The 144,179-nt window shown below is 42.5% G+C and overlaps 3 protein-coding genes and 1 pseudogene across 4 annotated transcripts in view; 3 read left to right on the top strand and 1 right to left on the bottom strand.

Annotated features, from left to right (window-relative positions):
• The first annotated feature begins 672 nt into the window (after positions 1-672).
• LOC137272173 (uncharacterized) lies at positions 673-1,968 on the top strand. Its single transcript, XM_067804526.1, has one exon. It carries the CDS (start codon positions 673-675, stop codon positions 1,966-1,968), a length of 1,296 nt encoding a protein of 431 aa, XP_067660627.1.
• A 33,057-nt stretch (positions 1,969-35,025) lies between these two features.
• Positions 35,026-108,822, top strand: LOC137274701 (translation factor Guf1, mitochondrial-like). Of its 2 annotated transcripts, none has more exons than XM_067808049.1 (18): positions 35,026-35,197; positions 41,943-41,991; positions 43,206-43,317; positions 43,835-43,983; positions 47,231-47,311; positions 47,595-47,756; positions 53,716-53,780; positions 72,877-72,989; positions 80,703-80,793; positions 85,237-85,366; positions 87,768-87,877; positions 90,647-90,774; positions 91,606-91,676; positions 96,711-96,812; positions 100,722-100,855; positions 101,885-101,930; positions 105,758-105,970; positions 107,577-108,822. In XM_067808049.1, exons 1-18 carry the CDS (start codon positions 35,118-35,120, stop codon positions 107,700-107,702), a joined length of 1,962 nt encoding a protein of 653 aa, XP_067664150.1. In that variant the 5' UTR covers positions 35,026-35,117; the 3' UTR covers positions 107,703-108,822. The 2 variants fall into 2 exon arrangements, with proteins under 2 accessions (XP_067664150.1, XP_067664151.1); XM_067808050.1 differs by lacking the exon at positions 35,026-35,197 and adding an exon at positions 36,587-36,663.
• LOC137272172 (uncharacterized) lies at positions 108,733-110,591 on the top strand (annotated as a pseudogene).
• A 33,014-nt stretch (positions 110,592-143,605) lies between these two features.
• LOC137272171 (alpha-(1,3)-fucosyltransferase C-like) overlaps positions 143,606-144,179 on the bottom strand; it is a 1,197-nt gene continuing 623 nt past the window's right edge. The window contains exon 1 of the mRNA XM_067804525.1: positions 143,606-144,179. This exon is cut by the window's right edge and continues 623 nt beyond it. Coding sequence (XP_067660626.1) covers positions 143,606-144,179 — 574 coding nt within the window.

Below are 144,179 nucleotides of genomic sequence, written 5' to 3'. Positions count from 1 at the left end.
AAGCTTTCTTAGCCTTTTATGACGCACGCGTGGCTGAAGGAACTGTCTTCAATTTGGATGAAGAATTGTTGAGTTACTGCCAGAGTGACGTCGACATTTTGCGTCGAGGCTGCGCTGCCTTCCGCCACATGTTCATCCAAAAGAATGACTTGGACCCTTTCTACGAAACCATGACTTTACCCATGGCTTGCATGCGCAACTTCCAAAAACTGTTTTTGGAGCCCCGCACCATCGCCATCATACCGCCTTAAGGTTATCATCCACAGCGTCGGTACTCTGTTCAGTGTCTCCACTGGCTCAACTGGATCATGCATCAACGTCCTGGCCTCCACATTCAACATGCTCGTAGCGGCAGCGAGGTCGACTTCGACTGTGCTGATGGCAGTCACTACACGGTGGACGGCTACAACGCTAACACACGCACTGTGTATGAATATTTGGGCTGTTTCTGGCATGGATGTACGTGCTGTTACAAGATGGGGCGATGTGAACCTCACAGTACCATGGACACAGCACCCTGGGAGTGATTCCATCATACGATGTACCAACTGGCCGTGTTACAGCAACATCCGGACATCGATCATGTGGTGACCCAGTGGGAATGCGATTTTCGGAAAGAACAGAAAGAAAACGAAGATCTCAGAACATTCCTGACCACTCTGCAAGGCCCTCATGCCTGCATGCCTGACCCCAGTTATGCTTTCTTTGGATCCCAGGGATGCTTTCTTTGGAGGACGCACCAACGCTACCAAGTTATACTACCAAGCCAAGGAAGAGGAAGACATCATATACATGAATGTGTGTTCGCTGTACCCTTACATCTGCAAGTATGGTACTTACCACGTCCAGGACAAGTTGTTATTTACTCTGTGTTGTACTTGTGCGGAACAAGAGTTTGCTGGTTCCTGTCCCCACGGTGACGAAGACCAAGCACGGGTGGGTACCTATGTCAGCAAGGAGCTTCAGTATACTGTTCAAGACTGCGGTTATCAAGTGCTTCATATCTTTGAGGCTTGGCACTTTAACAGTCTCACCACCTACGACCCTGACACGCAAGAGGGAGGATTGTTTGCCAAGTATGTAAACAATATCTTCAAGATCAAGCAAGAGGCCAGCGGATACCCTGAAGGCTGTACAGACCCAGACGCCTACATCAGAGAGATTCAACAAAAAGAGAGCGTCACCTTTGATCGTGCTCACATCTGCAAAAACCCCGGGCTGCGGGCCCTAGCTAAAGCTTGCCTGAACAACCACTGGGGCAAGTTTGGTCAATGTGTTGGGTTTGACAAGGCAGAGTACATCAGTTCAGCGGAGAGGTACTTTGCCCTTCTCCGAGACGAACGGTGCCTAATGAAGGACATCCATGTTGTCAATGAGGACCTCATACGCGTCACGTATGAACATCAACCAGAATTTCACAACCCGCATCCTGCTCACAATGTGGTCATTGCTGCATGGGTGACAGCACAAGCCCGTCTCAAGCTCTACTCCTATCTGAAACCTTTGGATCGACGCATCCTCTATTTTGATATGGACAGCATCATCTACATTCATAGTCCCCTTTGTTACAACCCTCCCCTCGGAGACACCTTGGGAGAACTCACCGATGAGCTGGGAGGAATCAACAGTAATCAAATCTTTGTCTCAGAAGGACCGAAGAACTACGGGTACAAGCTACGCCAACCACAACCAGACGGTACCACGGCTGTCAGCAAGGTTCGAGGTTATACTCTCAAGCACAGAGCAAGCCAGTGCGTTCACTTTGACAGCATGAAGAAGCTGGTGTGTCAACGGGATGAAGTCACCATCACAGTCCCCTATCCACGTCGGATCATTCGGACGGGACTCTGCCAGAACAACACCTTGCTGTCCAAGGACACCAGGAAAGTGTACCGCATGGTGTACACCAAGCGAAGAGTAATTTACGATTCCGAAGGCATGCCCGTGGAAACACTGCCTTATGGTTAAAAGGACGAGTGACTATTCCTGTGGACTCAACATGGGGACTGTTGTTGCTGATCATTCATGGACAAGAAAACTGATGATACTGTATATATGGTTTGTTTGTTTATCAAGAGTAATAAAACACCATGTTATGTATTGATATTCATGTGTGTCATGTCGTTTGTCTTCAGGGTTAGACCTGGTGGAGTCCATGGTCACCCTTTTATTATTATTTTGTTAGGCACAGACCTGGTGGAGTACATGGTCGCACACCCCCTAGCACCTCATTGCCCAAATCCTGTCACGTGTCATGAAGTCACGTGTCATGAAGTCACGTGCCATGAAGTCACGTGCAATGAAGTCACGTGTCATAAAGACCTCCCCAACTCAACTCCTCATTCAGACTTTAGTTGTCAGACAGAACACACACCTCTTTATTTAAATCTGTTGCCCCCCCAAGCCAAAAGCAAAAGGATGCAGTCCATCCACCGTGATAGACTCAGGACAAATCGCTTCAGTCTCGTAGTAGCCATCAAAGATGTCGGAGCTGTGGTCGACAAATTGGTGGAGTTTAAACTCCTTACCATCTTCATGAAGGCTGACATCATGGAGGTACCACAAACCTCCTACAACCGGATCAGAGCTTTATTAGATGTCCTGCCCCGGCGAGGACCCCAAGCTTACACCCTCTTTTGCAAGGCTTTGAAGTAATGTGATGAGACAGAAGCCATGGCACTGTTGGGAGTAGAGACTCCCAGAGAGACTCCCAGAGAAACACCCGTAGAGAGACCCCGGGAGAGACTTCACCCAGTTACAGAAAACTGACTCTGCAGGATGCTTGGGATCATCATAGAAGGCTGACATTATGGAGTCAGGGACTTACAGAGACGGCCGAGTGACGTCATCGAAGGTCATGACGTCATCGCATGTGTGTATATAAATAAGTATTTCTGTGAGACTTGTCATTCATCATCATCATCATGTTGTTCATGTTGCTGTGTGTGATCGCCACGTATCTGGAAGAAAGACACTTCTTAGAACAGTTCAGAGAAGCGGTGCAAGAGGCTGTGCAGAAGCAACAGGCTCGTGACGCCATGCGTGACGTCATAGCACGTGCAGCTGTGGGCTATAAAAACTCGGGATCCATCGAGACGTCTTCAGTCGTACCAGTTCAGTCAGTATGGCAGCATCTCCACGTCAGCACAGTAAGTATGGTTTCCTTTGAAGACGCAACACAAGACCTGACTGTTGAGGCACCAAGACGTGTTCACCAAGATTACCAATCCATGTTTGCCTGTGGATGAACGTCTGAATTACTTGATGAAATGCAATGGAAGTGGGACATTGGCAGCTCGCATCTTGTTGAACTGGCAGTCCTACCTGCAGGAGGAACAGAAGCGACAACACCCAACTCGTCGCCAAAAGAAACCTCAAAGGAAACCTTAAAGGAAACCTCAAAGGAAACCTCAGGGGCGTCGTCACTCCAAGAAAGAAGGGCAAAGGGAAAACAGCCCCAGGGGCAACCTTGACCTGCATGGTGTTAAGAAGTCAGAACAACAAGAAGACAACGGCATTACCCCTACTTCCTCCATCAGCGCTACCATAATTAGAGGTATCCCATCCTTATCCTCGTCAGTTCCATGGTAGACGCAGCAGCAGCAGGAACATCATGTCTGCCCGTTTGAAACGTCACAAAGAAGCGCTCTGTCATGTGTGTAGTCCTACAACAACACCAGCCATGCGACAGGCTATTTTGAAACATGCTCCATCTGAACTGATTCAAGCCTTCTGCGAATGTGTGGTGAATTTGTATGGAGGTAACATTCCTATGACAGCACAGCAACGACATCGTTTACAAAAGCATGGATGCATACGTTGATGAAAAAGAAAGTGTCTGTGGTGAAGAAACGCAAACTGTTACAACAGAAAGACAGGGGATTGGGTCTCTTGTCTGCCTTGGCATCGGTGGTGGGTCCTTTGGTGTCTGGTCTGTTGGGGCGATCATAAATACAGGGATCCTCTTGGATTGGGGTTAGTTGACTCTGCACCATGATGAAGCATGCAAGGAAGATGGTGATGGTCCCAGAAGAGGTATGGCAAAGTCTGCAAGACGAAAAACGACAATGCCATTTGCTCAAGTCCAACCTGTTGGAACAGAAACAGTTACACACGCTTCACGATACGGATATCCTCATTCGTGATGGCACGGTTCCCTTGAGGGACAGAGAGCAGCAGTATAACACCTTGTTGCAATAGATTTTGGCGATTCAAGACAAAGCAGCCGCAGCAGCAACAGCAACAACAGCACGACGCACCAGCAACACGCAATCATTGAACGGAATCACCACCACCAGGGAGGAAGGAACAACACCCATCGGGAAAGGAGGGACTCCCCTCCTAGCTCCCCGTAACTACGGTTTACTTACTGAGTCACACTCTTGCCTGTGTAGAGGTCACCTAGCAGTCTTAAGTCATCCTAAGCATGGAGAGCGTGAAGCCAGTTCCAGAGTCACTGACTCATGTTCTTTGATTCTTCTGTTTCGGAACACTCCTCCTCCTCCTCCTCGGATCTCATTCTGAATGAAGTGGTACAAACGATTCCTAAAATGCTAAAAGGCAAGGCCAGTTGATGGCATGGATACAAGCCCATCCTGACTTGGGTTGGAATGAAAACGGTCAATTCGTTGTGGAAGGGGAACCCATGCCTGGGACTCACATGGCGGATCTCATCAATGATCTGGTTCGACAACGTTCTGGAACGTTCTGGCTCAGTATCTCGCTTCCAGCAACGTCCCTCATGAACTGATAGGCAACCCTCTCGGATGGTCCTGGATGATGAAAACGAAAGGGGCCACACAGCAACAGCACCCGCCTCCCACTCCCGTGAAATGTCAGGCAGAAGGTACCTCCTTGTTTGTGACACCACCCCAATCCAACGTGGAACCCAAGAAGAAGAAGAAGAAAGAAGCTGCACCACCGCTCAAGGCAGAGACTCCCTCTTCCCCTGTGAACCGAGTTCGTCAATGGATTCATTTTTAATCATAAAAGAGAGCAGAGGGTGGCATCAACAACAGTGTTAACATGAGACGTCCAAAGAGAAACAACAACAACAACAGCGGCAAGTCATCCTCCTCTTTGTCGCCTGCCTGGGCAAGATGGCTTCACCATACCTATTACGATCCCAAACATCCAGCAGGCTATGGAGGGTGGCGTGGTTTGTGGCAAGCAGCAGTAAAACAGCAAGCAGTGGGATCCTAGAAGGGGAGGACCCAGAAGGGAAAACCACACTCATGCAACTTCAGGTTCGACAATGGTTGAAAACCCAGGACATGTACACCTTGCACAAACCCGTTCGGCAGTCCTTTTCCAGGGATCATTACCGTGTGGGCGGTGTGGATGAATTGTGGCAAGCCAATTTGAGTAACCTCCTAGCCTATCAGAAAGAGAACCAAGGTTATCGGTATCTGCTGTGTGTCATCGATATCTTCTCCAAAATGGCTTGGGTGCAACCCATGAAGGCCAAGAACGGCACCACATTCATCGAAGCCTTTCAACGAATCATGAAACAAGCTGAAGGACGTGTGCCCTCCATGTTACAGACGGACAAAGGGACCGAATTTGTCAATAAACCTTTCCAAGCCTTCCTCAAGAAACATGACATCCATTTCTACTCCAGCCAAAACCCAGAAACCAAAGCCTCAGTGGTGGAACGTTTTCAAAGAACGTTGAAAAAACGTATGTGGCGTTATTTCACCCAACATGGAACACGTCACTACCACAAGGCTTTACCCCAGCTGATGCATGCCTACAATCGTCGACTTCATCATATGATTGGACAACGACCCGTGGATGTGCATCCCAACAACCCTTACGACGAAATTCGGGTGTTGGATCACATGGAACAACAACGCCAGAAGCAACGGCAGAAGCAGCGTCAGCAGAAGCAGAAACACCGTCAACACCACCATTCTCTCTTGTTACCTGGGACCCTTGTTCACTTGAACAAGACCAAAGGGACCTTTGACAAAGGGTATCTTCCCAACTGGACCACCCCATGTCCTTATTTTCCTCTAAGCGGGACTTTTACGTCACCTTACCCAGCGATGCTTCGATGGATGTTCATCCCGACAACAAGGTGAACCATTACGAAGTGAAGCTCCCTTTTCCCATTCAAGTGAATCGTCAAGAATGGGAAATGGGCGTCAGCGAGCTTCATTTTTCCATGACGTGGTACAACGTTTCATTCCCCTTCAACTGGTTTGTGCTTCTCGTGAACTTGGAACGCTTGACCAGGATTTACAGTTCAGGAGCACCGGATGTTACCGTGATCGAAGAGAACCCAGACATCATCAGAGCCGTCAGCGAAAAAGTGAATATTCCAGAAGGAGTGTATTCCGCTCGAGAACTTGTCCAGAGACTGAACATACTGCTTCAGCATGCCTGTACACGATTGTTGGAAAAGCATACAGCTGATGTTTACCAGGCGGATGCTAGAGGTCATTACACCGTCACCGTGAACTACCCCAAAGAAGAACTCCCATTTGAAATGCGTGGCCCAACGCACGTCAACTTTTATGCACCCACACAGAAAGACATGTGCAGGGCCATCTCGGGTTCTTCCTGCAAAACAGCCATCCAAGTCCAAGTGAGTGTGTTTGACCGTCCTCTTGTGGTGGGTGAACAGGAAGCCGACCATCTGGCTGGCTTTGATACGGTGTACATCTACTCGGATGTGGTGGAAGATCAAATCGTCAGGGATACCATGGCTCCCTTACTGATGTATATTCCCGTATCTCGTCGGATGAGATACAGCGAAGACAGCGTTGTGATGAAAACTCAACAGCATGTGCTACATGGGATTGCGCCAGGGAACCATGGATGCCATTCAAATCTATTTATTGGATGACATAGGACGTCCCGTGCCATTCCAGAGTGGAAAGACCATCGTGACACTCCATTTCCGTCCCCGTCGTCTGGGCACGTACTGACATGGTAAGACATCAGTGTATCTGACAGCGGTGCCGCACAGGCTTGGGTAGTCAGCAACAACAACAAGGACGAGGTTTAGCCATGTACCGAAGTCACATTCATCATCTAGGAAGAGGTCTCGGAAACATCTTGGGAAGCTTGGGCTGTTCAGCTCTCTCCATTCTGGTGGGAAAATCTGCTCTCAAAACCGATGTGAAGATGCTGCCACGCTTAGTGCAAGATATTCATTCTGGACGTCGTAGTGTACGGGACATTTTGAAACATCATGAAAAACAGGCCTTACTGGCCACCTTGCAGTCACAGTCATCACCTGCACACAAAAGAAAATGAAATCTGTCGTCTGGTCCCATAAAGAAGAAGAAGAAGAAGAAACAACAAAAACGTCAAGCTTTGTTTTGAGTCGTCATGGAACTGTGTCATTGGATTTTGTCCTTGGACTTGGCATAAAAGGATCATTCCCATGAACAAGGGTCAGTTCAACACCAGACACGAACCTGTCAAGACCTGTTGGGCAGACCTGTTGGGCAGACCTGTTGGGCAGACCTGTCAAGATGATGCGTCAGGATGCTTGTGAATGTGCCAAGTTGCAGTTGGATCTCTTTTCAGTTCCCCCTGTGGTGACGTCAGTTCAAGAGGGTCAGTGGATTCGATACAGTCCTCTTGCACCCCTTTCGGTGGCGGGTCCCCTCCAGTTTAACATTGCTAACCCTGTGAACGCATGCATCGATTTGAATCAGTGTTACCTCCGCATCTGCCTCAAAATCAAGAATACTGATGACATGGATGCCACTTATGATGGGGATGACCGACTCGTCATGTCCACGGTGAACAACATAATGCATTCCCTCTTTTGAGAAGTGCATGTGCAAGTGGGACACAACCAGCTGGAAATCACCCCCTCCATGGGAACCTATCCCTACTGAGCCTATTTGGAAACGTTACTGAGTTATGGGAAGGCAGCTAAAGGGACGCATCTCTAGTGCCCAGGATGGTACACCGATGAAGCTGGAAAAATGGATGACTTCAATGCTGTCGCTCAAAATGTCAATACAGGACTCGTCGCATGATGGCAGGTCATTCTACCCACCCGAGAAGTGGAACTGACAGGTCGTCTCCACTGTGACCTGTTTCTCCAAGACTGGTACCTGGTGGATGGCATCCCCATGAAACTAGAACTGATTCGGAGCCCCAGTGATTTCTATTTGATGAGAGCTGGAGATGTGGAATGTCGATTTGAACTGACCAAAGCCGAGTTTTACGTATGCCAAGTCAACATCGATCCTGCCATACGGGAACAGCATGTGAAACACTTGTCACCAGGAGTCACGGCCAAATATCCTTTGACCTGAGTCCAAGTCACGGCTCACGACATTCTAGGAGGGGGGCGCAATTTCCACAAAGATCAACTGGTGGGAGGACAACTGCCCAAATGAGTGGTGTTGGGACTGGTGGACAATGATGCGTTTGCCGGCAGCAAGGAAAAGAACCCCATCCATTTCAAGCACAACAACGTGACCAGTTTCAAACTGAAACTCAATGGCCAGGAAGGGCATGGCACTGAAATCAAAAGTGACTTTCAGAACAACAGTGGCTTGCTCAAACAGTTGTACATGAACCTGTTTCGCAACACGGGACACCTGTGGCAAGACCATCCCTGCAACCTCACCCTAGACAAGTTCAGGAACGGATTCACGCTGTGGGTGGTGGATTTGACGGCGGATCTGGGAGCAGACGAAGGTCATAACTACCCACAACACACGGGCAAGATGGGACTCGAACTCCAGTTTGCAGAACCCTTACATCGTCCGGTCATCCTCGTCTGCTACGAGGAATACGAAAGCGTGTTGGAAATTGATCAGTTCCGCAATGCTCTGATGGTCTAAGGATGGATGGATTGATGACCAAACATGTGAACGCCTATGTCCAACAGGACCCCCTGCTGCGACCCCTTTACCAAGGGACCTTTGTCATCATCATGCTAAGTGAACGACATGGACCTTATCCTAAAGCCTACATTGTCAACACGGACCCCAGTCATCTCCCGGGACAAAACTGGGTGTGCGTGTATCGCCCAGCACCGGGTGTTTTTGACTACTTTGACAGTTATGGCGTCGACCCCACCCAACGGCATCCCGACTTTCGGAATGTCATGACCTACAGTGGATGGCTCGCACAGCGGTGGAATGTTCAGTCAGTTCAACCCTGGTTCACTGCCTCATGTGGAATGTACTGTTTGTTTGTCCTGGCTCATCATGCCCGTGGATGGACTTTCGACGACGTGATGGAATAGTTTGATCCCTATGCTACCCTCGTCACTGAAGAACATGTAAAACGTTGGTTTCAACCCACACGCCTGCCAGACAACAACAACGATGTCCAGGATCCACAGCCCTGTCAAAGGACACAACCTTATCGTTCTGATGTTATGATGTTCTCTTCATGTTCGAGTTCATACCGTTTGTAAACAAAAGATCAGGGACGCCCCTAATCCTGACTCTTTTGTCACCATGGTTCTTGTTAGTGGGGGAAATAAAACGTTGAAAGAACAATGCATGTCTTGTTATGATTGTCATGGCATGAAAGCATTCTTTAGTGAGATGTGGATGGTCCTGAAAAGGACCGTTTTTTTCCGTTGTGGTGATCACAACGACCACAGGAGCGGCATTGTGCATTGACATGAAGGAATGCCTAGCTTGGTTTTCTTGACGGGGCACTTGCTTCGATGGGTGAAGCGCCGCATGTATGTGTCTTTGAGTCCCGTACCACAGTAGACACAATAGAACATACCATTATAGGCACTGGTCCCATTGGCATAGACGGGTAAACATCCATGGCACTGGGTCCATTGCCATGCTGGCAGTGATGGTGGTGGTGGTGGTGACGAGGATGGTTCCAACGAAATCAACTCTAAATCCCAGTTTTCTTCGTTGGTTGTCCGCTCCCCATCCTCCTCCTCATCCTATATGGCAGAACTCAGCCAATCACAGGACAACACCTCACGACCATGACGTCACGGCCTCACACGCAAGCACAACGTCATCAATGTGACGTCGTCCAGGATATATAAACGTTACCATGACTAGCCACCCTCACATATCGCTGACTCCGTGTGTGACGAAGATATGGATACACGAAAAAAGACAATGGTCCGACCAACACCTTACCGAAGAAACTGTGGACGTAAACAATGTCTCCGGTGCGACCCTCCTCCGCATGAAGAAGGAAGAAGAAGAAGAGAAAGAAGGGACAACGCGCTTCATTCCCACCACCACCACCACACCCCCACCACAACTAGAACCCATCATGAAGATTGAAGACGACTACGACGATGATGACAACGGGACGATGGGACGACGGGAGATGGCACGACAGCGCGACCACCACCACCACCCACCACGAGAACAGCCACTACACACAAGAAAACTGCAAACGCGGAAATGATGGCATTACGAAAATTAGCAAGCCAATGGCAATTCATCATTTGCCCTACCTGTCTGAAAGCCTGTCCATCCGACCGATTCGATGTCGTCCCTACAGCCAAGTTTTAGGTATGCATCTATTGTGGTGGGGGTGTCCCTAAAGGAGGGCAATCCCTCCACGATGACATTTGTCCTGGCAAATATGTTTTCCGAGGACTAAAACTCGTCTGCCGATGCTGACTTTGAGGCATCCACACCTCACGGCCGTTTCCAGGGCCACCCCAAACGCTCCCCAAAGGAAAACTTGACGTACATGCTTTTTAACACTCGAACCAGCTTTTCTTTATGAGCTGCCATCGTCCTCTCTCCTCTCCTCCCTCTCCTCCCCTCGTCCCGTGCCGTGCCGTCCGTCTACCACCATCTTGAAACACATCTTCCTCTCGCGAGATCCCGCGAGGTCGCGCACAAACCACCGTTCCTTAGCAACACCCCCGTTGCTAAGGACCACGTCACACCTCGTACACACCAACGGATGACGTCATCACAGAACAAACGAATGACGTCACACCCCGTACACACCAACTGATGACGTCATCCTAGGACAATCGAATGACGTCACCACGGGGTCACGTGACCGGAAGTGCCACCAGCTTGAAAATCCCGCCAGGGTGAGGTGGTACACTAATTACATTCCTCGAACAAGGTAAGAGCCTGACATTGCTCCTATAACTTTAATTTGTTTTAATTTTAATATTTGCATTTTGATTTTATTAAGTTGTCGTAGCTTTCAACCATATGGTCATGATTCAAATACATATTTAGCTACTACTGGTAAACACATATAAGATGATCCACGACCTGACAAATGACCCCAATTTGCATACTTGGGAACGCCCCACAGAACGATCCACTTGAAACAAGAGGGAGACAGGTTGTCTGATAAATATCGAGAAGTTTATTTTCCCAGTGCGTTTCACGCATGAATTGTTATAGCACACTCGATTTGGGAACAAGTACAATCCGAACGAATTGAATCAACACAATATACTGAGCAAATATATTTAGGACCACCGATCCATTTCACGAAACAAATGACATTTTCCTGGGTTTTTTTTTACAAGATTGTTGAATATCTAAAATGCTTGTCAATGCCCCAATCATCTATTTGTCTTCGTCTTAACTAAAGGTTAGCGTGGAATATCAGTATCTTATGCCTGAAATTGCAGTCTTATCATTCGAAGGAATATGCGGTGTTGATTTCATGTAAGGGTTAGCATGTATTGCACGTGCAGAATCGTCAAGCTACCTGTAGCAGCCAAGTGTACTCGCCCAATTGGTTGTACCGCCTCTCTTGTCACAAATGCGTTTAGTGCGCAGGATCATCTAATATGTGTCTAGCAGTAGTAGAAAGCAGTTTTGATTTTCTAACTTGATGAAAACAAACCATAATCTCATAAATTCAAATGGACTTGACTTCACGATTTTTAAAAAATGGCGGCGCCCTGTCTGAGAATGAATGTAATTTAAGTTTGTTTTCACCGACTTACAAAATCAAAATTACTTTCTACTGGAAGTAAATTATGTAATTTATGGATGGACACTATCATTTTGCTTGACATTGCTTATAACATAACAATTTCACACCCTTGGAAGCGAGGTGGAAGTCAATATAATATTACTTGCAATATTAATGTCACTTCGACCCCTACCTTGCTTCCGTGGAAGAAGCCGTTATGTTACAAGTTGTGTCATGCAAAATCTTTTTGGCCATGATTCAAATACACATTTAACTACTAGTAAAAAGTAGCTTGGATTTTCTAACTTGATGAAAAAAAACCATAATCTCGGACTTTTAGCCCGTGACTTCACCATATTCAAAAATGGCGGCGCCCTGTCTGCAGATGAATGCTATTTAAGTTTGTTTTCACCGACTTACAAAATCAAAATTACTTTTCCCTGGTAGTAAAATGTGTATTTTATTGATGGGCATTAGGATTTTACATGACATTGCTTATTAACAACAATTTCACTCTTGAAATCGAGGCGGGGTTCGATATAATATTACTTACGATAATATTGTCACTTCGACCACAACCTCGCGTCCGAGGAAGAAGGTGTTACATTCATGCAAAATCCTTTTGGTCAGCAATATGTAGTAAGCAGTCTTGATTTTATAAACTCGATGAAACTTGAACTCCATTTTCTATCCTGGAAGCATGGTAGGGGGCGAACCATCCGATTTAGTATTTACCACAATCATCCACAACGCTCGCTTCGCACACACAAACAACCAATTTAAGCACAAACTACGAGGTCCGGTGGAAATCTGTGCATAGTGACACCATCACCTGACCCCAAGCTGCAATTGACGGCAACACAACAATTCGGCATGTCTTTGGTGACGTTGAGAAATCAGCAAAATGACGAGTTCCTACACATTTTCCATACAACTAACTGAAAATCGTTCCTTCTATAACCTTACTGCAGGGCTCTGGCGACAAGGTTATAGTATTCCCAGAAATTATTGAGAATCATGTTGCATCATGTAACTCATTACGTTTATTAACTTCTGGCGTTTTACTTACATTAACAGGTTAAAACATCATCCTTTTACAGTCTCAGTCTTGTTTTAGTACTTTGTTAGACCTCCTCGCTCAGCAATGCATGCCTGAATACGCCTAGAGTAGTATATACAATGGGGGTTTTAAAACACTTTCAAGAAAAGTCTCTACAAAGCCTTATTTACTAAATAAGGCTTTGGTTGGGCCCTTAGCTCTTGCTACTATTACCCCTACTACTTAACGTGTGTTGGAGGTAACACTGTGCCGTACGGTACGATCAATAATTCTTCTCTTACAAACCCCCTACCCGGCCCATCCCTCAAGTAGTATAAGTTAGGTTCGTCGGCTTTCATATCCACTTTATCTATGTTGTAAGTTTTGACTGACCATATAGGATCGGTGGCCTGCTTATGGCTATCACCCTCGTGTTCCCCCGGCTGGTATAGATACCTCACTAGGGCCCTATCTGGTATTTGTTTCTCCTTCCCACGCAATGGAGCGGCCGACTCTGCAACTATTGATTTTAGTTTGATAGCGTCTGCCGGTTTCTTACCGGTGAGACGGGTGACTTCATGGTTGATTGCCGACACCACCTTGGGTAACCTCGTGACCCATTCAGTCGATCGTTTTCCAGGGGTGGCCATCTCCCTAGCATACTGATGGCCGAACAAGCGCTCAGCCAAAGTCCTATTAAATCTCTCAACTATGGCTTGGCTGCGATGGGCTCCGGCCGTGCCACGCCTGACCTTTGTATCGTGTTTGGCTAGCAGTTGTGACACGGCACCCATGAACTCCCGTCCGGGGTCAACTTGCAGCTCTGTTGGCCATGTCAGCGGGCTGCGTTTGTATATGCGTTCGAATCCTCTGGCTACCTGGACCGAATCTTTCGTGGTCAAGGGTTCGGCTTCCTTGTAACGACTGGCTACGTCCACTACGGTTAAGGCATACTTGTACCTCTTGTCGTGGGGTAGGAACAGTAGGTCTGCCTGGTGAACGCTATTAGGTATGTTAATACCGAACCTCCTTCTAGGCACGTAGCGTGGTGCCGGCAAATAGATCTGCCACAGGGCTTGTTTTTCAAGCCACGCTTTGGCTTCCTCCGGAGGTACTCGCGCTATTTTAGCTAGCTTATCTACTACGCTAGCTCCTTTCCAGTACCCACGCGGGCTGTAGTAAATAGCCTCAAATTTTCTCATGTCCATACGCGTATGTGTTTATCCTATCAATAGCTATCCAACGTTTCGTGTCCATAGGCGACAGGGACGTCTTGTTTATAGTCAGTCCGTATATCTTATGTCCATCACTTCTAAGTGTGTTCATTTTATGCCTAAAGGTACGGGTCTTGAACAGGGCTTCCTTGAATCTGGCGTGTTTGATGTGTTGTTTCACCACATACTTCTTAACCCCCTTAGCCTTCCGGATCTCACTATTGTCGGCTTTCAGTATGGAGTACATCTTAGGTCTCAAACCTATGTACTCGGCTATGGGCGTGCCAGCACACTCGTCCTTCATCTTACCTAGGACCTTTTTATTTACCGCACTGTGTATGGCATGGGTCTTAGGGTAGTCGCTGGTGTCGTATAAATCGAGGTGTTTTTTCATGTCCTCGTACACGTCCTCGGTTCGAATTTCCATCAGCAGGGAATCCGTGTCAGTGTACAGCACTTCACACCTGTCGCCGTACTGTTTCTTGAGCTCGTTGTAGTAAAAGTCGTACATCAGGTGTTTGGATAAATCGAGGATGCTCATCCCCACGTAAACAGGCCGGTTGAATTTTATGTGGCTTTTCTTCATGTGTAGGGCAACCAGGTTGTCTGTGAATATCTTACTACGGTTGAATGCCGGACTGGCTATCAATCTCCTGAGCTTGTCTTCCTCACTCGACCGAACCAGCTTCACGGTCACGCGTTTCCTCAGGTTCTCCATAGTCTTACCAAACACCGAGTTGTTCATGAGCTTGTAGAGATTTTTCTCAAAATCACTGGTGGCTTTTTTTCGTAGGTCTGTGTTCATTCTGATGTAGGGCTCCATCCATGGGCTCTGGTCGAACATGAGCACCCTGTGTATTTTGGTCAGCCTCATACCCAACGACAGGTACAGCTGTAGGTTGCGATAGTGAACGATGTACTTGGTCTTATTCATTAAGTTAGGAACGAGTTTTTCAACGTCTGTCACACGCCCACCTAACAAGTTATGTTGGTACTCAGACATCCAGTCTGGGTTAACCCTCATACGTTCGGGGGCCAGGGGGTAGCTGTTGTGTGATGTGTGTAATTCCTTGGTATACTCTAAGTCAACCTCGAGGATATACCCTTTGTTCGAATCTGGTGCAACCCCCATAACATCAACGTGGGGTACCCATTCGAATACCCCTGTAGGTAGATACTGGCTCATGGCCCAGCCGTACAGGTTGTTTGCGTCGAGGTAGAGAATGTGATTGGTTGGCTTGTTAGGATCGTAACCTTTCACGTATTGATTATTTGCTTTCGCGTATCGTTTGGATGCCATGGAAATCCCACCTCGCAAGCCTTTCTCAATGAATAGGTGCATGTCGTAATCTGTGAGCAATTCCAAATTAACTCCGGTCTTTTTAAGCAAGGCGTCCCACGACAGACCTGGGCTGGTGTAATACCATGCGGGGTCGAGTTTATACTGCTTGAAACACGTCCGTCTAAACGTCTCAAACACGTCGGCTAACAGCAGTACATCTGTCCTCAAGTACAGGTCGTGATAATCACCCAGGTTCTTACAACCCAGTTTATTCCATACGTTAGTCGCGTGCGAGTAATCATCTCGTGAGACGGACGCCTCATTCAGCTTGCTATAAAAGCAGTCAATAGGGGGTAGTCTGGTCTCGGTGAACTTGACCCAACTATCCATGTACTCATAGGGGTACACACCCTTCCTCATAAGCAGGGGTCTAGTCTCGGCGTCTGTGTATCGATCGGTGATAGGGAAGGTATTGTTGGCCTTGACCAGACTGTCGAGTGACGACAGGAGGAACTGAAACGAGTCAATGAACCTAAGTCCGTTTAAGCTGAAGGAGATGTATCTCTCCATGTTGTTGGGGATGCACGTTATATTACCATCAAGAAGGAAGAAGAAGAAGAGAAAGAAGGGACAACGCGCTTCATTCCCACCACCACCACCACACCCCCACCACAACTAGAACCCATCATGAAGATTGAAGACGACTACGACGATGACGACAATGGGACGATGGGACGACGGGAGATGGCACGACAGCGCGACCACCACCACCACCCACCACGAGAACAGCCACTACACACAAGAAAACTGCAAACGCGGAAATGACGGCATTACGAAAATTAGCAAGCCAATGGCAATTCATCATTTGCCCTACCTGTCTGAAAGCCTGTCCATCCGACCGATTCGATGTCGTCCCTACAGCCAAGTTTTAGGTATGCATCTATTGTGGTGGGGGTGTCCCTAAAGGAGGGCAATCCCTCCACGATGACATTTGTCCTGGCAAATATGTTTTCCGAGGACTAAAACTCGTCTGCCGATGCTGACTTTGAGGCATCCACACCTCACGGCCGTTTCCAGGGCCACCCCAAACGCTCCCCAAAGGAAAACTTGACGTACATGCTTTTTAACACTCGAACCAGCTTTTCTTTATGAGCTGCCATCGTCCTCTCTCCTCTCCTCCCTCTCCTCCCCTCGTCCCGTGCCGTGCCGTCCGTCTACCACCATCTTGAAACACATCTTCCTCTCGCGAGATCCCGCGAGGTCGCGCACAAACCACCGTTCCTTAGCAACACCCCCGTTGCTAAGGACCACGTCACACCTCGTACACACCAACGGATGACGTCATCACAGAACAAACGAATGACGTCACACCCCGTACACACCAACTGATGACGTCATCCTAGGACAATCGAATGACGTCACCACGGGGTCACGTGACCGGAAGTGCCACCAGCTTGAAAATCCCGCCAGGGTGAGGTGGTACACTAATTACATTCCTCGAACAAGGTAAGAGCCTGACATTGCTCCTATAACTTTAATTTGTTTTAATTTTAATATTTGCATTTTGATTTTATTAAGTTGTCGTAGCTTTCAACCATATGGTCATGATTCAAATACATATTTAGCTACTACTGGTAAACACATATAAGATGATCCACGACCTGACAAATGACCCCAATTTGCATACTTGGGAACGCCCCACAGAACGATCCACTTGAAACAAGAGGGAGACAGGTTGTCTGATAAATATCGAGAAGTTTATTTTCCCAGTGCGTTTCACGCATGAATTGTTATAGCACACTCGATTTGGGAACAAGTACAATCCGAACGAATTGAATCAACACAATATACTGAGCAAATATATTTAGGACCACCGATCCATTTCACGAAACAAATGACATTTTCCTGGGTTTTTTTTTACAAGATTGTTGAATATCTAAAATGCTTGTCAATGCCCCAATCATCTATTTGTCTTCGTCTTAACTAAAGGTTAGCGTGGAATATCAGTATCTTATGCCTGAAATTGCAGTCTTATCATTCGAAGGAATATGCGGTGTTGATTTCATGTAAGGGTTAGCATGTATTGCACGTGCAGAATCGTCAAGCTACCTGTAGCAGCCAAGTGTACTCGCCCAATTGGTTGTACCGCCTCTCTTGTCACAAATGCGTTTAGTGCGCAGGATCATCTAATATGTGTCTAGCAGTAGTAGAAAGCAGTTTTGATTTTCTAACTTGATGAAAACAAACCATAATCTCATAAATTCAAATGGACTTGACTTCACGATTTTTAAAAAATGGCGGCGCCCTGTCTGAGAATGAATGTAATTTAAGTTTGTTTTCACCGACTTACAAAATCAAAATTACTTTCTACTGGAAGTAAATTATGTAATTTATGGATGGACACTATCATTTTGCTTGACATTGCTTATAACATAACAATTTCACACCCTTGGAAGCGAGGTGGAAGTCAATATAATATTACTTGCAATATTAATGTCACTTCGACCCCTACCTTGCTTCCGTGGAAGAAGTCGTTATGTTACAAGTTGTGTCATGCAAAATCTTTTTGGCCATGATTCAAATACACATTTAACTACTAGTAAAAAGTAGCTTGGATTTTCTAACTTGATGAAAAAAACCATAATCTCGGACTTTTAGCCCGTGACTTCACCATATTCAAAAATGGCGGCGCCCTGTCTGCAGATGAATGCTATTTAAGTTTGTTTTCACCGACTTACAAAATCAAAATTACTTTTCCCTGGTAGTAAAATGTGTATTTTATTGATGGGCATTAGGATTTTACATGACATTGCTTATAACAACAATTTCACTCTTGAAATCGAGGCGGGGTTCGATATAATATTACTTACGATAATATTGTCACTTCGACCACAACCTCGCGTCCGAGGAAGAAGGTGTTACATTCATGCAAAATCCTTTTGGTCAGCAATATGTAGTAAGCAGTCTTGATTTTATAAACTCGATGAAACTTGAACTCCATTTTCTATCCTGGAAGCATGGTAGGGGGCAAACCATCCGATTTAGTATTTACCACAATCATCCACAACGCTCGCTTCGCACACACAAACAACCAATTTAAGCACAAACTACGAGGTCCGGTGGAAATCTGTGCATAGTGACACCATCACCTGACCCCAAGCTGCAATTGACGGCAACACAACAATTCGGCATGTCTTTGGTGACGTTGAGAAATCAGCAAAATGACGAGTTCCTACACATTTTCCATACAACTAACTGAAAATCGTTCCTTCTATAACCTTACTGCAGGGCTCTGGCGACAAGGTTATAGTATTCCCAGAAATTATTGAGAATCATGTTGCATCATGTAACTCATTACGTTTATTAACTTCTGGCGTTTTACTTACATTAACAGGTTAAAACATCATCCTTTTACAGTCTCAGTCTTGTTTTAGTACTTTGTTAGACCTCCTCGCTCAGCAATGCATGCCTGAATACGCCTAGAGTAGTATATACAATGGGGGTTTTAAAACACTTTCAAGAAAAGTCTCTACAAAGCCTTATTTACTAAATAAGGCTTTGGTTGGGCCCTTAGCTCTTGCTACTATTACCCCTACTACTTAACGTGTGTTGGAGGTAACACTGTGCCGTACGGTACGATCAATAATTCTTCTCTTACAAACCCCCTACCCGGCCCATCCCTCAAGTAGTATAAGTTAGGTTCGTCGGCTTTCATATCCACTTTATCTATGTTGTAAGTTTTGACTGACCATATAGGATCGGTGGCCTGCTTATGGCTATCACCCTCGTGTTCCCCCGGCTGGTATAGATACCTCACTAGGGCCCTATCTGGTATTTGTTTCTCCTTCCCACGCAATGGAGCGGCCGACTCTGCAACTATTGATTTTAGTTTGATAGCGTCTGCCGGTTTCTTACCGGTGAGACGGGTGACTTCATGGTTGATTGCCGACACCACCTTGGGTAACCTCGTGACCCATTCAGTCGATCGTTTTCCAGGGGTGGCCATCTCCCTAGCATACTGATGGCCGAACAAGCGCTCAGCCAAAGTCCTATTAAATCTCTCAACTATGGCTTGGCTGCGATGGGCTCCGGCCGTGCCACGCCTGACCTTTGTATCGTGTTTGGCTAGCAGTTGTGACACGGCACCCATGAACTCCCGTCCGGGGTCAACTTGCAGCTCTGTTGGCCACGTCAGCGGGCTGCGTTTGTATATGCGTTCGAATCCTCTGGCTACCTGGACCGAATCTTTCGTGGTCAAGGGTTCGGCTTCCTTGTAACGACTGGCTACGTCCACTACGGTTAAGGCATACTTGTACCTCTTGTCGTGGGGTAGGAACAGTAGGTCTGCCTGGTGAACGCTATTAGGTATGTTAATACCGAACCTCCTTCTAGGCACGTAGCGTGGTGCCGGCAAATAGATCTGCCACAGGGCTTGTTTTTCAAGCCACGCTTTGGCTTCCTCCGGAGGTACTCGCGCTATTTTAGCTAGCTTATCTACTACGCTAGCTCCTTTCCAGTACCCACGCGGGCTGTAGTAAATAGCCTCAAATTTTCTCATGTCCATACGCGTATGTGTTTATCCTATCAATAGCTATCCAACGTTTCGTGTCCATAGGCGACAGGGACGTCTTGTTTATAGTCAGTCCGTATATCTTATGTCCATCACTTCTAAGTGTGTTCATTTTATGCCTAAAGGTACGGGTCTTGAACAGGGCTTCCTTGAATCTGGCGTGTTTGATGTGTTGTTTCACCACATACTTCTTAACCCCCTTAGCCTTCCGGATCTCACTATTGTCGGCTTTCAGTATGGAGTACATCTTAGGTCTCAAACCTATGTACTCGGCTATGGGCGTGCCAGCACACTCGTCCTTCATCTTACCTAGGACCTTTTTATTTACCGCACTGTGTATGGCATGGGTCTTAGGGTAGTCGCTGGTGTCGTATAAATCGAGGTGTTTTTTCATGTCCTCGTACACGTCCTCGGTTCGAATTTCCATCAGCAGGGAATCCGTGTCAGTGTACAGCACTTCACACCTGTCGCCGTACTGTTTCTTGAGCTCGTTGTAGTAAAAGTCGTACATCAGGTGTTTGGATAAATCGAGGATGCTCATCCCCACGTAAACAGGCCGGTTGAATTTTATGTGGCTTTTCTTCATGTGTAGGGCAACCAGGTTGTCTGTGAATATCTTACTACGGTTGAATGCCGGACTGGCTATCAATCTCCTGAGCTTGTCTTCCTCACTCGACCGAACCAGCTTCACGGTCACGCGTTTCCTCAGGTTCTCCATAGTCTTACCAAACACCGAGTTGTTCATGAGCTTGTAGAGATTTTTCTCAAAATCACTGGTGGCTTTTTTTCGTAGGTCTGTGTTCATTCTGATGTAGGGCTCCATCCATGGGCTCTGGTCGAACATGAGCACCCTGTGTATTTTGGTCAGCCTCATACCCAACGACAGGTACAGCTGTAGGTTGCGATAGTGAACGATGTACTTGGTCTTATTCATTAAGTTAGGAACGAGTTTTTCAACGTCTGTCACACGCCCACCTAACAAGTTATGTTGGTACTCAGACATCCAGTCTGGGTTAACCCTCATACGTTCGGGGGCCAGGGGGTAGCTGTTGTGTGATGTGTGTAATTCCTTGGTATACTCTAAGTCAACCTCGAGGATATACCCTTTGTTCGAATCTGGTGCAACCCCCATAACATCAACGTGGGGTACCCATTCGAATACCCCTGTAGGTAGATACTGGCTCATGGCCCAGCCGTACAGGTTGTTTGCGTCGAGGTAGAGAATGTGATTGGTTGGCTTGTTAGGATCGTAACCTTTCACGTATTGATTATTTGCTTTCGCGTATCGTTTGGATGCCATGGAAATCCCACCTCGCAAGCCTTTCTCAATGAATAGGTGCATGTCGTAATCTGTGAGCAATTCCAAATTAACTCTGGTCTTTTTAAGCAAGGCGTCCCACGACAGACCTGGGCTGGTGTAATACCATGCGGGGTCGAGTTTATACTGCTTGAAACACGTCCGTCTAAACGTCTCAAACACGTCGGCTAACAGCAGTACATCTGTCCTCAAGTACAGGTCGTGATAATCACCCAGGTTCTTACAACCCAGTTTATTCCATACGTTAGTCGCGTGCGAGTAATCATCTCGTGAGACGGACGCCTCATTCAGCTTGCTATAAAAGCAGTCAATAGGGGGTAGTCTGGTCTCGGTGAACTTGACCCAACTATCCATGTACTCATAGGGGTACACACCCTTCCTCATAAGCAGGGGTCTAGTCTCGGCGTCTGTGTATCGATCGGTGATAGGGAAGGTATTGTTGGCCTTGACCAGACTGTCGAGTGACGACAGGAGGAACTGAAACGAGTCAATGAACCTAAGTCCGTTTAAGCTGAAGGAGATGTATCTCTCCATGTTGTTGGGGATGCACGTTATATTACCATCGATTTTCGCGATGGCCTGCATGATCAAGTGTGAGTCGTACCCTCTCAAGTTGTGAAAGACAACGGGGATGTTTATTGTCTTAGGGTTGATTTTAAGCTTGAGGTTGCACGCGCTGTGAGCGGCGCCTCTATACTTACCAGTTATGTGGCAGTGATCTCTCACCGAATCACCGTTAAGTGGTGAGTCACACACGTGACAGTTAGTGCTACTAGCGTGAGCTAGCCTGTCGACTCGGGTCATACGTATGGGAGCGATTCTATACAATGTATTCCTAATAATTTTTTCTTCCTCCTGCAAACACTTTAGAAACCTTTCAGCCGCGTCAGGGCCCCTATACACTACCGGAGCTTTCGTTTCCCCGTCACAACGGACGACAATGTATCCAAACCCACAGGCTTTATGCTCTTGTGTTTTGTGGGTGATGGGAGCCTCGCCGGCGGCACCACTGGGGGAATCCCCCACAACTAAGGCTTCGAAGTCGGCGTATATGATATAAGGCACAGACATTTGGTTCTTGTGGTTACTGAATTTTAGGATATTATCACCTTCCTTAGGCATGTCGACTCGTATGGCCGTCTGCCCCACACCTTGACAATCATCCCGGTGGGATTCTAATAAATCAGCTCGTGTGAAGCCATGTAGGCATCGTTCACAGAAGTGGGTCTTTTCTCTGTGTGCCGATTGGTCATATAACAGCCTGCTAAAGTGTTTTATCCATGTGTAGTGATACTTGTCACCTCGCTGGATCATGAATATATTGATAACTTGGCGATCCTTCACCGGGCTGACCCTGTGTACTATTGTTGTGCTACCTTCATGCCCAAAGACATTTATAGCCAGATTATTCTGTTTTTCTACTTTAGTGATCTGGGATATGGGGGTGGGTTCATCTATACCATCCCAGTTGAGCCCATCATCCTGAGGATAATTAGAAGACCTGTTCGGATTAGTGTCAGCTGGAAATAAGGCTGACCTGATAGCTAACCTCAGGCAATCGTTTCCTCTATTCTTAACGTTTACTATGGCATGTTTGTTCCTATAGTAGGGTGACAAGGCTAGGTATGACCCACCTCTGAAAGGCACGTAGTTAGCTATGTCTAGATAGACATTATCGATTTTATCTACAGCCCACCCGGACCCCAAGTGTGTGTAGCGTTCTAGGTATTCTCGTATCTGCTGAAAACTGGTATCGATTGATGCGTCAATGGTCTCTGTATGTGTGACGACCTCTTGTTTACCTCGGAAGTAAGGCTGAACATACTCATCCTGCTTATCGAGCGACATTTTCACTGTGATCTGAAACTTGATATTTCCTAGGTTATTTAGTTCCTGGTTGACCTTATCAGCTATCAGAGGCTTGATATCTGTAATATCTATGTTTCTATCAACGTGTATGCGCCAACCTCTCAAATAGTTGCCTACAGCGCGCTCAGTGCGCACGAACTGTAGGTCAATAGCTCTATTCTGTCGTAATAATTCTACAAGCTGTGATTTTCTCATACGGGAATACCCGCCTAAACCCAAATCGTGTGCCTCGGCTTTCAGTTGTTTTACAGTGGGAACGGGGGTATGTGATAACAATGCGGTTAACCCGGCTCTCCCCAGGTTTGAATAACCCGTGTATCCAAGCTGTTTTGCTTGAGCTTTTAATTGTTTTACCGTAGGAGGGGCTTCTAAACCTAGTAATCTCAACAATGCTGACTTCCGCATTCGAGAATACCCGATCACACCTCTCTGTTTTGCGACCCGCTTCAGCTCGCGTACAGTAGTCATAGTGTTTACACCTAACATAACCAATGTCTAATTGGGTCACAGTAAAGGGACGTAACCCTTGATAAAAATATGTGGCTGTTCCTTGTGCATGAGTAAACATTTATTTGGTGTCTATCTTGAGCAGTCGCCTACGTTCTTTTATGTAGCCCTTTTTATTCTCGTAGATGAGTTGATGTCTGACTACGTTCGCTCCGTGAGCTTTACATAGACAGTAGTGCCCTTTAACCCCGATACCACACACAGAACACGTGTAGTTAGGACTTCCCATATGGAAACAACAGAACCCCTGATTCCTGCATTTCCTACCACAGGCCTCGGTCTTCCCCATAAGTATGTATTCGCATTGGTATGGAGCGGGTCTCATGTTTACTTATATAGGTATTTAATTTAATTGCTTCGCAACCAACGCAGTAGCTGCTATACCCAACACTATGAAGCCCAGTTCACGATTCATTTGTCCCTTGGATGGTGTGTAGTACTGAGCGAGTGTGGGTTTATTGAGCGGTTCCAATCGTTTACCAGTTAGTAGGTAGTATTCTTTCATTGTTTCATCGACATCGTTGAATGTTTGAACGGCATGGTTTTCACGCGTGAGTTGTTCGTTAATAAAATCGATCCTCTGGAGGCGTTTTTTAGCGTACTCGGCCTGTGCCTTTTGTAAGTTCTCAGTAGCGAGATCGTGCCGCTTCCTTTCTTCCTGTATTTCAGCCGCGTGATCATCTCGTAGTTTCGAGAAGAGGAAATTACTCCCGGAAAATGCCAGGGCATTCACTAACGCCCCACCGACCATCATAGCTATCGTGGCCATCCTATATTTATTTCATTATATTATCAGGTATTATCCCTTGTTTTACTAGGATGTCTTTTGTGGCCATCGCCATACCAAGGTTCATTATGAGCATACCCATATCCTGCAGGTTGAAATCTAGCTTGATAGTTGGTTGTTTAAGCACCATTTTAGTCAACCGAGCGTACCCTACTGCTAGACTGGCGACCACTGTGGCGTGGTATGCGTCGTTGACGAACGTTTTCCCCTCAGACATTATGTATATATAAAAATATTTTAAATTATAACATGATATGCGGGTCGACAGTGGGGGTTACCACCTCACTGTTGGGGGGTACCACCTCACGGTGAGGGTTTCCCTCACGTGTATATAACCACGAGATAGCCAAGGCAGCAGTTACGCCTACAACCAACAACAGTCGGGTTGGGTTGGTCACTGTAATAATTTTATGTTGGTTACACCACCGTTTTTTACCGGCAGCTACTCTCTTAGGATTCTTCTGCCTGGTTACTGTTGGGGGTTCCTGTGAATGGGTCACTTCCCCCACTGGTTCCCTGGTCTCCACCGTCACCTCGGGAGGGGTTTCCCTCACTGTAGGGGGTACCCCCACCGTCACCTCGGGAGCAGCATCCATCTATACCATTATTATTTTTTCTCTCAAATTGACAATGCTTTGCCGTGATAATCGCCGCCGTCACTGGAGCCAACAACATACCATATTTGTGGTACAGCCCGCAGCTGATAGAGCTCACGGCGTGTTCGATAAAAGGGTCTTTCTCGAGGTCCTCCCACAGGTAAAGTCGGCGCTCTGGTGGAATGGGAAGGAAGTATGATACAATACCGGTGTATATCTGGGTCATAGCCGATTCTATTGTCTTTGTCATTTCTGCTCCGAGCCGGGACTCGTATCTAGCGTACAGCTTATCGATTTCTTCGGCTGACATTTTGTGAATTTTATCCGGAGTGTAGTCTCCAAAGTAATGTTTGGCTTTGCCGCCAACAGCCAACGCCACCAGTTTCTCTCGCTTATCATCAGTGGGGGAGACCCCAGGTACCAACAATTGTTCGAGCAATTCCTCACACTCCATCTTATAATATAACAAGTAAGATTTAGTTTTAACTATATAATACCCGATGCAGACAAAACACAGAGAAATGAAGGTTAAGTTGCACACGACAAACACTTCAAATATCATAGCTATACTTAGCATTTGCTTAGCTTTGCTTAGCTTTGCTTAGCTTTAGCACACTCTATATGCTACTGGTTGGTCGGTCTTGAGCACGAGCTTAGCGTGTTTAGTTTCAGCGAGCTGTTTCTTCACCCGTTCCCGTTCTAATTTGCTCATCACATCGTTCTCTCTCAAACACTCCTCGAACGAATCCCTGTCCTTGCAGTGAAATAAGGCCACCCATCGCGTCTGCTCCCTGAGGTCTTTCAACACCGAGTTGAACTTCTGCGTTAGCACCCAGACGCTGTGATTTGCATGCCGGCCGGAGAAGGCCAGGTACGATAGCATGTCTCTCTTTTTTGTTATCTCGCGATTAGCGCTGCAGTCGTCCAGTATGAACAGCGTCGGTTCCCCTTTAAATTTCTCGTGAAGAGCTTTCAACCAGTCCTGCAGGCGTGTTCCAGGGTCGATTTTGTGTACGTCCGGGTCCGTCATCACCCAAGGTCGCGCGTACGTTTTATTCATGCTCAGAGTAGGGCACATGATAACGATGTTATCGAACACATCCTTGTAGTAACCCTCCAACATATCCAAGACGAAAACGGTCTTCCCACAGCCAGTCTGCCCGCACACTATGGCGCAGTGTGGGTCAGTGGGTAGTGGGGGGTACCCCCCATCAGTAGATGGCTTGCACGAATCTCCCATTGTCTATATTAAGTTGCGCGTCCATAATAACGTACAGATATAATTTCAACTTACCAGCGGGTTGAGCCTTCTTAGTAATCTGGATGGTTATCCCTTCGCTGCCGTTATCTATACGGCGCCCGCTACCGTGCAGTTTATCATCATCCGTGGATCGCATGTCCAACCATAGGGCATACTTGGTGGTCAGGTATTCACCGATCTGCACGGAGCCGAGGTCCAGGTCCTTTGTTATATAATGTGGGGCTCCCCCCACTGTCCCTGGTAGCTTTTTTATCTCATCCCACTGCTGGTGTGGTCTCATACCATGACTGAACAGCTGGTTGGGCACGCCCTCGATGGTCACTTCCACCTTTTTCGCGCCGGCACGTTCAGGTTGATATTCCACACAGTGTCGCTCTTATCTCGCACGACTGATCTATGCCTCAGTACGCGATCGTACAGGATAGCCATCTTCCCAGAGTACTGGCTTCGAACCTGCCTGGCCAGCTCCGGGCTAGTGACCATGTCGAACTCCAGAGAGATGTTGTCTATGGCATAACTGGCCTCATCACCGTTCGGCGTACGCACTACTTTGCTATAGTCGTTAAACGTGAGCTCGTATTCGAGCCTATCACCCAGCGCGGCCTGGTAAAACGGCGCGTGTCCCGTGAGCAACTCGAAGTCGAGCGGCACGCAGAATCGATTCCCGTATGCTCGAGTGATGGCCTTTTCACCGTCCGATAGCTTGTCTAGCTGGTCTTGCGTGAAGGCATACCCTATGCGTGACCGGGTTGATTTGCTGATACCCTGGTACACATCATTGACTCGTTCTCCCTCGCTTTTCCAGAGATCCCCGTAGCAGTGAAACACGTCGCTGTCGTCGATGCTCAGCACCTCGTTACCGCTGATCTTGACGGTCGTTTTCTTGATGATAGCTCGACCCACGTTCCGCACTAGCTCGCGTTTGTCGTTGTCGGAGGTCAACGTGATATTGAACGCCAGTCGAACAGTGCCTGGTACAATGAGGTCATTCTCACCAAGGTTTGGAAATCTAACCAGCAGAGTTTGATTCTGGTCTATCTTGCTGGGATTGTTGGTGATGGTCACCGACTGGCGCACGGCTCTGGCGCCTAGTGGCTCTCTCAATCTTCTGAAAGGATCTAATTTTCTGCCGTACATTGTTATATAAAGGAAATATATTTTTAATACTAATGGATGAAGACATACCTATGGATGATATGTGGGACGATAGTGCCCAGGCATTCAATGATGACCAGGAGACCTCATTCTCGCAAGGTGACGAACTCATGGAGGGCGCCGTCAACGATTATTACAACGCAGTTGAAAATAAATCCAAACTCAAGCAGCTGAAGCGAGACTATTCCAAGTTTACCATCGATAGCAATGGCACGCTGCGTTTGAAGGCTCACCCGGAGATCGATCTCATGCATAAACACACGAGAAAACCGCTTGCTTTATCAACACTGAGCAGTCGACATGGGAGTGACTTTGTCAGCAAGGAACTAGGCTTCAAAGATTACGGTGGCGCGCAACCTAAACTTCCTCCGAAGTTAGTTCAAGGTCTGGAAGGTATCAGGGACGCCACATCGGATCAAAACATGACTTATGATATTGAAAAGGTGTTGGCCGACTACAAGAACAAGCCCTTCCCGGGTCTCGAAATTACCTTTCGGGAACTGAAGGGGTTGGACCTGTTGATGCAAACCATTCGTGGTCAGCTCTGGAAAAGCACGGCCAAAATGAGTGAGATAGACGACCACATCGCCTATGAAAAGGGAAAACTTGGTGAAACTGAGGACGAGTCTATGAAAGCCACCATCGAGGAACGAATACGTAATTTGGAAGATGAAAGGCAGACCTGGTTGGAGACAGCGTCCGGCTACAAAGAAAAGCTTCGATCCCAGACCAACCGTGTGCGGGAAACCATCAATCAAGTCCTCCACCGACACACCACGTTAGCAGACAGGATTCGGATATTGTTCCGGGAGCAAGGGATCACCATCGCCAGCATTCTGACTGCATTGGGTTTCATCATATCAACCCTGGTGGTGTCACTGACAGGGGGTACCCCTGTGGGGCCTGCCGGCGGCGGAACCCCAAGTGGCGGTGGTGTTAAAGACTGGATAAAAAAACTGGGGGAACGCCTAGCTAAACTGGCTGGTAAAGCCGCCGAAGCCCTTCCCGGCATCCTGGGTAGCATCGTCTCGTGGTTGTTGGGTGCTCTGGCTAAAACTGCCATGTGGTTCAGTCAAAACCTGTGGGCAGCCATCGTCGCCGTGGCGGGTCTGGTGTACGTAGCGGCTAAGAAATTTTTAACCAAATAAGTCCCAAAGCTACCCCACCAACCACCAGGGCCGTTTTATTATCGATGTGATTGGAGGCCTGAATATGGGGGTGTGTGGGGGGTACCCCCACATGAACTTTAGACTCCGGGGGCGGCGCCACTATACCCGTTTCACGTGGTGGGATGTGTGGGATATAGGGGGTGTTAATATCGGGGTTGATACCCAACTTTTGATCCGCCGTGGCTATGACTATTTTGTTGTTATAACCCACCACTTTTTTTACTCTCAGTTGCATATCACTCGGAGCCATGTACAGCCCCACGCCAAACACGTAATTGACTTTCGATCTGGCGTATTCTAACACGTTTTGGTAACGGTCGATGGCCCGCGGGAGATCAACTGGAGCATTGATAGCATCATCAACGTTGACAACGAACTGTTTCTGAGCGTCGTAAGCAGTTCCCTTACCGAGGATGTTGGAACGCGTCATCGACTGCGCACCCAACAGCGCCCACACGTACGTTCGAATCGAGTCGTTCAAGCGTATTGTACCAGCACGAGTGAATTCTTTCGATGTTTTTGAGATCATTTTAGTCCAGGCTGTGGCTGCATCAGGATTGGTTTGCTTTATGTAGCTGACATGGATCTTTTCATTCGTTGTGGGACCTGTAAATGTATGATGGCTTGGTTTGTATGTACCATCTGCAGAACCGGCCCTATATGTTCCGGACCTGTAGAAGTACACGTAAACTATACCGAGACCATGGTTAACACCAGGAAGGCGAAAGTCTTTATTCGTTGGAATCTCAAACTCCCCACAAACACGTTCATAAGCGCGTTTATCATAGGGGTTATTCGTCATACTCCACGCTTTATCTTGGGGAAGAGGAGCACTTATTTCCTTCAATATTCGTCTCGTTTGATAATAAATATGAAACAAAATGACTGCCTTACTCAGTTCGTCTATACCGTAGTCTAGTGTCACACCCGACCCTGTCGTCGCACACCACACAGCAAAGTTGAGTTGGTTCTGCTAAAACTGCATTGGGTTTTGATTCCAGTTTACCACCGCCTGCGCGTTATTAACGGTCACGATATAGTTTTCAAAGATATTAATAAAGGTTGTTTTAAACCCCGTACCATCTGCATTCACCACGATTTTCAAGTGTGCTAAGTCCATATCATAATATATAATTTATATATTATAATATGTACATAACACTTCCAGGAATAACGAGCGGTGAGGCCGTTCAGCTGACGCACGCGATCGATAACACGTCAGGCCAACTCGAAGTCGCACTCTGCGATATCACCTACCTACCGCAATGGACTAACATCAACGCCAGCAACAATAAGCTGTTCGTCAGTGGAACTCGCAGTCAGATAACTGACGGCTACTACAGTGTGTGCTCTCTAAACGACGAGGTCTTCAAACCCCTGGGAGCCGAACTCAAGATGAACGACTCAAACGGCACAGTGGTGTTAATCAACAACGGAAGAACCTCCTTGAGGCTCGGCCGACCATTAGCGAGGATACTCGGTATGTCTCCTGACGAGATAAAACCAACAACAACCGTCACAGGCACGAAGTTACCCGATCTAGTACCGTACCGAGAGCTGTACATTCATCTCGGTCAGGTGAGCACAACGTACAACATTCAAGGAGGTCACCCTTCCACTATACTGAGAGCAGTGCCGGTGAAAACTGAGAAATACAACGATGGTAGAACCGAGGCAGTATAAGAGATTAACCCAGGGCAACATACCTGAGCTGATAATATCGGTGTTAGATATAAATCATAATCCTGTAAATATAGGATACCTCAGCTTAACGCTTCATGTAAAATGACCAGCGCACAAGGGCCCGGAGTGAAAAAATGCGTCAATATCGGGATCTCCGACTTCGGAGACACGCGCGGTTTCGACGCTCCCGGAGTAGATGGTAAATCGTACGCCTTGCAACTGAAAAACAACATTTACAAACGCGTTGAAGTCACCTCCGGTGGAACCCTAAGTGATATAGTAGATACCACAAGAGCAACAGTCAACACTAAGTACGCCCTTGTCAACACCGGTAATAACTGGATAATATACCCATCGTTCGGGGGTAAACTTTTCGACTTAGACGATGTTGAGAGCACTACCGTCGCCCGAAACAAGCCATATATGCTCGTCTTCACCGAAGATGATAAGTGGGTGTTGTTACCCGATAACGACTGGTTTCTCAATATTAGACTCGGCTCCCCCTACGTGTTCACGGATAATAAAGACAACCACCTAAACAAAGTCGTGAACAATGGAACCCTGCTCGTGGCTTACGTCCCAACTCAGAGACGTAGCGTAGTCGTCAGCCCACTCAACACTATGGCAGCCCACATGCTATCGAGTAAACCGGCCATACAAAACGTGACATTTCAGTTGGTGTCTGAATTCGAAGGCGTGGTCAGTATACTAGAGAGTCTACCGGCAAACTCAACACTGATCATCAAAGTCTACCTAGGGGAACCATCGGGGAATGATGTCGAGATCGTGAAGGGGATCAAACTCGGGTGGGTGAAACGACACCAGTATCAAGTTTGCAACGTTTACGTGCGGGTGAGTGTCGGCTCCAACACCAGTCTGCAGGGGGTCAACGTGATCGTGGAAAACAAGATATCACTAACCAAGATCTTCCTGCCTGACAACATACACTTCATGGGTATGAAGTTCACCCCTGAATTATTATCAGAAAACCAGTTGGAAATTATATCGTAATAGTATAATAATGACCAGTCATCCCAACACTACGCTTAACGACCTAGGAGATACGGAGGGATTCGATCAGCCTGGTGAGGAAGACGCCTTATATATCCTGCACTTCAAAGACAACGTGTACAGACGGGTGTCGTTATCAGATTTTAAAGAGCCCAAATGGCTGATCAACTTAACATTCGCCTCACCTTATATCACATTAAAAGATGGGGTGGAAGAATTGGAGTTGGTCTCTAAGATTAGGAATAACGGTATCTGGCCCGGGGATTTCATTCCGGAGAGTGAATTATACATGATAACTATTGGTATCGAAAAAAATAGGTTAAAGTCTGTAAAAAAAAATAAATTAACATTTAGCAATAATGCTTATAGCAGATATCTTGATAGAATATTAGTCCCTTTCACACTCATCATAGAAGTCTTCTTTTATTTAGACAATGAAAACACCTCAAGAGCACACCAAATTTTACCCGGGGTGTCAATACACTGGTTTGACGAACACCGAGACCAATATTGTCGTATTGTTATACAACAGGATACCACGGGTTCTATAAACCGCTTAATAAGCCTCAGTGGGGTTTTTATTACAACAGGAAATTATATTAGACTCTCACCTATTACCCTGATTAATAGTCTAGATCTTGTAGACTTCAAATTCATTAATAGACTTTTAACTGAAACCCAATTAAAATATCTTTCATAATATATATTATAGGATGGGTCTGTACCCAGTCGTAGAGGAAGTAGCGAAGACGCTGGAAACCGTAGATGGGTTCCGCTTGAGGCAGTTCTGTGATGTGAAACGCCAACTAGAACAAGACCGTGACACGCGGAAAGCACTATGTAAAAAGTACCATAGAGCTTTCAATATCGTGGACGGGGCTGACACTACCCTTATGGCAACCAGCATGGGACTAGGGGCGGCAGGTGTTGGGTTGTTGGCTACCATCGTGGCTGCACCTATAGTGCTAGGTATTGAAATAACAGCTGGGGTGGCAGGGGTGTTAGGGTTGGCGCTTAAGTTAGTATCACGCAGACTGCATCGTAAGGCATTGAAACACGACGAGATCAGGGTTCTGGCCGAAGCAAAGCTCAACACAGTAAGTGGGCGTATTTCCACGGCACTCTCTGATAGTAAGATCTCAGAAGAGGAGTTTCGTTCAATCCTCTCTGAACTCACAAAATATAACGGAATGAAACAAGATATTCGGTCCAAATCTCGTAAGTCTGCTATCAGTGAGGACGAGAAAAAAAAGTACATAGAACAGGGGATACAAAAAGCCCAACAAGCCTTTATTATGAACACCAAAGAGATCATAGGCGGTTCACGTTAAACTGTTTCATCGATATAAACGTGACATAGGCACAGTGTTACCTCCAAAACACGTTAAGTAGTAGGGGTAATAGTAGCAAGAGCTAAGGACCCAACCAAAGCCTTATTTAGTAAATAAGGCTTTGTAGAGACTTTTCTTGAAAGTGTTTTAAAACCCCCATTGTATATACTACTCCTAGGCACACTACCCATCAAAGTTTGTAGGTAATCGTGTGACAGGGTATCCCAATACTGGACCACCTCGGCCTTCATATCTTCAATATTTCTCAGTCCCTTTTGGTTTATTCTGTCCTTCATGACTCCCCACACATTCTCAATTGGGTTTAGGTCTGGGCTGTAACTGGGCCAGTCTAAAACTTGAACATTTTTGCCCGAGAACCACTGTTTTGTGTAGCGCGCAGTGTGTTTTGGGTCATTATCATGCTGGAAAATCCAATCATCTTCATACAATGTTTGTGCTGTCGGAAGAAGGTGACCATTTAGAATGTCAACGTATCTTTCTTTTGTCAAGTTTCCCGTGAAAACACACAATGGCGTCACTCCGCGAGCCGATATGCCACCCCACATGTGAATCTTCGGGCTATGTTTTGGTCGCTGGTAGATAGGTTTGACAGTATCTTTGGTCCAAATTTTCACACAATTAGGGAAAAGCCAAACAGAACTTTCATCCGAAAAGAAAACATTATCCCAATCTTGATTTTCATGAGCCCGACACCAGTTTAAACGTTTTTCCTTTTGTGCATCTTTCATCAACGGCGAGGGAATTCCACGTTTTTTCACCCAGTTAAGTCTCTGTAATTCCTGCCTAACTGTTTCATTGCATACCTGAGGACTTCCTCTGCTAATCATTTCATTTCTGATGTTCTCAACACTTTTCAATTTGCCCCTACTCACAATCTGCCCAAGTCTTCGGCGATCCACAACACTGAATTTCCTAGGCCGACCTGCCCCTGCTTTGTGCCCTATCCCGGTTCCTGTTTGAATATTCTTCAAAGTTCTGTATACTGTAGACAGAGGAATACCATGTTTACAAGATAACACTTTAGCATCAGCCTCACCCCTTTCAAAATCATCTAAAATGAGCTTTCTTTTCTCTCTTGTTGTAAATTCTGCCATGTCAACACAGGAAGCCGTCTGCTCAGACAAGGGAGATAACTCTTGACGTAATGAGCTGCCTTCTAAGCCTTCAAGAGTTGTCTAACTTATTTAGTATGCTTAGTGCATAGTGAAAACCCTTTTTCCAATCTTAGAATCATTAGAAAAAAAAACAAAGATTTTCTCAATAATTTCTGGGAACACTGTACGTAACCTGTCTGCACAGTGGTCTTAAGTGCACAGAAAGCATTAATATTCATCAGCACGTGTTATCTGTTCTCGAGGAGAAATAAAGAGAAAACGATGGACACGTATCAAGAACAGAAGCAGCGAGAAAATAATCGAAATGTCAAGTTTTTAAAGTAAGGCGAAAACGGTTGAAATAGCTAGTAAATACATGAAATTTCGAGGAAATAATTGAAATAACTAGAGAAAATAATTGAAATAACGAGAAATCAATCAAACACGAAAAACATTTTAGGGAACAAGAAAACATTTCATGCAGGAAGAAGAATTTTTTCGACTGTAAACAATTTAGGATACAAAAATGGCAGCATAAGGCTTTCATAGAAAAAAAGAAATTTAAAGGTGACATGCAACGTAAAACACAACTTTGCAGATTCTGATACCTTTCGGTATGCAGTTGCCGAAACACATCATCAAAAATGCCAATTCAACCTATAAGGCTGAAAAAAAAACGCGATGAAAAAAAAGCCCGTGAAATCGGAGTTCAAACGATTCACTAAATTTCCCCCAGTGCTGTGGGAAAAGTGCTTTCAACAGTTGTGCTTCTCATGGGCAGAGGGATCAGTCCACTGAACTTTCCTTTTGTAGGCACTTATTGGGTAATTTTCTAAGCCAAACGTGAGGGATTCACTTGTTTGTCTGGACTCAGAAAGCAGAGTTTTAGGTTTCTTTTAGTTTAACAGTTTAGTTTTAGGGAGAATTAAAGTTTGTTTAGATACTTTTTGAGCTGGAAATAAACTTATTTTGTTTACAAAATCTTGTGTTTGGTGTCATTGTGGATTTGAACCCATGAATCCTTCGGACCTCAGGACCCAAAACAGGATAGTCCTGTTACACGCAATTACGTACAATTTAGGGGGCGGCTGATGTTTTAGACAGCTGCTGTTTTGTTATCTCTGCACAGTCTTCTATATTTTTAAAGAAAAACGTCTGTGGCTGATATTACCGCCTTGAGTTGCCTTCGTTGCTTTTTATATGTGTTATTCCATTTATCCGAAGGATATATCATTTATTTTTTCACCGAGCCTCGGTTTCAAAACAAAATGGCCGCGCCCTTGCACTGACATGCGATACGAACAGACTTACACGAGTTTGGTGTAGAAGTGTCGATTTGAAAATGAACCATATATTTCAGGCTGTGTGTCCATTATGTAGAAAAATCATACCACGGTCTGTGAAGAAATCAATATTTGAAAGGTGCGAGTAGTAAGCATGTATCCACGCAGGCTCTCCCGACGATTAGACGTCAGGCGAACAAGAAGTCGGTTAAAGGGGCAATGAGGCGGAGCTGAATAATGTTTCTCACCAACAGTCTAATTACGAAACCAAGCAGCAAATTGGTCAGCACCCGTTCCCTCGACCGTGACGGACAAAGGGACTGTGCTCCTGTCCACATTATTAGAATTTCTTCACCCTAAAAATTGAGGAGGCCGGATGCCCATCACATTCCTTTATTTAAAAATATCCATAGTATTCCTTATCTGATTGTAACAAAGTATCCCAGCAGTGTTGTTTTTTCGGATGCCAGGATGGTATAGTGACTGATCCAATTTGATCCTACTTCTGTATTTTTTACCTTGACATTTAATCATGTCAAATTAAAATATGATGACAACATACATGTCTACTAGCAAGCCATTTGTTTCATATAAGTCCAAAAGATTGCAAAGCTTTATATTTAGATAGTTTTTAGGGTAAAGCCCAGCTCAAATAGCAAACATCATGCGAAAACTGTGATAGCTACGACCCTGGTTTAGTATCTATGATAATAAAAAACACACAGTTGATTTATCTGAATTTGTAAACTAATAACGACTTTGACATTGGTAGAGAAATCTGAAAATATTTTCTTACCTAAAACATGATTATACCTATTTACCCAAGTACACAGCAAGTACCTGGGTGCATTTCTTATGTAACAATGAAGTTCCGTTGGTGTCCTCAAAACAGTTTCGGCCGAAAAGTGTTTTCAGGCTGCATGCAACACAGAGATTGCATCTTCCTTGCTGTAACTCGCATTTGATGGAATAAACCTAATGAATTTATAATGGGTGTAAATAGTGGTAGCACCACTAAAATTACTCGACATAGGTTCCCATTTGGCATTTCTCCTGTCTGGAGTAAATACTCAACGTTATGCATTAAGGTCTGTAATGGCAAATGTATTGCATGTTATGTAATATGTGGATGTAAGTGATGCAAGAGGGTTTATCAGCTGAGTTACAAAAACAAACATCGATGAAAGGATTAACCGATAACACACTGATTGATTAATTACTTCCACAGTGGATTTGTCAAAAAGGCAGTGTTTATGAGTGTAGATTTACGTAATCTATATTGAATACACCCTATCATAAAGTATGAGTGTAAAAACAACATCCTTCCTACAAAGAATTAACCGCCACTGCCTTGATTGATTGATAGTTGCTCATTATTGGCTAACTAATGGCGGACATCCTACAGTTAATTGCCAAGTGTGCTGTCCTGTGTGACCAGTGAGATTATGTATACACCAGTGTGAAAATTTCTCAAACGATTGTGTCACTTTTTTGCATATTAGATTGTTGAAAGACATAAGACATAGAGCAGGATTATTTACCAGCTGCAGATGAATGGAATATCATTCTTTTATGTGGATATTGATGGATACATTCCTGAACAAGGTAATAGCCTGACATTGTTAGTATAACTTTTGTCTGTCTTAAATTGAATATTTTGTTTTAATTTATTTCTTGTAGCATTCTTGTAGCATTCTGTATTACAGAAAACATACACTAGGTCGCGAATAGGGTGTGTGTGAAATATGATTCACGTTGGCAATCTATACAGTGTTTAGATATTAAAATCATGTTAGAGATTCACTGTAAGTATAAGCAGACCATGTGGATTTTTTTTTATTAACACAAAATGCATACAAATGTGACAAGGAACTAATTAGGTTTATAAGACAAAATCTAAAGACCTTCACTGACTTTGTTATTTTTTAGTCCTAATGGATTTTTTGTATCACAGGCAGATGAGTATGCTTGAAGGTGTTTGATTTGTTTTCATAATAACAAAGTGAAATGACTTCATCTTTGTTGATCAGTCTACACATAAACCATCAATTGTGCATGTGGGAGGCGCAGCAGAGATCATGAACCAGTCACAAATTCTGGGATATCATCCAGGTACTCCTAGTAGAAAAACAAGAACAAAAGAAATCATCAGTCCACGGAAATTGCTCCGCATCAGTGCCCCTTTAAATAATTTCTTAGCTTCATAATACCTTCGAGCTTGTCAAAATCAATCAAACAGATTTTGGAACTGGATACTCTTTATTCATCTTTGTGTTGACAATCTGAGACATGTTTTGTGGAACAAAAATGTGCTCAGATGGTTGTTGCAGAGTGTGTTGCCAGGTGATACATATTCTCTCTGCATACATCACGTGTTATTACATGTGAGAGACATTCTGGATACATTGCATGCAATTATATGTGAGAGACTATACATCTGGTGGGATAATATGTAAGAGAGACACTCAGTATACAACATCACATTGTGTGATTATATGCGAGACACACTCTGTATGCATCACATTGTGTGATTATATTTCAGAGAGACACTGTATACATCACATGGGATAATATGTAAGAGAGATGCTGTGTATACATCACGTGTGATTACACGTCAGAAAGACACTCTGTATACATCACGTGATGTGTGAGAGAGACACTGTATACATCACGTGATATGTGAGAGTGACACTGTACGTCACGTGGTAGTATGTGAGAGAGACACTGTGTACATCACGTGTGATAATATGTGAGAGAGACACTGTATACATAGCGTGTGATTATATGTGAGAGACACTGTATAAATCATGTGTGATTATATGTGAGAGAGACATTGTATACATCACGTTGTGTGATTATATGTAAGAGAGTGTCTATACATTACGTTGTGTTGCTAGATGATATTCTCTCTGTATGCATCATGTAGTTGTATGAATAAAACGACTTGTGAAGGTCCCCGGGTAGAATAGGCCTTCAGCAACCCATGCTTGCCACAAAATACGACTATGCTTGCCGTAAGAGGTGACTAATGGGATCGGGTGGTCACGCTCGCTGACTTTGTTGCCACGTCATCGGTTCCCAAGTGCGCAAATCGATGTTCATGCTGTTGATCACTGGATTGTCTGGTCCAGACTTTATTGTTTACAGACCGCTGTCATATGGCTTGAATATTGCTGAGTGTGGCGTAAAACTATACTCACTCACTCATGTGAATAAAACAAGGCCTACAATGGGCACTCATGGCACATGTGTAGTGCAAAGTCATCTAGTTATGTGCTGGTCTATACATCTTGATTCGATATGGGTGATTTTCTCTCTGTATGCATCATGATGTGTTGTGGATGATATTCTCTCTATGTACATCATGATGCATTGTGGGTGATATTCTCTCTGTATACATCATGATGCATTGTGGGTGATATTCTCTCCATGTACATCATGATGCATTGTGGGTGATATTCTCTCTGTATACATCATGATGCATTGTGGGTGATATTCTCTCCATGTACATCATGATGCATTGTGGGTTATATTCTCTCTGAATACATCATGATGTGTTGTGGGTGATATTCTCTCTATGTACATCATGATGCATTGTGGGTGATATTCTCTCTGAATACATCATGATGCATTGTGGGTGATATTCTCTCTGTATACATCATGATGCATTGTGGGTGATATTCTCTCTGTATACATCATGATGCATTATGGGTGATATTCTCTCCATGTACATCATGATGCATTGTGGGTTATATTCTCTCTGAATACATCATGATGTGTTGTGGATGATATTCTCTCTATGTACATCATGATGCATTGTGGGTGATATTCTCTCTGTATACATCATGATGCATTGTGGGTGATATTCTCTCCATGTACATCATGATGCATTGTGGGTTATATTCTCTCTGAATACATCATGATGTGTTGTGGGTGATATTCTCTCTGAATACATCATGATGTGTTGTGGGTGATATTCTCTCTGTGTACATCATGATGTGTTGTGGGTGATATTCTCTCTGTGTACATCATGATGTGTTGTGGGTGATATTCTCTCTGAGTACATCATGATGTGTTGTGGGTGATATTCTCTCTGAATACATCATGATGTGTTGTGGGTGATATTCTCTCTGAATACATCATGATGTGTTGTGGGTGATATTCTCTCTGTGTACATCATGATGTGTTGTGGGTGATATTCTCTCTGAGTACATCATGATGTGTTGTGGGTGATATTCTCTCTGAATACATCATGATGTGTTGTGGGTGATATTCTCTCTGTGTACATCATGATGTGTTGTGGGTGATATTCTCTCTGAGTACATCATGATGTGTTGTGGGTGATATTCTCTCTGAATACATCATGATGTGTTGTGGGTGATATTCTCTCTGTGTACATCATGATGTGTTGTGGGTGATATTCTCTCTGAGTACATCATGATGTGTTGTGGGTGATATTCTCTCTGAATACATCATGATGTGTTGTGGGTGATATTCTCTCTGTGTACATCATGATGTGTTGTGGGTGATATTCTCTCTGAGTACATCATGATGTGTTGTGGGTGATATTCTCTCTGAATACATCATGATGTGTTGTGGGTGATATTCTCTCTGTGTACATCATGATGTGTTGTGGGTGATATTCTCTCTGAATACATCATGATGTGTTGTGGGTGATATTCTCTCTGAATACATCATGATGTGTTGTGGGTGATATTCTCTCTGAATACATCATGATGTGTTGTGGGTGATATTCTCTCTGAATACATCATGATGTGTTGTGGGTGATATTCTCTCTGAATACATCATGATGTGTTGTGGGTGATATTCTCTCTGAATACATCATGATGTGTTGTGGGTGATATTCTCTCTGAATACATCATGATGTGTTGTGGGTGATATTCTCTCTGAATACATCATGATGTGTTGTGGGTGATATTCTCTCTGAATACATCATGATGTGTTGTGGGTGATATTCTCTCTGAATACATCATGATGTGTTGTGGGTGATATTCTCTCTGAATATATCATGATGTGTTTCAAAGCGATATATTCTCTAGACAATGAAATTAGTCTCATTGTACGTTGTACGTAAACATTTGTTTGATAGTTGTGGTATTATATTATCTGAGTGTTCATTATCGATTAGTAGATTATTGCGGATAATCCTTCAACATGTTTTTTTTGTTGAATGTCTTGAGAATAAGGAATCCAGCAGAGCCCACCGAACACATTATCCCTAGCTCTGAAAGTTTTGAACATTACAATACATATATAAAGTAACTTAGATCAACATTTACTCTGGGAGAAGTAATATTTTGCTTGATCAACCTGCAACAGCTAAAGTACAGAAAAATAATGAAATATTGACCTGAGTGAAAACCTATAATTAATTTGGGAACTGGATAACTGTGATTACACAATGCCACATTACCCCTAGCTCTAAACATTTTGCATAACTGATTCAAAGGTGTTCTATGGTCTGAGAACTGCATAAGTGATACAAAGTTGTTCTATGTCCTTAGGAGAACTGCATAACTCATACAAAGGTGTTCTATGTTCTAGGGAGAATTGCGAAACTGACTCAAAGGTGTTCTATTTTCTAAAGACACTGTAAAGATGGTATCATGTATGTGTCACACATGTACATTTTAGTGAATGTTAGAATGTGTTTGGGAATTGTTTGTTGGTTAATGTGTAATTAGAGTGAATTCTACAATACATACTCTATAAATGCCTTGTAACAGGTGACATCTTTTGTTGAAAACATGAGCTGTACGTACCAAAAGGCTTATAACCATGCTAGTCTGAATATATGATTCTAAAAGTGTCGTAAAACTGAACTAACTCACTCTGCATTTAATAATGTCTGTAGCGTATCAGTGTTTATGATGGAGAAGCAACTCACCTTTAACTTGCTTACTTGGTCAGAGGTGTTCTGTTTGTCCTTCCCCACACACTGTCATGGGCTATTGTAGTCAAATGGGTACAACCCTCGACTGCTGTAGTCAGCAGGTCGTGGACAATTACAGTAGAACATGGACAGCAGTGGGCAGTTGCTATCGACCATGGCAGGCCCTGGATGATTGCAGTAGAACATGAACAGCACTGGGCAGTTTCTATCAAACATGCTAGGCCCTGGACGATCGCAGTAGAACATGGACAGCACTGGGCAGTTGCTATCAAACATGGCAGGCCCTGGATGATCGCAGTAGAACATGGACAGCACTGGGCAGTTTCTATCAAACATGGCAGGCCCTGGACAATTGCAGTAGAACATGGACAGCACTGGGCAGTTGCTATCAAACATGGCAGGCCCTGGACGATCGCAGTAGAACATGGACAGCACTGGGCAGTTGCTATCAAACATGGCAGGCCCTGGACGATCGCAGTAGAACATGGACAGCACTGGGCAGTTGCTATCAAACATGGCAGGCCCTGGACGATCGCAGTAGAACATGGACAGCACTGGGCAGTTGCTATCAAACATGGCAGGCCCTGGACGATCGCAGTAGAACATGGACAGCACTGGGCAGTTTCTATCAAACATGGCAGGCCCTGGACAATTGCAGTAGAACATGGACAGCACTGGGCAGTTGCTATCAAACACAGACAGATTTAAACAGTTGTCAAACATTGACAGTCCTGGACACTTGTAGTCAAACATGGACAGTCTTGGACAGATTTTGTCAAACATGGACAGTCTAGGGTAATTGTAGTCAAACGCAGAATTCATAGAATAGCTGTATTATTGACATGTATAATTCACAGTTCATCAGGACATAACTTTGAAATATCTGTGACATGCGTCACATGTCATTATTTAAATTATCATGAAACCAAACTCTTTCTTTTGAGAGTCTCCTTCTTCACATTTGTTCCAGATCAGCCAGGGGGGTTCGGTGGTATTCAAACGAGAAGGTCTCAAAGAATGTAAGTACTTGCATGAAGGTTGCTCTCGATGAAATAGGTGTCTAAAAGCTTTAGTTGTTGACGCAAGTGGACATACAGCTTGTGCAGCTTGACCTGATCAAGTGAATATTAATGCATTGCGTGACCGTGTCCACAACTGGTATGGTCTTTTATTGTGAAGGGGTGCACCTTTTGTAGTTGTCAGCATGTACAAACAGTCAAGACAAGGTCGCCATTCGACATCTCTGGACCCATGAAGGTCCCAGGGTAGAATAGGCCTTCAGCAACCCATGCTTGCCATAAAAGTCGGCTATGCTTGTTGTAAGAGGCGACTAACGTGATCGGGTGGTCAGGCTCGCTGACTTGGTTGACACGTGTCATCGGTTCCCAATTGCGCAGATCGATGCTCATGTTGTTGGTCACTGGATTGTCTGGTCCAGACTCGATTATTTACAGACTGCCGCCATATAGCTGGAATATTGCTGAGTGCAGCATAAAACTAAACTCACTCACTCACTCATTTGACATCTCCATGCCTGTGAAACGAGCTTTGCTACTAGGCCTCAGCAGCTTGTGTCAGCCTCTGACTGTAATACCCTGTGTCAGCTTCAAGCTGTGGTAACTTATGTCAGCCTCAGTCTGAGGTACCCTGTGTCAGCCCCAGACTGGAAGCTTGGGTCAGATTCGGATTGTGGTACCTTATGTCAGCCTCTGACTGTAGTACCTTGTGTCAGCCTCAGCCTGTGGTACCATGTGTCAGGCCCCGACTGTGGTAGCATGTGTCAGCTTCAAGCTGTGGTAGCCTGTGTCAGGCCCAGACTGTGGTAGCCTGTGTCAGCTTCAGGCTGTGGTACCTTATGTCAGCCTCAGCCTGCGGTATCCTGTGTCAGGTCCAGACTGTGGTACCCTGTGTCAGCCTCCTGTTTGTAGTTCCTTGTTTCAGCCCGAGGCTGTGGTACCTTGTCTCAGCCCAAGGCTGTGGTACCTTGTCTCAGCCCGAGGCTGTGGTACCTTGTCTCAGCCCGAGGCTGTGGTACCTTGTCTCAGCCCGAGGCTGTGGTACCTTGTGGCAGCCTCAGGTTGTGGTACCTTATGTCAGACAACCTTATGCCTCAGACTGTTTTACAGACTGTGTCACTTCTTATTCTTCAGTAAGATGTGTTAAAATGAAATCTTGTTATCTGTGTGATGCAGTAAAACAAATAATTAATATCAAGCTGTATTGACTTCTGCAGTCGAAGATGGAACTTTCTCAGTTCCCTGCTGAAAATATCCGGAATTTCAGCATCATCGCCCATGTGGATCATGGAAAGAGTACACTTGCTGATCGTCTACTGGAGGTCACAGGTGAGTGGATCATGGAAAGAGTACTTACTTGACATGCATGGCCTGATCCGCTGCTGCTTCAGCTGGATACTGTAAACATTATAAACAGTAGTCAGGCTGGGGAAAAATATGCAATTTTATGAATAAAGTTGATATTTTATACTTATTCTGACTCATGGCATCAAGCCCTCCCAACCACCACTCTCAGGCACACTGAATTCCCAGTAATTCATGCGTCGGGCTCTTGAGGTTTGTAGAGAGTGGCAAGGATGGCTGGTTTTGTGACCATATTGGTGGGAAAAGGAGGCGCCTGGTGGATGTGTGTATTTTACGTCAGCTTCAGTTAGAAAGGAACTTCAAGGGATTTCAAGTGTTCAGCTATCTTCGCATAGAGGTAGGAGATAAGCATTATAAGCAGGTGTCAGGATCCGTATAAAATATAAATTTTATTCAGAAAATAACATATTGTCTCTGTCATGCATCAAGTTGAATGTTACTGAGGGGGATAGTTGAGATCAGCGTCTGCTTTTTGTGACAGGTGTTATACAGAAGACGGGCAGCAACAAGCAGGTGCTTGACCGCCTGCAGGTGGAGCGAGAGCGTGGCATCACAGTCAAGGCCCAGACAGTCTCACTGTTCTACCAACATGATGGAGTCACTTATCTGCTTAACCTTATTGATACACCGGTCAGACAATGCTAATAAATTACAAATGTTTATTCTCTTCCATGTTCACTGGAAAGTTTTTTGCAGTAGTGTGTTGATATGACTGCCTTTAATTCTTTCAGTAACATTTGGAGTTTTAGCAAGGACTGTTGACTTATGCCAGTCACTGACTTATGAAGGTGTATGTTCACATACATTGTGTTGCTGGGTTCTAGTTGATTGTATGAAAGAGATGCTATATGTTAAGCTGTCCATATTTTGTTCTGTGTTCTCCATGTACCACCTGCCCTGAGTTTCCATTTTGACATGTTATACCAGGAACATGTGCTAGTATTTCAGTGGTTCATACTGCTGTGGAGATCGTTATCCTGATGTGATTTTAGAACTATCTTGCCAGTGCACACTCAGAAAGAAATAAGGTCGTCTTGATCTTCCCTCAACTGCTTGTGTGCCTGTATGTGTGACTGTGTGACTGTATTTGGAACTGTATGTGTGACTGTATTTGGAACTGTATGTGTGACTGTGACTGTATTTGGAACTGTATGTGTGACTGTATTTGGAACTGTATGTGTGACTGTATTTGGAACTGTATGTGTGACTGTGACTGTATTTGGAACTGTATGTGTGACTGTATTTGGAACTGTATGTGTGACTGTATTTGGAACTGTATGTGTGACTGTGACTGTATTTGGAACTGTATGTGTGACTGTATTTGAAACTGTATGTGTGACAGTAACTGTATGTGTAATGGAGTTGCTTTCCGAACATGTTTGTTTAAGAAATACAGGTCGCTGTATATTGTAATAAAGCACATTTTACCCTGAAATGTTATAGTTGAAGCACAAGATGTCTGTATGACAGGGTGTCTGTGTTGTGAGATGTCTCTGTTATAAGGTGTTTGTGTTGTGTCTATTTAGAGGTGTCTGTGTTGTGAGATGTCTCTGTTATAAGGTGTTTGTGTTGTGTCTATTTAGAGGTGTCTGTGTTACAGAACATCTACTGAGAGATGTCTGTGCTACAAGGTGTCTGTGTTGTGAGCTAGGTGTGTTACAGAGTGTCTGTGTTTAGAGGTGTCTGTGCTGTGAGGTATTTATGTTTCATGGTGTCTGTGTTTTGAGGTGTCTGTATAATAGGTAGGTGCATGTAGTGCATTTTTCTGTATTGTGTTTTGAGGTGTCTGTGTTTCAGGGTGTCTGTTTTTTTATGTATCTGTGTAACTGTGTCTGTGGTGCGAGGTGTCGTGGTACAGGATGTATGCAGTGCATTTGTATTAAAGGGAATCTGTTGTAAGGTATGTGTGTTACAGTGTGTCTGTGTTATGGGGTGCCTGTATTGTGAAGTATCTGTGACAGGGTGCCTGCAGTGAGGTGTCTGTGTTGAGAGGCATCTGTCACAGGGTGTCTGTATCTTTGGGTGACAGGAGTTATCTTCATTTTGTGGAAGGCGCTGTGGCTGAGTAGGTTAGGCGGCTGAGTGTGTGCTGGTGATTAGGTGCCTTACTCTGAGGTTTGTGGACTCAACTCAAAAAACAGAGCTACAATTTGTGTGTGCTGGCGATTAGGTGCCTAACTCTGAGGTTTGTGGACTCAACTCAGAAAACAGTGCTACAGTTTGTGTGTGCTGGCGATTAGGTGCCTTACTCATAGGTTTGTGGACTCAACTCAGAAAACAGTGCTACAATTTGTGTGTGCTGGCAATTAGGTGCCTAATTCTGAGGTTTGTGGACTCAACTCAGAAAACAGTGCTACAGTTTGTGTGTGCTGGCGATTAGGTGCCTTACTCATAGGTTTGTGGACTCAACTCAGAAAACAGTGCTACAATTTGTGTGTGCTGGCAATTAGGTGCCTAATTCTGAGGTTTGTGGACTCAACTCAGAAAACAGTGCTATAATTTGTGTGCTGGCGATTAGGTGCCTTACTCATAGGTTTGTGGACTCAACTCAGAAAACAGTGCTATAATTTGTGTGCTGGCAATTAGGTGCCTTACTCATAGGTTTGTGGACTCAACTCAGAAAACAGTGCTATAATTTGTGTGCTGGCGATTAGGTGCCTTACTCTGAGGTTTGTGGACTCAACTCAGAAAACAGTGCTATAATTTGTGTGCTGGCGATTAGGTGCCTTACTCATAGGTTTGTGGACTCAACTCAGAAAACAGTGCTATAATTTGTGTGCTGGCGATTAGGTGCCTTACTCTGAGGTTTGTGGACTCAACTCAGAAAACAGTGCTATAATTTGTGTGCTGGCGATTAGGTGCCTTACTCTGAGGTTTGTGGACTCAACTCAGAAAACAGTGCTATAATTTGTGTGCTGGCGATTAGGTGCCTTACTCTGAGGTTTGTGGACTCAACTCAGAAAACAATACCACAATTTGAACTTTGCTAAGAAAGTGTAATCCCAAATGTAACACATTAGGGTGTCAATATTTCTTTCTGTGACATGGTGTCTGTATCCATGTGACAGGGTGCCTGTATCTTTGTATGACATGTCTGTGTCACAGGGTGTCTGTTTCTCTGCATGACATGGTGTCTGTTACAGGATGTCTGTATCTCCGTGTGTCACTGTGTCTGTATCACAGAGTGTTTGTATCTCTGTATGACATGATAGCTGTTACAGGATGTCAGTGTGACATGATGTATGTGTCACAGGGTGTCTGTTTTTCCGTGTGACTTTACAGGATGTACATGGTGTGTGTTACAGGAAGTCTGTATGTTTGTGTGACATGTTGTCTGTGTTACAAGATGTCTATATCTATGTGTGACGTCTGTGTTACAGGATGTTTGTATCACTGTGTTACAGGATGTCTATCTCTGTGTGACATGGTGTTACAGTATGTGGTAACGACATTGTGTCTGTGTTAAAGGATGTTTGTATTTTTGGGTTACAGGATGTCTGTATCTCTGTGTGACAAGGTGTCTGTGTTACAGGATGTCTGTATCTCTGTGTGACATGGTGTGTGTGTTACAGGATGTCTGTATCTCTGTGTGACATGGTGTTACAGTATGTGGTAACGACATTGTCTGTGTTACAGGATGTTTGTATATTTGGGTTACAGGATGTCTGTATCTCTGAGTGACATGGTGTCTGTGTTACAGGATGTCTGTATCTCTGTGTGACATGGTGCGTGTGTTACAGGATGTCTGTATCTCTGTGTAACATGGTGTCTGTGTTACAGGATGTCTGTATCTCTGTGTGACGTGGTGTTACAGTATGTAGTAGCGGACTCTGCCACAAGTGTCCTGTGTGACATACTATGGTGCAATGGGTTGCAGGGCCATGTGGACTTCAACTACGAGGTGTCCCGCTCCCTAGGGGCATGTCAGGGAGTCATTCTTCTGGTTGATGCCAATCAGGTACAGTTATAAAAATCAGCCTACTTTTAAGTCCTAATCTTCAGATCTACTGTAAATACCTTCCCTCGGTGCCTTCTGTTATTGACTGCTTCCGGAGTATACTCTTAAATGCCTATTCTTGATGTCTACTGTTGTCTTTTCCATTAGTGTTGTGCATGCTCTTTGTGACTCTAATGTCTGCTTCCATTGACCTCTCCCTGCATGACATAATGGGTCAGTCAGCTTGATAGTGCTGTACTAAAATACCGAATGAGTCAAGTGTTGATATTTTCTCCAAATGAAGGGCGTGCAGGCACAGACCGTGGCCAACTTCTACCTTGCGTTTGAAGCAAATATGGTGATTCTACCGGTGCTGAACAAAATTGACCTGAAGGGTGCCCAGCCAGAAGTGGTGCTGCAGCAGATGAACACCCTGTTTGAGATCCCCGCCTCCAACGTGTTAAAGGTCAGTGCCAGCTTGGTCAACTTCACTCCTCCCTGTCACCATCTCTCCCTCACCCCAACTCCATCCCCTAGTCTTCCCACACACCTACTCTGCCCCCCAGTCTCCATCAGCCGGTCTCCATTCCCCCAGTCTACATCACCCTGACTACGTCCACTAGTCTCCTTCACCCCGTCGCCATTCCTCCAGTCTCCTTCATCCTGACTCCGTCCCCCCAGTCTCCATCACCCTGACTCCGCCACCCCCAGTCTCCTTCACCCTGACTCCATTCCCCTGTCTCCTTCATCCTAACTCCATCCCCTAGTCTCCCTCACCCTGATGCCGTCCCCTCAGTCTCCTTCACCCCAATGTCATCCCCCCGTCTCCATCACCTCGACGCCATGCTCCCAGTCTCCATCACCCCGACTCCATCCAAATAGTCTGCATCACCCTGACACCGTCCCCCCTAGTCACCTTGACCCCAACTCCATCCCCCAGTCTCCATCAACCCGACTCTGTCCCCCAGTCTACATCCCGTCCGATGCTGTCAGCCCAGTCTCCATCACCCCGACACCCTGCCCCCAGTCTCCATCACCCCGACGATGTCCCTCCCAGTCTCCATCAACCTGACGATGTCCCGCCCAGTCTCCATCACCCTGACTCCATCCCCCAGTGTCCATCACCCCGACTCCATTCCCTCAGTCTCAATCACCCCGACTCCGTCCCCAAGTGTCCTTCACCCCGACTCTGTCCCCCCAAGTCTCCATCACCCCGACTCCATCACCCCAGTCTCCATCACCCCGACTCCGTTCCCTCAGTCTCCTTCACCCCCACTCCATCCCCCCAGTCTCCTCACCCTGACTCCGTCCCCCCAGTCTTCATCACCCTGACTTCATTCCCCCAGTCTCAATCACCCCGACACCGTGCCCCCAGTCTCCTCACCGCAACTCCGTCCCCCAGTCTCCATCAACCCGACTCTGTCCCCCAGTCTACATCCCCTCCGATGCTGTCAGCCCAGTCTCCATCACCCCGACACCCTGCCCCCAGTCTCCATCACCCCGACGATGTCCCTCCCAGTCTCCATCACCCTGACGATGTCCCGCCCAGTCTCCATCACCCCGACTCCATCCCCCAGTGTCCATCACCCCGACTCCATTCCCACAGTCTCCATCACCCCGACTCCGTCCCCCAGTCTCCTCACCCTGATTCCGTCCCCCCAGTCTTCATCACCCTGACTTCATTCCCCCAGTCTCAATCACCCCGACACCGTGCCCCCAGTCTCCTCACCACAACTCTGTCCCCTAGTCTCCTTAACCGAACTCCATCCCACACTCCTTCACCCCGACACCGTCCCCCAGTCTCCATCTCCCTGACTCCATTCCCTCAGTCTCCCTCACCCTGATGCCATTCCCCGTCTCTATCACCTCGACTCCGTCCAACCAGTCTCCATCACCCTGACACCGTGCCCTTTAGTCTCCTTGACTCCAACTGCGTCCCCCAGTCTCCATCATCCCGACTCTGTCCCCCCCAGTCTCCATCACCCCGACGATGTCCCTCCCAGTCTCCATCTCCCCAACTCCATCCCCCAGTCTCCTTAACCCCGATGCCGTCCCCCAGTCTCCATCACCCTGACTCTGTTCCCCCAGTCTCCATCACCCCAACTTCATCACCCCATCTCCATCATCATCCGACTCTGTCACCTTATCTCTGTCACCTCATGTCCAGCACCCCATCTCCATCATCATCCGACTCTGTCACCTTATCTCTGTCACCTCATGTCCAGCACCCCATTTCAAGAACCCAATACATGTTACCTGCCGCACTGATCTTTCAGTTAACTCATTAAGGCCAAGAGACGCATACGTGTGGCAAATTAATTAGCTTCTCACAGCGAGAGCGGCGTATGTGCAGCAAATTAATTAGCTTCTCACAGTGAGAGCCCAGTATTGGGGGTAATAAAAAGCACCTCTCATTCAGCGAGAGACCCACATATGCATTTTACGTTTTAAATTCGTACTGTACCTACTATTTCAATCAATGTAGCAGTAATGATCAAAGATTAGCTTTCCATACAAGAGAGGTTACTTTCTGTGTTAATCAGAAGAACTATTAACGTGTTTTGATAACAATTGCTTGCAATGTCGGGGGCTTATACAGGCAAACGAACACATGTCTGCGAGAAAGGGGATTATGAGATGTTGTTACAAGAGGTAAGTGTTTGTTACTCGTCATTGGGAGTGAATACTGAGATACTATGTTTGCACATTGATTGAATTAACGGTGACAAGGTTACAAAACCTTCTTCTAAATTAAATCATTCATTCATTGTAATAGTTCATATAATGAATCGTAGACATAAATAGCAATACTGTATTACACTCATGTTCGTGTAGATTTGATATAAACCAAGTTACTAATTTAGACCTAACTCATTTGCGACTATAGATTTTTAAAGTTGACAATAATACATAATCGAATATGAAGTGATAACTCTTGCATCTACTCATAATATACATATATAGTACACATAAACCATACAAAGGTAACTGGAGCATTTTGTTCAAGCTGTTTCATGTTGGTTTGAAATGTGATTTTTCAATGCAATTTACATAAGCAATGTGTAAGAAACATTTGTATTCGATCTCTGTAATTATCTTATCCAGTGTAATGATCACATGTATCCGATCCATCGTCAATAAAAGGAGGATAATATATCAGTTACGGAACTGATGCTTATAATCATTCAATCAGACAACACTAAATGAGATATATGAACACCTCTTTCAACCTCAAAATAACAGCCTCTGGCCGAATGCATGTCCTGGTAAAGTTTTGTCTTGTGACAAGTGTGAAACAAACAAAAGCTCTGTTATATCATCAGACAACCTGTTTTGTGGAGTCACACCCATTGTCAATCTTCTTAACCTTGTTTGCTTCTGAACCTAGGTATGCCCATCTTCATAAATAGTTGGGGAGATTCAACTACAAGTGTATACATCACAATAAATCAGTATCAAGTAACTTTTCTGAATTCTATAATACATGTACTTGAGTTATGATATTTATTCATAACAATGTGCGAATTATATTAAAATGTTCAGCAAGCCATTATGTTTGATGTACAAGTAGCGTGCGCAAAATGTATATGCAAATAAATACTATCTCTACTCAATGGTTGGATTAGGTTATACGGGGTAAAAATAATCGGATGTGTAGCGCTTTGAGCTCTTCAAAGAATAATAAACTCGTCAAAGTGCTTGTTAGTCCTACGTGTACATTTCAGACATCCTTACAATTATGTATGTTCACGATACACAAAGTTTTTCACGATAGCTAGAGTTGATAAAGCCGAAATCTAGCATATCGATTGGTCAACGATCTAACCAATAGTCAGTCTGTATCCAAGCTGTCTAGTAACCGAACATGCTCTTCAGAAATTTAGCCCACGCCCCATCACCTGTCATTTCCTATGTGACAGGTATCTCATGATACGATTGGTCATAGATAACAAATCAGGGACTATATTGAACAGTTGAGATACAAGACGTCCCATCCCATGACCCTTTGTCTTATGTATGTGCAAGGAATAGCATTATACAATATGTATACATGTATGTTCGCATGATAACGTATATTTTCTGCGTTAAGTCTAGATGTACGTCACACACTAGCTTATTAGTACTTACCTTAAAATATTCAGTATACACTAGCAACGTATCAGCGAAAACGCTTCTTTCATAGAAGATTATTAGTCATGTGCGTAAGTTCTTCTTTTCTGCCATTGACATAGATGTTTTAAACAATGTAACCTCACACAATGATATGAGAGGGACAATTTCATACATACATACAAAGAATACAAACCTGTTAAGAAAATACACATGCACACTCCACCAAAAGTCTACAAGAGAAAGTGTAATAAAATTATGTAAAACGTTACATATATGACATGTATTCACTCCTGCATTCTTTCGAAATATTCCTTTACAACGCAAGTAAACAATGAAACAATCAGGACTTGCTCGTATGACAAGACAGTTTCCTGTAATCTCCGAAACCTGCCAGGGATATCAGACATGAATACCTCTAATTAGTCTCACCACAGCCAGCCAGGCAATCAGCACGGGATTCCAGGTGTTGAGCAGTGAAGTGGCTCTTGGGCTTAATGAGTTAAAGGTCACAAGCAGCCAAAAAGTCCAACATAATTAAAACACAATTATCACTTATTCATGACATATAAAATCGATTACTGATTATGGAGAAACTAATTAATAAAATTTTAAGCGTATAATCGCAAATCAAAACTGCAATATTTTGTATTTAGATTTACCTCCCTTGAAATGAAGCAGCTGCAATACTGAACCTGGTCAGAGCCAGTGAGTGTGCACTCAAGTGTAACAAATTCTTTTCATTGTCCACTGGTTCATTTGCTGATACAATTACCCGGCTCATTGTTTATGGCTTATAAACCAGATCAAATTGCATGTGGTCATTGATTGATGTTGAGCATTGTATGTCAGCATTAGCAGACAGGCAGGCAGACATATAGGTGTGTATAACCCAGACATTGAGTTTTCTGTGTGTCAGAGTCTACTTATCACAATCAACATGTTTTGTTTTTTTTAAGTAATGAGTGGATTTACTTGTTTGTGTATACAACCAAGATTAGACTACTGCTCGTGACCTCATACTAAGGGGCAGCCATACTGATTCAAGCTCCACAAACCTACTCACTGCACATGCATCTTGAGCACAGCGCAGCGTAGTTGTTGAAACCACTTTGTCACCCAGTTCCGGGGGAAAATTAGTGAATCATTTGAACTCCGATTTCGCAGTCTTTTTTGCATTGCGTTTTCTTTTTCAACTTTATCAGTTAAATTGGAATTTTTTATGCTTTGTTTCGTTAAGTGCACACCGAAAGGTATCAGAATTTTGCAAAGTTGTGTTTTACGTTGCATTTGACCTTTAAGCTATATAAAAATGTAAATGGTGAATTGCTCTGCCACAAGTGTGATGACAATGTGTGGTATGGATGTGTAGTTAAACATGTCACTTGAGTGTTGAATACATTAATCCTCACATTTGATCTTTTGGTGTTACGTATATGAGCAAGACTTTTAATTGCACATGTGAAGTTTCCAGTTGCATGAACCAACTTTTACATTTCAAGACAAAGGGTCTAAATTTGTACTTAGTTGGCCTTTTGTAGACAACCAGGAATCTAATTTGAGACAGGGTAATAATAAACATAAATATACGGAAATTGGCAGGGATTGAGAGATGAGAAGACATTTCCATGCAACTGTACTCCCACAAACACTCTGGTGTGCACTATGTGGATAATACCTTTCCCTACACGTTCCCTTGGCAGAGTACTGAGGACATTTGAAGAAAGGGATTGCATGTTTGTGCAGATTGCTCCATTTCATATCATTTATTTCTAACTTACCTTACCATAGGGCTTATGCATATTACCTCAAGCATCGCTTAAAAGAGATCAGACAGTTGTTGTTACGCCATTCTCTCAAATGGCTACCTCATGTATGAACGAGTGTATAGGAACGGAAGTGACAAAATCTCCCTACCCATGCAAGTACGGATAATCCAAAAACTTCACTTTTACTTCATATAAGGCCTATGGTAAAGTAAGTGTTTAAATATCTAAAACATTTAGATTCTAATAAGTTTCTTCACGCACTGGAAGAACCTCTGTCTCTACCAGAACATCATGATCTTCTCCACCAGCCAAGATCTGACAAATATCTGGTAGAATGATCAGCCTCCATTGTCACACCTGGAAATGATCTTTGGCAAAAATGTAAACTGCAAGTTGAAGCTGATGGAAATGTTGGCCAAGTCGAAATAAGGAATTTATAAGATATCATGTTCAGATTTGTTAGTCTGTGTGATGTGTGCTGCAGATATTGTTAGTCTGTGTGATGTGTGCTGCACATATTGTTAGTCTGTGTGATGTGTGTTGCAGATATCGGCCAAGCTGGGTACAGGTGTTGAAACTCTTCTCCAAGAGGTCATTTGTCGGATTCCTCCGTAAGTAACCATGGCAACAGTGGATATACTTACTGTATAATTGCATGTATGCAGAGCTCCAGATATACTTGTAGGCAGTTGTTTGATTGGCATTCTAGAAGTTGGTGACTAAAAAATGAAACATACAACTGTATGGATGACTGGCTTCTTCGATTTCAATGTATGCTCTTGAGTCATTATCAAGCTAAGAGTAAGTACAACCAGATGATGAGAAGCATGTATACATAGTATGTTTTGACAGGTTAATGTATGGATTGACAGGTTAATGTATGGATTGACAGGTTAATGTATGGATTGACAGGTTAATGTATGTTTTGACAGGTTAATGTATGGATTGACAGGTTAATGTATGGATTGACAAGTTAATGTATGGATTGACAGGTTAATGTATGTTTTGACAGGTTAATGTATGGATTGACAGGTTAATGTATGGATTGACAGGTTAATGCCCATGTAGCCCAATACGGTCTGTAACTACGTACTGTGGTATATAAACAAACATGTTGGGCCATGTGGGAATGGTTATAACATTTGGGCTCAGGGATTAGTCGCACTAAATAAACACAAACTTCTATACAGATTGATATAATCTGTTCCAGTTTATTATCTGAACATACACTTCATAATTTATAAGTCATCATTTATTTAATAAGAATCAATTTCACCACATCGGTATCTGGTCTTCAGAGTCAGGGGGTTGAATCTGCAGATCTCAATGCTTTTTCTTGTACTTCAGTCTACCAGTGGCCTGGGGCTGGATTATTGAAATTTCATTCTTGGTCTGCATGGTTTTGATGATAAACTTGTGCAGATTGGGATGGGGTGTCTTGATGGCATTATTTTGTTTATGATGCCACCCTTCAAGATGGTTTGTTGTACAGGGATGCTGGGGGTCAAAGTGGTTCCATGTCTGGTGGAATTCTTTCTGAACCTACTACTCAGTTACATAGTCTGCAAAACTATCTATGTCTGCTACTTCTGGTGGTCGTTCTGAACCCACATGTTGCCTAGTCTGTCTTGTGGCACTAATGGTAGGAATGGTGAACGTCTGATGAATTTGTGGACTCTGTTGGGAGTTAGCAGCTTACATGTCTCTCTGAGAAACCGGGTAAGGCACTGCGTGTAATGGAAGAAGCAGCCCTTTATGTGGACACCTGGGAACACTGTTGATACACCAGTCCAAGTTGCATTTTCAAAGTCCATGAAAACACGATGTTGGTTCAAAGGCACTGGTGATGACGTTTTGATCTTATAAAACAAACCCGAATATATGGTGCCTTTTTTTTGTCAGGTAGCAATCCATAAACTAGCGGGAACATCTCACCACTGACGAAGGCATGAAAAGTGTAGACTTGCTTGAAGAGGTTTGGGCAGGAATTGAAGGTACCATATCCATGCCAGATATCTGCTGCAGTTAGATGACGGAGGTTATGTGAGTTAGCCAGGATGACCATGTCTGTGTCGTAGGCAATGGTGAAATTCTCTCCAACAGTAGTCTCACGCCACACACCAGTCAGGTTGATGTTGTCTCTTGGACGGTGGAAGATGGAGTTTGGCATGACTTCTGTAAAGGGATGGTAAATAGGAATGGAAGTTGGGTATTGTCCACCTTTATTGTTATCAATAGATTCAACTTTGTACCTGTGCATTTGTTATTTTGACTGAAGCTGTTGAAGTTGCCTGAGTATTTATACCTTGAAGTGGATGACTAAAGATCGTGAGTTAACACACTCTCAAGGTGTCGGCTATCATATAGAAGTAAGTAGATGACAGTGAATGAACACTCACTCAAGGTATCAGGGAAACAGGCTATAACTCAAAGTGTTTCTCACAAATAACACCACCACTCTCTTGGGCTTGGGACTTGGTGGGAATAGGGAAGTTTGGATTTGGGTCTGGGTGGGAGGACACCCATTAACAACAACATATATTTGACAAAATAGTTTACTGATATATGTGACATACAAGGTTAATCGTGAATGTGGTGACTTCTGTATAAGTGAAACCTCCTGCCCAATTGATATCTGCATTAAAGAACATAAAACCTCAACAGCCAAACAGCAGGCAGCAAATCAGCCCTCTTCAATCACCAACAGAAATTCCCTATCCATCAAATCAAGTTTGACAACGTCAAAATCCTATCAACCAAGAATCAAGACTTCACAAAAAGAAAACTGTTGGAAGCCATCGCATTTCGCTGCCACAAACCCTTGATCAACAGACACCAAGGATACTACATACTATCAGCCTATGAAGAATTAATCAAACAATAGACTCTATCAAACACCCAAAATCAGCTTGTTATTTGGCTTCATCACCAACCTCTGTTGTTGCTAGCCTCCCACTAGCCTTTCCCTATTATGTGTTTATCCAATTATATACCAGACAAAATAACTAAGGGATATTGATATTTTTGTGACTGATATTTTGTCAGTATATCAGTGAATCAATGCATCATTATTCATTATTCATAACTTCAAAATGTACATATATCCCTAACTATTTTTGTCCAGTATATGCGGTTGTTCATGTTAGTCTGTTGTTTGTGAAATCGTGCTATGTATACATGCTTCTCATCATCTGGTTGTAGTCACTCTTAGCTTGATAACAATGTAAGAACCTACACCGAAACATTGCTCTATGCACTAAGTAAGAACTGGTCATTCATCAAATTGCTTGTTTCCTTTTAACGATTTGAGCCATGTGGGTATGATACAAGTACATTTGAAACTAAGTGGGTATTTCTATTTTTATGTGGGTATCTATACTTTTAGATACCCACGATGTTTTCAAAATGTGGATATTCATTATAACAGTATAACAGGTTCAACGATTGGTATTCTATATCTATTCCACATTGTATTTACGTTTAGAAGCTTTTTACCACGAACATTCAGAGGTGGAAAAAGTTTACATTCGATAGATTTGAATTGATATGATACGTAACATAATTTTGATGTGTCGGGTAAATACGCATTTTTTTGCATACGTTGGCATTTAGTTTTCTTGCGTTTCTTAACTTTTCTATAGCGTATTTTATGCAAATGTGCAGCTTATGTGGAGCTCTGTGTTTGAGGCGGTTTAACTGGACTTGCCATCATTTGAAGACTGCAAAAAACCAGTTGTTCAGCAGAAGGCTGACCTAGTTGTCTCCCCTGTGTCAGCAGCCATGCTGCTGGTTGTCCCAGTGTGGTGAATGTTATCTGAACCTGACCAGTGCTCTCACTATATCTTAGACATGGCTTCTTTTCCCGGAATAACCGCATTTGAGGGTTTTGTTTGCTCCCAAGTGTTACTTTTTGTAAGTAAGACCTATTTCGCGGTTTTACTTTCTGTAAGTAAGACCTCTTGCTAGGATATAATTTTTCTAAACTCTGTATTAACATCAACACTCAAATTCAGATGATATGTGAGTGTTTGAAATCAATTGAAAAATATCTTCAAAGATCAACCTCAAGGTGCATAGGTTTTTGCTAGTAGGAATGGATGTGCATCTATCAGGTCATTATGCGGACTCTTTACCTCACGGGCTGGTAAAGATGCAAGGCTTAAATTATCTATTTATAGTTATACCTACTGTCAATAAATTGATTTTACTAGTGCATCAGTTGCTTTTATGTCGCTTCATTACATAATCATGTAATGGGCAATCTTTTTAGAATTTATCTTCCCTTCACTAATTCGCTAGGTGCGCTGATCCGCACGGTCCAACCTTTAACTGACAGCGCAAGTAGTGAGCCGTACATGTTACTATTACACTTAGAGACATTTAACCAGTATAGCCTTCACCTTCACCAATAACGTTCATGCCGGTGCATGGATAGTATATCTTTCCCCTTTTACGATGATATATCAAGTGTTATGTCCGGAAATATTTATTCCATGATTACACCTGGGATAGTCATGACTACTTACATTGCAAGTATCAATCGCAAAATGGCAGTTCGAGGCAAGGCAATGGAATCAGCTGATTGTTTTCAGATCATGTTTTGTTGTTTTGTTGACATGAATTCACGACGGCAAGGGGCTGATGCAGCGTGCAAAATGTGAAACACTGAAAGTCTTGTTACGTAAATTTCATCAGGTCATACAAGATGGGATTGAGTTTATGACTACACAGATATTCAGCAGGTAGAGACAGAAGTGAGAAACAATGGTCAAGTAATTGTAAAACAACAGTAACAGACAAATTATGTCAATCATCGCCTACATGTAGTCAATTTTAAAATGCGATAAACATGGGCACAACTGAAATCTACTTTTTATGTTGGTAACGGTTTGTAATGCATGAAATATAAATTCACTGTATAGATAAATAATGCATGAAAATACTGCAAATTTCTACAATGACTATCCTGAATTAAAAGTATAAATTAAAATGTTTTGTATTGCTTAAGTTTTAATAAAGGAAATAATGTTAAAATTTTAATTTATTAAATATACTATTTCAGACAGAAGAAGCAAAACTACCATTAGATTAAGTGCGTAATCAAGGGCCATTTCCAAACGGTTTGTAATGCATGAAATATAAATTCACTGTATAGATAAATAATGCATGAAAATATTGCAAATTTCTACAATGATTATCCTGAATTAAAAGTATAAATTAAAATGTTTTGTATTGCTTAAGTTTTAATAAAGGAAATAATGTTAAAATTTTTATTTATTAAATATACTATTTCAGACAGAAGAAGCAAAACTACCATTAGATTAAGTGCGTAATCAAGGGCCATTTCCAAATTCTCTGTTTCATTATACAACTAAACGATACTTATATTCATATTGATAATAAATTTCAATCTCCAGTATAATAAATGGCAGCATCAAACGGTTTACATTTTCCTTCAGAGTCTATATACATCTTGTCTTCACAATGATCAGATGATTATAATAATCTTGAAAAAGTTCATATTTTATTTTTTAGATTTCACTCTTTATGTTTTGTTGCATTTAACTGAGTTTTCAAATTCTATCACAAATATATAAAAAAAAGTCATTATCTTTTCCCACTTTACATTGTATCTGCACTGTACAATGTTGTAATTCTATCTTATTCTTTGTATGCTGGTGCATGTGTAATTTAATGTTACATTACACATGCATGACTTGAATCAGTCATTGTACATATTATCTGTAAAATTTGTAATAATGTAAATAAATGCATAACATATCTTCATAAAGAATTGTGGGATTAAATTCGAATTTGTATCATCTAAAACATATCTGATATTAAACACATGTTCTGTGTTAATTCCTAACAACCAGACATAACCTAAAATTTTCTGTTAAAACTCTGGAATGAAAATCAGAAAGTTAAATAGTATAAATTAGATAGTATATGGTCTGTCATGGGAAATATTTTGTCATCATAATGTTACCCAAACAAGAAACATATGAAATGTAATTCTGTCATACACATTTGCTTAGGCGGTCCAACAGAATTTTATGTTGTTCGTGGAGAGAAATCGCTGTAAATGACTGTGTATGTTGGGTTAAATGGTGTTAAACTTTTGTAAGAAATGAATCAATAAATTCACATATATAACATGACTCACAACACTGACTAACATATTTTACAAGGGGTAAATATTCTATTTCAAGCTATGATGACTAATGTTTCTGATGCAACGAACTAACTTCTTGGATAATAGTTTTATAGCACTTGTGTAGGTGTTCTTAAAAAAATACAGTAGTGTCAGAATTTAGAACCAAAATGGATGCAAATGTGTGAGAAACTGCTGCTCAGGACGTAATGTATATATTTCTAACTAACTGTTAGTAGTATAAGTAATGGTGGAACAGGCTCACACCCAATATATAAGCTATATAATATCAATAACACAATCTAGACAAACTCTTCTTCACAAACTCTGAAAAAACAGACACTACCAGTCTGCGTTCACATAAGGCCGGGTTTGTTCACATAAGGTGACCTTGGGTCCTTTCAATGTATGGTCGTGACCCAAATGTTTAAATGTGCACGGTCGATAAAGTGCACAGCTGGCTGAGCACAATGTATGCGATCGATAAAGTCCGCGCCAGTGACATACACTGTAACATGACTACAGTGTACAAGTTGAAAAGGCGAGCACTAAGTCTTATTCTCGATTGCTTTTTCACAAGCGGTCTGTGTGGTCATGGTATACCTATAAAATAATTACAGTTGAATGTGGGGCAAGCCCAATATCAATCTAAGATATTGACTTCAGCAAAATGTGTATCTTCTGTTATGCCGTTGGTTTTCGTAATAAATGCCTGTTGGGCTTGTTGTTTATATACTTTGTTTTCTTGTCCTTGCTTATAGAAGATGTTTTGTGAACCTTCGATCAAATGTCTTCTTTCATTTTGTTGTCTTGTTTTAGTTCATCTTTGTTAGGCATTCTAGAAGTTGAGTAGATGAAGAATGAGGACTATGATTTATGGATATACAACTTCTTTTATTCAGTGAGTGCGACGTTTCGACATAGATACTAATGTCATTGTCAAGCAAATGGTACAGGGTAATGCATTGTGGATGAATATATAAATGAACTGTTGTTACAAGGATGAGAAGACGATGAGTTGTTTATACAATTAATGGAGCTGATGTACACAAGCTGATGGGAAGCCAGAAGTTAATAAGGAGTGGTGTATAGAAGATTGGAAGCCAGTAGAGTGTTGTTGTAACAAAGCGGATTGAAGTACAGAATTATTTTATCAAGTGATGATATGCATGTGGGATTTGGTAGCCCTCATCTCTGTTGATCGCTGGTTAAGTCTTCATGATGTGGAGTGCCTCTAGTAGCTTGCGGATTTTGTAGTCTGACTGGTTCTATTCTAAGATCTTAATGTTGTAGGGGCGGTGGAGTAGCCTAGTGGTTAAAGCGTTCGCTCGTGACGCCGAAGACCAGGGTTTGATTCCCCACATGGGTACAATGTGTGAAGCCCATTTTCTGGTGTCCCCCGCCATGATATAGCTGGAATATTGCTAAAAGCGGCGTAAAACCAAACTCACTCACTCACTCACTCACTCACTCACTCACTCACTCACTCACTCTTGATGTTGTTCCAGTTGATGGAGTGGTTTGGGTGGTCTCTGATGTGGTCGGCAATGGCTGATTTGGAGTCCTGTTTTCTAACTGAGGTCTGGTGTTCCTTGAGTCTGTGGACGAGGGGTCTGGAGGTTTCACCAACATAAGTGTCGCCACAGTCACATTCATTGTGGTACACTACACCTGCTGGATCTGGTTTCCTGCCTGTTGCTTGCAGGAGGTTCTGGATGGTGTTGCCTGTTTGGAAGGTGACGTCGATGTTGGCCTGTTGTTTGCTAGTTGGCTGGTGGCTAGTTGATCCAATGTACGGGATGCTGATGGTGAAGGGAGCTGATTGTTGTCTGGGACTCTTGGTGGTTGGATGGAGGGTGCTCTTGATGGTCTGGTTGACAAAGGAGGGTGGGTATTCCTTATAGGTTGTAAAGGCATGTCTGAGGTGGTCCAGCTCGATCTCGAGTAGTTCAGGTGTAGAGGAGATGTTTTTGGCACGACGGGTCAGGGTCAAGAGAGGCGATATCACAACCGTGCACCAATTGCGTGCACCGTTTCTATTACGAGCGACCCCAGTAAGATAGACCAGAACCAAGTACTGTTAGTTAGATTCCCAAATTTGGATGAGAATGATGTCATAGTACCAGGGACGGCACGATTGGTGTTTACCATCATGTTGACTTCAAGTGACCCAACTGATATCGTGAGTAATGTGGGTCATGTTATAGTCAAGAAGGTCACTGTAAAAATTAGCGGCAACGAGGTGCTTAGCATAGATGACAGTGATGTATATTACTGTTACACAGACCTGTGGAAAAGTGAGGCAGAACACGACAACAGCGTGTACCAGGGAATCGGCATCATAAACTTGAATTATGTTATGTGTTGGGTACGCCTTCACACCAAAATACCGGTTAGTTAAAAAGCAATCACTGAAGTGTAACAGGTTTTGTGTCCCGCTTGACATTGAATTGCTAACTGGGCATGCACCGTTTTATCAAGCTGCATTTGGTGACAGACTGGAATACGAACTCACGTTCAATGATTACAGCAAAGTCATGCGTGCGTTGAACAGTCTTCAAGGTGGTTACGAGATCGACAACATCTCGTTAGAGTTAGACACGGTGACTAGTCCGGATCTTGCCAGGCAGATTCGAAATCAGTGCTGTGGAAAAATGACCATCCTGTACGATAGGATCCTGCGACACAGAATGATGAAGTGTGACAAGAGCGATACCGTAGGGAATATCAACATGAACGTGCCGGCGTGATCGATGAAAGGTATATTGATCATACCTGTGAAGGAATACTGTGCTTTCGAGAGAGACCGCGAGAAATGTTTCCACCCAGAGATCACCAAAGTAGAAGTGACCATAGAGGGAGTGCCTAATTAGTTATTTAGCCATGGAATGAGAGCACACCAGCAGTGGGATGAAATAAAGAAGCTACTGGCGATCAAACGAAACACAATAGTCGACAATGTGGTCAATGAACTTGATCTATACTCTGTGAATATCAGGGATTACTTAACAACAATGGTTGGATATGAGATTGACAGATGATAACAATCTACATGGTAGTGGGCGCCGCATCGAAAATGGAAGCGAGGAGATAACCATTCAAATAACGAAGAAGGCTCAATCACCCAGGAAATTGTATGTATATTTATATGTAATTATGGACACACAACTTAATGTAGACCAACCAATTGCACAACCAATTTAAAGGAAAACCAACGTTGTTCCTCCTGAATGACTGCAGTGCTAGCAGATATAAAACAAAAATAAGAGACATGTTATCGTATTTAGCCTTCTCTGGCCGACACGCAAATCATGGCATCTGGGTGCTGACACAAAAATTCAACTCTTATTTTTGAAAGATTTGAGGGAGCAGATGTGATGGGTGGTATTATTTCACTGCAAGGACAGGGATTCGTTTGAGAACGATGTGATGAGTAAATCAGAACAGGAATGGGTGAAAAAACAGCTCACTGAAACTAAACACGCCATGTTCGTGTTGAAAAACGACCAACTATTGGATTACCAAGTAATGATCTAGCGGTCGCCATAGTGAATATTTGTAATGACCTGTGGTAGGCCTAGTAATTTTTAGTAATTTTTAGTAATGTTTCAGTAATTTTTAGTAATGGTCGTTTTTGAAGTTTTTGTCATGTGTAACTTAATCTTTATCTCTCTGAGTTTAGTGTATGTTGGTTATTATTTTTTAAAAGTTAAAACAAGATAAATTTATTATAAAATGGAGCGTGATGAATTACTAGAACAACTTTTAGTTTCAGAGGAACAAAAGGACGAGTGGCGAGACAGACTGATAACACTGGTCGTGGGTGGTAAGGGAAAACAATATTTAGGCGACAACATCACTGCTGACAAAATTCAGAAAATTTCAGATGAGGAAATCAATAAATTATACGCTAGGTGTGAGGCACAACTCGAGGCCGAGATGACAAAAGTCATAGGTTCTACTATTACCTAGATTTACACCAGCATAGCGTTGCACTTTTTACCTATCCTACCTGAACGTTGTCTTTATTTGTGGGTGGACTTAGAGAAGGACCCGTTTATTGATAATGCCTTGAGCTACATCAGTTGTGCTTTGTATCATAAATACGGTATGTATCTAGCCCCGATGACAGCAGCGATCATCACAGCAAAGCGTTGTAAATTTAATAAAACACTTTCTGAGAAGCGATTGCATTGTGTGTACATGCAGTGTGTGGAACAGAACAGCAATCCAAGCGACTCCTTCGCCTGGATGAAAAAGGCTGGTCTCAAATGTGAAACTGAGGGCTTTCCTTCCAACAAACCTGATCTTGTCCTTTTTGATGAAGCCAATGAAATTATTTATATCATTGAATTTGTTTTCCCTTTTGACAGCAATGTGCATGGCTAGATTCAGGAAAAGCATGATAAATATGCGGACCCCGCCTTTGAAATGTCTCGCTTGCATCCCAAGTACACTGTCGTCAGGCTTCCCATTGTTCTTGGTGCCCTTGGTTTGGTACCTCCTGATCTCATGGTGCAGATCAGGAGAGTGCCCGGGTTCTCCACCAGGAGCACAGCCCATCTAACAATCTGGGTAATGCAGAAGGCTGCAGTCTCCGAAAAGTTCTTGGTGGGTTCGACTAGGCAGTATTCCTGGGAGAAATCCCTTTCGCTGTCTGGGCTGCGTGTAGAGGGCGCGAGGTCCCTGAGATGATGATGAGCTTTACCAGTCTGACTGTGCCAGGATCACCCGAACCCTCTCTACTGCATTCTATCCTAATCTGTAAAATAATAATATTATAAAACATGGATGCTGCCCAGGAAGTGATAACCAAGGTGGACAGCCCAGCAATGGACAGCACACAGGAGCCAGTGACACAAGTCACCAAGAAGAAGAACCAAAAAAGAGTTGAAGCTGGGAGGAAAAATGCCAGACACAAAAAAAATAATAATTACATGTGGGTGGCTGTAGGTGATGTAGTAGCTACTGCCGCTGTTTCATTATATATGTTGTGTGGGGTCCTGCGGACAGCCAACTACACCACAGCCAGTTGTGGACAGCCGACCCACATATTATGTCATAATTTAAATTATATATTTCCCTGAATATATGTTACGTCTAAGGGAAAATCATCTGTTAACAATGCATACCACGCATTAGTGGTTTCTGGGTTAGCAGTAGGGTATGCTCAGTTGAATAAAATGATTTTAAAGCAACCAACTATAAAACTCGACTTTGATCTACAAGATATTTTTATGCTTACTATGAACATTAGTATGGCGATGGCCACCAAGGACATTCTGGTAGAGCAAGGTATTATACCTGAAAGTATTTTAAAGTAATATATATTAAATGGCCACTGTAGCAATGATGGTTGGTGGGGCTCTTCTGAATGCCCTAGCATTTTCTGGGAGTAATTTTCTGTTGTCTCAAGTAGGAGAGTCAAACGCGGCTGAGGTAGAAGCGGAGCGGAAACGGCACAATATAGCTGTAAAAAACTACAGGCCGCACAGGCTGAATACGCTATAAGACGAATGAAGAGACTATATTTTTTGTTAATAATCAACTCCAATGCGAAAATCATCCTGTTAGAACATTCGAGGACATCGATGAAGCTATGAAAGAATACTACGTGTTAATGGGTAAACAACTGGAACCATTAGTAGAACCATCTCAGTATTACACTCCTTCAAAGGGTTAGAAAGATTGTGAATTGGTCTTCGTGGCACTTGATTTAACTGCGACAATGTTAATGGTTAAACAGTTGGACTAAATACACAAATTAGTATATCACAAAAAAGGAGAACAGCGCCGTACACTGGAAAAAAGTTCACCTTTACAAGCTTGTAAATCTCTTGTAAAGATGATGTTTACAAGACATTTACAATTCTGCAAAGATGATGTTTACAAGACATTTACAATTTGTAAAGATCCACAAGGGGAGATAACTGGTGGGTGATGGTAAAATGGTCTGCAAGGCCTCAAATTCACACCTAATAAATCCCAAAGGCTAATGACAGTTTGACCCCTGGACATAATTAATGAGGTGAAAATAAAGAGTGGGTGAAATAAGAGTGGGACAGACCACTGTTCAGTGGACAGGGGTCACTCTGTTAGGGGTAGGATGCTGATGCTCTTACTACAGTGTTCGGTGGAGTGAAGATGCATGGGTGTTCCTTTCACTATGCGCAAGCTGTTTAGAAAAGAATTCCGACTCAGTATCCCACTTATTTTGTGTTTGGGAACAGTGAATAACAATAACCATAAACAATATCACCTTGTGACCTGTGATAATATGCTAAATGATAGAGATTGTGTTATGATAACATAACACATGACAGTATATGTTGCTATGAATCATGTGGTCGATCCAACCCTTACCAATAGTACCAGTGATACAGATGGGATAGGTCACCTTTGTGAAATATTTCACAATCATGTTTGATTTTTGTTGTTTCTGTTGATTCTTCCTTTCTGTGGTCAGCCAAGCAACAATCCACCATAATCCCATAAAATCATTGAGGCATGAAGTCCCATAAGCCGAATTAACTGTACCTAACTGAATAATTTTAGGCTTCGTGGGACTACACCTGTTGTACACGGGCTAGCTGCAGTTAACACATACTGTTATATTTAACAACTAAACAATAACCTTCAGGAATGGAACCCCATGACAGAAATGTGCCCTGGACAAATAACAGGTTGGAGGTTGGCATGGGAGGTCAAAGTAACTTGTTGGAAAAGCCCATCCCAACGTTTTCGAGATGATAAATTTCATGTTGGACTGGAGACGCAAAAAAATATACTGAACATCGTGCTCATGGAACGAAACTTTCTAAAAGGTCACATAAAAAAGGAAAACACAACTTTGCAGATTCTGATACCATTCAGTATGCAGTTACCGAAACAAATCATAAAAAATGCCAATTCAACCTATAAAGAAAAAAAAAGGCGATGGGGAAAACACCGCGAATTCTGAGTTCAAGCGATTCACTAAATTTCCCCCAGCGCTGGGGGAAGAAGTTGTTTCAACAGTTGTGCTGCGCTGCGCCCATAATGCATGCGCAGTGAATAGGTTCGCAGAGCTTGAAACAGTATGCATGCCCGAAGTATGAGATCGTGAGCAGTAGTCTAATCTTGGTTGTATACACAAACAAGTAAATAATCTACTCGTTACATAAAAAAACATGTTGATTGTAAGAAGCAGCCTCTATCACAGAGAAAGCTTAATGTCTGGTTTATTGACACCTAAATGTATGGCTGCCTGTCTGCTAAAGACAATATGCAATACACAGCTTCAATCATTGACCACTTGCAATTTAAACTTAACACCTATCAGGCTATACGCCATAAACAAAATAAATTGATTGATGACTCCTGCACCGGAGTCCTGTCTCTGCCACATTATGTAATTCAGCAGGTGTGATACTTGTACATATGACATGTTTTTATGTCTATGGGTTGCAAAGAAACTACATCCGTTTTTCTCGGATGATTTGATCTCACGGAAACTGGTGCAAATGCTTGTCTGTTTCAAGTCCTGCGTTTTACTTTGACGAATGACAGTTTCCAGTAGTTCACCATCTCTACTGAGATGATTTTTGATTGGATCGAACGCAAATTCAGAGATGGGTTTAAAAAACCCAACATCTGTACATACATTCTTTATGGATAACAACATAGTGTATATGATTTTGTTTGACAATGGTATATCAATCCATACGGAAATCCAGGGATACTCTACAATACTCTATATAGGCTCCCTGGTACAACATATTGCACTTCTGAATCCCGATTGTACGCTTATAATTTTTTTTATTTTCTTACAAATAGCAGAACTGATATAATGAAATATATGTTACTAGTACTGATAGTGGTGGAATATTTGACATGTTGATATTTCATATGTTTTTGGGGTGTTTTTTTATCTCATGATCAATAGTGGTAACGCCAAATACTAGTAAGTTCTTATCCACCTTGTGCCTGTAAAATACACAGAATGGCCTTCGTTCGACTTTGTGCATTGTCATTTTATTCACATGGCATAGGAACCATATTTGAGGTGTGGCTGGTCACACTGCTTCCATTTCCCTCGCTACTCTGCTGCATCTTTATTGGATAAAAAATTGGATAAAAAACATTTTGAAATTGTTTCTGCTGAGTTGTAGGCTGGTTTGACATCTTGCAGTGTCATCATCGCGATAATGCGCCGAGGAGTGGGTTGTTTAGGTGGTGAAAGTTGTAATGTGCTGAATTTGGTTTATGACGCGTTAACAAGGAATTTAGCATATCATAACATTGAAATAAATTTGATGTTCGCTTGATAGTGCTCCGTGGTCAATACTGCAGTGTTGATGGAAATGGTATTCTGTAATGCAGAATTTGTTTCACTCTTATAATACTCCCATCTTTCATGCGAATTAAATTATTCCAAAACAAATAGATAGTGTCAAGCTTACACTAGATGTTTATTTACAGATTACAAGAAGAAAGAGGAAGATTAAATTTCATACGGAAACATTCCATTTACAAATATACAATAAAAAACAATGGGGTAGCATTGTAGTTGTTCATTCTTTAATACTTGTTCATATTTTGCTTTCTTACGGCTGGGGAGGTCTGTCTGTTGCATCCCTTCGACTTGATTTCTGAAGAAAACAATCAATATGATTATACTTGAATTAAGTGAATGGTAAGCCAATGTGAAAATAGAATCAATGGTTATTCTCATAATCTCATAGCAAGTATTATTGATACTTGTGTATTTAGTGCATTAGAACACAGGTGTTGTATGGTACAACCTTTTTCCTCCTTTGAAAGATCACACGGATTAATACTGAGGGGTGATTGTTACTATATCTCCCAGCCTTGAACAAAGCCTCAACACACAACAAGGCCTAATCCCTTGTTCATTGATGAGCAAGTCATGTCAGTAAGGGTTCATTAATTAACAAGGCCTAATGCCTTATATGACAGTGGGATGCTCATTTTTTGTTGTGCACTGATGCATATAGGACAGAGCATTAAGCAGAACTGCAATACCTTGAAACTCATCGTGTGGAATAACGAGGAGAGCTGCCTTAGCGTCCTTATTCTGTCCTGTTTCCAACCTGAAAAAATACAATTCTAAATTTATTGTCAGCACAATGAAGTTAAATTCATGTTGAGGTTATTTTAGAAACACTGGAAGTTTTACTTGTTGAATTGTTTAATGCTTTGAAACTCTTGCAGTTACTGTATTTAAATCATACTAAAGTATATTCTTACGTCTGTTGTGGATTTAGGGTCATTCCTCTTACAGACTCAGCATTCCGTAGAACCTGCCTCACAGTTGTCTGTGAAAGTAAATTCATGGGAAAAATGCAGTTAGCATTTTGAAAAACCTAACAAAATAAGTATCAGGTATTGCAACTAAAGTCTCAAATAAAGTCGAATTATTGCTAATACAACATCGTATAAGAGTATCTTGTCTGAAAACGTTACAAACATTTACAAAGAAATAAACAATCAATTTAGTTTTTAAAATAAATTTGTATTAAATTTGATTTTGAAATGCCTAACGATTTTGAAAAGGATATATCTATTAAAGTCACTATTCCATCCATATAATGACGTGTGATATGGGAACCCAAAATACGTATATGCATGAATACTGGGATTAGTCTGTATTGCTCCGTTATTGTTGTTTTTGATGAAACCTATCTCTTAAAACATAAAACAGAATGTTTTACGTCTGTAAGAATACGTCCAAAATCAGTCTTATACTAATTATACATTATAATTGAAATTACATGCAACAGGTAATCCTTCAGCTCAACCACAAAACACAGCTGGTGTTACCTGGGGAATATATTCCACCCCCATAGCCTGATTAAGTCCCAGGAAGGATATTTATGACATTTAATAAACCTTTGATCAGCCAATTAGTCGGGCTGTTGTTCTCATATCGTGATTCAATATACTAAACACTTACTGAATGGCAGGGATACTCTACGACTCTGTGTATTGAGCTCCCTGCTAAATGATATGGTAGTCTTGAGTGTAAGATTTCTCAGCAACAATGCTGCTGAAGGAACACGTGGCATCAGGACTGCCTTACTGATTTTACAAATATTATACTTGCGTCATCTGCAATATACTCACCTGAGCTGAATGTGCCCTCTGAAGAAATATCGCTGACAGACATTCTGAACGGCTTTGTAGATGTAAAGTCTCAAATTCACGACAGCAAAAATGTTCGTATGTTGGTGTGCAATGATCAACTGCATTTTCCCATCGGGTGTTCATATATGTATTTAGATCTCAAAAGGTCATCAAGTTACTTTGAGTTACTCTTCCTCTCTGTAACTTCTCCCACCAAGAAATACAATGGACAGTGCACGTGTACACAACGGTTTGTGAAACATGTAAATAAAGGTATGTCACTTTAATATGAATTTTACCAATTGACCATGTTGTTGAAATAGACTATTGTTCATCAAGACTAAGCATTATCAAAACACTAACTCAAATCAGCCAAATAATCCCACTAGTGGTATCCTCTTTGGACTGAAGTTGTTTGTTTTAAGAGTAAGAGGATTATAAGGCATGCTCAAATGGGTTTGGTCGTTTAACTAATCCCACACAGCCATCACCAGCAGAGGGAATGATTTACACATCTCATTTTTTGTGCTTAATTATTGTGTTTGTTTTTTATTGATAAAAAATGAAATGGGATTGTGAACAGCTTTACAGTTTATATCGACACTGGTACCATACAACATACAATACAAAATTTAAATGCAGCATGTGTTGTCACATATGTATATAAATTTGAATTACAAACATGGGTAAAGCTTGAAGACAATCTTATATGGAAACAGTGAATTATCTGATCTTAATAATCTGTCCATCTTAAGATCTGCCTACCTCTTCGTCACTGCTTCGTTTAGATTTGATACTAAATATGACTGAAGAATTAACCTCGTGGTTTGTCATATGATAAGCTTGTATTAGGAACTTTGGTTTATTTACCTTTGTAAAGTGCATTCCACACATACAAACTGATTGTATCAATATAGAGCATTTATGAGAATGTTATTGGTGTCTTGATGGTAAAATTGTGGATGCTCACTGAAGCAACCATAGACTTAAGACAACAAACATCTTCAAGCAGAAAGGAAGACCATGACAGAGTATGGAAAAGTTTTTTCCCATCTTTTTTAAGTCAGTTGTGTATGAAGTGAACTATCACTGTTGACACTGATGATGTATGATTGTGTAGCACTTTAAGAATTTACGAAAGTTACCAAATGCAAAGCAGAGTGTACAGTTATGTAAGTTATGTTTTATGTATGAATGATAAATTAAAAATTTATGTACGCCGAACATAAATGCAGGTTGTGGAGTGGAGTGACTTGCAGTCAGCTGTCTGCGGTCACTTTTTGTGAACAAACCCAGCCTGTGATGGGTAGTGTCTGTTTTTTCAGAGTTTGTGAATAATGGGGTCTAGATCGCGTTATTGATATTATTTATCTTATATATTGGGCGTGAGCCCGTTCCACCATTACTTATGCTACTCTGTTACATCCTATACGGATTTTCTTCACATTGTCAGGGATGTGTAACAATCATAGATTCTCAACAAAGAACTTCCACGGAATACTCGTTTGCTAGAGGGGTATCTCGATTTTTTCACATGGAGATCGGTGGTAGTATAGGAACTATTATTATAAGTGTAAGATTTTAATGTTGCAATAGATAAAGGTCACATGCAACCAAAAATTCAAACATAATTAAAACACAATTAGCACTCGTTCATGACATATAGTTACAATGCTGCTTGTAAAAAAAAAATAAACAAAATTATAAGCGTACAATCGTGATTCAACAGTACAATATTTTGAACTTGGGCTTACTTCCCTCGAAATGAAGCCCTCAGGAGACCGAATCCAGACATGGCGGGTGGGTGTGCACTCATGTGTAACAATGGCTTCCAATTGGCTGGTTCATTTGCTGATATGCTGAGTCCTCATTGTGTGTACAGAAAGATGATCTGTCTGATGGGCATTTTAGAAGTATGGCGAGTCACGGGAAAGTAAGATTGTTTATGGATAACAACTACTTTTATTGTATTTGATGCATCGTTTCAGTATGGTGTCATATTCCGTTGTCAAACAAAATCATATACACTAGAAAAGTAGTTGTTCATAAGGAATGCAAAAAGATGTGTTGGGTTTTGTAGATACATATTCTCTGTATTTGCGTTCAATCCAATCTCCAATCAAAAATCACCTCAGTCGAGCTGACTGGTTTTAAACTGTCGTTCGTCCAAGTACAAAGCAGGACTTGAAACTGACAAGAGTTTGCGCCAGTTTTAATCACATCCGGACATAAAAGCATGGCTTGTGTACAAGTATCACGCCTGCCTAATTACATAATGTGGCAGAGACAGGATTCTGGTGCACGAGTCATGAATCAATTTATTTTGTTTATGGCATATAACCTGATAGGTATTAAGTTCAAATTGCATGTGGTCAATGATTGTAGCTGTGTACTGCATGTTGTCTTTAGCAGACAGGCAGGCAGACATATGGGTGTCAATAAACCAGACATTGAGCTTTCTCTGTCACAGAGGCCGCTTTCCACAATCAACAAGTTTTTTTTATGTAACAGGTAGATTATTTACTTGTTTGTGTACCAAGATTGGACTACTACTCATGACCACATGCTACGGGCATGCATACTGTTTCAAGCTCTGCGAACCTATTCACTGTGCATGCGTTATGGGCGCAGCATAGCACAACTGTTGAAACCACTTTTTCCCCCAGCGCTGGAGCGTTTGAACTCCGATTTCGCAGGCATTTTTTTCATCGCATTTTTGTCAACTTTATAGGTTGAATGGGCATTTTTAATGATTTGTTTCGTTAAGTGCGTACCGAAAGGTATCGGAATCTGCAAACTTGTTTTTTATGTTGCATGTGACCTTTGAAGAATTACTGTTGGGAATAACATAAGAGTTGATAACGTATACAAAGAAGTTTCATTATTTCATAGACAGAGCAAGTCTCGGGTTCTGTCATGGGAAATGCTGTGACAATATACCGACTTTTCATGGTGTTTTCCCTGTTATCTTCTATCATGTCAATTCATACTGCATTTGGACATTAAACAAACAATGCTTTGATCTGAACTAAAAATCAAAGCAAAACGTGTCAGTTAATGGCTTTTCATCGTAAATGATCATTTTTTCAATGAAAGTGACCATGGCAACACAGTTGCAGGGTTCTGTCTTTTCATGAGTCAGGAACTAGACTGGAAGTGAGATGTTGGACCATCGTTTATATCAATTTTGATCAAAAGGAATGTTATCGCCCCTCGCAACAAAAAGATTGCCCATTATCCATCATTTATGGTTTATATGTATGATAAAGCACTCTTAAACATTTATGGTTCGGAAAGTAAGACCTGGAGCGCTACACGCTTTGAGTCTTACTTCTCCCCACCCACTGGTCTCAGGTCTTACTTTCCCTATCATAACCTCGCAGTCATGCTTTATCCTACACTACACTGCCAACAATGTTTACTTGCAGACCGTCATGTGACCCCCGGAAACCGCTGAAGGCGTTGCTCTTTGACTCGTGGTATAACCAGTACAAGGGTGTGATAGCCCAAATAGCCATCTGTGACGGACACATCAAGAGGGGTGAGACATCCTCATCACTGTAACATGTAGTGTGTAGACTAACACAGGACAGTGTGTCATTATATCTATGATAGAGTGTCATATCTATGTTTACACACCAAAGGGAGGCGACTCTAACGTGCAACCTGAAAGGTGTGCTGCTAAAACACTATAGTTGTGATATGAAATGTAATTGAGAACAACTATCACTCAATCAATAACAAAACACATTACAGAAAATACTCTCTCTTAACACTCTCCCCCTTAAGGAAAAGAAAGTTCCACAGAAAGTGTTTCTTACAATCATAGCAACATAACATGCATAATAACATGACATACAATGATATGAATAACATGGGAAATATCTTACTATGATATATAGCATGGTATGAAAAACGGGGTGAATTTCAACCAACAATTTTATCATTGAGACCCTGCGGACTGAACGTGTGGAGCTCGAAAATCCACTTAAGTTCCGTGGAGCGTCAGAGTTTAGTGGTGGTCTCCCGCTGAGGTTGTGCCTTGAGTTGAGTGATAATGGTGTATCAACTCGTGTAAGAAACAATATGTAGGTGAAACCAAAAGGGCGTTCAGAACCAGGCTGTCTGAACATTTTGCAGATGTCACACATAAGAGAGACAAACCCGTTGCTCACCATTTTGATCTGCCAAATCACCACAAGAGTGACTTACGATACACCATTGTCTGATGAAACTAGTCACCTTAGCGCTAGCATCACAGCCCCTCCTCGCCCACTTCGGTCTCTATTTTTCTCCCCTGTATGATATATAACAGATATGATAGATAGCAGAATTACTATGATATAATGCAAATACACTCATACAGCATCATCAAGTCGTGATACGTTCACAGCGTGAAACGTGCATGAGCACAAACAGTGTCTTTCCCTTTAGTGTGTCTGATCACAAGATTGAACCCTTACAAGGTCATAAGTCTCTGATTCTTGTTCTTCATTTTATGAAGAAAAGTCAAGGGATTGTGATCAGTAAACACTTCAATTGGTAAAGTAGTGGTACCTAGGTACACTTCAAAATGCTGTAAAGCTAACAAAATACCTAATGTCTCTTTCTCAGTTGTTAAAAATAATCTTTGATGATTGTCAAACTTCTTGAAAAAATAACAAATTGGATGTTTTAATTCCTGAATCATCTTCTTCAATCAAATCAGGACAGCACCTGCACCTACATCACTTGCATCAATTTGCAGCTTAAATACTCTCTCAAAATTTGGTGCTTGACTGTGAATTTGGTGAATTTGTGAGTATGGCTTTGCCTTTCTCAAATGCAGTCTGACAACTGCTATCCCACTGAAATTTATATACTTTTTGTCCCAAAAAGTTTGGTAAGTGGTGATACAACCTCTGAGATATTTTGACAAAACTATCAATAATAGCCAGCCATACCCAAGATCCTCATGAGTTCCTCTGTAAGACTGAGGTATTGGAAAACGTACAATGGCTTCAACCTTTGTGCCCTTCAACATGCCCTAAAACTTCAACTTGGGCCTTCCCAAATTCACACTTAGATTCACTGTCAATTTTGCTTCAGGCAGTCTTTCGAAGAAAGCACAAGCTCCTTTAAGATGTTTTTTCCCGCTCCATGTCATAATTGATGACATCATCCAGGTAAGTTTTGACAATATCAAGACCAGATGTCACAAAGCTGACGAGTCTCTCGAACGTCGCTGGTGCATTCTTCAGACCAAACGGCATCACTTTTTTATTGATACAGTCCATCTGGTGTAGCGCATGCCGATTTTTTTCTTTGCACGGTCTGTAAGTAGAATCTCCCAGAAGTCCTTCAGTAAGTCTTAATTTGTATTGTTATTGACATATATATCTAGCTTGACCAATGCGATCAATGCAATTGGCCGCTCTCGGAATGGGATATGAATCAGTTCACGAGAGTGCATTGACAGCTTTCATGTCAGCACAGCAGCACCAATCACCTCCACCACTCTTTGGAACAAGAACACATGGTGAATTCCATGGACTGTCACTGGGTTCAATAATGTCATTGTCCAGCATGTGTTTCACTTCTTTCTGCAGAATTTCACGTTTTACAGGATGCATCCAATATGGGTGTTGCTTTACAGGCACAGCATCACCTACATCTATATCATGGCTAACAACATCAGTTTGATCAGGCACATCAGGAAATAAGTGAGAGAACTCATATCTGACATTTGAACATTCTACTCAGGGGATGAATGTGATAGTTTCTCATCAAAGTGAGCGAACACATCAGAATTTCTCAGCTTTGGTGAAACATTATCACTAAGGTCATCAAACTTCACATTGCTAACACCATCATCAGTGTTGTCCACATTGTTCCCTAGTACAATCAGTACCTGGGGAGAGTGTGGCAATGCAACTGACCTGTTTGGTTTCTGACCTGTCATGATATTTCTTTATCATGTTTGCATAACACAACCTCTTTTGTTTATGACAGCTGGGCATCTGACATGGTCTGTGTTGCTAGACTTTTTGTCAACAACATATGGACCTTGATATCTAGCTCTCAGTGGTTGACTAGGAATGGGAAGTAAGACTAACACTTTCTCACCACATGTGAAATTTATTTCTTTTAACTTTCATTTTTGCTTTTGAAACTTTGTCTGGCCAACTCACATGCTTTTGAAAGTCTGTCCTGTCTAGAAGATTGATCTCAGGACTGTCATTGAGCCATTGTTCTTTTAAATGTTTTAGTAGTCCGTGCACACTGTGATGAAATACCAGCATAAAGGGCTAACCCTAAACTTTCCTGAACTGGCTCCCTGACCGCAAACAACAACAAATGCACACCCTCACCCAAATCTTTCTATGTCTCAAAACATTGTCTTGATCATATTCTCCAAAGTTTGATGAAACCTCTCTAAAGCTCCCTCTGACTCAAGATGATAAGCACTAGACCTAACTTGCTTAATACCCAACTGGTACATGGCTTGTTGAAACACCTCAGACATAAGGTTTGAGCCCTATCAGACTGAACAACAACTGGCAAACCAACTAGGGTGAAAAACTTGACCAATGCCTTGACAATCACAGGAACAACAATCGTGCAAAGTGGAATTTGTTCAGGAAATCTGGTAGAAGCATACATGATAGTGAGCAAATACTGATTACCAGACTTAGTCATGGCATGCATGACAGGTGTTCCAATATTCAGCTGCATCTTGTCTCAAACTGGACCAAAGGAAATGTGCCAAAATTTTCTCACAAGTTTTGTTTCCATCCAGATGACCAACCATGGGACTTTCATGTGCCAACGAAAATACATGCTTTCGAAATAATTTTGGTACCACAATTTGATGATACAATTCCCAATCATCCTCTGCAGGAACATCCAGCGACCTATATTTCCTCCTCAGAATACCATTCTTGTTGTAATAACAAACTGGAACCTTGCTAGCCTTCTCAAAAGAAACAGCTTCACCAGCCAACTTCTGCACTTCAACATGCTCACCCTGCGCACTAATAAGCTGCTCTCTGGAAAGAATGTGTCCACCACCTGACAAACTATCTGACTTATCAAGAGACCTGAAGAGCTACTACTACTACTCATCATTCTCTACCTCTCACAAAGAATGATCATAAATGGAATCATTCTGCAAAGAAGTCTTGGAAGAAATGCCTTTCAACATTGAATGAGTCACTGCACAAGAAGAAAAAATACCCAGAAATTCATCCTCCAACTTTTCTGTACCAACTGAACTCTCCGGCAAAACAGTGAGAGTTGGATCAGCACCAAACACTCTTCAGAACCATCTGGAAAGAAAAGCTTGGGCGCAGTGGACACAAAAGCATTTGGGGAACCTGCAGCCTGATTTTTAAACTGGAATTTGTAACATGCAGAAATCAAATGACCTGACTTCTTACAATATGCCCAAACAAGATCAGAACCACTGGTAGTCTTAGACTTTGACTGTAAAGAATGTGACTGATTGCCACTAGAACTGAACCTGTTCTAACACCACTGTAACCTGCATGTCCTAAAAACTTGCCCGGGGAAAAGCCCTTATGGCTAGAAAACTTTGCATTACCTGGAGATCTAGAAGAACTCTTGTGAGTCAAACAGTCATCATCTGCCAACATCGCTGTAAGTCATCAACCTTTTGTGAGCATTTCTGACGATAAGCCTCAGGAACTAACTCATAAGACCTCGAAAGTGTGCCCTTGACAAGATCATAGTCCGAGCTTTGCTGTATCGACAAGGCTGAATAAGCATCCTGAGCTTTAACTCTTCAAAACAGTTTGCAGTAGCATAATCCATGACTTCCTAGGCCACTTGAGATTTTCAGCAACCTTTTCAAAATGTAGAAATATTTGTCAACTTCTTTCTCATCAAAAAGGGTGTAAGAGTCTAACATGCCTTGCAATGTCAAAAAAGGAAGAATGGAGGGAGATTTTTCAAGCTTTTTTCAATCAGTTTCTCTGCCAATTTCCAATTTTTTCAGTTCTGTTTCTTTTTCTTTTCCATATTCCATTTCTTCTTATTTCCCGTTGATCTGAACATTCCTCTTGAACCATTTCCAAAACATCATGTTCGAAAACTCTCTCATCAATGTGGTGATTCAACACTAGTTTCAAAATCTGAAATTTGCTCATTGCAGGTTTTCGCATCAAGTTTGGGATGTGAAGAAATTTGCAACAAATCTGATTTGCACAACTGACTGACTGTCTCAGGGTCAGTGGACAATGCAAACTTCTCAAGTTAGAACACCAATTTGCTGGTTCCACAATGAACTTGTTGCAAAAGTACAAAAAATTTGAAATAAATTTCACAATAGGTCACAAATGTCAAATGAAATTCTATCCTAGACAAGCCCACAATTTTGTTATGGTGCATAGTTTGCCGTGACAAACGGTATAAAAAATCTTCTCAGAACCAGCAAAATATAACACAGACAAGTCAAAGATATTCAGTATTATGTATGAAGCAGAGAGCATGATACAATGATTCACAATATTCACTAATACAATGATACAATGCAAGTGAGTAAAATCTAAAGTAATGGGTTACAAATATAATATCAACTCACCAAAGTCTTGGTTTGAGAGTGAGGAACAGTTATACTGAATGTTACACAGCAATGTTGGATGTAGGTCGATGTTGACAATCAGACAAAGAGATAGACAGATGTATATAGCCCAATGGTGACAACTCCAGTAAATCCGTGTGTGGGTGTGGGTGTGTGGGTGGATGGGTGTGGGTGTGGGTGTGTTCCGTCAACACAACAACCAGCCCTATATATACAGTCACTGATTCTTGTGCATTCCAGCGAAGTATGGAACCTTCGTGATCGGCGAGTGTTTACACACCAAAGGGAGGCATCTCTAAAGCGCTACCTTAAAGGGCTCTTGGACTCCCAGGAACCTCCCAGACAGATGTCACCAGGCGTCTCCACATTAACCAGTCCACCATCAGCCGTCTTGTCAGTAGACATCGGCAAACCGGAAGCATTGCAGACCAACAAAGACCTGGTCAACTTCCGGTAACAATGCCAAGACAAGACCGACAAATGCGACTGGCTTACCTCAGAGACCGCTTCCGGACAGCAGCAACAACAGCAGCAAACATCATAGGCAGGCATGGCAGGCGAATCCACCTCATTACAGTTCAAGGACACCTGAGACAAGCAGGGTTACGGCCCTGACACCCCTACCGTGATCCCATCTTACAGCCATGTCACTGCCAAGCCCGATGACAATTTGCTCACCGGTATGGGTGTCAACCATGACTTTTCTTCCGGAGAATTGTGTTTTCTGATAAGTCGAGGTACTGCGTGTCCTTTGTTGATGGACGAGAATATGTTTACCGGCGACATGGTGAACGTTATGCCAATGGATGTGTGCGACACCGAGATCGATTCAGTGGTGGCAGCGTGATGGTTTTTGGGGCAATAAACGCACGTTTCAGGAGTGATCTTTATGTCATCCAGGGGAATCTCACAGCACAGCGCTATGTGGATGAAATTCTTAGGGCTGAAGTCTTTCCTTTACCTCGCCGTCACCAATGACCCCGACGTCAGTTGATTGTCCAGCATGACAACGCACGTCCTCACGCCGCAAGCATCACACAAGCTTTCATCCAACAATCAGGGATCAATGTGATGGACTGGCCCTCATATTCACCAGATTTGAACCCTATTGAACACCTCTGGGATGAACAGGGAAGACAGAAATGACCTTGGCCTTGCAGTAAGAATGGAGAAACATTCCAATGGCGTTTATCACTCGCCTCTGTGACTCTATACCTTAGCATATCCATACTTGTGCCCGGGCTGATGGTGGCCACACAAGATACTGACTGTTAGTGTGAGGGTAGCTTACTTTGAATGACGTCATTCTTGTACTGTTGAAACTTCTGCATTGTTTTTTTCTTTGTACTGAATGTTCATTCAATGAGCTTTTGAGAAATAATACCAATTGATTTCATCTCTGGTCTTTTTCATTATTTTTTCCATATAAAATTTGGCTATGCATTTTCATAGTCCTTCAGTATATTAGTGTGTCATCATATATGTATTAGAGTGTCATCCTGTCTGTCTATGATAGTGTGTCATCATATATGTATTAGAGTGTCATCCTGTCTGTCTATGATAGTGTGTCATCATCTGTATGATGGTGTGACATCATTTCTATGTTAGTGTGTCATTAGTGTTGGGTATTTTCACTATCCAGTATTGGATTACCAAAACAATCCATCATCAGTTAAAGTTCGATCATAAAATTAGTGTTTAGCTTCCAGGCAAACATATTTGTAAAAGAGAAAGCAGTGTGATACAAGACTATTACAAGTCTTGTCACTGGATGATACCGGTCACATACATACGGTACAGCCATGTGAGCCAATCAGGGATCTCCTTACATGCTTCCTTTTATTACAAAATATTGACTTACATAAGCGAGTAAGTGAGTGAGTTTAGTTTTGCGCCATACTCAGCAATATTCCAGCTGTATGGTGATGGTCTGTAAATAATCATGTCTGGGCCAGACAATCAAGTGATCAACAGCATGAGCATCGATCTGTGCAACTGGGAACCAATGACATGTGTCAACAAAGTCAGCGAGTCTGACCACCCAATCCTGTTAGTCGCCTCTTACAACAAGTATGGTTGCCTTTTATGACAAGCATGGGCTGCTGAAGGTCTATTCTACCTTCTATTAACCAGTCATGATCGATTGCAGATAGCGTGTTCGATTTCCTGATTACTATTTTTTTACTGATCAATCATCGATGACATTGATTAATCAAACACCACCATGTGTCATCATATCTGTATCAGTGTGTCATCATGTCTATGTTAGTGTGTCATCATGTCTGTAATAGTGTCATCATCTCTATGTTAGTGTCTCATCATATCTGTATCAGTGTGTCACCATGTCTGTATTAAAGTGTCATCACATGTGTCATCATGTCTATGTTAGTGTGTCATCATGTCTGTAATACTGTCATCATCTCTATGTCAGTTGTCGGTGTCTGTATTAGTGTGTCATCGTGTCTATGATAGTGTGATAGTGTGTCATCATCTCTGTTACTGTGTCATCATATCTGTATCAGTGTGTCATCATATCTGTATTAAAGTGTCATCACATGTATGTCATCATCTCTGTTAGTGTGTCATGTCTACATTGCAGTTACTATTGAGATAGTATGAAGTATTGGGAGTGTTCTGTACTGTATTGACATGAGATGTCTTCTTCATCCACAGGAGACAAGATCAAGTCCTGTCATGGCCAGAAGATATATGAAGTCCAAGATGTTGGAATAATGCACCCCATGGAGGTCCCCACATCAGCTCTGTGAGTGCTGTAGGTTAGATGTCAGTGAAGCATCTGCTACTGCTTATATATCTGTGAAGCAATTGTGGAAGTCTATGTCTGTGAGGTACCTGTTGTAGTATTTATGCCTGTGAAGCGCTTGTAGCATATATGTCACTGAAGTACCTTCTGTAGCTTTCATGTCTGTTTGCAGATATATGCTATTTGTCTATGAAGCACCAGCTGTACTGTATGTGTCTCTGAAATACCTTTGAGGTACCTGCTGTAGCTTTCATGTCTGTGAAGTACCTGTTGTGTATATGTCTATGAACCACCTACTGTATCTTATATACCTGTGAGGCACCCGCTGTGCTTATATATCTGTGAAGCATCTGTAGCTTATATGTCTGTGAGGCACCTGCTGTATCTCATATATCTGTGAGGCACCTGCTGTAGCTTATATATCTGTGGAACACCAGCTTTAGTGTTTATCCCTCTGAAGCATCTGCTGTAGCTTATATGTCTGTGAAGCATCCGCTGTAGCTTTATATCTGTGGAGCATCTGCTGTAGCTTTATATCTGTGGAGCATCTGCTGTAGCTTATATGTCTGTGAAGCATCTGCTGTAGCTTTATATCTGTGGAGCATCTGCTGTAGCTTATATGTCTGTAAAGCATCTTCTGTAGCTGATATATCTGTGAAGCATTTCTGTAGCTATATATCTGTCAGGCACCTGCTGTAGGTTATATATCTGTGGAACACCTGCTTTAGTGTTTATCCCTCTGAAGCATCTGCTGTAGCTTATATATCTATGGAGCATCTGCTGTAGCTTATATATCTGTGGAACACCTGCTTTAGTGTTTATCCCTCTGAAGCATCTGCTGTAGCTTATATATCTATGGAGCATCTGCTGTAGTTTTATATCTGTCAGGCACCTGCTGTAGCTTATATGTCTGTGAAGCATCTGCTGTAGCTTATATATCTGTGAAGCATCTTCTGTAGCTTTATATCTGTCAGGCACCTGCTGTACCTTATATATCTGTGGAGCATCTCCTGTAGCTTTATATCTGTCAGGCACCTGCTGTAGCTTATATATCTGTGAAGCATCTGCTGTAGCTTTATATCTGTCAGGCACCTGCTGTAGCTTATATGTCTGTGAAGCATCTGCTGAAGGTTATATGTCTGTCAGGCACCTGCTGTAGCTTATATATCTATGGAGCATCTGCTGTAGCTTATATATCTGCGGAACACCTGCTTTAGTGTTTTTCCCTCTGAAGCATCTGCTGTAGCTTATATATCTGTGAAGCATCTGCTGTAGCTTTATATCTGTCAGGCACCTGCTGTAGCTTGTATATCTGTAAAGCATCTGCTGTAGCTTTATATCTGTCAGGCACCTGCTGTAGCTTATATATCTGTGAAGCATCTGCTGAAGGTTATATGTCTGTGAAGCATCTGCTGTAGCTTATATCTCTATGGAGCATCTGCTGTAGCTTATATATCTGTGGAACACCTGCTTTAGTGTTTTTCCCTCTGAAGCATCTGCTGTAACTTATATATCTGTGGAGCATCTGCTGTACCTTCTATATCCGTGAAGCATCTGCTGTAGCTTATATATCTGTGGAACACCTGCTTTAGTGTTTATCCCTCTGAAGCATCTGCTGTAGCTTGTATATCTGTGAAGCATCCGCTGTAGCTTTATATCTGTCAGGCACCTGCTGTAGCTTATATGTCTGTGAAGCATCTGCTGTAGCTTCTATATCTGTGAAGCATCCGCTGTAACTTTATATCTGTCAGGCACCTGCTGTAGCTTATATGTCTGTGAAGCATCTGCTGAAGGTTATATGTCTGTCAGGCACCTGCTGTAGCTTATATATCTATGGAGCATCTGCTGTAGCTTATATATCTGCGGAACACCTGCTTTAGTGTTTTTCCCTCTGAAGCATCTGCTGTAGCTTATATATCTGTGAAGCATCTGCTGTAGCTTTATATCTGTCAGGCACCTGCTGTAGCTTGTATATCTGTAAAGCATCTGCTGTAGCTTTATATCTGTCAGGCACCTGCTGTAGCTTATATATCTGTGAAGCATCTGCTGAAGGTTATATGTCTGTGAAGCATCTGCTGTAGCTTATATCTCTATGGAGCATCTGCTGTAGCTTATATATCTGTGGAACACCTGCTTTAGTGTTTTTCCCTCTGAAGCATCTGCTGTAACTTATATATCTGTGGAGCATCTGCTGTACCTTCTATATCCGTGAAGCATCTGCTGTAGCTTATATATCTGTGGAACACCTGCTTTAGTGTTTATCCCTCTGAAGCATCTGCTGTAGCTTATATATCTGTGAAGCATCCGCTGTAGCTTTATATCTGTCAGGCACCTGCTGTAGCTTATATGTCTGTGAAGCATCTGCTGTAGCTTCTATATCTGTGAAGCATCCGCTGTAACTTTATATCTGTCAGGCACCTGCTGTAGCTTATATATCTGTGGAACACCTGCTTTAGTGTTTATCCCTCTGAAGCATCTGCTGTAGCTTATATATCTGTGAAGCATCTGCTGTAGCTTTATATCTGTCAGGCACCTGCTGTAGCTTATATATCTGTGGAGCATCTGCTGTAGCTTGTATGTCTGTGAAGCATCTGCTGAAGGTTATATGTCTGTGAGGCACCTGCTGTAGCTTATATATCTGTGGAGCATCTGCTGTAGCTTATATATCTGTGAAGCATCTGCTGTAGCTTATATGTCTGTGAAGCATCTGCTGTAGGTTATATGTCTGTGAGGCACCTGCTGTAGCTTATATGTCTGTGAAGCATCTGCTGAAGGTTATATGTCTGTGAGGCACCTGCTGTAGCTTGATTATAATGACTTTGTTGTTGGTTGTGTGCCACAGCTACAGGCATCAATTGGTGATGATGACTGGGTTGAAGCACTCAAGCCTGGTGACTGTCACATACTGTAAAATCATTTATTTTCGCACGGCTTAATTTTCGTGGAAAGAGAAAAATTGACGAATTCACGCGGTTTAATTTTCGCGCATCATCAAAGTACAGAAATCACGAGAGTATAACACAGATAACTGCAAACTGTAAAGAAAACACTGACCCTAGCTGTCATCCACGCTCGGCCAATCAGTTACTCAGAAAGCTCTGTGCACGTGTACCAGTATTGTCAAACCACTACATGCGCAATGGATTATCCAGACCTACGACAACATATCCAAGAGGAAGGATTTAATCCAAAGCGGATTGCGCCAAGCTGGACTTTCGGACAAATTCACTAGTAGCAGGTGACCTGACTTTTTTAAGTTAGTAAAGTCATGTGTATCGTGTCAATCAGAGACACTGAAAATGACGTGTTGAATCAACTATTTAATTTGTTTTTATGTATCTTTTTGTTTCACTGAGTCATGAACGAATGAAGTGTACTTGTAGTCAAATCCCTAGCAATACAAAACTAAAACTCAAAGCTCTTTGTTTGTTTTTATTTTCACAATTTATCATAATTATTCGCGGAGGTTTTATTTTCGCGGATAATGTTTTTGCTGTTTTTGCTATATCTGTGGAGCATCTGCTGTAGCTTATATATCTGTGAAGCATCTGCTGTAGCTTATATGTCTGTGAAGCATCTGCTGTAGGTTATATGTCTGTGAGGCACCTGCTGTAGCTTATATGTCTGTGAAGCATCTGCTGAAGGTTATATGTCTGTGAGGCACCTGCTGTAGCTTGATTATAATGACTTTGTTGTTGGTTGTGTGCCACAGTTACAGGCATCAATTGGTGATGATGACTGGGTTGAAGCACTCAAGCCTGGTGACTGTCACATACTGTAAAATCATTTATTTTCGCACGGCTTAATTTTCGTGGAAAGAGAAAAATTGACGAATTCACGCGGTTTAATTTTCGCGCATCATCAAAGTACAGAAATCACGAGACGTATAACACAGATAACTGCAAACTGTAAAGAAAACACTGATCCTAGCTGTCATCCACGCTCGGCCAATCAGTTACTCAGAAAGCTCTGTGCACGTGTACCAGTATTGTCAAACCACTACATGCGCAATGGATTATCCAGACCTACGACAACATATCCAAGAGGAAGGATTTAATCCAAAGCGGATTGCGCCAAGCTGGACTTTCGGACAAATTCACTAGTAGCAGGTGACCTGACTTTTTTAAGTTAGTAAAGTCATGTGTATCGTGTCAATCAGAGACATTGAAAATGACGTGTTGAATCAACTATTTAATTTGTTTTTATGTATCTTTTTGTTTCACTGAGTCATGAATGAATGAAGTGTACTTGTAGTCAAATCCCTAGCAATACAAAACTAAAACTCAAAGCTCTTTGTTTGTTTTTATTTTCACAATTTATCATAATTATTCGCGGAGGTTTAATTTTCGCGGATAATGTTTTTGCGCGTGAAACGCGAAAATTAAAACCTCGCGAATAATAATGATTTTACAGTAACCTGAAACAATGCCAGATCTGTTGCAGGTATGCGGGCCAGGTGGGCTTTGTCATGGCCAACATACGGAACACAAAGGAGGCCCAGATTGGCGACACTTTCCACCTCGTTGACTGTCCTGTCACCCCACTGCCTGGCTTCAGACCAGCTCGACCCATGGTAGGTAGTATTGAGTCTGGCTGTTAACATGCTCGCTTCATGGTAGGTAGGTAGGTAGTATTGTGCCTGGCTTCTAAATAGCTTGATTCATGGTAGGTAGTATCGAGTCTGGCTTTTATCCTGCTCGATTCATCGTAGGTAGTATTGAGTCTGGCTTTTAATCTGCTCAATTCATGGTAGATAGGTAGTATTAAGTCTGGCTTCTAACCAGCTCGACCTATGGTAGGTAGGTAGTATAGTACCTGGCTTCTAACCAGCTCGACCTATGGTAAGTAGTATTGAGTCAAGCTGTTAACATGCTCGCTTCATGGTAGGTAGGTAGGTAGGTAGGTAGGTAGTATTGTGCCTGGCTTCTAAACAGCTTGATTCATGGTAGGTAGTATCGAGTCTGGCTTTTATCCTGCTCGATTCATGGTAGGTAGGTAGTATTGTGCATGGCTTCTAAACAGCTTGATTCATGGTAGGTAGTATTGAGTCTGGCTTTTAACATGCTCGATTCATGGTAGGTAGGTAGTATTGTGCCTGGCTTCTAAATAGCTTGATTCATGGTAGGTAGTATCGAGTCTGGCTTTTATCCTGCTCGATTCAACGTAGGTAGTATTGAGTCTGGCTTTTAATCTGCTCGATTCATGGTAGATAGGTAGTATTGAGTCTGACTTCTAACCAGCTCGACCTATGGTAGGTAGGTAGTATAGTACCTGGCTTCTAACCAGCTCGACCTATGGTAGGTAGTATTGAGTCAAGCTGTTAACATGCTCGCTTCATGGTAGGTAGGTAGGTAGGTAGGTAGTATTGTGCCTGGCTTCTAAACAGCTTGATTCATGGTAGGTAGTATCGAGTCTGGCTTTTATCCTGCTCGATTCATGGTAGGTAGGTAGTATTGTGCATGGCTTCTAAACAGCTTGATTCATGGTAGGTAGTATTGAGTCTGGCTTTTAACATGCTCGATTCATGGTAGGTAGGTAGTATTGTGCCTGGCTTCTAAATAGCTTGATTCATGGTAGGTAGTATCGAGTCTGGCTTTTATCCTGCACGATTCATCGTAGGTAGTATTGAGTCTGGCTTTTAATCTGCTCGATTCATGGTAGATAGGTAGTATTGAGTCTGACTTCTAACCAGCTCGACCTATGGTAGGTAGGTAGTATAGTACCTGGCTTCTAACCAGCTTGACCTATGGTAGGTAGTATTGAGTCTGGTTGTTAACATGCTTGCTTCATGGTAGGTAGGTAGGTAGTATTGTGCCTGGCTTCTAAACAGCTTGATTCATGGTAGGTAGTATCGAGTCTGGCTTTTATCCTGCTCGATTCATGGTAGGTAGGTAGTATTGTGCCTGGCTTCTAAACAGCTTGATTCATGGTAGGTAGTATTGAGTCTGGCTTTTAACATGCTCGATTCATGGTAGGTAGGTAGTATTGTGCCTGGCTTCTAAATAGCTTGATTCATGGTAGGTAGTATCGAGTCTGGCTTTTATCCTGCTCGATTCAACGTAGGTAGTATTGAGTCTGGCTTTTAATCTGCTCGATTCATGGTAGATAGGTAGTATTGAGTCTGACTTCTAACCAGCTCGACCTATGGTAGGTAGGTAGTATAGTACCTGGCTTCTAACCAGCTCGACCTATGGTAGGTAGTATTGAGTCTGGTTGTTAACATGCTTGCTTCATGGTAGGTAGGTAGGTAGGTAGGTAGGTAGGTAGTATTGTGCCTAGCTTCTAAACAGCTTGATTCATGGTAGGTAGTATCGAGTCTGGCTTTTATCCTGCTCGATTCATCGTAGGTTGTATTGAGTCTGGCTTTTAATCTGCTCGATTCATGGTAGATAGGTAGTATTGAGTCTGGCTTCTAACCAGCTCGACCTATGGTAGGTAGGTAGTATAGTACCTGGCTTCTTACCAGCTCGTCCTATGGTAGGTAGTATTGAGTCTGGCTTCTAACCAGCCAGTCCCATGTTATATTCCGTTTGGCTCACAGCTCACTATTTGTTAGGGAGGAGTGCAGAGAAAGGAACAGCCAGGTGTGCAAGAAAGCAAGGAGACAGTACAGCACAGGTTAATGAATAAATAACCTTCTCGGCACTTGTGCACATGCTTCTTGACCCATGATCGGTAGGTAGTATGGATCCTGGCTTCTAACCACCTTGATACATGGTAGATAGGTAGTATTGAGCCTGGCTTCTAACCAGCTTGATACATGGTAGATAGGTAGTACTGAGCCTGGCTTCTAACCAGCTTGATACATGGTAGATAGGTAGTATTGAGCCTGGCTTCTAAGCAGCTTGAACTATGATAGGTTAGTAGCATTGGCCCTGGCTTGTAACCTGCTTTGAAATGGTTTTCATTCACTTTGACGGATAGGTGTACACTAGAGTGTATCCCAGTGACCAGTTACAGTACATTGATTACAGGTGTATGCAGGAGTGTATCCCAGTGACCAATCTGAATATAGTGCTCTGCGGAACTCAATAGAGAGGCTGACACTTAATGACTCCAGTGTCTCCATCAACATTGACAGCAGGTGAGTTAAGCTGACGTCTTTCAACATTGACAGCAGGTGTCTGTCTGGAAGACATTGTCTGAGACTTGAATCGTGTTCAGTTGTGAGTTGAAGGTCATCTGTTATCTGTGTGTTCCAGACTGGGTGAGATCATGTGTCAGTTTCAGTGTGGTGGTAGTGGTGAAGGATGTGTCTGTTTCAGTGTAGTAGTGGTGAATGATGTGTCTGTTTCAGTATGGTAAGTGATGGAGGATGTATCTGTTTCAGTGTTATAGTGGTGGAGGATGTGTCTGTTTCAGTGTTATAGTGGTGGAGGATGTGTCTGTTTCAGTATGGTAGTGGTGGAGGATGTGTCTGTTTCAGTGTTATAGTGGTGGAGGATGTGTCTGTTTCAGTGTTATAGTGGTGGAGGATGTGTCTGTTTCAGTGTTATAGTGGTGGAGGATGTGTCTGTTTCAGTATGGAAGTGGTGGAGGATGTGTCTGTTTCAGTGTTATAGTGGTGGAGGAAGTGTCAGTTTCAGTGTTATAGTGGTGGAGGATGTATCTGTTTCAGTGTTATAGTGGTGGAGGATGTGTCTGTTTCAGTGTTATAGTGGTGGAGGATGTGTCTGTTTCAGTGTGGAAGTGGTGGAGGATGTGTCTGTTTCAGTGTTATAGTGGTGGAGGATGTGTCTGTTTCAGTGTTATAGTGGTGGAGGATGTGTCAGTTTCAGTGTTATAGTGGTGGAGGATGTGTCAGTTTCAGTGTTATAGTGGTGGAGGATGTGTCTGTTTCAGTGTTATAGTGGTGGAGGATGTGTCTGTTTCAGTGTTATAGTGGTGGAGGATGTGTCTGTTTCAGTATGGTAGTGGTGGAGGATGTGTCTGTTTCAGTGTTATAGTGGTGGAGGATGTGTCTGTTTCAGTGTTATAGTGGTGGAGGATGTGTCTGTTTCAGTATGGTAGTGGTGGAGGATGTGTCTGTTTCAGTGTTATAGTGGTGGAGGATGTGTCTGTTTCAGTGTTATAGTGGTGGAGGATGTGTCTGTTTCAGTATGGAAGTGGTGGAGGATGTATCTGTTTCAGTGTTATAGTGGTGGAGGAAGTGTCAGTTTCAGTGTTATAGTGGTGGAGGATGTGTCTGTTTCAGTGTTATAGTGGTGGAGGATGTGTCAGTTTCAGTGTTATAGTGGTGGAGGATGTGTCTGTTTCAGTGTTATAGTGGTGGAGGATGTGTCTGTTTCAGTGTTATAGTGGTGGAGGATGTGTCTGTTTCAGTGTTATAGTGGTGGAGGATGTGTCTGTTTCAGTATGGAAGTGGTGGAGGATGTGTCTGTTTCAGTGTTATAGTGGTGGAGGAAGTGTCTGTTTCAGTGTTATAGTGGTGGAGGATGTGTCTGTTTCAGTATGGTAGTGGTGGAGGATGTGTCTGTTTCAGTATGGTAGTGGTGGAGGATGTGTCTGTTTCAGTATGGTAGTGGTGGAGGATGTGTCTGTTTCAGTGTTATAGTGGTGGAGGATGTGTCTGTTTCAGTGTTATAGTGGTGGAGGATGTGTCTGTTTCAGTATGGTAGTGGTGGAGGATGTGTCAGTTTCAGTGTTATAGTGGTGGAGGATGTGTCTGTTTCAGTGTTATAGTGGTGGAGGAAGTGTCAGTTTCAGTGTTATAGTGGTGGAGGATGTATCTGTTTCAGTGTTATAGTGGTGGAGGATGTGTCTGTTTCAGTGTTATAGTGGTGGAGGATGTGTCTGTTTCAGTGTTATAGTGGTGGAGGATGTGTCTGTTTCAGTGTTATAGTGGTGGAGGATGTGTCTGTTTCAGTGTTATAGTGGTGGAGGATGTGTCAGTTTCAGTGTTATAGTGGTGGAGGATGTGTCTGTTTCAGTGTTATAGTGGTGGAGGATGTGTCTGTTTCAGTGTTATAGTGGTGGAGGATGTGTCTGTTTCAGTGTTATAGTGGTGGAGGATGTGTCTGTTTCAGTATGGAAGTGGTGGAGGATGTGTCTGTTTCAGTGTTATAGTGGTGGAGGAAGTGTCTGTTTCAGTGTTATAGTGGTGGAGTATGTGTCTGTTTCAGTATGGTAGTGGTGGAGGATGTGTCTGTTTCAGTATGGTAGTGGTGGAGGATGTGTCTGTTTCAGTGTTATAGTGGTGGAGGATGTGTCTGTTTCAGTATGGTAGTGGTGGAGGATGTGTCAGTTTCAGTGTTATAGTGGTGGAGGATGTGTCAGTTTCAGTGTTATAGTGGTGGAGGATGTGTCTGTTTCAGTGTTATAGTGGTGGAGGATGTGTCTGTTTCAGTGTTATAGTGGTGGTGGATGTGTCTGTTTCAGTATGGAAGTGGTGGAGGATGTGTCTGTTTCAGTGTTATAGTGGTGGAGGAAGTGTCAGTTTCAGTGTTATAGTGGTGGAGGATGTGTCTGTTTCAGTATGGTAGTGGTGGAGGATGTGTCTGTTTCAGTATGGTAGTGGTGGAGGATGTGTCTGTTTCAGTGTTATAGTGGTGGAGGATGTGTCTGTTTCAGTGTTACAGTGGTGGAGGATGTGTCTGTTTCAGTATGGTAGTGGTGGAGGATGTGTCAGTTTCAGTGTTATAGTGGTGGAGGATGTGTCTGTTTGAGTATGGTAGTGGTGGAGGATGTGTCTGTTTCAGTATGGTAGTGGTGGAGGATGTGTCTGTTTCAGTGTTATAGTGGTGGAGGATGTGTCTGTTTCAGTATGGTAGTGGTGGAGGAAGTGTCAGTTTCAGTATGGAAGTGGTGGAGGATTACATAGTTAGTTAAGGCTTGGCCTGATGAACTGTTTCAGTCCCGTACTGGGCCAGGGTTGGAGACTAGGCTTTCTTGGGTTGCTGCACATGGAGGTCTTCAACCAGAGACTTGAACAGGAATACAATGCCTCTATCATCGTCACTGCACCAAATGTTCCATACAAGGGTGAGGCTATAAGTTTTCAGTCTATGTCAGGTACAATTTGATAAGGCTCCATCAGGCTGGTAGTGTCTTGTAGCGTTCCATTTTAGACTGGTAGTGTCCTGCTCTTGTCTTGTAGCTTTCCATCTCAGACTGGTCGTGTCCTGCCCTACCTTGTAGCTTTCCATCTTAGACTGGTAGTGTCCTGCCCCTATCTTGTACCTTTCCATCTCAGACTGGGTGTGTCCTGCTCTTGTCTTGTAGCTTTCCACCTTAGACTGGGACTGGTAATTAGACTTTTGGCATAATTTTTACAGTTTTTACCAATTAATTAGGCCATTACACTTACTATGTGAAAATTTTGTTTTAGGAAAATGAATAAAGTGGATAAAATTTGACAGGGAAGTGTTTCATTATGCGCTCATGTAGGGGTTAAGAAATGGCCGCACACTCATAGAAATCGCTTAACCTTAGAATCACGCTCAGTCCAATTAATTTGTGAGGAATGAAAGTAACTTGTGTCACCTGACCAATAATTTATGCTGCATGGAGTTTCATTATGATTGCTGAAGTGTATTTCTGTCTAAAATATTCCTTTTGTGAAAACGTGCACTATATCAAAGTGTCCGGAAGATAAGTATTACACTTTTTGACATCCAGTATTATATTTTGGCCCGAAATAGGGTTGGCATGTCTGGTAGTGTCTTACTTCTTTCTTGTAGCATTCCATCTCAGGCTGTAGCATCCTATCCCAGGTAGTGTTCCACTCATCTTGTAATGTTCTGATGGTGTATTGTGTGTGATGATAGTTATGTCCTGTGCCCATCATGATCAGATGTCTACTCTATATTCCAGTGAAGATTTCTGGTGCCAAGAATATAAAAAAATATGGAGCCTCGGAAATAACACTGTTGAATCCTTGTCTGGTGAGTTAATCTTCAGTCCCCATAACTTATGTGCATGGTGAGTTGGATCTTCAGTACCCTGAAGACATCGAGTAAGTTGATCTTCAGTCCCGCAAACATGCCAGGTAGGTTAATCTTCAGTCCCTAGGACACACATTTCTACTGAGTTGATCTTCAGTTCCCCAAAAATACCAGGTAGGTTAGTCTTCATGCCTGGGGACACACATCCCTGTTGAGTTGATCTTATGTCCCCGGAACATAATGGGTAAGTTGATCAATCCTCAGTCCCCGAAACAAATATGCCAGTCCCCCCAAACATACCTGTTAAGTTGATCTTCAGTCTGCAGGTCATACATGCCTGGTAAGTTGATTTTCTATTCCCCCAAAATACTGGGTAAGTTGATCTTCAGTCCACAGGACACACATGATGGGTGAGTTGATCTTCAGTCATTAGGACATACCTGGTAAGTTGGTCTTCAGTACCCTCAACAAACATACCTGGTGAGTTGATCTACAGTCCCTCCAAACATACGAGCCTGGTGAGTTGATCTACAGTCCCTCCAAACATACGAGCCTGGTGAGTTGATCTACAGTCCCTCCAAACATACGAGCCTGGTGAGTTGATCTTCAGTCCCTCCAAACATACGAGCCTGGTGAGTTGATCTACAGTCCCTCCAAACATACGAGCCTGGTGAGTTGATCTTCAGTCCCTCCAAACATACGAGCCTGGTGAGTTGATCTACAGTCCCTCCAAACATACGAGCCTGGTGAGTTGATCTTCAGTCCCTCCAAACATACGAGCCTGGTGAGTTGATCTTCAGTCCCTCCAAACGTACATGACTGGTGAGTTGATCTTCAGTCCCTCCAAACGTACATGACTGGTGAGTTGATCTTCAGTCCCTCCAAACGTACATGACTGGTGAGTTGATCTTCAGTCCCTCCAAACGTACATGACTGGTGAGTTGATCTTCAGTACCCTGAACAAACATACCTGGTGTGTTGATCTTCAGTACTTCAGACATGCATGCCAGGTGAGTTGATGTTGAGTCCCCCAAATATACATGCATGATGAGTTATTCTTCAGTACCCTGTACATATGGGTAAGTCGATCTTCAGTACCCTGTACATATGGGTAAGTCGATCTTCAGTACCCTGTACATATGGGTAAGTCGATCTTCAGTCCCCAGGACATACCAAGTGAGTTGATTTTCAGTCCTTCAGCCATACCTTTTGAGTTGATCTTGCCATACAACATTGTGTAGTTCCCTGATCACACCTGGCTAGTTGATCTCATACAACATTGTGAGTAGTATAGACATTAGTGGTTTTTGATCAGGTCCTTTCCATGGGCCTAATTTAATAGGTTTTCTTTTCCAAAAGGCAAAACAGGTGGATTGTGCTAGGAAGGGAGAGACTGTTTTCGACCACTTTTTTCGAAATCTCTGTGTAGAGATTTGTGGTGGCAACAATCTCTGGAGGCGATGGACTTCCTCTGTTCGCTATTCTTTGTTCTTTTTGTAGTCCTCTCCCATTGTCACTAGACGACTCCATGCATCTCTACGCCATTTTTCTGAAGTGGCAGCATGAAAAAGTTCTTCAAGTCATCTTTCGTGATCTCTTGTCAACCCACAGGGTATAGTACGAGTTTTGTTTTTTTCAGTCCAATACGTTACTCATGGCAAGGCAATATACCTCACATCTCTGAAGTATATGGAGATACATGTATGTGCATATAGTTACATAGAATATAGGGACAGTTTCTGTAGATGATATATAGTCGAACCCTGTTTATACAGACGGTTTGGTTTCACCCAAAAATCATCTGGATAGCAAGATGTCCGTTTAACTGGATCAAACAAGAAAAACGTGAAAATTGGGTTTAAAAAAAATAAATAAAAGTATCATGTATGTATATCAGTAAATCAATAGTCAGTAGTAATAAAAGTGAATCATCATAACATATATGTGTGCCAATAATAATACATGGAAGGCGGAAGGCAGGTTACAAGTTGTCAGGTCTCGGATGTTATCATGTGGCATGTGAAGCCTCAGGTGGTAAGTCAAACGAAAAAACGTACATTCTTTTTTTAATTCTAAAGATGCATTTCTTGCCCTGACAACAAATGACATCATGTCGAACTTATGCTGTATGCAGAAAGTAACCTTTCAGATGAGATCATATGGTTTAAAAGTGTTATATACAGTACAATTACAGTGTAGTTAAAGGTCACATGCAACCACAAAATCAAACATAATTAAAACACAGTTATCACTTGTTCATAAAATGCATTGGTGATTGTGAAAAAACAAATAAACAAGATTATAAGCGTATAATAGCAAAGTGCAGTATTTTGTACTTGGCTTTACCTCCCTCGAAACAACGCAGCCATGACACCGAACCCAGTCTGGGCCAGTGGATGTGCACTCATATGTAATGATGCCCTGTCATTGGCCACTGGTTCATTGCTTAGCCGGCTCTTTGTTTAGGGCTTATAAGCCCAATAGGTGTTAATTTCAGTAATTGAAGTTTGCATTGCATATTGTCGTTAGCAGACAGACAGACATATAAGCATCAATAAACCAGACATTGAGTTTTTCTGTGACAGAGTCTGCTTATCACAATCAACATGTTTTTTATGTAACAAGTAGATTATTTACTTGTTTTTGTACACAACCAAGCTTAGGCGACTGCTCATGACCTCATGCTCCGGGCAGGAATACTGTTTCAAGCTCTGCAAACCTACTCACTACGCATGTGTTGTGAGCGCAGCGCAGCATAGCTCTTGAAACCACTTTTTTTCTCCGAAATAAGTTTCAACTCCGATTTTGCTGGCTTTTTTTTCATTGCGTTTTTCTTGAACTTTATTGGTTGATTTGGCATTTTTGATGATTTGTTTCGGTATGTGTATGCCGAAAGGTATCAGAAGCTGCAAAGTTGTGTTTTAGGTTGCATGTGACCCTTAACCATAATCCTACTTAGCATGTGTTTTTGTACTAATGAAATGTTCTCACACCCACCAAATCCTAATTAACAACCTGAGTGACACGCATTCCTAATGTTTTGATACTCTTAGTCGTGCGGTACTGATGCGACACATACACATGCATATCTCCTTCCACAGCTCATTTCAAGGAAATCAGTGGGAATGGTTTGAAACTTTGCCGTCCGGATCCGGAAGCGCGGGATCCAGTGAAGCGATTTTCATTTCACATAAAAATCGTGAAGGACCTGGTCGAAAACCACAATTGTCTAAACTAGTTTGTGCAGTCCACTGAAGATACCTGGAGAGTTGATCATCCCATACAACATTGTGTAGTCCACTAATATACCTGGAGAGTTGATCATCCCATACAACATTGTGTAGTCCACTAATATACCTGGAGAGTTGATCATCCCATACAACATTGTGTAGTTCACTAATATACCTGGAGAGTTGATCATCCCATACAACATTGTGTAGTTCACTAATATACCTGGAGAGTTGATCATCCCAAACAATATTGTCTAGTCCACTAATATACCTGGAGAGTTGATCATCCCATACAACATTGTGTAGTTCACTAATATACCTGGAGAGTTGATCATCCCATACAACATTGTGTAGTTCACTAATATACCTGGAGAGTTGATCATCCCAAACAATATTGTCTAGTCCACTAATATACCTGGAGAGTTGATCATCCCGTACAACATTGTGTAGTTCACTAATATACCTGTAGAGTTGATCATCCCATACAACATTGTGTAGTTCACTAATATACCTGGAGAGTTGATCATCCCATACAACATTGTGTAGTTCACTAATATACCTGGAGAGTTGATCATCCCATACAACATTGTGTAGTCCACTAATATACCTGGAGAGTTGATCATCCCATACAACATTGTGTAGTCCACTAATATACCTGGAGAGTTGATCATCCCATACAACATTGTGTAGTCCACTAATATACCTGGAGAGTTGATCATCCCATACAACATTGTGTAGTTCACTAATATACCTGGAGAGTTGATCATCCCGTACAACATTGTGTAGTCCACTAATATACCTGGAGAGTTGATCATCCCATACAACATTGTGTAGTTCACTAATATACCTGTAGAGTTGATCATCCCATACAACATTGTGTAGTTCACTAATATACCTGGAGAGTTGATCATCCCAAACAATGTTGTCTAGTCCACTAATATACCTGGAGAGTTGATCATCCCGTACAACATTGTGTAGTTCACTAATATACCTGTAGAGTTGATCATCCCATACAACATTGTGTAGTTCACTAATATACCTGGAGAGTAGTTCACTAATATACCTGGAGAGTTGATCATCCCAAACAATATTGTCTAGTCCACTAATATACCTGGAGAGTTGATCATCCCGTACAACATTGTGTAGTTCACTAATATACCTGTAGAGTTGATCATCCCATACAACATTGTGTAGTTCACTAATATACCTGGAGAGTTGATCATCCCAAACAATATTGTCTAGTCCACTAATATACCTGGAGAGTTGATCATCCCATACAACATTGTGTAGTTCACTAATATACCTGTAGAGTTGATCATCCCATACAACATTGTGTAGTTCACTAATATACCTGGAGAGTTGATCATCCCATACAACATTGTGTAGTTCACTAATATACCTGGAGAGTTGATCATCCCAAACAATATTGTCTAGTCCACTAATATACCTGGAGAGTTGATCATCCCGTACAATATTGTCTAGTCCACTAATATACCTGTAGAGTTGATCATCCCGTACAATATTGTCTAGTCCACTAATATACCTGGAGAGTTGATCATCCCGTACAACATTCATGTTGCATTATAATTGCTTGAGTGAAAACCACTGTTAAGCAGTCTGTAGCTACAGATGTCTGCATCTATACTTTGTTGTTCAATGTTTTGGAAGAATGATCATATGTGTGTTGTTTAATGTTTTGGAAGAATGATCATATGTGTGTTGTTTAATGTTTTGGAAGAATGATCATATGTGTGTTGTTTAATGTTTTGGAAGAATGATCATATGTGTGTTGTTTATCCTGCAGCTACCAGATCCTGGAATTATAGAAGATTTCCAGGAACCTGTCGTCACGGGAACCATTCTGATGCCAGATTCCTATCTTGGCAGTGTCACATCATTGTGTATGGTAATGGGTATACATTGTATTTTGCTCAAACCAGTACTGTACATTGCTCTGTGTATGGTAAGACTTATAGTACATGGCTCTATGTATTGTTATAGGCTTACGGTACATGTCTCTGTGCTTGGTAATAGAATTACGGTACATAGCTGTGTGTATGGTAACAGACTTCTAGTACATAGCTGTGTGTATGGTAACAGACTTCTAGTACATAGCTGTGTGTATGGTAATAGAATTACGGTACATAGCTGTGTGTATGGTAACAGACTTCTAGTACATAGCTGTGTGTATGGTAATAGAATTACTGTACATAGCTGTGTGTATGGTAATAGAATTACGGTACATAGCTGTGTGTATGGTAACAGACTTCTAGTACATAGCTGTGTGTATGGTAATAGAATTACTGTACATAGCTGTGTGTATGGTAATAGAATTACGGTACATAGCTGTGTGTATGGTAACAGACTTCTAGTACATAGCTGTGTGTATGGTAATAGAATTACTGTACATAGCTGTGTGTATGGTAATAGAATTACGGTACATAGCTGTGTGTATGGTAACAGACTTCTAGTACATAGCTGTGTGTATGGTAATAGAATTACTGTACATAGCTGTGTGTATGGTAATAGAATTACGGTACATAGCTGTGTGTATGGTAACAGACTTCTAGTACATAGCTGTGTGTATGGTAATAGAATTACTGTACATAGCTGTGTGTATGGTAATAGAATTACGGTACATAGCTGTGTGTATGGTAACAGACTTCTAGTACATAGCTGTGTGTATGGTAACAGACTTCTAGTACATAGCTGTGTGTATGGTAACAGACTTCTAGTACGTAGCTGTGTGTATGGTAACAGACTTCTAGTACATAGCTGTGTGTATGGTAATAGAATTACGGTACATAGCTGTGTGTATGGTAACAGACTTCTAGTACATAGCTGTGTGTATGGTAATAGAATTACTGTACATAGCTGTGTGTATGGTAACAGACTTCTAGTACATAGCTGTGTGTATGGTAATAGAATTACGGTACATAGCTGTGTGTATGGTAACAGACTTCTAGTACATAGCTGTGTGTATGGTAATAAAATTACTGTACATAGCTGTGTGTATGGTAACAGACTTCTAGTACATAGCTGTGTGTATGGTAATAGAATTACGGTACATAGCTGTGTGTATGGTAACAGACTTTAGTACATAGCTGTGTGTATGGTAATAGAATTACGGTACATAGCTGTGTGTATGGTAACAGACTTCTAGTACATAGCTGTGTGTATGGTAATAGAATTACTGTACATAGCTGTGTGTATGGTAACAGACTTCTAGTACATAGCTGTGTGTATGGTAATAGAATTACTGTACATAGCTGTGTGTATGGTAACAGACTTCTAGTACATAGCTGTGTGTATGGTAATAGAATTACTGTACATAGCTGTGTGTATGGTAACAGACTTCTAGTACATAGCTGTGTGTATGGTAACAGACTTCTAGTACATAGCTGTGTGTATGGTAACAGACTTTAGTACATGGCTTTGTGTATGAAAACAGACTTTAGTACATGGCTTTGTGTATGGTAACAGACTTCTAGTACATAGCTGTGTGTATGGTAACAGACTTCTAGTACATAGCTGTGTGTATGGTAACAGACTTCTAGTACATAGCTGTGTGTATAGTAACAGACTTTAGTACATGGCTTTGTGTATGGTAATAGACTTCTAGTACATAGCTGTGTGTATGGTAACAGACTTCTAGTACATAGCTGTGTGTATGGTAACAGACTTCTAGTACATAGCTGTGTGTATAGTAACAGACTTTAGTACATGGCTTTGTGTATGGTAATAGACTTCTAGTACATAGCTGTGTGTATGGTAATAGACTTTAGTACATGGCTTTGTGTATGGTAACAGACTTTAGTACATAGCTGTGTGTATGGTAATAAAATTACTGTACATAGCTGTGTGTATGGTAACAGACTTCTAGTACATAGCTGTGTGTATGGTAATAGAATTACTGTACATAGCTGTGTGTATGGTAACAGACTTTAGTACATAGCTGTGTGTATGGTAATAGAATTACGGTACATAGCTGTGTGTATGGTAACAGACTTCTAGTACATAGCTGTGTGTATGGTAATAGAATTACTGTACATAGCTGTGTGTATGGTAACAGACTTCTAGTACATAGCTGTGTGTATGGTAATAGAATTACTGTACATAGCTGTGTGTATGGTAACAGACTTCTAGTACATAGCTGTGTGTATGGTAATAGAATTACTGTACATAGCTGTGTGTATGGTAACAGACTTCTAGTACATAGCTGTGTGTATGGTAACAGACTTCTAGTACATAGCTGTGTGTATGGTAACAGACTTTAGTACATGGCTTTGTGTATGAAAACAGACTTTAGTACATGGCTTTGTGTATGGTAACAGACTTCTAGTACATAGCTGTGTGTATGGTAACAGACTTCTAGTACATAGCTGTGTGTATGGTAACAGACTTCTAGTACATAGCTGTGTGTATGGTAACAGACTTCTAGTACATAGCTGTGTGTATAGTAACAGACTTTAGTACATGGCTTTGTGTATGGTAATAGACTTCTAGTACATAGCTGTGTGTATGGTAACAGACTTCTAGTACATAGCTGTGTGTATGGTAATAGAATTACGGTACATAGCTGTGTGTATGGTAACAGACTTCTAGTACATAGCTGTGTGTATGGTAATAAAATTACTGTACATAGCTGTGTGTATGGTAACAGACTTCTAGTACATAGCTGTGTGTATGGTAATAGAATTACGGTACATAGCTGTGTGTATGGTAACAGACTTTAGTACATAGCTGTGTGTATGGTAATAGAATTACGGTACATAGCTGTGTGTATGGTAACAGACTTCTAGTACATAGCTGTGTGTATGGTAATAGAATTACTGTACATAGCTGTGTGTATGGTAACAGACTTCTAGTACATAGCTGTGTGTATGGTAATAGAATTACTGTACATAGCTGTGTGTATGGTAACAGACTTCTAGTACATAGCTGTGTGTATGGTAATAGAATTACTGTACATAGCTGTGTGTATGGTAACAGACTTCTAGTACATAGCTGTGTGTATGGTAACAGACTTCTAGTACATAGCTGTGTGTATGGTAACAGACTTTAGTACATGGCTTTGTGTATGAAAACAGACTTTAGTACATGGCTTTGTGTATGGTAACAGACTTCTAGTACATAGCTGTGTGTATGGTAACAGACTTCTAGTACATAGCTGTGTGTATGGTAACAGACTTCTAGTACATAGCTGTGTGTATGGTAACAGACTTCTAGTACATAGCTGTGTGTATAGTAACAGACTTTAGTACATGGCTTTGTGTATGGTAATAGACTTCTAGTACATAGCTGTGTGTATGGTAACAGACTTTAGTACATGGCTTTGTGTATGGTAATAGACTTCTAGTACATAGCTGTGTGTATGGTAACAGACTTCTAGTACATAGCTGTGTGTATGGTAACAGACTTCTAGTACATAGCTGTGTGTATAGTAACAGACTTTAGTACATGCTTTGTGTATGGTAATAGACTTCTAGTACATAGCTGTGTGTATGGTAATAGACTTTAGTACATGGCTTTGTGTATGGTAACAGACTTTAGTACATAGCTGTGTGTATGGTAACAGACTTCTAGTACATGGCTGTGTGTATGGTAATAGACTTCTAGTACATAGCTGTGTGTATGGTAACAGACTTTAGTACATGGGTTTGTGTATGGTAGTAGAAGTATAGTGTGTGACTGTGTATGGCAACAGATTCATAGTATTGGCTCTTTGTATGTGATAGATTTACAGTATGTAGCTCTGTGTATGTTGATAGACAATTATTTTTTTTGACAACGCATCTGATTTTGGTTCTAACAGGACCGCCGTGGTGTTGTCAAGGACCAGACGTACATTGATGACAAGAGAATCATGATGAAAGTAAAATTCCCGCTCAATGAGATCCTTGTTGACTTCTTTGATCATCTCAAGTCTCTGACATCAGGCTTTGCCAGGTAACATTTCAGTCTCCATGACAACCACTGTTTCTGTTAAGTCAAAGGCACAAATTACATTTCATGAAACATGTTTTTTTAATTCAATAGCTATGGTAGATTAAACAAAGTTCACTCATCAAGTTGGGCTTTACATAACTGCCATAACTGGAATTTGTTATCTTCTGATGACTCGTGTTAAAATCACCCACACTAATTAAAATGGCAAATAGCTTTTATTATCACCAGACATTTTGACTCTTGTGTTAGAAGTGTGATCCATATCTGTATTGTGTGACTTATGTTAGAGGTGTGATCCACATATGTAACATGTGACACTTGTGTAAATGGTGTTATCCACATCCCATAACATGTGACACTTGTGTAAATGGTGTTATCCACATCCCGTAACATGTGACACTTGTGTAAATGGTGTTATCCACATCCCGTAACATGTGACACTTGTGTAAATGGTGTTATCCACATCCCGTAACATGTGACACTTGTGTAAATGGTGTTATCCACATCCCGTAACATGTGACACTTGTGTAAATGGTGTTATCCACATCCCGTAACATGTGACACTTGTGTAAATGGTGTTATCCACATCCCGTAACATGTGAATCTTGTGTAAATGGTGTTATCCACATCCCGTAACATGTGACACTTGTGTAAATGGTGTTATCCACATCCCATAACATGTGACACTTGTGTAAATGGTGTTATCCACATCCCGTAACATGTGACACTTGTGTAAATGGTGTTATCCACATCCCGTAACATGTGAATCTTGTGTAAATGGTGTTATCCACATCCCGTAACATGTGACACTTGTGTAAATGGTGTTATCCACATCCTGTAACATGTGAATCTTGTGTAAATGGTGTTATCCACATCCCGTAACATGTGACACTTGTGTACATGGTGTTATCCACATCCTGTAACATGTGAATCTTGTGTAAATGGTGTTATCCACATCCCGTAACATGTGACTCTTGTGTCAAAGGTGTGATCCATGTCTGTACCATGTCTGCGACTTGCTTGTTTCAGTTTTGACTATGAAGATGCTGGGTATGAGAGTTCAAGTCTCACAAAGGTATTTCACTCTTGCTGTTTATATTTGTGGTATAATCCCTGTCTGAAAAGTGGCCTTGTTGATGTGTCAACCCTGTGTTACAGATGGGAGTTTCTGTTGTATAATCTTTGTTACAGGTGGACTTCCTGTTGCATAATGAAAGTTACAGGAGAACTGCTTTGTTTATAATCCCTGTCACAGGTGGACTTCCTCTTGTATAATGTTTGTTACAGGTGGCTTTCCTGTTGTATAATCTCTGTTGCAGGTTAACCTCTTATTGTATATTACCTGTTACAGGCGACCCACTTGTTGCATAATAACTGTGACGGGTGGAGTTTCTGTGGTATAATACCAGTTATAGGTGAACCTCTTGTGTAATTCCTGTTACAGGTGGTCTACCTGTTGTATAATTGCTGTTACAGGTGGACTTTTTGTTGTATATTATTTTTCCTTATCCAGACTCATGCTTAACTGCTTACTCTCCTCCTCCTGGCGAAGGTAGTGGAACACCCTTGAAGTTCCCTTCTAAAAGAAGCAGACGTAAAATCAAACTTACCCAACTATTACCTCCCCTTTCCCATGCACACGCTCAGCTGACTGCCCTGCTACCTTACCCTCTCCCTATCGCCCGACGGGGGCGACGAGGCAAATGGGATCCTGTACACGGCGATAAATCTTTCATTCTTTCGATTTTTCTAACTAAATTTGTGCTGTATACAGTTTTTTGCTTGTATATATTTGTTGTATTTGTTATTTTGATACAATTTTATATTGTCACAATTATTGTGTCTATTTTTAGCACATATTTCGTCAACTGAGGATGAAATCATGTTTTCAGTGCAGATTACGGCTGTTAGCGGTTGACCCGCACATACTTTGCTCGGCGTGTAAACCTTTATGTTCTGCTCACATTCACTGTGTATTTTGCATTAAATTGTCTGAAGCAGAATTTTTATTATACTTACGCTCTGTTCATAGACATGCTAGCAACGTCGGCTAGCATTAGCCATGTCTAAGTCTAGTGAGATAAAGTCAGGTAACCAGTTAAGTGTTGATTTTGAGATTCATTCCAGCAAGAAGCCAGCCGTATCTCCAAGGTCGTGTCCAGGGTCGGGCGAGTCCCCTCCCAAGACTCAGAAGAGATCATCTGTTATGACAGGACCGACTCAGACCAAGAAAATTAAGAACTCGAAGTCGTCATCTTCTAGATCAATGCAGATATAGGAGTCATTCGGGGAGGGGATAGTCCCTTTAGAAGAACATCAATATTTTGACGAGTGTCCGTTAATTATACGGAATAAAGACACCATGCATCGGACTTCGGCAACTAGATCAACGCCGACGGCGTCTTCAACACATCAGAACACATCTCATCCACAACAGACATCGCAGATGTCAAATGCACTCCTGGGCATCATAGACAACTCTTCAACACAGTCGTCAATGCATGCACCGAATGCATGCGACGCAGACGCTTCATGCAACAATTACCATGTAGATGATGAACCTCATGGAACGAAGATTGGAAGAGGAAAGATGACTGCACTCGTCAACTACACTGACTGAATCAACGAGAGCAATCATCGAGACTGGCACTCACGTCTGAGGATGAATAGGAGGTGCATGCATGCACACTTTCCAGAAGATCCCGGTCCAGATCATCAGATCGCAGCACAGAGAAGGATATGCCCACGCCGAGTGAGTGCAATCAGTGTACTATCTAGCCAGCATAGATCTGCAAGATGCATACCTACATATCCTGATACATCGAGAATCCAGAAAATATCTGCTCTTCTTTTTCTGTAGTCACCATTATCAATGGACAGTCCTACCGTTTGGAATATCTTTGGCCCCATGGCTGTTTACACGGATAACCAAGCCCATCATCAGTTATCTACACCTCAGGGGGTTACGCAGTGCTTTTTATCTGGACAACGGGATACAAGCGCATCATCAGTTATCTACACCTCAGGGGGCTACGTAGTGCTTTTTATCTGGACAACGGGATACAAGCGCATCATCAGTTATCTACACCTCAGGGGGCTACGCAGTGCTTTTTATCTGGACAACGGGATACAAGCCCATCATCAGTTATCTACACCTCAGGGGGTTACGCAGTGCTTTTTATCTGGACAACGGGATACAAGCGCATCATCAGTTATCTACACCTCAGGGGGCTACGCAGTGCTTTTTATCTGGACAACGGGATACAAGCGCATCATCAGTTATCTACACCTCAGGGGGCTACGCAGTGCTTTTTATCTGGACAACGGGATACAAGCGCATCATCAGTTATCTACACCTCAGGGGGCTACGCAGTGCTTTTTATCTGGACAACGGGATACAAGCGCATCATCAGTTATCTACACCTCAGGGGGCTACGCAGTGCTTTTTATCTGGACAACGGGATACAAGCGCATCAGCGGAAAAGTTAACTCAGACTACAGTTCACGATAGACTTCACGATCAGGGTACTAACACAGTTGAAATGTTGACTCAAAAGACGCTGTTTTTACTTGCCTTGGCTACAGCGGCAAGAATATCAGAAATTCATACTCAAGACTTTAATCGAATGAGTTTGGACACAAGTCACCAGGAAACAGCTCATTTAGGTCTAAGATGAGATTTCATAGCAAAGAATCAACTGCCAGGTCAACGGGATAGACATTTCTGTATACTGGCTTTGTCGTCAATCTTAGAACCACATGATACACAAGATTTATCATTATGTCCAGTCAGAGCATTGAAGATGTACATTGTGTGTACCAAGTCTAGAAGACAACTGTTCAAGCGCTTATTTATCCCTATATAGTCTACTGAGACATCCATGGAAGTATCCCGCAACACTATCTCAGTGTGGATCAGAGCTGTTATACTTAGAGCATATAAAGCAGCAGGATGAGACCCTCCATGAGCCTCTAATCCACATGAAGTCAGAGCTCTAGCCTCTACACTGGCGCTACATGGTAATTGCTCGCTATCTACTATTATGGAAGGCAATTTTTGGAAATCAAATACAGTATTCGCCAACCATTGTCAATGAATATGAGAAAAATAAGTCTGAATTATTGCCGTTACAAGTTCCCGTTAGGGGGGAAATTTTCGGATGTAATTTACAACTGACAGCAGAATCTTGCGTGGCCTGACCCACTGCCGTTTCCATCTGATTCTGTAAGTAATTAAGCATGAGTCAGGATAAGAAAAAATGTGTAATTTTCTGAATGAAATTGATATTTTATACTTATCTCGACTCACGGCAAAAGCCCTCCCAGCCGCCCCTCACAGACACACTGAATTCTCGCATTCTCATGTTGGGCGATTACAGGAGAGAATGAAGTAGCATGGTGGTCAGCTGACCATGTGAGCAGGAAAAGTGAGGTAATACCTGGGTGAGTGTGATTTTATGTCCGCTTCTTTTAGAAGGGAACTTCATGGGATTTCAGGTGTTCCACTACCTTTGCCAGGAAGAGGAGAGTAAGCAATTAAGCTTGAGTCACGATAAGTATAAAATATCAATTTTATTCAGAAAATTACATTTCTACATATGTCATATTTGGGATTTCACTTTCTTAGTAAAGTACAAATTCTAGTACTTTTTTCGGTTGAGTCCCATCCGGGATTCGAACCCGCACCCTCAGAGTCAGGCACCTAATCGCCAGCACACAAAGTCAGCCGCCTAGCCCGCTCAGCCACCGCGACTTCCAAGTGAAATCCCAAATATGACATATGTTGCATTTGACCACTTTCTAAATGGCATCGTGTAATCAATTACATTTCTGTTCAGGTGAACCTTTTGTTGTATAATCCCAGTTACAGATTAACCTCTTGTTGTGTAATCACTGTTACAGGTGGACTTCCTGTTGAATGGTAAGCCTGTGGATGAGCTTGCAATGATCTGTCACTCCACAAAGGCACGGACAGTGTCAAAGGGTGTGTGTGCCCGTCTCAAGGAGTCCATCCCTCGTCAGCTGTTCACCATCACAATCCAAGCAGCTGTTGGGAAACACATACTAGCCAGAGAAGACATCCGAGCCCTCAGGAAGGATGTACTAGCCAAATGTGTGAGTATATCTGTACTAGCCAAATGTGTGAGTATATCTGTACTAGCCAAATGTGTGAGTATATCTGTACTAGCCAGAGAAGACATCCGAGCCCTCAGGAAGGATGTACTAGCCAAATGTGTGAGTATATCTGTACTAGCCAGAGAAGACATCCGAGCCCTCAGGAAGGATGTACTAGCCAAATGTGTGAGTATATCTGTACTAGCCAGAGAAGACATCTGAGCCCTCAGGAAAGATGTACTAGCCAAATGTGTAGGTATATCTGTACTAGCCAAATGTGAGAGCATATCTGTTTCAGGCAGATTGTGAGTATGTCTGTGCTAGCCAAATGTGTGAGCATATCTGTACTAGTCAAATGTGTGATATTGGATGTTTCATTATGGGGATGACATGGGATGCTTCAGTATGGGTGTGATACTGGATGTTTCAGTATGGGGATGACATTGGATGTTTCAGTATGGGGATGACATTGGATGTTTCAGTATGGGGATGACATTGGATGTTTCAGTATGGGGATGACATTGGATGCTTCAGTATGGGGATGATATTGGATGTTTCAGTATGGGGATGACACTGGATGTTTCAGTATGGGGATGATATTGGATGTTTCAGTATGGGTGTGATACTGGATGCTTCAGTATGGGGATGATACTGGATGCTTCATTATGGGGATGACATTGGATGTTTCAGTATGGGGATGACATTGGATGCTTCAGTATGGGGATGATACTGGATGCTTCAGTATGGGGATGACATTGGATGTTTCAGTATGGGGATGACATTGGATGTTTCAGTATGGGGATGACATTGGATGTTTCAGTATGGGGATGATACTGGATGCTTCAGTGTGATATTGGATTTTCCAGTATGGGGATTACATTGGATGTTTCAGTATGGGGATGACATTGGATGTTTCAGTATGGGGATGACATTGGATGTTTCAGTATGGGGATGACATTCGATGTTTCAGTATGGGGATGACATTCGATGTTTCAGTATGGGGATTACATTCGATGTTTCAGTATGGGGATGACACTGGATGTTTCAGTATGGGGATGATATTGGATGTTTCAGTATGGGTGTGATACTGGATGCTTCAGTATGGGGATGATACTGGATGCTTCATTATGGGGATGACATTGGATGTTTCAGTATGGGGATGACATTGGATGCTTCAGTATGGGGATGATACTGGATGCTTCAGTATGGGGATGACATTGGATGTTTCAGTATGGGGATGACATTGGATGTTTCAGTATGGGGATGATACTGGATGCTTCAGTGTGATATTGGATTTTCCAGTATGGGGATTACATTGGATGTTTCAGTATGGGGATGACATTGGATGTTTCAGTATGGGGATGACATTGGATGTTTCAGTATGGGGATGACATTCGATGTTTCAGTATGGGGATGACATTCGATGTTTCAGTATGGGGATTACATTCGATGTTTCAGTATGGGGATGACATTGGATGTTTCAGTATGGGGATGATACTGGATGCTTCAGTGTGATATTGGATTTTCCAGTATGGGGATTACATTCGATGTTTCAGTATGGGTGCGATATTGGATGTTTCAGTATGGATATGGATCGATGTTTCAGTATGGCGGTGACATATCCAGGAAAATGAAATTGCTTAAGAAACAGGCAGAGGGTAAAAAACGAATGCGGCAGATTGGTAATGTGGAGGTGCCTAAGGATGCCTTCATTAATGCCTTGAAGAGGTAGTGCTTGACACCTGTACTATCTGTGATGGTGACAACTTGCATCATTGGCAGCTGGAGATATTGGACACCGTGACCTCTTGAGACAGTAATCACTGTCCCCTTGACAACCATTTGGACCTGACATCACCAACTATTTTGATTTGTAAATTTATGTAAGATTGAGCTGATTTTGTATTCACAGTAAAATTAATTCTCTCATGTCTTAAGAAGGTTTTATGATTTTTTATCTTGCACATCAAAAATGTTGTAGAAATGCAGTGTCAAAATATTGTGTGACATATATACTGTATAAGTGACAAGATCATTTCTTTATGAGAAAGTCCATTGCTCAATTCTGCTAACACCGGAAACAAGTTTTTGTGAATTATGTATCAAATAGTGATGACACCGGGTGTTTTCGCTGAAAGTTAGATGTCAGTTCTTCACCAGGAGCATTTTTCTCAGTCTGCGATTGCAAGGCAACTGAATGTGTCACAGAGCTCCTTAGCAAGACTTTGGCATTGCTACCAGCAGCAAGGGTCAACACGTGATCACCCCAGGTCAGGTCGACACCATGTGACCTCCCTGTGCAGGACAGGTTTATTTGGCTTTGACATTTGTGGAACAGGTTCGCCACAGCATCCAGTACAACATCGGTAGTGCCAGGACTCAGAACAATTTCTGATCAGACTGTGAAGAACCGCTTACATGAGGCTAGTATTTGATCCAGAAGACCTTTGTGAGGACCTGTCCTTTCATGTCAACATCAGCAACAACGCAGACAGTGGTGTGGCCAACATCTCCCATTGCCATTGCAAAGGTGGAGAACTGTTATCTTCAGTGATGAGTCACATTACATGCTGTGACATCCCAATTTAAGAGCATGTGTATAGCGACATCGTAATGAGTGCTACGGTGCAAATTGTGTTCAGGAAGTGGACAGATTTGGTGGTGATCATGACAGTATACATGTCACACTTATTGTCTGTGCTCTTGATGGTATACATGTTACAGGTGACCTGGATGTATTGTTTGTCCTCTTGACAATATAAATGTCACACGTATTGTCTGTCTGTGCTCCTGGCAGTATACATGTCACACGTATTGTCTGTCTGTGCTCCTGGCAGTATACATGTCACACATATTGTCTGTGCTCCTGGCAGTATACATCACACATATTGTCTGTCTGTGCTCTTGGCAGTGTACATGTCGCACGTATTGTCTGTCTGTGCTCCTGGCAGTATACATGTCACATGTATTGTCTGTCTGTGCTCCTGACAGTGTACATGTCACATGTATTGTCTGTCTGTGCTCCTGGCAGTGTACATGTCGCACATATTGTCTGTCAGTGCTCCTCACAGTATACGTCACAGATATTGTCTGTCTGTGCTCCTGGCAGTGTACATGTCACACATATTGTCTGTCTTTGCTCCTGGCAGTGTACATGTCACACGTATTGTCTGTCTGTGCTCCTGGCAGTGTACATGTCACACATATTGTCTGTCTGTGCTCCTGGCAGTATACATGTCGCATGTATTGTCTGTCTGTGCTCCTGGCAGTGTACATGTCACACGTATTGTCTGTATGTGCTCCTGACAGTATACGTCACATATATTGTCTGTCTGTGCTCCTGACAGTATACATGTCACACGTATTGTCTGTCTGTGCTCCTGGCAGTGTACGTCACACGTATTGTCTGTCTGTGCTCCTGGCAGTATACATGTCGCATGTATTGTCTGTCTGTGCTCCTGGCAGTGTACATGTCACACGTATTGTCTGTATGTGCTCCTGACAGTATACGTCACATATATTGTCTGTCTGTGCTCCTGACAGTATACATGTCACATGTATTGTCTGTCTGTGCTCCTGGCAGTGTACGTCACACGTATTGTCTGTCTGTGCTCCTGGCAGTGTACATGTCACATGTATTGTCTGTCTGTGCTCCTGACAGTATACGTCACATAAATTGTCTGTTTGTGCTCCTGGCAGTATACATGTCACATGTATTGTCTGTCTGTGCTCCTGGCAGTATACATGTCACACGTATTGTCTGTCTGTGCTCCTGGCAGTATACATGTCACATGTATTGTCTGTCTGTGCTCCTGGCAGTGTACATGTCACATATATTGTCTGTCTGTGCTCCTGGCAGTATACATGTCACATGTATTGTCTGTCTGTGCTCCTGGCAGTGTACATGTCACATGTATTGCCTGTGTTCTTGACAGTATGCATGTCACATGTATTGTCTGTGTTCTTGACAGTGTACATGTTACACATGATCTGGCTGTCCTTTTGACAGTATACAGTTTATACATGGGATAAAAAGACTTGAATTACAACTGCTGATGATTACACGATGCCATTTAGAAGTTGTCAAATGCAACATGTCATATTTAGGATTTCATTTTCACACTAAAGTACAAATACTAGTACTTTTTTGGGGTTGAGTCCCATCCGGGATTCGAACCCGCACCCTCAGAGTCAGGCACCTAATCGCCAGCACACAAAGTCAGCCGCCTAACCCGCTCAGCCACCACAACTTCCACACGGTGACCTGGACAAACGTACCCATGTGTGGAATCCAAACTGTGTCTTCGTCATGTCAACTGAACTCTTTAACCACAAGGCTACCCCACAGCCCACAAACTTTATGGATGAAGTGGTAAAGATACCAGTATTGTACATAGCAAGGTGGACCACTTCCAAGCCTGTCTGCCCACCTGCTCAACTCATTTTTTTCTAAAGCCATTGCCAGAGAAGCAATTCTTATATGTTTGATAAGGTTTGTACTTACATTGACATAACTAGTGTGCATTGGGTTTGTTATATTGTATACACGATATGGCGTATGTTTATACCACATTGTTTGTATAATTTGCCCTACTGTGCATATAATGATAAAAGATCTAACTTACCCCACAATGTGCTGGTGCTGTGCTGTGATTGTGCCTTCAAAGAGAAAGACATAGACTAACATGAATGAAAAGCAGTCAGGAGTTTTAAAGTTGGCAAGATTGCCAGTAAAAGCTGAAATCTTTGAAAGAATAGAAATCTTGACAACAGGTAATGCAGAGACTGAACCTGACACAGATCGCTTGCCCTTCAAATTTAATTTCTGGAGTATACCTACTAAAACACGTGATCTCTATTAACGAAACTTTGCACATATATCACACAGATCCTGAAGTGGTGCCTTTTGCTATTTTGGGATTTGGGTCATTTTTGTCTTTCTTGATTTCCATTTCCATGCCACGTTTAGCAACATCAGTAGTATAGGGAATGATGAGAAAAACCGGTAGCGGGTACACCTTTGCTCAGAAGCTTCGGAGTATAGCTAATTCTGCTACCAGCATATATATTCAACAAGACCCTTTCGATAAGACCACTTTTAGGCTGCTTCCAATTACTCCCAATTATAGTGTATTCCCAATTAGAGCTATGCGGGTACATAGACATAGAAATATGCCAGGAACCAAGCTCTCGCGAGAAGCATATACCGAGATCCGATCGGGTCGTTTGTCCATTCGGGAAGCGAAGAGGAAGTATCACATATCGCAAGCTCGATACACACGAATCCGAGGTGGTATAGACAAGCCCACAACTCCCGATATATCCGAAGAATTGGAGGCCCTGCTGCAGAAGTGTCGCCCCATGTTGCTTTCCGACCGAGAGAAACAAATCCTGGAGCAATCGGGACACACCTTCTACGAACACTACCAGATCCCCAAACAGTTTCTCGAACTCTACTTGCTGTGCTTTCGTCCACTAGTAGAAGCCGGCAAAATAGTTGATTTCGTCTACATCTACCCACCCAACCAATTTCGACCCTCGGCAGGCAAACTCCGAATCATTCTCGCTGATAACTGCTATCCGGCCCCCAAGGACAGACACAACCGATGCACCGACTGCCTAGCCACTCTATCGGAACTACCTGCTCTCTTAGGACCCGACAACTCTACGTGCAAGTGTGGTGCCACCGACCACTGCGTCGACAGCAAGAAATGCATTCTCTGGGAACAGAAAGCGATAGACTACACACCCCAGGAGCGACTTCCACTCGAGGTTCCAGAAGAGATCGAGGTTGGCAGCTGTTGTGTGAATATAGAGAACCTATACGACAACGCCTGCCTTTTCTGGAGCATAAAATACACACTCCTCATCAACAAATTGATGGACTGTTGTACGTGTAAGGAGAAAGAGTCTTGTATCTTATGGCGGTTATCGGAGAAAGCAGAGGTACCACAGGGGCGGGGTAATATTTGGCATACCCCATTACCCGACTATGGTGGACCCAAGCATATGGAAGTAGCACCCCCTCCATGCAGCGAACACAAAAAAGCTGCGAACGTCCCAGAAGGAGTCTACTTATGCAAAAAGTTTGCTGTAGCGGGATACGAAGGGAAGAACCGGCTGTTATTGCTACTCGATCCCCCGACTGGGGAAACGATTCCAGTCTATGGCTACAAGATACGAGAAACGATTCGGGCTGCCGGGGGAATAGAACGCCTACGGTTAGTGCGGGAACCGTTTCTATGCAAGCTCGGTAAAATCTGCTACTCACCTATATCAGAAAAGAAAGACGATAGAGAAATCGAATTACTGCTTCCAGACATTGGACGAGAATAGGTCCGGCAGCTCGCCTAGTATTTTGGTAGATGCAGTCGTGGGCTTACAAAGACGAATACTTATCTAGGCTAGTTTTTCGTATTCCAACTGCTTTTCGTGGTACCCTACTACTTTTTTCCCTCAAAAAAACAACACTCTACTGCATAATGAAGGGATCCCCACGTTTCGTCTTGGGTGTTTCTACCTTCTCGGTTGGTGTGTGCACTGGTTTGCTGTGCTTCCAGGTCTTGTAGACGACCTTCCAGAGAAAAACAGCGGCTAGCGAAAGGTAGGTCCACCTTTGGGCTGTTTCTAGTATCTGCCGCACCTTCTGGATATCCAGATGGGTCTCTTCTTGTTCCTCCTCAACGTTTTCTATTTCCTCTTCCTCATTGTCCTTATCCAGCATCGACAAGATGTCGACCAACAAATTCGTGGTTTGTTCCAAACGAGCCGGCAACGTATTCGTGGTTTGTTCCAAACGAGCCGACATCGCTGCAGTTTGCTTCACACTAGCCTCTAGCCTCCCCAAGCGGTTGTAGAAGTCCTGGATGATGGGCACAGTCGGCTCTGCAGCAGGCAATACGCTCTCGCTAGGGGGTAAGATGGCCGCAGGCAATACGCTGCCGGCAGACGTCTCACTAGCGGGAGCAGGCAATGCGTCTGTGCTGGTCGAAGGTTCTACAGCAGGCTCTTGCCATATGTCGTAGAGTCTTGTGGATCCAATACCGAAGCGCTTTTTGACCTCGCTTGCTGGGAGCACCCCTCGAAGGGAGCGTATTTCTTGGACCTTTTCCGAAGACAAATCTCTTCTTGGTGGCATGGGGTGTTTTTCCTGGGAATATATATATACCATACTTCCTACTTGTCTATATAGGAACCAATCCTCTCCCAGGAAACTTCTAATAATGCTTAGCAATGCTTAGTAATGCTTAGTAATGCTTAGCAAATACTAAGCATTTGCTAAGCATTTGCTAAGCATTACTAAGCATTGCTAAGCATTATTAGAAGTTTCCTGGGAGAGGATTGGTTCCTATATAGACAAGTAGGAAGTATGGTATATATATATTCCCAGGAAAAACACCCCATGCCACCAAGAAGAGATTTGTCTTCGGAAAAGGTCCAAGAAATACGCTCCCTTCGAGGGGTGCTCCCAGCAAGCGAGGTCAAAAAGCGCTTCGGTATTGGATCCACAAGACTCTACGACATATGGCAAGAGCCTGCTGTAGAACCTTCGACCAGCACAGACGCATTGCCTGCTCCCGCTAGTGAGACGTCTGCCGGCAGCGTATTGCCTGCGGCCATCTTACCCCCTAGCGAGAGCGTATTGCCTGCTGCAGAGCCGACTGTGCCCATCATCCAGGACTTCTACAACCGCTTGGGGAGGCTAGAGGCTAGTGTGAAGCAAACTGCAGCGATGTCGGCTCGTTTGGAACAAACCACGAATACGTTGCCGGCTCGTTTGGAACAAACCACGAATTTGTTGGTCGACATCTTGTCGATGCTGGATAAGGACAATGAGGAAGAGGAAATAGAAAACGTTGAGGAGGAACAAGAAGAGACCCATCTGGATATCCAGAAGGTGCGGCAGATACTAGAAACAGCCCAAAGGTGGACCTACCTTTCGCTAGCCGCTGTTTTTCTCTGGAAGGTCGTCTACAAGACCTGGAAGCACAGCAAACCAGTGCACACACCAACCGAGAAGGTAGAAACACCCAAGACGAAACGTGGGGATCCCTTCATTATGCAGTAGAGTGTTGTTTTTTTGAGGGAAAAAAGTAGTAGGGTACCACGAAAAGCAGTTGGAATACGAAAAACTAGCCTAGATAAGTATTCGTCTTTGTAAGCCCACGACTGCATCTACCAAAATACTAGGCGAGCTGCCGGACCTATTCTCGTCCAATGTCTGGAAGCAGTAATTCGATTTCTCTATCGTCTTTCTTTTCTGATATAGGTGAGTAGCAGATTTTACCGAGCTTGCATAGAAACGGTTCCCGCACTAACCGTAGGCGTTCTATTCCCCCGGCAGCCCGAATCGTTTCTCGTATCTTGTAGCCATAGACTGGAATCGTTTCCCCAGTCGGGGGATCGAGTAGCAATAACAGCCGGTTCTTCCCTTCGTATCCCGCTACAGCAAACTTTTTGCATAAGTAGACTCCTTCTGGGACGTTCGCAGCTTTTTTGTGTTCGCTGCATGGAGGGGGTGCTACTTCCATATGCTTGGGTCCACCATAGTCGGGTAATGGGGTATGCCAAATATTACCCCGCCCCTGTGGTACCTCTGCTTTCTCCGATAACCGCCATAAGATACAAGACTCTTTCTCCTTACACGTACAACAGTCCATCAATTTGTTGATGAGGAGTGTGTATTTTATGCTCCAGAAAAGGCAGGCGTTGTCGTATAGGTTCTCTATATTCACACAACAGCTGCCAACCTCGATCTCTTCTGGAACCTCGAGTGGAAGTCGCTCCTGGGGTGTGTAGTCTATCGCTTTCTGTTCCCAGAGAATGCATTTCTTGCTGTCGACGCAGTGGTCGGTGGCACCACACTTGCACGTAGAGTTGTCGGGTCCTAAGAGAGCAGGTAGTTCCGATAGAGTGGCTAGGCAGTCGGTGCATCGGTTGTGTCTGTCCTTGGGGGCCGGATAGCAGTTATCAGCGAGAATGATTCGGAGTTTGCCTGCCGAGGGTCGAAATTGGTTGGGTGGGTAGATGTAGACGAAATCAACTATTTTGCCGGCTTCTACTAGTGGACGAAAGCACAGCAAGTAGAGTTCGAGAAACTGTTTGGGGATCTGGTAGTGTTCGTAGAAGGTGTGTCCCGATTGCTCCAGGATTTGTTTCTCTCGGTCGGAAAGCAACATGGGGCGACACTTCTGCAGCAGGGCCTCCAATTCTTCGGATATATCGGGAGTTGTGGGCTTGTCTATACCACCTCGGATTCGTGTGTATCGAGCTTGCGATATGTGATACTTCCTCTTCGCTTCCCGAATGGACAAACGACCCGATCGGATCTCGGTATATGCTTCTCGCGAGAGCTTGGTTCCTGGCATATTTCTATGTCTATGTACCCGCATAGCTCTAATTGGGAATACACTATAATTGGGAGTAATTGGAAGCAGCCTAAAAGTGGTCTTATCGAAAGGGTCTTGTTGAATATATATGCTGGTAGCAGAATTAGCTATACTCCGAAGCTTCTGAGCAAAGGTGTACCCGCTACCGGTTTTTCTCATCATTCCCTATACTACTACATCAGGGTACAGGACACCCGAAATGGGCTTCACAGATTGTGCTAATGTGGGGAAACGAACCAGGTGAATTTTGTTTCTGGAGCACAACTTCGAATTCAAACCAGAGTATGAATCACTAACCAAGCATGATGATCACCCACTGAATCAGTAAGTACAGAAGCAATGGGGGTGGCACACTTCATTTTCAACCTCGTTTTAATAGTCAGTTAGCACCCCTGTGTCTCATTGGTGTCGGCCCGGGAGAGCTACTTTTTAAACTGGCGTAGTTCCGGGAAAGATACTTTCTCCGACGCAAGATTGTACCACCAAAGCTACTTAACTGAATAAACACTGTGATCAGTTAACCCTGATAATTACCGATTAATGGAAAAAAACGACCCCTGTGATTTTCTCTTTTTTAATGCGATTTGTTTCCTATTAGGATCACAGAGTACAGCATCCAAGTGTGTGATGTTTACAATTTTGATGAGAACTACATCCGCCTCCAACTCACACCTACTCATATTTGTCAATTTCCTATCTCTCATTATATATATATTTACCTGATGGGGCTATACCTTCAGTCATCATGGCAAATGCACAAGTAATAGTAACGTTCGTTGACACAGTGCGCGGAGAACAACATTTATTTTTTGATGGATACAAGTTCAGGTGTCAGGCAGAAAAGAAATACTGAAGATGCACTGTTGTTGGATGCCCTGCCCGTTTGACTATCGGCAGATAGACAGTCGTCTTAGATCCCTGAGTCAAGATCTACGGAGCCAGGACATAGATGCTATGGAATATGTTGACTGTGTATCTGAACTGTTAAAACTGGAGTGATGTGAGGATTACAATGATGAAATGGCAGTAACTGCTTACAGGAATATTTTTTTGTGTAAACTTACATTTTACATGTATATACATTTATTTCATTTACATCGTTTGTAATAAATGACAAGTAAAACCAAACAAATTAGACATGGTGAATACGGTAACTTAGTTTTTTATTGCCTTCATTCCCGGTAAAGGTAGATCTCCGTAATCACATACCGTGACGCACCCCATCCTCTATGACCGGTAAAGCTACATCTCCGTATTCACATACCGTGACGCACCCCATCCTGTATGACTGGTAAAGCTACATCTCCGCAATCACATACCGTGACGCACCCATCCTCTATGACCGGTAAAGCTACATCTCCGTATTCACATACCGTGACGCACCTCATCCTGTATGACTGGTAAAGCTACATCTCCGCAATCACATACCGTGACGCACCCCATCCTCTATGACCGGTAAAGCTACATCTCCGTATTCACATACCGTGACGCACCCCATCCTCTATGACCGGTAAAGGTAGATCTCCGTAATCACATACCGTGACGCACCCCATCCTCTATGACCGGTAAAGCTACATCTCCGTATTCACATACCGTGACGCACCTCATCCTGTATGACTGGTAAAGCTACATCTCCGCAATCACATACCGTGACGCACCCATCCTCTATGACCGGTAAAGCTACATCTCCGTATCACATACCGTGACGTACCCATCCTCTATGACCGATAAAGCTACATCTCCGTAATCACATACCATGACGCACCCCATCCTCTATGACCGGTAAAGCTACATCTCTGTATCACATACCGTGACGCACCCCATCCTCTATGACCGGTAAAGCTACATCTCCGTATCACATACCGTGACGCACCCCATCCTCTATGACCGTTAAAGCTACATCTCCGTATCACATACCGTGACGCACCCATCCTCTATGACCGGTAAAGCTACATCTCCGTAATCACATACCGTGACGCACCCCATCCTCTATGACCGTTAAAGCTACATCTCCGTAATCACATACCGTGACGCACCCATCCTCTATGACCGGTAAAGCTACATCTCCGTATCACATACCGTGACGCACCCCATCCTCTATAACCGTTAAAGCTACATCTCCGTAATCACATACCGTGACGCACCCATCCTCTATGACCGGTAAAGCTACATCTCCGCATCACATACCGTGACGCACCCCATCCTCTATGACCGGTAAAGCTACATCTCCGTAATCACATACCGTGACGCACCCATCCTCTATGACCGTTAAAGCTACATCTCCGTAATCACATACCGTGACGCACCCCATCCTCTATGACCGGTAAAGCTACATCTCTGTATCACATACCGTGACGCACCCCATCCTCTATGACCGGTAAAGCTACATCTCCGTATCACATACCGTGACGCACCCCATCCTCTATGACCGTTAAAGCTACATCTCCGTATCACATACCGTGACGCACCCATCCTCTATGACCGGTAAAACTACATCTCCGTAATCACATACCGTGACGCACCCATCCTCTATGACCGGTAAAGCTACATCTCCGTAATCACATACCGTGACGCACCCCATCCTCTATGACCGGTAAAACTACATCTCCGTAATCACATACCATGACGCACCCCATCCTCTATGACCGGTAAAGCTACATCTCCGTAATCACATACCGTGACGCACCCATCCTCTATGACCGGTAAAGCTACATCTCCGTAATCACATACCGTGACGCACCCCATCCTCTATGACCGTTAAAGCTACATCTCCGTATTCACATACCGTGACGCACCCCATCCTGTATGACTGGTAAAGCTACATCTCCGCAATCACATACCGTGACGCACCCATCCTCTATGACCGGTAAAGCTACATCTCCGTAATCACATACCGTGACGCACCCCATCCTCTATGACCGTTAAAGCTACATCTCCGTAATCACATACCTTGACGCACCCATCCTCTATGACCGGTAAAGCTACATCTCCGTATCACATACCGTGATGCACCCCATCCTCTATAACCGTTAAAGCTACATCTCCGTAATCACATACCGTGACGCACCCATCCTCTATGACCGGTAAAGCTACATCTCCGCATCACATACCGTGACGCACCCCATCCTCTATGACCGGTAAAGCTACATCTCCGTAATCACATACCGTGACGCACCCATCCTGTATGACCGGTAAAGCTACATCTCCGTATCACATACCGTGACGCACCCCATCCTCTATGACCGGTAAAGCTACATCTCCGTAATCACATACCGTGACGCACCCCATCCTCTATGACCGGTAAAGCTACATCTCCGTAATCACATACCGTGACGCACCCCATCCTCTATGACCGTTAAAGCTACATCTCCGTATCACATACCGTGACGCACCCATCCTCTATGACCGGTAAAACTACATCTCCGTAATCACATACCGTGACGCACCCATCCTCTATGACCGGTAAAGCTACATCTCCGTATCACATACCGTGACGCACCCATCCTCTATGACCGGTAAAACTACATCTCCGTAATCACATACCGTGACGCACCCATCCTCTATGACCGGTAAAGCTACATCTCTGTATCACATACCGTGACGCACCCCATCCTCTATGACCGGTAAAACTACATCTCCGTAATCACATACCATGACGCACCCCATCCTCTATGACCGGTGAAGCTACATCTCCGTAATCACATACCGTGACGCACCCCATCCTCTATGGCCGGTAAATCTACATCTCCGTATCACATACCATGATGCACCCCATCCTCTATGACCGGTAAAGCTACATCTCCGTATCACATACCGTGACGAAAGCTACATCTCCGTATCACATACCGTGACGCACCCCATCCTGTATGACCGGTAAAGCTACATCTCCGTATCACATACCGTGACGCACCCCATCCTCTATGACCGGTAAAGCTACATCTCCGTATCACATACCGTGACGAAAGCTACATCTCCGTATCACATACCGTGACGCACCCCATCCTGTATGACCGGTAAAACTACATCTCCGTATCACATACCATGACGCACCCCATCCTGTATGACCGGTAGAGCTACATCTCCGTATCACATACCGTGACGCACCCCATCCTCTATGACCGGTAAAGCTACATCTCCGTAATCACATACCGTGACGCACCCCATCCTGTATGACCGGTAAAGCTACATCTCCGTATCACATACCGTGACGCACCCCATCCTCTATGACCGGTAAAGCTACATCTCCGTATCACATGCCATGACGCACCCCATCCTCTATGACCGGTAAAGCTACATCTCCGTATCACATACCGTGACGCACCCCATCCTGTATGACCGGTAAAGCTACATGTCCGTAATCACATACCGTGACGCACCCCATCCTCTATGACCGGTAAAGCTACATCTCTGTATCACATACCATGACGAAAGCTACATCTCCGTATCACATACCGTGACGCACCCCATCCTGTATGACCGGTAAAGCTACATCTCCGTAATCACATACCGTGACGCACCCCATCCTCTATGACCGGTAAAGCTACATCTCCGTATCACATACCGTGACGAAAGCTACATCTCCGTATCACATACCGTGACGCACCCCATCCTGTATGACCGGTAAAACTACATCTCCGTATCACATACCATGACGCACCCCATCCTGTATGACCGGTAGAGCTACATCTCCGTATCACATACCGTGACGCACCCCATCCTCTATGACCGGTAAAGCTACATCTCCGTAATCACATACCGTGACGCACCCCATCCTGTATGACCGGTAAAGCTACATCTCCGTATCACATACCGTGACGCACCCCATCCTCTATGACCGGTAAAGCTACATCTCCGTATCACATGCCATGACGCACCCCATCCTGTATGACCGGTAAAGCTACATCTCCGTATCACATACCGTGACGCACCCCATCCTGTATGACCGGTAAAGCTACATCTCCGTAATCACATACCGTGACGCACCCCATCCTCTATGACCAGTAAAGCTACATCTCCGTATCACATACCGTGACGCACCCCATCCTCTATGACCGGTAAAGCTACATCTCCGTAATCACATACAATGTCGCACCCCATCCTGTATGACCGGTAAAGCTACATCTCCGTATCACATACATCATCAACCCTCATGTAAACATGCTCACCCCCTATCGTGTGTTATGTACATCATCCTATCATGCGTAATGTATCACCATTGGCTTCCATCCTTATCCCCAATCATGTACATCGTCCTTACCCCGTATCTGTGTTATGTAAACATATCCAATCAACTGTAATGCATTACCATTGGCTTCCATCATTGTTATCATAACTATCGGCTTCCTATCAGTGCTTGTTTATACTAGCTTTCGTTAACTCATTCCACTTGTTACTTTGTTATTGTTTTACCTGTACATATAAATACACCTCTGTATCCCTTTCTCAGTCACCTGATGAAGGAGTAAGCATTAACTCCGAAACGTTGTGTTCTCTCATAAAGAAGTTGATATCCATAAAAATCTTCATTCTTATGTATTTTCACTTCTAAATGACATTCAAAGACTTGAAACATATGAGTGAGTGAGTGACTTAACATTTAACGTCACATCGGCAATATTTCAGCCATATCGTGACGGGAACTTAACACTGAAATGAAATATATGTGTAATATAAAAACCTGTCAACAAAGGACAGTAAAAACACTAGAATATCACAGACATGAATATAAAACCAGCATGAAAAACTAAAACGTTGTAATTAAAGAAGACTATACATTATAAAACAGGGGCTATAGATCGCCAACAACAGAAGGTAGATCACCATACTAGGGACCATGGGTACTTACAGTACCTTTGCTACCTGCATGGACCCTAGCTGGATTTACACCATCCCTTCAGCTGCTGGCGAGTGTACGAAGTGCTAGCCAAATTTAAAATGCCAACAGTACTACGATTAAAAACCTGGTAAACTTAAATTTACATCGAATGTTTTGGGACTTACGTACCTTCTCAGGAGGACAATAATTTTACAATACTTCAACCCGCTTTGAGGGCACAGCCACTAACAATACAAATTACTAATCTAAGCTACCAATGATTTAAAATACATCTATTTACAGAACATATTACTCAAAATTCAACCAAAAATCAATTTCTTTTAAAAAACCAATAACTAAATGAGAAGCAACAGTGGTAAAAAGATCCTTGATGGTTCTGACATTGAAATATCTGTCCCTTGTGATGGAGAATTCAACACAGTCAAGCAGAATATACTTGACCGTGACTCTCGCATCACAAGGGATACAAAATGGAAGATCCTCATCTATTAACAGGTAGTTATGGGTAAATCTTGTATGGCCAATACGACATCGTCGTAGTATGACCTCTTCAAATCTGGACTGACAACCCAAGTGGGTATAACCAATGTAAGGTTTATTTCATGTAATTTATTGATACCCACTTGGGTGTCCCACTTCTTCTGCATCAGATCATGGATATAAGACCTAATGATGGCTTTGTAATCAGAGTATGGAATAAGAAGTGGTATCACAGATTTGTCGAGTGCTGCTTTTGCAGCAAGATCGGCCATCACATTCCCAGAAATACCTACGTGACTTCGTAACCAACAAAAGACGATGTCGTATTGATCAGTAGCAAGAGTATTATACAGTTCAATAATTTCTATTAAAAGTGGATGTTTACAAGAAATATTTTTAATAGCCTGAAGGCAAGAAAGAGAGTCGGAATATATTATATACTGTTTACGTTTCGGGTATCTTTGAATATATTTAAGAGCTGTTAATATGGTGTTCGCTTCTGCTGTAAAAATAGAACTATTGTCTGGTACTCTAGAAGATATTGTTCTGGATCCACGGACAGTAGCACAAGCAACTGCGCCACCGTCCTTGGACCCATCTGTAAATAAGGATTTGTAATTGTTATATGTATGTTTCAATTGATTATATTCTTGTTTATACTGCAACTCATTCGTTTCTGATTTTTTAAATTTAGTTAATGTTTGGTCAGCCTGTGGTCTAACCAACTGCCAAGGGGGAGAGGAAAGAAGACGGAGGGGAGCTATACTGTCCAGCTCAATACCAGCAGCAGCAGCAATAAACGGCTTTATTCTGAGCCCAAGAGGTGGAACAAGAGAAGACCTTTGCTATATAAAGCCTCATACAGAGGATTGAAGACACAGTTATATGCAGGGTTAGATTCGTTAGAGTATAGTTTTGTGATATATTGTAAAGATAATTTGATACGGCGTTGTGCAAGAGATGGTTCATCGGCCTCAACGTAAAGGCTGTCAATAAGTTCTGAAGGACCCAAGACAAAGTCTTAGACCTTGGTGATGGACAGGATCAAGAAGTTTAAGATTGCTTTTGCATGCTCCACCATAGACGATGGAGCCATAATCAAGTTTAGAACGAACGAGTGATCCATATAGGTAGAGAAGGGTAGCTTGATCCCCTCCCCATTTTGAATTTGAAACAACTTTCAACAAGTCAAGTGCTTTCAGGCATTTATTTTTAAGTGATTTAATATGTGGTAAAAAAGTGAAATGTGAATCAAAGATTAGACCGAAGAATTTGGCTTCCTTCACAACTTTAATCGGCGTGCCATCTACAGACAGTTCAGGGTCTTTATGTGGTTTGTATTTACGACGAAAATGTATGCAGTTAGTTTTCGATTTGGAAAATTTAAAGCCGTTTTCAAGACACCATTTATTAATCTTGTTTAAACACAACTGCAATTGCCGTTCAATGGTATGCATATTTTTACCACGACAAGAAATAGTAAAATCATCCACAAATAACGATCCATCAATTGAATCGTTTCAAACTTTAGATAGACTGTTGATCTTGATGCTAAAAAGAGTGACAGACAAAACATTGCCTTGTGGAACACCCTGATCCTGACTGTAATGATCAGACTGGGTAGAACCCACACGGACCTGGAATTGTCTGTTATTTAAAAACTTGGTTATAAATTCAGCAAACGACCTCGCAAGCCGAAATCATGTAAATCTCTTAGAATGCCATATTTCCAAGTAGTGTCATATGCTTTTTCAAGATCAAAAAAGATAGACGCAGCGTGTTGGTTGTTAATTAGTGCGTTTTTGACAAATGATTCCAAACGCACTAAGTGATCAACAATACTTCTGTTTTTACGGAAACCACACTGTATATCTGTTATGAGATTATTTGTTTCCAAGTACCAAACAAGTCGATTATTTATCATGCGTTCCATGGTCTTGCAAACACAGCTAGTTAATGAAATCGGACGATAATTGGATGGATCCGTACGATCACGTCCAGGTTTAGGTATTGGTACTACTATGGCGTCACGCCTTGAACGAGGAAAGTTACCCGATGTCCAAATATCATCAAAAATATTTAGGAGAGTTTCCAGACAGGATTCTGGTAAATGTTTCAGGAGTTGATAATGTATACACCTGGAAATTAATCAAGCAACACCCCAATTTTTTCTATTGGAGCAACTTTGAAGTGTTCTGACAATCAAAATATGCCGAGTTGATATAGTTTGACACTTTTTTATTCAACAGACGATCTCTGACAAACAACTTAAAGGGAAAAAGTATCAAGACTTTGCTTTATTGCAACGAAATCCAAATTCTTAAAACTGTCTTAAATTCATGAAAAAATGGACACAATTTACTATTCATCCACAGACGTTGTTGTCAGGTGTATTAACACAAATGTCACATGGAAAGAAAGAACAGTCATCTGAGAGTCTGCACACCGACTTTCATCAATATCTAGTGTGTCCTCCCTGCGCACGCACCACCGATTCCAGACGCCTCCTCATTCCTTGGATGAGTCTCCGGATCTGATTCTGGGGGATCCTGTTCCACTCCTCATGCAGGGCAGCCGTCAATTCGTTGAGATTATGGACTGGTGGGTCTCTCTGCCTCACACGACGGCCAATAAAGTCCCACAAATGTTCAATGGGGTTGAGGTCAGGGCTCATGGCAGGCCATGGAATTCTGTCAATTGCATTTTGCCGCAAAAAATCATTTACAGCATGCGCCCTGTGAGGTCTAGCATTGTCGTCCATAAATATGGGTCTCGTTGCCAGAGGATGGTTCTCAAAATGAGGTACCACAGCCCTGTCAAGAACCTCCTGTTGGTAACGAACACCGTTAAGGTTGCCACGGATGGTAATGATATCCAACTTGCAGTTCATGGAAATGCACCCCCATACCATAACGGAACCTCCCCCAAAGGCCACAGTCTCCTGGATGTTCCGTGGAGCCATTGCTGTGTTCCTCTGCCTCCAGACCCGAGTACGACCGTCCACCATGTGCAACAAGAACCGGCTCTCATCTGAGAAATGGACCTTCCTCCAAGAGGCAATGTTCCAGTGCAAACGGTCATTACACCAGGCCAGTCGGGCTGCCTTATGGGCTGGAGACAGTCTGGGTCGCTTGATTGGCCTCCTTGCCCGGTATCCTGCAGCTTTCAGACGATTCCGAACAGTCCTGTTCGAGATGGGTCTCCCTGGAAGCCACTCCTGTCTCAACCGAGAGCTCGAGTCGAAGGACCTGCGCCGTACAAGTCTCAGTAAAGCTCTGTCCTCCCGGACTGTGGTCTTCCTGGGTCTTCCTGGTCTAGGCAGGTCTTTAACTTCATTAGTGGCCCGGTATTTTTTCAAAAGTTTTGAAATTATGGAATGATGTCGTCCGATTTGAGTCCCGATTTGTCTTAGAGACATACCAGCATTCCTCATGCCGATTATTTGCCAACGAGTGGCCTCTGATAATTTCCTACGTGCCATGACATTGAAATGAATGAAAAACCGAATGCAATCGACAACCTGCGCTTGTAAACACCCCAGGGAAAAAGTGCATTTTTCGAAAGTTGAGGTTAAAGCAATGCACGTGCGCTGTGCAAGCTTCACGCGCGTCATATCAACCCATGAAAAGCTCATGCTGTATGTCAATACATCAAAATTGAATAATCAATCATCAAAATTACTTCGTTAAACTTTGTTAAGTTTTTATGTGTCTTTGAATTTGGTGTTGCTTAATTAATTTCCATATGTATATGTTATCAGCTCTAGTAGCAGTGTCATGAGCTTGATCAAGAGCAGTATGGAGTTCATGAAGAGAAAACGTTTCATTATAATCTCCCCCATTTTCAGAATTGAAATTAATAGTTTTCTTTTCTTCGTGTTTTTGATACTGCTGAAATTTAGGTATATAATTAGAAGAGGAAGAATGTTTAGCGAGAGTTTCGCCCAGTTTATTCGCAATATCTGATTTATCAGTAAGTAATTGATCTCCATGTTTAAGATGATGGAGAGTAGATTTAGTACTTTACCTTTAATTTTTTGGAGCATGTTCCATACGCTGGACATGGGTGTCCGAGAATTTATTTTGGATACATAATTTTGCCAAGATTGGCTTTTGTTCTGTTTAAAAGTACGCCGTGCTTTAGCATTTAAAATCTTAAATTTATTTAAATTATGCACCATAGGATGGCGACGGAAATAATGTTCTGCTTTTTTCCTTGCCTTCCTAGCTTGTTTGCATTCATCGCTGAACCATGGTTTTCGAATATGTGGAACTACAGAGGATTCTGGTATACGCTCATCAGCTATGGAATTCAGTTCATCAGAAAAACATTTGATAGCATCAGGAACGCCAATAAAACGTTCAGGCTTAAGTCTTTCAGCGCACAGTGTTTCATATAAAGCCCAGTTAGCCTTTTTAAAATTTCGTCTTGATGATGGAGGAACATCGGATGGAGTTACAGCTTTTAATACAGTAGGAAAATGGTCACTTTCACACAGGTCATCGTGGACTGACCATTCGAATTCATTTAGTAGTTCTGAATTTGTCAATGACAAGTCGAGAGCAGAATAGGTCCCTGTAACAGGGTGTAAATATGTGCTGGAACCATCATTATAAATACATAAATCATTGTCAGAACAAAAGTTCTCCAACAATTTACCTTTAGTGTTTGTATTTACACTACCCCAGAGTGGGTTCTGCCCATTTAAATCTCCCATTATAATAGCGGGCTTCGGGAGCTGATCATATAGAGCTTGAAGATCGGTTTTGGCAAAAGCCGAAGATGGTGAAATATAAAGAGAGCACAGCGTAAACGCTACATGTAAAGTAATTCTCACTGCAACAGCCTGCATATTAGTATTAAGTGAAACAGGGCTTTGAATAACGTTTTGTTTGACTAGAATGGATGATCCACCAGTGGCCCTATCACCCGGAGGTGAAAAGCAGTATTAATGGTATGCATTAAGATGACGAAGGTCAAATGTATCTGTTTGTTTTAAATATGTCTCCTGGAGACATAACGCTGAAGATGTGAAATCTTGGACTAATATAGCTGTAATTCATGTAAATTAGTCCTCAATCCTCTGCAGTTCCACTGTACAATATTATTGGAATAAACTTCTTTTTTTTTGGGGGGGGGGGGGGGGGTTGAGATTTATTGGGGATCTACCACGCACTCTTTTGGAGGGCGATAAGCTATGTGCCCTAGAATGGACGTTTTCAGAAACGTCCATATCTTCAAGAGACCCATATTTATCAAACAGCTGAATTTTATTTTGTGGCCCCTTAGGAGCTCTGCCACTTTGTTGTTTTGAAGCATCAGACTTAGGTTTGGGTTTACTTTTAACAATTTGTTGTCTATCAGCTGTTGAATGAGACTCAGAGCATGACTGTGAAGATGACTTATGATCAGAGGACTTTGATGTAGTAGGAAGTGATTCCTCAGTCTGGGATGATATAGCAGGGTATAAAACCTGTGGGGAGTCGGAACTGGGCCAAGTCAAGGTAGTTTGGCATCCTGTGGATGATTTTGTTATTTTAGAGCTGGATTCATAACTTTCTACAAGGTCAGATCTCTTCACCAGTTTCTTTGCCCCAGAAAAAGAGATATTTTGGGGGAACTTTATTTTGTTAATCGCCATTTGCTCTTTCCATATTGGACACTGTTTTGACGGAGATGAATGGTCGCCTGAGCAGTTAGTGCATTTTTTAAAGTCACTGTCACAATCTTCTGTTGTGTGTGTCTTCTCACCACAGTGAGCACACACAACAGACAATGTGCAGGTAGATACACCGTGTCCATATTTCTGGCATTTAAAACACCTGAGCGGGTTGGGGATGTAGGTTTCAACTTGGATATTGTAGTAACCTGCCTCTACTGATTTGGGAGCATTCGGCGATGAAAAAGAAAACAGATAGGTATTCATTTGGAATGTTTCATTGTTTTTTTGGGTGGAAAAGCGCTTCGCATACAGCACACCTTGATCCTTCATTTCGCATGCTATATCAAGTTCGGACATGTCAGCAAACAACCGATCACGATCTCTGACGATACCTTTACTTGTGTTCAAGGTCTTGTCAGCAGAGACCGTGACCGGAATGCCCACAAAAGATCCAATGCTCATCAGATTGGTTGCTTGCTGTGTCTTGCCACACTCAATTAGCAGTGCACCCGAACGTAAGCGTCTAATGTTCTTAACATCCCCAGTAATACCTTGAATGCCCTTAGATACTGCGAAAGGGTTCAACTTCAATGGTGTCTTGTCAGTAGTCTCAATAACGAGGCCAATACTCAATCGACAGAGATGGTCTATGAGAAGTATCAACGGGATCAATTTCAAGTGGACGTTTGGTTTTCTGGGGGGTATTTCATATGATTGGTGTCATATGGTTCATCATCCGAGCTCCCCACCCATCACGGAGTATCACAAGGACAATGCTAAAGCAAGTGGGCCTCCAGCTTGCAGCACCAAGGATACCCGGATGATATACTCCAGTATACGAATTATAAATAATTAAACTACCAGATTGGCCCATGAGCCATCGCCTTCTGGCATTAGACTCTAAGCAAAGTTCATATTAGAATTCACAATCAAAAACTTAAAGATCACAAGTAGTGCCAAAGCCGAAATTCAAAACAATTCCAAATCAAATTTGTGCAATGACACATATACAGTCCATGCACAGGGCTTGGCATGACCAGCCGATTGGTTGAATCGGGCCCATTCAACCACCCGTCTAGGTGAAGTAAGGGCCAAAGTGGTGTGTTGGGCAATGGAACGCAGTTAAAAGTACAAATGCCCTCAACCACCAGGATCCCGTCCTCCACCGACACGGGACGCAACCCACGGCAAACAGGTTGCCCAATTTAGTCGCCTCTTACGACAAGCAATGGGGTGCTGTGGACACATTCTACCCCGGGTCCACACGGGAGAAGAGCACTTAGCGTTACCCAGCACCCACCACGAGGAGGTGACTCTTCATGGGTGCCGACAAACATATGAGTGAACATAGTGCAAATCCAAATAGTGAATAACTTTTTCAGAATTCATCAGTCAAAAATGTTTTTCATCTTAAATGTGCTGAAAAACTTTGATCTGGGCTTGAATGCTGTATCCCGTTCACTGCTGTGAAGCAACATGCTGAAAGGGGCACTGATGCGCAGCAAATGTTTCTTGCCAACGGTCTAATTACGAAACCAAACTGCAACTTGGTCAGCGCCCGCTCTCTCGACCCTGACGGAAAAAGGGACCGGGCTCCGGTCCTTATTAGCAGAATTTATCCATCTAAACAGTCAGGAGGCCGGATGCCCATCATATGCCATTATTTAAACATATCCATGGTATTACTTGTCTGATAATAACAAAATATCCCAGTAGTGTACTTTTTTCGGATGCTTGGATGGTATAGTGACTGATCCAATTTGATCCTATTTCTGTGTTTTTTTACCTCGATATTAAATCATTTTATGTGAAAATATGATGTCTATAGGCACGTAGGAAGTCAGTAGTTTCGGTCCGAAAGATTGCAAAGCTTTATATTGAGAAAGGTTTGAGTGTTGCTGTGATAGCAAATATCATACGTACATTTTGGTAGCTAGGACAGCTACCCTGGTTTATTGTCAAAAGGCAGTGTGTGTAAATGTTACCAACCTATACTGACTACACCCTGTCGTAAAGTGCGAGTGTGAAACAACATCCTCCCTTCAAAGAATTAACCGCCTGTTACGCAGTGTTCTATCAAAAATAAACTCACTCCAGTCTTACACATACAATTTGGAAGAGGTCCTCAAAAACACGACCGCTCCCGTCCGAAGTTCTACCAAACTGTTTTAAAAACTGCTATCGGGGAAACCTCGTGAAGGCTCAACTCCACGTGTTTCACAAAGTCAAGAGTGTTTGCGCGAATGTTCGTATTTCAGAAACAAAAAACAGTTCCTTCTCCTGAACATTCCCCACTACAAATGATAGATCCAAGTCTATCATTTCAAATGAGTGAGTTTACTTTTACGTCGCACTCAGCACTATTCCAGCTATAAGGAGGCGATCTGTAAATAATTGAGTCGGGACTAGACAGTCCAGTGATCAACAACATGGCCATCGATCAGCACAAATGGGAACCGATGACATGTGTCAACCAAGTCAGCGAGCCTGACCACCCGATCCTCCTGTTAGTCGCCTCTTACGACAATTACAGTCGCCGTTATGGCAAGTATGGGTTGCTGAAGGCCTATTCTACCCCGGGACCTTCACGGACGAATCAATCACAAAATAATATATAAACATATTGGACAATGATGCAACTAAACTACAGAAAGTCCACATGTTCCCTTAAATACAAAGAAACACACCCTGAAAATTCTTGTAATATCCAGTCCTGGAAATGGGAAAACATGCAAGTCTGTTCATAATACTTCGGTAAGTATAATGTTCAATGTCACAAAACACAGTTTATCTCCTGAAAAGAAAAACAGGTCAATATACAGTCAACTAAATACTTCCCTGTAATGATTATGTCCAGGCTTCGAATCCATCAAATCTTCCATCTTTGAGTTGTCCTTTGAATCTTCCATCCATGAAATCTTGAATTCTTTGGCTGCTCCTCTATGAATTCTTCTGTTTGCTTGAATCCCTCTTATGCTCCTCTATCCGCTCCTTGAATCCTCCTGTTGACCTTCTGTACATTTCTTGAAGCATTCTTCGGTGTTGGTTTCTGACACATTCCTTTCAAGTGGACACACTTTTGTCACTGGCCTTCTCATAACGCCTTGATTTGTCTGCATGTCGACAACTCGAACGTGCTCATCTCTCTCTGGATGTGTCTTTATGATTCGTCCTGTGATACAGCTTCCCTTTTGGTGATTGTGGGGAAATAACCACAACAACATCGTCAACCTCGAGATCACGACTTGGTGTAAACCATTTCTTCCTTACTTGTAGAGAAGAAGGCAATATGCCATTTCCAAGTGCACAGCTCTCGTTGCCAGGCATGTGAAAAGACAAAGATAGTGCTTAACTCGTTGTTTTCCTCTACCTTGTATTGTCATGAAAGGTCCTGCAAAATCAACACCAGTTTGATCAAATGCCCATAACAAGTACTTCAGTATAACCTGTGGAAGTGGAGCCAAGATCTGCACAATAGGTTTTGCCTTGAGTCTGCGACACCATGAACATTCCTTTTCATATTCATGGATTTCTTCGCGAGCAGAGATGATCCAGTAACGTGCAGATAGTAATGCAAAAATCTGGTTTGTACCAATGATGTGCTTTCCATCTTCATGGCATTCTTCGGTGTTGGTTTCTGACACATTCCATTCATGGCATTTCTTCACTATCAATTTTGTTACCCAGTTTCTCCTTGGCAATACTATGGGGAACTTTGCATCAAATAGTAAAAACCTGGCATGTTGCAGTCTACCTCTACATCTGATCAACCCATCTTCATCAAGCATGGGATCCAGTCCAAGGAGTTTACTCCTTGTCGACAGTTGTTTCCTATTTTCCAGAGCTGAGACCTCCTTGTTAAATTCTTCCCTCTGTGCACGGCTTATGAGATAGATCTCTGCATTAAGAAGCTCTTTATAAGTAAGTTCTCCAAAGACTCAGACTTAGTTCAGACCGACTTTTGTTCACTAATCTACAAACCCATGCAGTAATCCTTACGAGTTTTTGCCAGTCTCAATGTCTCCTTGCATCAAGCCGCCAACACCAGTCAGATGTCACTATTGTATATGCCTGCCTTTTCATTTCTATAGGCATTGCCACTTCACAATCATCTGATGCTGGTGTGATCACAGTTTGTGTTGGTTCTTCTTCCAGAAAGTCTGGCCCTGACATCCATGCTTTGCTTTGAAGATCAGCAATTGTTGCACCCCTAGACAGAATATATGCTGGATTTTGAAGGGAATTAATGTACTTCCATTGACTAGGAGTGGTGTATTCTTGGATGAAAGCTACACGATTGGTTACAAATGTTTTGAACTTGCGGCTGTGGTTTTTTTTATCCAACACAACACAATTTGACTATCTGTCCAAAGTGTCACAGCAGCAGTATTTATTTCAAGAGCTTTAAGAACAGGCAAGATCAACCTAACTCCTACAGGCAAGATCAACCTAACTCCTAATACTGCCGCCACCAACTCCATTCGAGGAATGCTGACTGATTTTAGAGGTGCCACTCGACTTTTCGATGCTGTTAATCGACTGGTCCTTGTCCCATTTTGATATGATATAGTAGTCACACTATATACAACTGCCCCATATGCACTTTCTGATGCATCAATGAACACATGCAATCTCCCGTTTTCAACGTCCAGATTGAAATGCAAGCACCTTGGAAATCTAACACTATCTAATTCTTTCACTTGGCTGAGCCAAAGCAATGCTTTTTGTTTCAAATGAGTTTGAAGCTCTTCATCCCAATCTAAACCCTGAAGCCAGATTTCCTGCATTAGGATTTTTGCTGTGATAATGAATGGTGCCACAAATCCCAATGGACCGAAAACCTTAGCCAATTCTCTTAGAAAACCTCTCTTTGTAAGTATCCAATTGTTGTTGTGTGCATTGGTATTATGTAAGCTGAACTCATCATCTTTACCAACCCACGTCAGACCAAGTGTTTGAGCAGTAGGCAACTCGTTTCTACCAAGATCAACTTCAGTAACTCTGTTTTCTATTGGATTTCTCTGCAAGACTTCAGGAGAATTGCTTAACCACTTTCTTGCATACATTCCTGCATTTCTCCATAACTCTGAAAGCTGTTCATAGAACTCAATAGCTTCCAACTCATTTCTAACAGAGTCTATGTTGTCATCCATGTACGTCGATTTTAGCACAGTTTCAGCAGCTTTTGGTAAAGTGCTAAAACGGAGAAGAATTGACTTCAAATACTACTCGCGAGAACTGGTAAATATCTGGTCTCTCATTCTGATTGTTTGATCTCCAAAGAAATCGAAAGAATGACTTGTCTTTTGGCAACATTTCTATTTGAAGATACATTTCTGCTATGTCGCATGCTATGTCGCATACTATGGCTACTGGGTATCTTTTAAAGCAAAGCAATATATGAAAGCGACCACATGGGAGATTGGGACCTTGGTGAATAGTGTCACTCAGTGATACGTCTTCACATTTTGCGGATGCATCAAAGACAATTCGGACTTTCGTAGTTTCCCTATCTGGACGCACAACAGGAAAATGAGGTAAATACCATCCACGTGAGGAACTGCTTTCATCAAGAGACACCTTTTCAATGTAACCTTTCTCAAATGCTCTGACAGATTCATCATCCTTGGTAAGAGTTGATGTGACAGATGGAACGTTATCAACGTCCCAGAGTTTCTGTAACATTGAAATCAACTGAATTTCCCTACTGTCTGAGAAATACTAGTATGTGCTTGCACTGTGACAAACATCTCTGAAGCCTGGTATTCTACCAACACAGGTCCACCCTGAGGGAGTCAGTCGTGCTATTGGATCAGTTTCTTTACCAATGATATCCTGATAGGACCTATGTAGTTCAAGATAGTCCATGCCAATAAGGAGATCTATCATATGAGGAGACTTAACCTTAGGAATATCAATGTTTTCAATGTGTTTCCACTTACCTGCATACTTCCGCCAATCAACAGTGAGTGAGTGAGTGACTTTAGTTTTACGCCGCACTCAGCAATATTCCAGCTATATGGCGGCGGTCTGTAAATAATCGAGTCTGGACCAGACAATCCAGTGATCAACATCATGAACATCGATCTGCGCAATTGGGAACCGATGACATGTGTCAACCAAGTCAGCGAGCCTGACCAATCGATCCCGTTAGTCGCCTCTTACGACAAGCATAGTCGCCTTTTATGGCAAGCATGGGTTGCTGAAGGCCTATTCTACCCCGGGACCTTCACGGGTCTCCGCCAATCAACAACTTGCATCTGTCCAGTAACCCTAGTTGTTGTCAAGGCATATATTCTAGTATTGACCGATCCATCCAAACTCTCTAAGCCAACCTGAACTGACATGGTGTCTAACATTTCATGTTGCCCATTGAGGACATTAACAGAAACTTTCTGTGATGGACCAGATAAACCTAATTATAAGACTGCATCCCTGTTGATATAAGTCTGTTTAATGGCATCATCATTTTCTTGGGAAGCTGTATGCCTAACATGTTCTTGTTTTGGTTCATATAGTGTGTCATATATATATATATATAACATACTGTTTATATATATATATATATGTGTGTGTGTGTGTGTGTGTGTGTGTATGTATATGTACATATATATATGTGTGTGTGTGTGTGTGTGTGTGTGTGTGTGTGTGTGTGTGTATATACATATGGAAATTAATTAAGCAACACCAAATTCAAAGACACATAAAAACTTAACAAAGTTTAACGAAGTAATTTTGATGATTGATTATTCAATTTTGATGTATTGCCATACAGCATGAGCTTTTCATGGGTTGATATGACGCGCGTGAAGCTTGCACAGCGCACGTGCATTGCTTTAACCTCAACTTTCGAAAAATGCACTTTTTCCCTGGGGTGTTTACAAGCGCAGGTTGTCGATTGCATTCGGTTTTTCATTCATTTCAATGTCATGGCACGTAGGAAATTATCAGAGGCCACTCGTTGGCAAATAATCGGCATGAGGAATGCTGGTATGTCTCTAAGACAAATCGGGACTCAAATCGGACGACATCATTCCATAATTTCAAAACTTTTGAAAAAATACCGGGCCACTAATGAAGTTAAAGACCTGCCTAGACCAGGAAGACCCAGGAAGACCACAGTCCGGGAGGACAGAGCTTTACTGAGACTTGTACGGCGCAGGTCCTTCGACTCGAGCTCTCGGTTGAGACAGGAGTGGCTTCCAGGGAGACCCATCTCGAACAGGACTGTTCGGAATCGTCTGAAAGCTGCAGGATACCGGGCAAGGAGGCCAATCAAGCGACCCAGACTGTCTCCAGCCCATAAGGCAGCCCGACTGGCCTGGTGTAATGACCGTTTGCACTGGAACATTGCCTCTTGGAGGAAGGTCCATTTCTCAGATGAGAGCCGGTTCTTGCTGCACATGGTGGACGGTCGTACTCGGGTCTGGAGGCAGAGGAACACAGCAATGGCTCCACGGAACATCCAGGAGACTGTGGCCTTTGGGGGAGGTTCCGTTATGGTATGGGGGTGCATTTCCATGAACTGCAAGTTGGATATCATTACCATCCGTGGCAACCTTAACGGTGTTCGTTACCAACAGGAGGTTCTTGACAGGGCTGTGGTACCTCATTTTGAGAACCATCCTCTGGCAACGAGACCCATATTTATGGACGACAATGCTAGACCTCACAGGGCGCATGCTGTAAATGATTTTTTGCGGCAAAATGCAATTGACAGAATTCCATGGCCTGCCATGAGCCCTGACCTCAACCCCATTGAACATTTGTGGGACTTTATTGGCCGTCGTGTGAGGCAGAGAGACCCACCAGTCCATAATCTCAACGAATTGACGGCTGCCCTGCATGAGGAGTGGAACAGGATCCCCCAGAATCAGATCCGGAGACTCATCCAAGGAATGAGGAGGCGTCTGGAATCGGTGGTGCGTGCGCAGGGAGGACACACTAGATATTGATGAAAGTCGGTGTGCAGACTCTCAGATGACTGTTCTTTCTTTCCATGTGACATTTGTGTTAATACACCTGACAACAACGTCTGTGGATGAATAGTAAATTGTGTCCATTTTTTCATGAATTTAAGACAGTTTTAAGAATTTGGATTTCGTTGCAATAAAGCAAAGTCTTGATACTTTTTCCCTTTAAGTTGTTTGTCAGAGATCGTCTGTTGAATAAAAAAGTGTCAAACTATATCAACCCGGCATATTTTGATTGTCAGAACACTTCAAAGTTGCTCCAATAGAAAAAATTGGGGTGTTGCTTGATTAATTTCCAGGTGTATATATATGTAGTCCATAGAGTGTAGCAGTTCCGGCCTTTTCAAGTGACTTGTGACATCTGACCTGAGTTAGCATCAATTAACCTAGACTGTGGTTCCACTTGCTGTGTGTGAGAATTGCTAACAGGAATATACTTTCCTTTTTCAACCCTAAGGAATCTAGATTTTCCAGTTCTACCACTGCTAAATGAGCTCGCATCTGACCTACCTCTCAAACACTCTTGAGCTCGTTCTTGTACTCCATTCCCAATTACTTCCATTTGGGTAATCTCGTCTGTAACTTTTGTCATGTTATCTCTATCTCCTATTCTTTGAAATGTTACAGACAACGACACACATATTTCGATAGCACGAAGCTGATAATCATTAACTATGTCAACTGCATTTCTGATTTCTCTCCGGTTCTGAACATTCTGTTCATCAATAAGTCTCTCAAGTCTATTGGTTACTTTAGTAAATGCAGATGTCGCAGATTTCGCTGTAGCCTTTTTGCGTTTAAGTTCTGCTATCTCGTTACATAGTCACGGCCGTCATGGTTAATCTGTTTTGGTCCCGTTTGTGACATGTTTCAGTGTGTATGATTAACTAACTTATAGTGATCTAATCACACTGTACAATTGTTTACTACCAAACTTCAATTACACTTACCTTAATAAGCGTCCGAACAACAACCTCTAACATGCGAACTCAACCTTATTCCCAGATATGACACAACACTAAACTAAAAAGAACCACGCTCTGCTACCATTTTGTTCTATCAAAAATAAACTCTCGCCAGTCTTACACATACAATTTGGAAGAGGTCCTCAAAAACACGACCGCTCCCGTCCGAAGTTTTAACAAACTATTTTAAAAACTGCTATCGGGGAAACCTCGTGCAGGCTCAACTCCACGTGTTTCACGAAGAGTGTTTGCGCGAATGTTCGTATTTCAGAAATAAAAACGCATGCGAATATTCCACGTTCACAAACACAGTTCCTTCTCCCGAAGACCACCATTGCCTCTAAAGTTGTATGAAATATACAAGAGTGAGTGAATGAGTGAGTGAGTGAGTTAATATTTAACGTCACATCGACAATCTTGCAGCCATATCGTGACGAGAACAATTAATTATAAAAATACAAACAAATTAATAGCACATACATTGTAAAAACCTGTCAACGAAGGACAGTAAAACTAACTAGAATATCACAGAGTAAAGTGTAAAACTAGTGATTAGACCTAAAACAATGTATCTATAGAGGACAGTACAACAGAAAACTGAGCTATAGGTTGCCAACAACTGAAGGTAGATCACCATCCTAAGGACCATGGGGACTTACAGAACATTTGCTTCCTGCATGGACCCTAGCTGGATTCACATCATCCCGTCAGCTGTTTGGATGATCCTCACCTTTGAGCAAATATGTATGTGTATATCTTGTATGGCCAATACGACTTCGTCTTAAAATAACCTCTTCAAATCTGGACTGACAACCCAAGTAGGTGTAACCAATATACGGTTTTATTTCATGTAATTTATTTATGCCCACTTGTGTGTCCCACTTCTTCTGCATCAGATCACGGATGTAACTTCTAATGCTAGCTTTGTAATCAGAGTATGGAATAAGAAGTGGTGTCGCAGACAGCACGATCGGCCATTGTGTTCCCAGAAATGCCTACGTGGCTGGGAAAGCAACAGAAGACGATGTCGTATTGGCCAGTAGCAAGATTATTATACAATTCAATAATTTCAATTAAGAGTGGATGTTTGCAATACAAATTTTTAATAGCCCGAAGGAAGAGTCTGAAAAGATTACATACTGTTTACGTTAAATGTGTCTTTGAATATACTTAAGAGCTGTTAATATGGTGTTAGCTTCAGCTGTAAAAATAGAGCTGTTATCCAGTAATCTAGACGAGATTGTTCTGGATCCAATGACAGTGGCACAAACTACTGCACCACCGTCCTTGGATCCATCTGTAAATAAGGATTTATAATTGCTATATTACGTTTCAATTGATTATATTCTTGCTTATATTGTAATTCATTTGTTTCTGATTTTTTAAATGTAGTTAATGTTAGGTCCACTTGGGGCCCAATCAACTGCCAAGGAGGAGAGGAAAGAAGACGGGAAGGAGATATGTTCTCCAGCTCAATGCCGGAATAAATGACTTAATTCTCAGTCCAAGAGGCGGAACAAGAAAGGATTTTTTTGTTGTATAAGTCCTCACAAAGGGGATTGAAGACACAGTTATATGCAGGGTTAGATTCATTAGAGTATAATTTAGTAATGTATTGTAAAGACAATTTTATACGACGTTGTGTAAGAGATGGTTCATCGGCCTCAACGTAGAGACTTTCAGTAGGTGAGGTTCTGAAAGATCCAAGACAAAGTCTTAAACCTTGGTGGTGGACAGGATGAAGAAGTTTAAGGCTGCTTTTGCATGCTCCACCATATACCATGGAGCCATAATCAAGGTTTGAATGGACCAATGATCTGTAGAAGGAGGCTAGCTTGGCCCCCACCCCATTTTGAGTTGGAAACAACTTTTACTTAATCCAGCGCCTTCAAGCATTTATTTTTTATATATTTAATATGCGGAAGAAAAGTTCAACGGGAGTCGAAAATTATACCCAAGAACATGGCCTCCTTGACCACTTTGATGGGAATGCCATTTAGAAACAGTTCGAGACACCATTTATTTATATTGTTTAAACATAACTGTAGTTGTCGTTCAAGAGTGTGCATATTTTTACCACGACAAGAAACATTAAAATCATCCACGAAAAGTGATCCATCTATTGAATCATTTAAAACCTTGGATAAACTGTTGATCTTAATACTAAACAGTGTGACAGATAAAATACTGCCTTGTGGGACACTCTGATCCTGATTATAATGGCCAGTCAAGGTTGAACCCACTCGGACTTGAAATTGTCTATCGTTTAAAAAGTTTGATATAAATTGAGGCAAACGGCCCTTAATCCAAAATCATGTAAGTCTCTTAAAATACCATATTTCCACGTCGTATCATATGCTTTTTCCAGATCGGATAAGATCGACACTGCATTAATGATGGCATTTTTAACAGAAGATTCTAAACGTACTAAATGATCAATGGTACTTCTGTTTTTACGGAAACCACTTTGTATATTAGTGATTAGATTATTGGTTTCCAAGTACCAAACTAATCGTTTATTGATCATGCGTTCCATGGTTTTGCAAACACAGCTAGTGAGTGAAATTGGTCCATAATTGGAAGGATAGGTATGCTGACGTCCGGGTTTAGGAATTGGAACAATAAATTATAGCATCACGCCATGAAGAAGGAAATTCACCAGAAGTCCAAATACTATCAAAAATATTTAAAAGGATCTCTAAAAACGATTCCGGTAAGTACTTCAGAAGTTGATAATGTATGTTGTCAGCTCCTGTAGCAGTATCGTGAGCCTGCTCAAGAGCAGTATGAAGCTCATGTACCGAAAAAGTTTCGTTGTAATCTTCCCCATTGTCTGAACTGAAATTAGTAACCTTCTTTTCTTGCTGTTTTTGGTATTTTTGAAATTGGGGTACATAATTTGATGAGGAAGAATGTTTTGCCATTGTGTCACCAAGTGTATTTGCAATATCTGATCTATTAGTCAATAAATTGTTCCATCTTGGAGATGGTGAATGCTAGATTTTAAAACCCTTACCTTTGATTTTCTGGATCATATTCCATACCTTTGATATCGGTGTGCGTGAATTTATTTTTGATACATAGGTTCTCCAAAAGTGGCGTTTACTTTGCTTGAAAGTACGCCTTGCTTTAGTACTTAAAATTTTGAATTTGTCTAAATTGTGGACCATACGATGGCGACGGAAATAAAGCTCCGCTCTCTTCCGTGCCTTCCTAGACTGTTTGCATTCATTGTTAAACCATGGTTTTCGGACTTTGGGATACGCTCGTCAGCTATGATGTTTAATACGTTCGAGAATGTTTTTAGAGCATCTGGAAGGTCAATAAAATAGTCAGGTGTAAGTTTGGCAGCACAGAGAGTTTGGTATAAAGGCCAGTTAGCTTTCTTGAAATTCCGTCTGGATAATGGAAGAGCATCAGGTGGAGTTAAGGGTTTCAGCAGTGTTGGAAAATGGCCACTTCCAGAGAGATCATTGTGGACTGACCATTCAAATTCATTTAGTAGGTTTGAGTCTGCTATTCACAAATCGAGAGCTGAATACGTTCTTGTACAATGATGTAAATATGTTTTTGAATCATCATTGTATATGCATAGATCACTATTTATAATGAACTCTTCCAGTATTTTGCCTTTAGTGTTCGTATAAGTACCACCCCAGAGATGATTGTGGCCATCTCCCATGATAAAACATGGTTTAGGTAATTGATCATAAAGATCTTGTAGATCAACCAGTTGAAGAGGCGACGACGGTGAAATGTATAAAGAGCATAAAGTAAATGGTAAGTCGTACTGCTACGGCTTGGAGATTTGTGTTAAGTAAAACTGGGATATGTATTACATTATGCCTTGATAGGCAATGATAGGCAATATAGTTTCGTATATCAAAATTGTTATTCTGCTTTAAGTAAGTTTCCTGTAAGCAGACTGCTGGCGGGTTTAAGTCCTGAACTAATAGTTGTAAATCATCAAAATTAGTCCTCAGTCCTCTATAGTTCCACTGGACTAGTGATGACGAAGTCATCGCTTAGGCGGATGAACAGGGGATCACATCCATCTCTTCAAGTGATCCAAATTTACTGAACAGCTGGACCTAATTTTTAGCCCCTTTAGAGGTTCTACCACTCTGACACTGTTTTGGAGGTTCGGTTTTTGATTTAGATTTTTTTTTTTGGCAACATGTTTTACATTTGTTTCTGATCTGGACAGCCGTGCTGGCTGTGATGACGTTTGTGTCTCACCTAAAGACGAATCCGTACCATAAGATTTCTGAGAAGGAATAGTTGATTGTGATGTAATAACGGTTTGTGAGCTGGACGACTCTTGTGAAGACGGCAATTTGACTACAGCAGATACAAATGTGGGTGCAGATGTCTTCTTTCTTTAAAGCATATTTATTCCAGAGAATGGATTGGGTACAAGTTATCCCAACTTAGTGAAACCCTCTCCTATATACAATGCTTACATGCATGAAGTGAAACAAACTATGTACAGGAATAAAAAGATATCTTCGCCCACGTGTAATCAGTCTGGCAACCTATGGTTTTGAGAGATGCAAGGTTTGGTTTTGGATGAGTGAGCGCACCTGATGCAACACTGGCAAATGTTGGTCCTGGGTGCTCTTGCGCAAGAACAATTTTCTTTGCTTCTATATACCTATATTACGATCATGTTTGATTTGAGAGATTTTAGTCTGCAGTTTCCATGAGGGACATTCCTTAGGAGAGATGGTTACCGGAGCAGTTGAGAAGATTTGTCACATTGTGTACTATCCTCACAAGTTCCACCACATCGATGGCAAGCAGCTGGATTACGACAGGATTTTGATCCATTACCATATTTTTGAAATTTGTAACATCTTAAGGGATTAGGGATGAAAGCATCCACCCTCAGTTTACATTGGCCAGCTTTAAATGAGTCTGGACGAGTTGAGACACCAAATGTGAATAAATAAGTATTGGTATTTAAAATTTCATTGTTTCTTTTAAATGTGAAGCGTTTAACATCAGTGAGTCCTTGTGATGTCAATTCTGACAGAATGTCCTTTTCAGGCATGTCTAAGAGGCAACGTATTGTGTCACGGACAATGCCTTTACTACAATTCAGTGTCCTGTGAGGGGAAACCTAGACAGGAACATTAGCCAGTACTTTAGTTGAAAGGAGAATGTTTGATTGTATTTGTTTCTTACATTCAGTCAAAAGACAGCCAGAACGGAGCTTTTTAACCTCCTTTACTTCTCCAATTAAACCTTCAATGCCCTTTGCTATAGCAAAAGGTATAATATAATTCATGACAATGTGTCACCTGGAAGGCCAAACAATATGGTTTGCTTTGTCAATGAAATGCGTTTGAGTACATACTGGTTCTAGTTTGCTTCAACATGTTTTCAGGGGTTAATGAGACAGTGACTGTCAATATATACACATAGAAAATATTCTCACCTTCCACCCTGCCTGCAGAACTACAAGTCTGATTATCCGTGTGCATTCAAACTAGCTTATGTTTTTGTTTAAATAATTTGTGAATAAATCTATATTGTAAATCCACAGTCAATATCAAAAGCTAATACGCTCCGTCATTTTAAACATACTGGCAAAGTTGTTTTCTGCGCTAAGTTCTGTCATTCATGGTAAAATCTAAAACCCTTTATATCTACCAGTCAAGCTGTGAATTTACAAATTAGTAAGATTCTTTGCGTTTTACTCATTTATTTGATGGTGTCGCTCCATGACTTGGTTATATGTAAAATCATTCTGCTATTGCCATGCGTTGCTCGCCGACAGAGTGCAGACCACTCTCTCCATACACATTTCTTTTAATGGCTGAAATATTTGTTTTGCAGAGGTAGTTAGATGTTTTGCAGACATTTTGTTCCAAATGGAAACAAGAAGTGTTTGGGGGCAAGACTGATATTATAGTGTTTAGAAATGGAGGTACACTCGCTCAGAGTGATGAATGGACATACCCGAACTTACCAGTTACAGTAGTTTGTCTCATTTTATAAAGAATTATGATTAACACTATCAACTACATTATCATAGCCCGTGGCGTGTAGCTTGGTAGGGGAGCCTAGTGGTTCGCACGTCACGTCAAAGACACTGTGTAAAGTTTATTTCTGGTGTCGGCAGTCGTGATATTGCTGGAATATTGCTAAAAGCGGTGTAAAACCAAAGATATCCTTTTACTCGACCAAGGTGCTCATACCTAACTTTAAATCAGTTAATATTTTCTAGGTGAGGAATTGTGGAAACAGTGAAAGCGAGTACCGACTCCCGTCCTTCAGGGTGACACTAGGGAATACAGAGATAGATAGTTCCTTCATGGAATGTGTTAGATAAAGCACCAGCCACTAAAGTGTGTAAGCTTTCTTTAGCCTAAACAATATATATCTGGTGAAGCAGCACAACTTGTAGCTATGTTGGGTCACAGTGCCTCATTCATCATGTGGCCTTAGAAAGATTAAGTAGAAAGTGTGGTGGCAGCGACATTTTCGGTGACATGCTTGGTTTAGATGTGGTCAGTGTGAGGGAATATGGTAAGATCGAGTAGCTGGGAAGTGGGTGTTTGCATTCACTATTGGTTAAATAAAATGAACGAGGCTATGATAAAGCACCAAAGACAAGCGTCAGTTGAGACACTTCGCGAATGGGCACTGCAAGAGGCAGAGTTCCTGAGGCAAAACATATACTAGTTAACAGATCAAAAGCAACAGTTACGAGAGATAGTTATAAGATAGGAACATTCGCAAGTAATGTAAGGCAATATCAGGTTTGTCATGAAACGGATACAGGTTTAGACATGCATGCAACACATGTTGCAGGTTCATTCTTCATGAGGAATACAGAGGCAGAAGCAGATACAAATCTTGAATACATTCATTCTGGGAATCTGAAAACATTTGGGTTCAACAACAGTTAGAACTGTTGATGAGGCTGTTGCAGTTAAGGCTGTAAAACAATCTCTTGAGAACAAGGAGGACAGGTATCAGGCTGAATGTCTTAGTACAGCAGTGTTACAGTAAGCGGAGGATTAATGCAGCAGTGTTAACATCTTGCCGTGGCGTCGTGCAAAAGTGTCAAAGTGCCGCAGTGGCTTAGTGCAGCAGTGTTTAAGTGTCGCAGTGGCTTAGTGCAGCAGTGTTAAAGTACTGCAGTTTCTTGGTGAAGCTGTGTTACAGTTATGTAGTGACCAAGGGCAGAAGTGTTAAAGTCGTGTAGTGGCCCACAGTGACTTTCTGCAGAAGTGTTAAAGTCTTGTAGTGGCCAAGTGCTGAAATGTTAACGTGTTGGTACACAACATTTGCATTTGATGTTTAACCTCCGCACGTGCATCTAAAGGTCAGTCGGGAAAAAACAGGTGTTCTTGTGATACCACTGGTATATATCGGGGTAAGTGTTCCTGTTGTTGTCAATGTCCAGGAGCTTCCTGCACATGGCACACACAGGTTCGGAAATATACTGGGAGTGTGTATACAAAACCGTTGGAGTGAATTTGTATGTAAACGTTTCATCCACTGCCACAAACTCGTCCTTCCTTTTCAAAAACCTAACGTATTCGTCTTTATCTTGATGCAACCATTTCATATAAGCCGCCAGATCCTCCACACTTGTGAAATCATCTGTATTAATAAACGTTCCCTTTGGGAGACTTTCCAAGAACTGGACCCCTCCCCGTGCTACCAGAATGACATCTTTGTTGTACATATGGAAGAACTTTTCAGTAACGTAGTCTTTACAGAGAGAGTTTTCAAATGCTAGGTAGAAGGAATAATTCCTTGTGGCCAAATCTTCACAGGTTTCTGACCCAACTTTACTTCTGTCCCCGCACTTCTTTCCACAGCCTCCAAATATCTCGACTTGGATACCCAGCGCCTGCAGTCGCTTGGCAAACTCTTCGCGCTTGCTC

This window comes from Haliotis asinina, chromosome 2, assembly GCF_037392515.1.
Source record: "Haliotis asinina isolate JCU_RB_2024 chromosome 2, JCU_Hal_asi_v2, whole genome shotgun sequence".
Taxonomy (NCBI): domain Eukaryota; kingdom Metazoa; phylum Mollusca; class Gastropoda; order Lepetellida; family Haliotidae; genus Haliotis; species Haliotis asinina.
This window is presented reverse-complemented; position numbering and strand designations above follow the sequence as displayed.

Bases quoted from the DNA above. Each gene is read 5' to 3' on its own strand.
- LOC137272173 (XM_067804526.1), top strand. From the start codon at position 673: ATGCCTGCATGCCTGACCCCAGTTATGCTTTCTTTGGATCCCAGGGAT.
- LOC137274701 (XM_067808049.1), top strand. From the start codon at position 35,118: ATGAACCATATATTTCAGGCTGTGTGTCCATTATGTAGAAAAATCATA. The intron at 43,318-43,834 runs GTGAGTGGATCA...TTTTTGTGACAG, and splicing joins TCGTCTACTGGAGGTCACAG to GTGTTATACAGAAGACGGGC. The intron at 80,794-85,236 runs GTGAGTGCTGTA...GATCTGTTGCAG, and splicing joins GAGGTCCCCACATCAGCTCT to GTATGCGGGCCAGGTGGGCT.